A 144,179-nucleotide genomic window follows, 5' to 3' on the forward strand; every position below is an offset into this window, starting at 1 on the left:
TAATATTAATTATATACTCACATGAGATTTATGAGCAAAATTATAAAACTCTGATAATTTTGCCTGGACTTTGGACTTTGAAAATGGTGTGAAAGAAATAGAGGAATAGAGTCATAGATACTTCTTCCGTGTCAAAGAAGACAAAGCCGTTAGAGTGCAAAGCTTAATATCAGCAGAACATCTTTGTAGTTAGTACAGACCCAGTCACAATTTCTGTGTATATATGTGTATGTGAGTTTGTGTTTGTGTGTATGTATGTATGTGTGTATGTATGTATGTATACATGTATGTATGTATGTACGTATGTATGCATGTATGAATGTATATGTGTATATGTGACTGGGTGTGCATGTGTGCATGTCTGTGCATGTGTATGTGTGTTAATAGCTGTCAACCAATAAGGGATAAAGTTTATCTAAAAATACAGAAGACCAGAATAGATAACACATAGGAAAATAATAGTCCAGGGTGGACTGAGTCTTACTCATGTTTGTATATACTGTTTGGAGACACAGGTTAACAACTGAATTGATTCTTTGGGTTCTATCTGTCTAATGCACAAGAGAATCCAGGGGTCAACATGCGAAGCCATGATGTAGGAGTCACCATCAACTTTAAGGCAGAAAAATCTGTTGAGGACATTCTGTCTTTGAACAAAAGGTATGAAGGATGTGTTGAAGGAGAAATTAGAGTAGCTTTTTAAGAAAAACCATTTAAACACTGAAAAATGTATTAAATCTACATGTTTTAGGATAGATATAGATAACATTTTAACTAATTTTTTCAGTTAGTGTAAACAAGTATCTATGACTCTATTACCTATAGAAAGTTATACTTCTTTGTTAACATATTTATTTGTATTATATTGTACTGTTATACTAATTAATGGAGTATTATTTTATATATTGACTATATGTATTACATATAAACTTAAAATTTAATCCAAGTTTAGTCTTCTTGTTGTGGCTCCCCAGGTAGTTCATGGTAGCCACCAACTCCTTAAGTAGTCCAGGCTGGTCTGTAACTTATTGTTGTATTTCCATTTCTGAATTCCTTCTTGGGATTATAGAATGCACCATTATGACCATGTTATATGTTCATATGTTCATGCTCAGTTCAGAACAGGTTTCCTTATGCAGCCCGGGTTGGGTTGGAACTTGCTGTATAATATAGCTCACGATATCCTCACACTATTTTCCTGCATCAGTTTCATAGTACTAGGATTACAGGCAGGCCCCATGACGTCTCACTTTCTTGTTGTTGTTGTTGTTGTTCTTCTTCTTCTTCTTCTTGCTATTCTTGTACTTGTTCTTCTTGTTGTTGTTCTTCTTTCTCCTCCTCCTCCCCTTCTCCTCCTCCTCCTAATCCTCCTCCACCCCCTCTTCTTCATCATCATCTGAGCATGACCAAACTTATGTGAAAACTCATGAGGAAAATTACAAAGAACCTTAAGAAGTATTTAATATTGGGAATTATTTAATAGCAGACTAAAATAAATGCTAATACTCATTAGTTAACCTTTGCCAAGCCATAGAAACATAATAACTCATCAAACTCAGTGAAATAGTGAAGACAAGAAAGGCATGGGGCATGGTTTTGGTTGTTATGGTGATGGTATTAGTAGATAAATCTGCCCATAATTAGAACTTAGTTGATTCAGATGTAAAATCCTGTGGCGTTCAAGCCAACTGAAATTGCATTTCACTCTTGGCCAACAGAGTAGTGCTGACAAGAAGATGCAAAGCACAGTTTCATGTGTCTGTCATTTAATTCTCTTCTCCCACCTGCACAGAGCAAACAATTCATCTCAGTTTCCAATGATAGTTTCTCCAGCTGTCAGCCATAATGGAGAACACATTTAACTCTTTGAAAGCACTTGATTCACTGGGTATTTCACATCAATCATACATTCTGTCTGTCATTCTGATTGGCCATCTAGTGTTTTGCTCCCTCGATAAATGGACTGGGTAGTTAGCTTAGCCAATTGTCATGGCATTGAGATAATAACTGCTATTTGAATTCATTACTCAGAACTGCTAGAAACAAAGGGTTGAACAAAACTGTCCTGAGCTTCCTGTGTATCTGACAAGATCAGAGAACTGGGAAAAGAGAATGGTCAGTGGAATGAATCACTTCAGAGTTCTAAATTTTAGATTAAGTGATTGGTTCTTCTTGCTTTTTGCAGTGTAACTTTAAAGAGAAAAAAACCCAAGTTTTACTCTCTTTCTAAATTTTAGCTTCGATGTCCATTATGTCTGCATATATTTATATGGTCCTTTATTTTGCAAAAGACAATGGTGGCATCACAGTTAACAAAACAGCTAGGATGGCTGACTAGAAAAAGAAGGTACTGTTACAAACAAGAAAGACTTTAAGAAGAGCCACATGAATTGCCCCTTCCCTCCCCCTCCCTCCTCTCTCTCTCTCTCTCTTCCTCTCTTTCTCTTTCCTATTTTGTTGATTTCAGTTCTAAGTTTGATTATTTCTTGTTGTATACTCCTTTTGATTGTGATTTCTTTCTATTTTAGAGCTGTCACTAGTGCTGTTAAATTCCTATTTATGATCTCTCTCTCTCTCTCTTATTTATTTATTTTTTACTTAGGCACTTAATGCTATGTGCTTGCCTCATCTTCATTGTGACCCATAAGCTTTTGCATTTTGTGTATTCATTTTCATTCAATTTTTATAAAGTCTTTATTTTCTTCTCTTATTTCTGTTCCCTCATTTTTTTAACCAGTAGAGGGTTGTTCAGTTTCTTGAGTTTGTAAGCTCTCTATGGTTTCTGATGTCCAGTTTTAATCCATCATAGTCTGGTAGGATGCAGACACTTATTAAAATGTTCTTGTATCTGTTGAGACTTATTTTGTGTCCAAGTATGTGGTCAATTTTGGAGAGGGTTCCATGAGGTGCTAAGAAGAATGTATATTCTGTTTTGTTTGGGGGAAATATTTCTGTATATATATAACCAAAGTATCTATTTCTTTTAGCATGTCTTCAATGCCTGAGGTTCTTTTTTCCATCTCTTGTGACATATTTCTGTAAATACCTGTTAAATCAATTTGGTCTATTATATCAGTTATCTTGCATTTCTGTGTTCAGTTTTTATATAGGTGATGGGTCTGTTAGTAAGATGGAGTATTGAAGTCTCCCACTATTGGTGTTTGAAGGTCAGTATGTGATTTAAACCATAGTACTGTTTATTTTATGATCTTGAGCACTCTTATATTTGGTGAATAAATGTTAAGAATTGTCATGTCCTTTTGGTGGATTGCTTTTTTGATGAATACATAGTATTTTTCCTTATCTGTTCTGATTAGTTTTGGTTTGAAGTCTATTTTGTTATATATCAAAATGGCTACCCCATATTGTTTCTTCCGTCCAATTGCTTGGAATTATCTATCCTTTTGCCCCAAGCTAATCTCTATCGTTGATGTGAAGGTATGTTTCTTCAATGTAGGTAAGGGATAGGTCACTTCTTTGCATCCATTCTGTTACTCTGTGTCTCTTTACTGTTGTTGTGGGGGGTGATGGTGAACGTGGTGTGTGTGTGTGCACACATGTGCAGGTGTGTGTGTGTGTGCACGCACACATGTGTGTATTATTTATGATTTGATGGTCTGGTATTATTTATTCCTTGTATTTTATTGAGTGCAATTAACCTCTTTAACTTGGAGTTTCCATTCTAGCACCTTCCATTGGGCTGTATGTATAGATAGATAGTTAATATATAGATAGATTGCTTGTTTGGTTTTATTGTGGAATATCTTATTATGTCAATTCAAAACTTTCTCCATTAAAAGTTTATCTGAGTACAGTGTCTGTGACATCTGTGGTCTCTAGAATCTGCAAGATATCTGTCTATGCTCTTCTGCCCTTTAGAGTCTCCTTTGAGAAAATATCTGCCTTTATATATTCCTTGGTTTTTTTCTGCCTCAGTTTTTTATGCATTTTCTTTGTTCTGGAAGTTTAGTGCTGAGGTGAATTCCTTTTCTGGTCAAGTCTATTTGGTGTTCCCCATGCTTTCTCTACCTGGATAGGCATCTCTTTCTGGTTAGGGAAGTTTTCTTCTATGATTTTGTTGAAAATATTTTCAGTACCGTTGACCTGCATTTCTTCTTCTTCCTCTAGTCCTGTTATTCGTAGGTTTAGTCTTTTCCTAATGTTCCCAAATTTTTAAAGTTTTTAAAAGTCTTTGACCGAGATCTTGTAATGGCAAATGTGAAGGCTGCTCCTTACAAGAGCCTTCAGCAAGTGTGGTTGCAGAAGTGAAAACAGGATCCATCCGGCTGGATCAGCGCCGGGTAGCGGGAGCGCAGGGTTGCCTGACACCCGCCAGCTACCCACGACCCCCGCCACAGGATTTTGGGACTGCTGGTGAGTGGAACACAGCTTCTGCTCCAATCCAATTGCGCGGGACCTGAGACTGCATTAGTTAGGGAAGCAGAAACTGGCCTGAGTAGGGCCACAGGACTCACCCGGCCGGATCAGCGCCAGGGTAGCGGGAGCGCAGGGTTGCCTGACACCCGCCAGCTACCCACGACCCCCGCCGCAGGATTTTGGGACTGCTGGTGAGTGGAACACAGCTTCTGCTCCAATCCAATTGCGCGGGACCTGAGACTGCATTAGTTAGGGAAGCAGAAAACCGGCCTGAGTAGGACCACAGGCCTCATCCAGCCGGATCAGCGCCGGGGTAGCGGGAGCGCAGGGTTGCCTGACACCCGCCAGCTACCCACGACCCCCGCCGCAGGATTTTGGGACTGCTGGTGAGTGGAACACAGCTTCTGCTCCAATCCAATTGCGCGGGACCTGAGACTGCATTAGTTAGGGAAGCAGAAAACCGGCCTGAGTAGGACCACAGGCCTCATCCAGCCGGATCAGCGCCGGGGTAGCGGGAGCGCAGGGTTGCCTGACACCCGCCAGCTACCCACGACCCCCGCCGCAGGATTTTGGGACTGCTGGTGAGTGGAACACAGCTTCTGCTCCAGTCCAATCATGCGGGACCTGAGACTGCTCTGGTTGGGGAGAGAGAAATTCGGCCTACATAGGGCCACAACCCTCTTCCAGTCAGAAAAGCACCGGGGCAGCTGGGGCGCAGGGTCGGCTGACACTCACCAGCTACCCACAACACCCACCACAGGATCTTAAGACTTCTGGAGAGTGGAACACAGCTTCTGCTCCAATCCAATTGCACGCGGGACCAGAGACTGCATTAGTTAGGGAAGCAGAAAAACAGCCTGAGTAGGACCACAGGCCTCTTCCGGCTGGACCAGCACCGGGGTACCGTCAGCTACCCACGACCCCCGCCGCAGGATTTAGAGACTGCTGGTGAGTGGAACACAGCTTCTGCTCCAATCTTAAATAGTGACAACGATAACAACTAACCCCAGAGATTACCAGATGGCGAAAGGTAAACGTAATAATCTTACTAACAGAAACCAAGACCACTCACCATCATCAGAACCCAGCACCCCCACTTCGCCCAGTCCAGGGCACCCCAACACACCGGAAAAGCTAGACACGGATTTAAAAGCATATCTCCTGATGATGATAGAGGACTTCAAGAAGGACTTTAATAACACACTTAAAGAAATGCAGGAGAACACTGCTAAAAAGGCAGAAGACAATAAAGAGGAAGCACAAAAATCCCTTAAAGAATTGCAGGAGAACACTGCTAAAGAGTTACAAATCCTTAAAGAAAAACATGATAACATAATCAAACAGGTAGAAGTCCTTACAGAAAAACAGGAAAACACATCCAAACAGATGATGGAAATGAACAAAACCATACTAGACCTAAAAAGGGAAGTAGACACAATAAAGAAAACCCAAAATGAGGCAACACTGGAGATAGAAACCCTAGGAAAGAAATCTGGAACCATAGATACGAGCATCAGCAACAGAATACAAGAGATGGAAGAGAGAATCTCAGGTGCAGAAGATTCCATAGAGAACATCGGCACAACAATCAAGGAAAATGTAAAATGCAAAAAGATCCTAACTCAAAACATCCAAGAAATACAGGACATAATGAGAAGACCAAACCTACGGATAATAGGAGTGGATGAGAATGAAGATTTTCAACTCAAAGGACCAGCAAACATCTTCAACAAAATTATAGAAGAAAACTTCCCAAATCTAAAGAAAGAGATGCCCATGAACATACAAGAAGCCTACAGAACTCCAAATAGACTGGACCAGAAAAGAAATACCTCCCGACACATAATAATCAGAGCAACAAATGCTCTAAATAAAGATAGAATACTAAAAGCAGTAAGAGAAAAAGGCCAAGTAACATATAAAGGCAATCCTATCAGAATTACACCAGACTTTTCACCAGAGACTATGAAAGCCAGAAGATCCTGGACAGATGTTATACAGACACTAAAAGAACACAAATTCCAGCCCAGGCTACTATACCCAGCCAAACTCTCAATTAACATAGATGGAGAAATCAAAGTATTCCAGGACAAAACCAAATTCACACATTATCTCTCCACGAATCCAGCCCTTCAAAGGATAATAACAGGAAAAAACCAATACAAGGACAGGAACCATGCCCTAGAAACAACAAGAAGGTAATACCTCAACAAACCTAAAAGAAGACAGCCACAAGAACAAAATGCCAACTTTAACAACAAAAATAACAGGAAACAACAATTACTTTTCCTTAATATCTCTTAATATCAATGGACTCAACTCCCCGATAAAAAGACATAGACTAACAAACTGGCTACACAAACAAGACCCAACATTTTGCTGCTTACAGGAAACTCATCTCAGAGAAAAGGATAGACACTACCTCAGAATGAAAGGCTGGAAAACAATTTTCCAAGCAAATGGCATGAAGAAACAAGCTGGAATAGCCATTCTAATATCTGATAAGATTGACTTCCAACCCAAAGTCATTAAAAAAGACAGGGAGGGACACTTAATACTCATCAAAGGTAAAATCCTCCAAGAGGAACTATCAATCCTGAATATCTCTGCTCCAAATACAAAGGCAGCCACATTCATTAAAGAAACTTTAGTAAAGCTCAAAGCACACATTGCACCTCATACAATAATAGTGGGAGACTTCAACACACCACTTTCACCAATGGACAGATCATGGAAACAGAAACTAAACAGGGACACAGTGAAACTAAGAGAAATTATGAATCAAATGGATCTGGCAGATATCTACAGAACATTCTATCCTAAAACAAAAGGATATACCTTCTTCTCAGCACCTCATGGTACCTTCTCCAAAATTGACCACATAATTGGTCACAAAACAGGCCTCAACAGATATAAAAATATTGAAATTGTCCCATGCATCCTATCAGATCACCATGGACTAAGGCTGATCTTCAATAACAAAATAAATAATAGAAAGCCAACCTTCACGTGGAAACTGAACAACACTCTTCTCAATGATACCTTGGTCAAGGAAGGAATAAAGAAAGAAATTAAGGACTTTTTAGAGTTCAATGAAAATGAAGCCACAACATACCCAAACTTATGGGACGCAATGAAAGCATTTTTAAGAGGAAATCTCATAGCTCTGAGTGCCTCCAAAAGGAAACTAGCGAGAGCACACATTAGCAGCTTGACAACACACCTAAAAGCACTAGAACAAAAGGAAGCAAATTCACCCAAGAGGAGTAGACGGCAGGAAATAATCAAACTCAGGGGTGAAATCAACCAAGTGGAAACAAGAAAAACTATTCAAAGAATCAACCAATCAAGGAGCTGGTTCTTTGAGAAAATCAACAAGATAGATAAACCCTTAGCCAGACTCACTAGAGGGCACAGGGAAAGCATCCTAATTAACAAAATCAGAAATGAAAAAGGAGACATAACAACAGATCCTGAAGACATCCAAAACACCATCAGATCCTTCTACCAAAGGCTATACTCAACAAAACTGGAGAACCTGGATGAAATGGAGAAGTTCCTAGACAGATACCAGGTACCAAAGTTGAATCAAGATCAGGTTAATGATCTAAACAGCCCTATATCCCCCAAAGAAATAGAAGCAGTCATTAATAGTCTCCCAACCAAAAAAAGCCCAGGACCAGTTGGGTTTAGTGCAGAGTTCTATCAGACCTTCAAAGAAGATCTAATCCCAGTTCTTCACAAACTATTCCACAAAATAGAAACAGAAGGTACTCTACCCAACTCATTCTATGAAGCCACAATTACTCTGATACCTAAACCACAAAAAGACCCAACAAAGATAGAAAACTTCAGACCAATATCCCTTATGAATATTGATGCAAAAATCCTCAATAAAGTTCTTGCTAACCGAATCCAAGAACACATCAAAACAATCATCCATCCTGACCAAGTAGGTTTCATCCCAGGGATGCAGGGATGGTTCAATATACGGAAATCCATCAACGTAATCCAGTATATAAACAAACTCAAAGACAAAAACCACATGGTCATCTCCTTAGATGCGGAAAAAGCATTTGACAAGATCCAACACCCATTCATGATAAAAGTCTTGGAAAGATCAGGAATCAAGGCCCATACCTAAACATGATAAAAGCAATCTACATCAAACCAGTAGCCAACATCAAAGTAAATGGTGAGAAGCTTGAAGCAATCCCTCTAAAATCAGGGACTAGACAAGGCTGTCCACTTTCTCCATACCTATTCAACATTGTACTTGAAGTCCTAGCCAGAGCAATTCGACAACAAAAGGAGATCAAAGGGATACAAATTGGAAAAGATGAAGTCAAAATATCACTTTTTGCAGATGATATGATAGTATATATAAGTGACCCTAAAAATTCCACCAGAGAACTCCTAAGCCTGATAAACAGCTTCGGTGAAGTAGCTGGATATAAAATTAACTCAAACAAATCAATGGCCTTTCTCTACACAAAGAATAAACAGGCTGAGAAAGAAATTAGGGAAACAACACCCTTCTCAATAGTCACAAATAATATAAAATATCTTGGCGTGACTCTAACTAAGGAAGTGAAAGATCTGTATAATAAAAACTTCAAGTCTCTGAAGAAAGAAATTATAGAAGATCTCAGAAGATGGAAAGATCTCCCATGCTCATGGATTGGCAGGATCAACATTGTAAAAATGGCTATCTTGCCAAAAGCAATCTACAGATTCAATGCAATCCCCATCAAAATTCCAAATGAATTCTTCAACGAATTAGAAAGTGCAATCTGCAAATTCATCTGGAATAACAAAAAACCTAGGATAGCAAAAACTCTTCTCAAGGATAAAAGAACCTCTGGTGGAATCACCATGCCGGACCTAAAGCTCTACTACAGAGCAATTGTGATAAAAACTGCATGGTACTGGTATAGTGACAGACAAATAGACCAATGGAATAGAATTGAAGACCCAGAAATGAACCCACACACCTATGGTCACTTGATCTTCGACAAGGGAGCTAAAAACATCCAGTGGAAGAAAGACAGCATTTTCAACAAATGGTGCTGGCACAACTGGTTGTTAACATGTAGAAGAATGCGAATCGATCCATTCCTATCTCCTTGTACTAAGGTCAAGTCTAAGTGGATCAAGGAACTTCACATAAAACCAGAGACACTGAAACTTATAGAGGAGAAAGTGGGGAAAAGCCTTGAAGATATGGGCACAGGGGAAAAATTCCTGAATAGAACAGTAATGGCTTGTGCTGTAAGATCGAGAATTGACAAGTGGGACCTCATGAAACTACAAAGCTTCTGCAAGGCTAAAGACACCATCAATAAGACAAAAAAACCACCAACAGATTGGGAAAGGATCTTCACCTATCCTAAATCAGATAAGGGACTAATATCCAATATATATAAAGAACTCAAGAAGGTGGACTCCAGAAAGTCAAATAACCCCATTAAAAATGGGGCTCAGAACTGAACAAAGAATTCTCACCTGAGGAATACCGAATGGCAGAGAAGCACCTGAAAAAATGTTCAACATCCTTAACCATCAGGGAAATGCAAATCAAAACAACCCTGAGATTCCACCTCACACCAGTCAGAATGGCTAAGATCAAAAATTCAGGTGACAGCAGATGCTGGCGAGGATGTGGAGAAAGAGGAACACTCCTCCATTGTTGGTGGGATTGCAAGCTTGTACAACCACTCTGGAAATCAGTCTGGCGGTTCCTCAGAAAATTGGACATAGTACTACCGGAGGATCCAGCAATACCTCTCCTGGGCATATATCCAGAAGATGTCCCAACCGGTAAAAAGGACACATGTTCCACTATGTTCATAGCAGCCCTATTTATAATAGCCAGAAGCTGGAAAGAACCCAGATGTCCCTCAACAGAGGAATGGATACAGAAATTATGGTACATTTACACAATGGAGTACTACTCAGCTATTAAAAAGAATGAATTTATGAAATTCCTAGCCAAATGGATGGACCTGGAGGGCATCATCTTGAGTGAAGTAACACAATCACAAAAGAACTCACACAATATGTATTCATTGATAAGTGGATATTAGCCCAAAACTTAGGATACCCAAGATATAAGATACAATTTGATAAACGCATGAAACTCAAGAAGAATGAAGACCAAAGTGTGGACACTGTGCACCTTCTTAGAATTGGGAACAAAACACCCAGGGAAGGAGTTACAGAGACAAAGTTCGTAGCTGTGATGAAAGGATGGACCATTTAGAGACTGCTGTATCCAGGGATCCGTCCCATAATCAGCTTCTAAACGCTGACACCATTGCATACACTAGCAAGATCTTGCTGAAAGGACCCAAATATAGCTGTCTCTTGTGAGACGATGCCGGGGCCTAGCAAACACAGGAGTGGATGTTCACAGTCAGCTATTGGATGTATCACAGGGCTCCCAATGGAGAAGCTAGAGAAAGTACCCAAGGAGCTAAAGGGATCTGCAACCCTATTGTTGGAACAACATGATGTACTAACCAGAACCCTGGAGCTCTTGTCTCTAGCTGCATATGTATCGAAAGATGGCCTAGTCGGCCATCAATGGAAAGAGAGGCCCATTGGACTTGCAAACTTTATATGCCCCAATATAGGGGAATGCCAGGGCCAAAAGAATGGGAATGGGTGGGTAGGGAAGTGGGGGGCGCTATGGGGGACTTTTGGGATAGTATTGGAAATGTAATTGAGGAAAATATGTAATAAAAATATTAAAAAAAAAAGTCTTTGACTGAGGCATTTATTCCTTTTAGTGTATCTTCAATGCCTGAGACTCTCTTTTCCATCTCTTGTATTCTGTTGGTGAAGCTTGTCTCTATGGTTACTGTTCACGTTCATAAGTTTTGCACTTCCAGATTTCCCTTCATTTAATCTTTCTTAATTGATTCTCTTTCCACTTTCAGGTCTTGAACAGTTTTGTTAATTTCCTTCCACTATTTGTTTGTGTTATCATTATTTCTTTAAGGGATTCATTTATTTCCTCTTTAAGAACGTCTATCATATTTATAAAGGACATTTAAGGCCTTTGTTTTGTGCTCCCGTTATGTTTGAATACTCAGGGCCTACTATGGTAGGCTTACTGGGCTCCAGTGGAGATATATTGTTCTGGTTGTTACTGATTTTGTGTTTATGCCCTAATCTAGACACTTGGATTTGGGAGATTGTAATTCTAGCCAATATCTTATCTTTGCTGAGTGGGTGTTCTTTGGTTTGTAGTGACCTCTGTTTTGGGGGAGATTATGGTGGCTATGTGTTGTCTGGTAGGAAATTATTCTGTAATCCTCATATGTGTGACCACTTGGTGTTTCCAGTGTGCTTCTTGGAATTGTAAGTTAATATTTAAGAGTGAGGATGGGCTAGGAGGAATCTTTATAGGAGGAAGGAAAGCAGGGGTTCCACCAGGATCTGCTTAGTCTCCTGGAAATGGGGGCAGAGAGTGAGGAGAATCCATAGCAGGTAGCCTGCTACAGAGCTGAGGATGAGACTTGCAGATTAGATATGGAGGAGAGGAGGGAGATTGAAGATTTGAAGCTTGCCTACCTCTTTGCTGGGCTACTTGCTTCTTTAGCAGACTTGGTAGATATGTTTCCAGAGAAAGCCTGCTAGAATTGGAGAATGAGATAATAGGATGAAGGGGAGGAAGGTTGGAAGAAAAGATTTATGTGATCTGTTGGAGATTCAGTTATAAAAAAAGGGAAGGCCCCAGCAGGTGTTCTTATATAGAGCTAGTGATGAGATTGGAAAATTGGATTTGGAGGAGGAGAAGGACAGAGAAGATCTGCTGTTTGCCTACCGAACCCCTGGTTGGAGTATCCTGCAGCCAGGGAATACCTGATGGAGTTGAGTGCAATGCTTTGGGGGTAGAAAGTTTGGAGGGGAAGATCTCTGTGAGCCACTGAAGATGGAGCTTAGGGAGGAAAAGGAGGCTTCAGGAGGTGGTCACAGCAATGTTGATGATGAGACTGGGCAATAGGATTTGAATAAGAGGGATATGGAAGATCTGTGCTTAGCCTGCCTGTTTCCATGAATGGAGTAAAAAATCCATTAATTTCAAGTTAAGAAACTTCTGTGAGAGATATTACAAATGATAAGAGATTATTACAACATAATTCAGATGGAATAGTGCCATAAAACTGCTATTTGTTTTGAAATTTACTCAACAAATAAGAGATAATTTATAAAAAAATAATAGATGAAGGAAAAAATAAAATGCACTTTAGCAATAGGGAATTGCACACAGAAAGGTCCAGCAATTTAAAGGAACTAATGTACAAAAAAGGTAGAATATGAGTTCATCTGCCAGAGATAGAAGATTGTGGAGGGACTTGACCGTTAAGGATTTGGAATTTCATCTTAAAAGCAAGATGAGAACTAGATGTGGTGATGCATGCCTATAATCTCAGAACAAAACAGGCTAGGAGAAGATGATAAAAGATTGCTATTTGACCATTGAAATAAAAATCCTGGTATCATCAAATGAGTGATTCTTGTTACCTGGAACTTGATACAAGTATGAGATGCATTGAAGAAATATTGAGTGATTTTGTTTGATAGAAAAGCAAGTGAAATTCTCATAAATGGAACATTTAAGAATCAGCCGTTGCCAAGGTAGATGCATTGCATAGTAATTATTCTAGTGGAGGAGGGGAGATACTATACCAGAAGAGCTGAACTGATTTTTGCACACTGTAATTTCTCTTTTAAATAAAGTAACAGTAGCAACTGTGATGCTATCCATTTCTATAACTCAAATGTCTATAATTAAGCAACTTACTTCATCTATCCCTACTTATTATGAATGTCAGAGTTTTTAAACCTTAATAGCTTTCACAATGCTTTCAACCGAGCAAAATTTAATAGAAAAGAATAAAAATATCCCAGGGATATCCAGGAGCTAATGAATAGATGGTGTGTTCCTTTTCCTTATATCTTTATTAATAGATACAGAGACAGTGAGCTTTATCGGGTGCTTTTCTCTAGAAACCTTAAGATCCTTTTTTTAAAAAAAGACCGCCTTTGTTCATTTTGCTATTTTCGTGTTCCCCAGCAAAAGAAATACTGAGAGAATTTCCTTGGAGTAATGAAATGGCACAGGAATCAATGAATAAGGGGTTGGTCAAGGACTTTGCAGGTTTTTTTTAAATTATAAAGTTTATAAAATTAAAAAAGTGAATGGGATCTTGCTCAGGGTTATGAGATATAACATTGAGATATGAAATTAAAATCCTTCCCATTCAATGTGAAAGCATGTAAGCAGAAAGTATTGACTTATTGATACCTTCATTTTGGGCAAAACCAAAATAGTTCTTGACATTCCCAATGTTTAGTTTTATAAAGATACAGGAGCCTAAGGACAGACTCAGCTCTGAACAACACTAATTGCTCTGTTTCTCTGTATCCCTCATGATCAACATGGCTGTCTCCAATAGTAAAAATCAAAGTTCAAGATGAAGTAATCGATATTAAACACTAATTAGCTTCTTAACCATAAATCACTCTGTTGAAAGGAAAGCATTGAAAGCCTAGCATTGCTTTTTTACTTGCTTTTAGTTTTTTTCTTTAAAAATAATTGTTTCTAGCACATTTTTTATTATTTCCATTACTATAAGAAGTGACTTAAAGTAATATTATGATATTGTTATTTTAATTTGTCTTTTAAGATAGAATATAACTGTGGTGGTAAGGATGCTCTTAAATTCAAGAATGTCATGCCTCAGCCCCCAAATATCTGGGATTACAGGCACTTGAAATTATTTAATCCAGCTTTGTTTCACCTTTTAACGAAGAGTTTAAAATGTTCTATAAATTCTAAGAAGGTAATTTGATCTTACTTCATAGTGAGTTAATTTTAATTGCTACCCACTTATTATATGTCTTTATAATATTGGTGTCATGATTGGTGCTGGGGATTAAATACTATCTCTCAGTCATGATAAGCATGCAGTTTACTATTGAGTACGTTTCCAATCTCTAATTCATCTATAATATTCAGACCAGGGCTTGATCACTGGACTGAATTAATGTTAGAACTTTGTCAAGGTTCATGGTTCTCTCAATTGATAATTTTCAGAATATTGTAATTCCTTTAAAGATTATAGTTAAGCCAGATGTGGTGGTTCATCTTGGTAAACTTACTACTCAGGAGGCTGAGGCCATAAGATTGCTGTGAACTCAAGGTTGGGCTAGTGCACAGAATGTGCTCTTGTGTAAAAAAAGATCAAGATAAAATTAATTAAACTTCATCAAATTTAGACAAGGATTGCTGTAAACTCAAGGTTGGGCTAGTACACAGAATATGCTCTTGTGTAAAAAAAAATCAAGATAAAATTAAACTTCATCAAATTTAGACAAAGCAAATATATTTCTTCAGAGTACCCTGATTGATAAATGTTCCCAAAACCAGGTCGTTGGGTCTTACTGTTCTTCAAAGTTTGGAAAAGAAGTTTGAGAGACTCTGCTAAGACTTCAACAGCTGACAAGTTCCCTTCCTCTAATTTAAAATCACTTCTGAATTGACTCACTCTGATTCCATTATTGCATTAGCCTGTTTTACAAACTAGTAATGGTGAGATAAGAGGATTAAAACTTTTGGAGACATATTTGGCAATAAACAATATTAAATCTTTCGCTAGGCTACTGACAGCATTTGGACAACACAGATCAAATCTTGAGGCATTTTGAGTTACAGAATTGAATTTAAGGGGCCAAGAAGTAATGTAAAATGAAAAACTGGTTTCAACACACCTGGGCCTTTCAAGGCGTGAGTCCTCACTTTTTGGAAGATAAAATTCTAGATGTGAGTATCCACATAACTTTAACATTACAGTGGGCACAATTCATTATAGTAGAAGAACTCATTACTGAGAATGTATGCAAATGGTTTCTGAATTTTATTTAGTCTGTACTTTCACAAACCCTCAAAGGCTTTCAAGACTGTTTCTGTCATCACAATACTCAAGAGATTAAATAGAATAATCTTTAAACACTTCTTAAAAATATAAGACATGTGAAGTTGTTCAAATTCTGAGATTATTTATTCAGAAAGTTGTATTTTGTTCCTCAAGCACCAAGTATTAAAATGTATGAACCTATAGGGCCATTCTCATTTAAATCACCACAATAAGGTTGCCTTCATGAGCAAGGCTGTAAGGTCATTTTCCAGAATGTGAACATCTTTTTTTTTTTTTTTTTGAATGTGAACATCTTATCAGTGGTTATTTGTCTATTTTGATTTTTCTACTATGTGCATCCTGGAGAAGAATGTCATGTCTCTCATTTCCAGCATACAAATTTATCCCTTTAAATAATCCATTAATAAATTATTTATAAAAACATAAATAACATTTTGCTATTGAATTACTTATTATCACCTTAAGGCAAAGCAAGGGACTAGGTGGAAATTGTCACCATTGTGACAGTTATAAATCAGAAGGTACCCAGCTCTCCCTAGGAGCTCAGGACCTTGGGTGACAAGCTTCCTCCTAACTACAACACAAGTTTCACGTTCTGAGTCTCCTCACATATTCTTTAAAACATACTGTGACTCATGTATTATTCCCAGCTTGATATTATGAATAACACATTTTGTTAATGCAAAACTAAGGCTTTCTACATGGGTTTTGAGGAGTTATGGCATTCTTGAAGCATACTCATTATTGCTAGCATGGTATATAATTATTTTCTGGATACTAAAAATGCATAACTTTTTCTGTCTAAAGGAATTTGAACTCATAAGATTACCATGAGCAATAAGATAGTAGATACATTATTGAATTTCTTTAGAATAGGGGGTTAGACTCATTTTGAAAATATATGTTATCCTAACAGTGTTCGTTCCAAACAGTTTACTGTGTTCATTAGTCATGTGTAGGATTAGTATGTACTTTGCCTTTGCACTTAGAAGAAGAACAACAAAAATTGCTTTCATTTATGAATTTGAAGTTATTGTATACATTGTTAGAAATTATGTCAGAATTACATTTTATATAAAAACATTTATAAGAAGCTGTTATTTTAAAAGTTTTTTTTAAAGGAATAGAGGTAAGGAGAAGTTATACTACTTACAAAATAATTCTAAGTATATAGGTGATCAAAGTTTCTTTCTTTCCTGAATATCATTTTTCTGATAAAAGCAATGGGTTCTTATAAAAGTTACACACTCTTATATAAGCAATGTGGAACCTATTCTCCCAGAAGTTTTATGTATATAAAAAATTAAGGCATAAATGTATTTATTTTAATACTATAGGTGGTGCCCTATAATTCCATTTCATAGTTACTTATATTACAGGTAACAATAAATTTTGTGGAAGGTAATTGTGATGGTTTGAATAAGAATGCCCCCAACCTACATACACTCATATATTTGTTGCTTGGTCCCCAGTTGGTGGAACTGTTTGTTGGAGAAGGTGTGTTACTAGAGCTGAGCTTTGAGGTTTCTAGAGTCTTGTGCTATTTCTACTGTGTCCTCTCTTTGTCTCCTGCTTGAGAATCCATTTGTGAGCTGTCAGCTGTTCATGTTAACATGCCTTTGCTCTGCCATCATGGACTCTAACCTTAAAAACCATAAGCACCCCCAATTAAATGCTTTCTTTTATAAGTTGCCTTGGTCATGGTGTTTCATCATAGCAATGGAGAAATAAATAACAAAACAATAAAATATTTTACATTATAAAATATAATTAATAGGCATATGCATAAACCATATGGTATAGAAATATTGAAGCCTAATCATGAGATCAATACCTGATGTATTATTACAAACATTTTCATTTTAATCAGTTATGGATTTGTTTTAAAACATGGTAGACAATAGAAATGATATATCTTAAAAAAAAGAAATGATATGTCTTGACTTTTGCTGTGATAAAATTTTGTGATTACAGTATTTTGATAAAACATAGGAAACTGGTGGAATTATTATTTTATTGAGTAATATAAAAGTGCTACAAGTATCATCATTGGCATAGTTCTTCAGTTGAAGCTGGAAATTTCTAGATTTCTATGAAGAGTAATCATTTTTATTATACTAAAGATTTGATTTCCAGATGGAGGAGGTGGAAGAAAGGAGTATGTTACTTTCCCATCATGTTCAGTCATGGCGGAGATATCTATGGAAATGATAGAATCATCCAGAAAATAAGGTATCCTATATAGGGGTTTGTGATTAAGGAATGGTCTAGAATCCTTTGCCCTGCATTTTCTATTTTGTTTTTATGATGATTCCATTGAAGTTTTAGCAGAGTACATTTGAACAGAAGCACATGCATGCTAACACTTAAGCATTTCAGAAATATCTGAAAAATATTTCTGAGTTACCAGATTATCTTACCTCTCCTTTCAAATATTCCTATACTTGGATCCACCTCATGAAAACAGAAAGGCTAGATTTCACTAGGAATTTTCCCAAGACTTAGCGAGTATGTTTTCAGGAGAGCAGTCTGTACTAGAAACATGATGACTAATGAGTAGTCTCAAAAAAATGTCTTAAGTCTATTTTAGTACTTTTATTATTTATTATTATTTTTCTCTATTTACATTTCAAATGTTATCCCCTTTCCTGGTTTCCTCTCCAACCCCCCACATCTCATCCCCCTTCCACCTGCTTCTATGAGGATGTTCCCCCACCCACCCACCCACCGATTCGCACTTTCCTGTCCTGGCATTTCTCTAAACTGGGGCATCCATCCTTCATAGTACCAAGGGCCTCTCCTCCCATTGATGTTCAACAAGGCAATCCTCTGCTACATATGCAGCTGGAGTCATGGTTCCTCCATGTGTACTTTTTGGTTGGAGGTTTAGGCCCTGGGAGCTCTGGGGGTTCTGGTTGGTTGATATTGTTCTTCCTTCTATGGGGAAATGACACCTATCCTAGCATATAGAATGGAGAGGCCACGCTATCACTTGCACATATATTTAAATATTTACCAATGATTATAGATTTGTCACTATGGAGCCATATAACTTCTAGTTATGCATGAAAAGCAGAATTTTGTGGTGGGAGGACATGCTTGATAGTTTTATGCCAATGTGACACAAGCTAGCTTCATCTGAGAGGAGGGAGCCTCAGTTGAGAAAATGCCTCCATAAGATTGGGTGGGCTACAGGGTGAATCCCTGAGGGCCAGCAGAATGAATGGAAATATGCAGCCAGGATGTGGGAGGTGGAAGACCCTCTAGAATGTACCAAAGACCTGGGAGGTGAGAGACTCTCAGGACTCAAAGGCCTTAGATGAATGTTCAACAGTGGGGGGAGGGAACTTGTAGAATTCACATCCAGTAAAAAGGGCATCAAGTAGAGGGATCGGATCCCACAGTTAAAAACTGACACAGAATTGTTCCTGTCTAAAGGAATTGCAGGGGCAAAAATGGAGAAGAGAATGAGGGAAAGAAGATCCAGTGACAGGCCCAAATTGGAATTTAGTCCAAGGGGTGGCTCCAAAGCCTCATACTATTACAGACAGGAGCCTAGCTTGGCTTTCCTCCAGAAGACCCAACAAACAGCGGACTGAGACAGAGGCAGATACTTACACCCAACCAATGGACTGAAGTCAGGGATCCCTATGGTTGAATTAGGAAAAGGCTAGAAGATGTTGAGGGGTGTGCAACCCCATAGGAAGACCAACAGTCTTAACTAACCAGGACCCCTGAGATCTCTCAGATCCTGAGCAACCAACCAGGCAGCATACACTAGCTGGTCAGAGGCCCCTGACACACATACAGCAGAGAACTGCCTGGTCTGGTCTCAGTAAGAGAAGATGAACCTAACAATCTAGAGTCTTGAGGCCCCAAGGAGTAGGGAAGCCTGGCAGGGTGGGGTGGAGTAGGAGGTGGGAACATCCTTTTGGAGACCGGGGAGGAGGAATGGGATGAAGAACTGCCAGAGGGCTGACTGAGGTGGGGGTGAGGGTGGGGGCGGTAACAGCTAGACTGTAAAAAAAGATTGAAGGTAAATATTTTAAAAAAATAAGCTACCAACAAGTCGGGGAAAGATCTTTATCAATCCTACATCCAATAGAGGGCTAATATCCAATATATACAAAGAACTCAAGAAGTTAGACTCCAGAGAACCACAAAACCCTATCAAAAATGGGGTACAGAGCTAAACAAAGAATTCCCAACTGAGGAATACCAAATGTCTGAGAAGTACCTAAAAAAATGTTCAGCACCCTTAGCCATCAGGGAAATGTAAATCAAAACAACCATCAGATTCTACCTCACACCAGTCAGAATGGCTAAGTTCAAAAACTCAGGTGACAGCAGATGCTGGTGAAGATGTGGAGAAAGAAACACTGCTCCATTGCTGGTGGGATTGCAAGCTGATACAACCACTCTGCAAATCAGTTTGGTGGTTCCTCAGAAAATTGGACATAGTACTACCTGAGGATCCAGCTATAGCACTCCTGGACATATACCCAGAAGATGCTCCAACATGTAATAAGGACACACACTCCACTATGTTCATAGCAGCCTTATTTATAATAGCCAGAAGCTGGAAAGAACCCAGATTTTCCTCAATAGATGAATGGATACAGAAAATGTGATACACAATGGAGTACTACTCAGCTATTAAAAACAATGACTTCATAAAATTCTTAGGCAAACGGATGGAATTAGAAAATATCATGTTGAGTGTGGTAACCCAATCACAAAAGAACACACATAATATGCACTCACTGATCAGTGGTTTTAGCCCAAAATCTTGGAATACCCAAGACACAATTCACAGACCAAACAAAGCTCAAGAAGGAAGACCAAACTATGGATACTTTAGTTCTTCTTTGAAGGGGGAACAAAACATCCATGGGAAGAGATACAGAGACAAAGGGTGGAGCAGAGGCTGAAGGAAAACCACCCAGAGACTGCCCCACCTGGGGATCCACCCCATATACAGTCAACAAACCCAGACACTATTGTGAATGCCAAAAAGTGCTTGCCGACAGGAGCCAGATATAGCTGTTTCCTGAAAGGCTCTGCCAGTGCCTGACAAATTCAGAGGTGGATGCTTGCAGCCAACCATTGGACTGAGCAAAATTTCCCCAATGGAGGAGCTAGAGAAAGGATCAAAGGAGCTGAAGGAGCTTGTAGCTCCATTGGAGGAACAACATTATGAACCAACCAGTAACCCCAGAGCTCCCAGGGACTAAACCACCAATCAAAGAGTACACACCGAGGGAACCATGGCTCCAGCTGCTTATGTAGCAGAGGATGGCCTTGTTGGACATCAATGGGAGGAGAGACTCTTGGTCCTGTGAAGGATGGATGCCCCAGTGCAGGGGAATTAGAGGACAGGGAAGGAGGAGTGAGTGGGTTGGTGAGCAGGGGTGGGGGGATGGGATAGAGGTTTTCAGAGGGGAAACCTGGAAAGGAGATAACATTTGAAATGTAAATAAAGAAAATATATAATAAAAAAAAGTTACTCTGAAAAAATAATCGACTACACGGCATTTTCTTAATTAGTGATTGTTGTGGAAGGGCCCAGTCAATGTTGGTGATGTCATCCTTGAGTTGGTGGTCCTGAGTTCTATAAGAAGTAGGTTGAGCAACTCATGGGGAGAAATGAAGTAAGCAACACTCCTATGTCACCTCTGCCTCAGATCCTGCCTCCAGATTCCTTCTCTTGAACTTGAGTTCCTGCTCTTACTGCTTTGGTGCTTAACTGTTTTGTGGAACAGTGAGTAAAACCCTTTCCTCCCTGGTTGCCTTTGAATATGGTGTTTTATTACAGCAATGGTAACCTTAACTAAGATGAAGGCCATGCACACATTCCAAGATGTTGCAATGATCTAGTAAGGGCTGGTGATGATATAGCATACATACTTCCATTCTTAACTTTTATTGCCCTGTCAGACATTTCTAATCCATTGTGATCCTCTTTCTGAACAAATTTTAATGTAACCTAGGTATTAATTCTCTCAGTATATAAGACACTAGAACCAATTTTTGAAGATATAGATGAAATAAAAGGGAATCTGTTGCTATATCTAGCCTAAAGAGTTCAAATTCTAAGGCAATCAAAATTAAACCCTTTGAAATGAACATTTCACTAAAGTCTTAGGTTCTTGTCTTCCATGGGACCTGGTATGAGTTTCATGTTCCCATCCTAAGCACCTTAGAAATTTAGACTTTCAAAGATTTTACTCCCTTCTATTTTCCTACAAATCTCTCTCTCATGACATGACACAACAGTAATAGTTCCAGGGTAATTGAATAGATTCAATTCTTGACATTGACATTCATCACTGTGTTTCTTAAGCCTTACTCAAGAAAGCAGACAAATTGTATATATAAAGTAACTATTGCTATATCTTATATAAGAGGTAAATCAGTAGAAAGGATATTTCACCCCAAGTATTACCTTTTTATTAAAATTTCATTTCAACCTTGAATTGAGATTGTGACTACTGTGCGTATGTTGCTGAACTTCATTAAATTATGTTAATCACAACACTGAGTGCACTGGTTAATTTTGCTCAGTTTGGTTAAATATGATCATTCAATCACTAAATTATGCTAGCATGATCATAAAAATTATATAATTCACATCAATCTTTGGTAGAATTACTCATCAAACTCAGTAAATCCTATACTTCTACACAAACAGCTATGATGTATAAAGAAGCAGTCTTGAGTTTACAGTCTTAATTATTTAGATAGTAATATACCTTAATCTCAGGTAAAAGTACTATGCAAATATCACCAGGGAAGCAGTGTTTATTTTTCTGTAAATGGTTATTTTGGAAAAGTTTAGAGAATTTGACTGCTTCTCACATATACAACTTCAAGGTTGTTTTCTTGTTTATTTTAGGTTGTCTTTCCTAGAAGTGATGATAAACATGTTGAAATTCTATCACACTTTTGCCTGCATTTGTTTTGAATTCTTTCTTTGAAAGAAATACAAAATATAAATTTATATGAATTATGTATTCATAATTTTTAATAACATATCTTAGTTAGGGTTACTATTGCAATGATAAAAACCGTGACCAAGGCAACTTATAGAAGAAAGAGTTTATTGGAGGACTGCTTATAGTTATAGAGAGTGAGTCCATTATTATCATGATACGAAGCATGGCAGCAGGCAAACAGGCATAGTGGCTGGAGCAGTAGCTGAGAGCTTACATCTCGACTCAAAAATAGCATGCACACATGTGGCAGGGGTGAAGAGAGAGAGAGAGAGAGAAGAAGGGAAAGGGGGAGGGAGGAGAGAGAGATACAGAGACATACAAAGAGATACAGAGACAGAAAGACAGATACAGTGAGACAGAGAAACAGAGACTGAGATAGAGACAGAGACAGACATAGACAGACATAAAATGGCAGATTGGGAAAGGATTTTTACCAATCCTAAATCTGATAGGGACTAATATCCAATATATACAAAGAGCTCAAGAAGCTGGACTCCAGAAATTCAAATAACACCATTAAAAATGGGGTTCAGAGCTAAACAAAGAATTCTCAACTGAGCAATACCGAATGGTTGAGAAGCACCTGAAAAAATGTTCAACATCCTTAATCATCAGGGAAATGCAAATCAAAACAACCTTGAGATTCCATCTCACACCAGTCAGAATGGCTAAGATCAAAAATTCAGGTAACAGCAGATACTGGCAAGGATGTGGAGAAAGAGGAACACTCCTCCATTGCTGGTGGGATTGTAAGCTTATACAACCACTCTGCAAGTCAGTCTGGAGGTTCCTCAGAAAATTGGATATAATACTACTGGAAGATCCAGCAATACCTCTCCTGGGCATATACCCAGAAGAAGTTCCAACTGGTAATATGAACACATGCTCCACTATGTTCATAGCAGCCTTATTTATAATAGTCAGAAGCTGGAAAGAACCCAGATGTCCCTCAACAGAAGAATGGATACAGAAAATGTGTTACATTTACACAATGGAGTCCTACTCAGCTATTAAAAACAATGGATTTATTAAATTCTTGGACAAATGGATGTATCTGGAGGATATCATCCTTAGTGAGGTAACCCAATCATAAAAGAAGTCATTAGATATGCACTCACCGATAAGTGGATATTAGCCCAGAAAGAGCACACCCAAGATACAATTTACAAAACACAAGATAATCAAGAAGAGGGAAGACCAATGGGTGGATACTTCATTCCTCCTTAGAATAGGGAACAAAATACCCATGAAATGTGTTACAGAGACAAAGTTTGGAGCTAAGAGTGAAGGATGGACTTTCCAGAGACTACCCCACCTGGGGACCCATCCCATAATCAGCCACCAAACTCAGACACTATTGCATATGCCAGCAAGATTTTGCTGAAGGGACCCTGGTATAGCTGTGTCATATGAGGCTATGCCAGTGCCTGTCAAATACAGAAGTGGATGCTCACAGTCATCTATAAGATGGAACACAGGGCTCCCAATGGAGAAGCTAGAGAAAGTACCCAAGGAGCTAAAGGGGTCTGCAACCCCATAGGTGGAACAACAGTGTGAGCTAACCAGTACCCCCAGAGCTGTGTCTCTAGCTGCATATGTATCAGAAGATGGCCTAGTCGGCCATCACTGGGTTGGTATTGCAAATTTTATATGCCCCAGTACAGGAGAATGCCAGGGCCAAGAAGTAGGAGTGGGTGGGTTGGGGAGCAGGGCGGGGGGAGGGTATAGGGATCCTTTGGGATAGCATTTGAAATGTATATAAAGAAATATATAATAAAAAAGAATTTAGAACAAAACAGAGTAACATTAAAAATGCTGGTGAGACGATTCAAATTTTTTTTTATTAGTTATTCCCTTTTTTCCCACAGCATCTGAAATTATCATAGCTATTTAAACTCTGGTAAAAGTATATTACATTTACTATTCTACCAAAAATGTTGTATGATTTACTTTAAGAACATACATTACAAAAAGGAAAATTTGAAGAAGGAAAACAGGTGTCTGTAAAACCTATTCAATTATGAAAAAATAGGAAGCTATCAAAAGATATATTTTGGCAGAAGTGCAAGGGATATTTATATTTTCCAGCGTCTTGGATATGATTTAAAGGATGCTATGCACTAGAGTTCAGCAATATGAATTTATCTACATTTTCTAAAGATAGCATGTCTTTCCTAAATTTTTCATTCACAATATTTATTATCGATCTTAGCATATCTGATTTATGTTATTTTGATAAATTGTTTTCTTGGATAAAATTGCAGTTGGTTAAATAGTAATGTAAATTCTGTCTTCTGTGACTATAAGAGAAGAAGGCAGGCCTGGCATGTATTTTAAAGTGCTTTTACTTGAATTCTATTATCTTTCTGGAATTGGCTGTTCTAAGTATGAGGTCTTGTAGAATTTTCCTGCCAATACAGTTTACCTGCTCAGATAAATATTAAAAGCAGATAAACAGGGAAATATTTTAATTTGTATTTCATTCTCTTTGAAGAGCCTTTTAGAGGACGTTGCATTCTCTAAAATTGGAGTCTCTGGCTTGTCCATAACATTTTAGAACAGGGCTTGAACATTTCCAATTGTGACCCCTTATACCAAGAAATTAAATTGTAATTTATTTTAAAGTGATTCTTTGCTATACATGTAATTTTGCCATTTATTAAAGGCTAAATAAAATTTGTATAGTAATGAGATGGATGTGCTTGTTTACTTTTAATTAATATTTTTAAACTAAATTTTAGGTGCATTGCTTACTTTTACCTGTCTTCCCTTCAATTCCTCTGATAAACCTGCTTATTCTTTCAAATTCATAGCCCCATTTTCTTTGATTATATATTTCTATATGTAATATAACTATATATACATATAATCTTTATCTATATCTCAGAGTCTCATATCTACCTCTATCTATCTATCTATCTATCTATCTATCTATCTATCTATCTATCTATCTATCTATCTATCTATCTATCTATCTACCTACCTATCATCTATATCTCTTTGTATGTACATAATCACAATTCCTGAATAAGGGTTTATTTTTTTAAAGATTATCTTTTCTAAATAATTGATACTGCAAATGAACATGTAGTGTTCTGCATTTTCTTTTTTTCTTTATTTTATTAATCATTCCATTTGTTTACATCTCAAATGATATCCCATTTCCTGATTACCCCTTCACAAACGCCCCATCCCACATCTGCCCTCTTCTCCTTCCCCTTTGCCTCTGTGAGGATGGTACCCCACCCACAATCCTCTCCTGCCCTGCCACTCCAGTATCCCCCTATGCTGGAGCATCAAACCTCCACAGGACTAAGGGCCTCCCCTCCCATTGATGTCAGACAAGGCCATCCTCTGCTTCATTTGTATTTGGAACCATGTATACTTCCTGTATACTCCTTGGTTGGTGGTCTAGTCCCTGGGAGCACTGGGTGGTCCGGCCAGCTGGTGTTGTTCTTCCTATGGGGTTACAACTTCCCTCTGTTCCTTCAGTTCTTCTGCCAGCTCCCCTACGGGGGTCACTGAGCTTAGTCTGATGGTTGGTTTTAAGCATTCACATCTGCATTGGTTGGTTGCTGGCAGAACCTCCCAAGTAACAGCCACAACAGGTTCCTGTCAGCAACAGTGTCTGCAGACAGGATGGATCCCAAGGTGGGGTAGTCCTTGGATGGCCCTTCCTTTAGTCTCTGCTCCATTTTTGTCTTTGTTCTTCCTTTGGACTGGAACATTTCTGCATTTTCAGTTTTATACAACCTAGCATCACTTGAGAAGAGGGTCTCAGTGAAAGAATGTTCATATTGGGCCGGACTGTTGGCATATCCATGGGGAATCGTGTTGATTAAATGAACTAATGTAAGAAACCCCAGCTCAGTGAGGGGCACACTCCTAGGCAGTTGGTCCTGGACTGAACAAGAGTAGATGAATCAAGCTGAGCCAAGCAGGCAGCATGCATGGATTTATTTGTCTCTGCTCTTGACTGTGGATAGGATGTGACCAGATGCTTCAGTTCCCTGCTGCCTCATCTTCCTCTTTATGGTGTGCTGTAGTTTAGAACTATGAGCTAATATCAACCCCTTCTTCCTTGAGTCATTTTAGGTCAAGGTATTTTACCAGAATAACACAAATGACTCTAGGATAGAACATTTTCAATGTTTTACATGGGTGCTTATTTTGCTTTATAATCATCAGTACTGAGAATGCCACATCTTGTAAATGTAAAAATTGCTTAGGACTGTTTCAGAGATCTTTGAACATTCTGTCCTAATTAAAAAAATACACAACAACAACAGAATTCATGCAACAGCAATTCAAAAGAAAAATTTAAATTTGTGTTGTAGTACAATACAAGCTAAAGACATCCTAACTTGACACGTGCCAAAGAACAAAAGAAAAATATTTCTTTGTTTTCCATAATTAAGTTAATTTAAAATAATAACAGACAGTTTTGTACATAGAGAAGCACAATTTATAACATCCTATAGTCTTACATGTGAGCTGAGATGCTTCAGGACTTTGTTTACACTGTAGCCTGCTGCTGCGCTCAGTGCAGAATATCCAGGCTTTGTTTCAGAACCAAGGCTGCAGCAAGGGCACAGGAGGCAACAAGCCTAAGTCCTGCCATAAATACATTGCACTTACTATGCTTTGGATTTTAAATAAATTTCGGGTCTTTGTATCTTTTGAAGCTATTTCTGTTTTCAGAACATTTTGCAACATCCATAAAAGGTCATGAGTCACATTTTAAAAAAACCTGTACTATAGTGTTTTATGCTCTAATTATCTATAACTGATGTATTAATTTTCTGAAATTCTTTGTAATTTGATTTTTAAACATTCACAAAAACCTAATATACTACTCTGAATGGTGACTGTGTCCTTGACACTGATAATAGACTAATGTCATACATCTCCCTGGTTTTATTCTTACTTCATTACAGTAGGGAAGACAGAGAGAGAGAGGGGGGGGGGAGGGGGAGGGGGAGGGAGAGTCACTTATTTAACTAATCTAACAAAAATTTAATGATGTTACTTTTCTAAAGAAAATATGTGTTTACCAAGTAAAGGCAATTGAGGTTTAACTTAGGAGATATTTGATCACAAAAATATCTAAGGATTTAAATTTTTTGTCCATTTTATAAAATAGTTTATAATAGGTCTTATAATACTTTTAGCTAATTGATTACAGGTATTTGGGGATTATTTTTCATAATGTTTCTTTGAAGTGGCTTTATAGAGTCGTTTTCAAGACTTGGGAATTCTTTAGAGGCATTATGGAGTGCTAGTAAAATAGAATCTACTTTGAATTCGGTCTCCTATTTTCTTAAAAATCATAACCATACCTTATGGTATGCAAGCAGTTACATTTGTGCAGACATCAGAATATAAAGTTATTTGTCTAAATGATATTTTGATCCTTACAAAAATGTTATGGTAGGCTAGGCAGGATGTTTCCATTAGCTGAATAATAAATAATTATATTTTCTACACCCAAATTGGACTGACATTCACAAGTCAAGAGCAAGCAAATATCTTTGGCCAAAACTCCAGTGTTTTTTCTTTAATAACTCATTGTCTTTTGATAGGGAGTAATTGTGTGTTGTGATATGGGACTAAATGTCTTCTGGGTTAAGAATAAAAAATGAACCAAGGTATCCACCAAATGAAAGGTGCTTTCATGCCACTAAATCAAACCTGGAACAAATGGCAGAGGAGACTATTTAACACATTAAAGCAGACCTGGCTGCTATAGCAATCCTTAAGCTGTTACAGAGCCCTCCTGGCTGTCATACCCCCTCTCTCCTGAACTCTCCAGGCTCAGAAGCTTGGGCTGGTCTTCACACAATCCAACTATTTTGGTTACCACTCCTTTTGTACCTTCGATTCCCTGACTGCTGCACCCTCACTCCCCTTTCCCTCCCCCCACCCCCTGCTTCTCCCAGGGGGTTCAGGGTCATGTCCACTATTCTGAGGTCCCTACCTCTAAATTCTGCTCTTCCTTTGATCTGCAACAAACTCTCTCCTCCACCACACCTAGGAGCAGTCACGTTTACTTTTCTTTGCCTTTTTATTTCCTTTATTTTTCATTCAAGGACATTCAGTTAGATTCATAGCGTGTACTTTTCCACAAAGTTCTACAACGTTACCTAAAGCTAAATGTGTTGCCTTCAGGTAGAACTTAGGGACAGTACGATTAGCATGGGAGAGTCTCTGCTTTCTAAGTCAGAAGTAGTCTCAGGTACAACAGCAGGCATGTGCCTAAACACTGACATCGTATCAATAACGTATAGAACACTGACATTTCTGTCCATTTTGAGTAAAATTCTGAAAATCCATTGCTGTTAGAGCTTCTGGAATTCACCCTTTCTAGGGGAAGCTGTTGGAGGCACTTGAGTGAAATTTTTATTTTAATTAAGCATAGCCTTTTATATTCCATAAATATGAGATAAAAGGCAAAAACAGGAACCTTGCTCTTTGATGAATCATAGCATGTTTAGTCGAAAGAGGAGAAGCCACCAAAAAAAGAACAGAGAGAATTTATTTTTAAGAACTTGCCTCCGTGTTAGCCTGATGATCAAAGCTGGTGAATGCTAAGATGCTCTTGAAGCTTGGTTCTGGTCATTATGCAGCCATTTACCCCTCAGTGACAACCTGAGAGCTTGGAGCCTCAGGGTTTTCTGGGTGCTGGCTTCCTGCAGGGCCATGTTTATGTTGTAGAGGAAGTTCAGGCAGCTTGGAAGGCTTTCAGTGGTTCTGTTGGGTTGAGGATTAATGAGGTTAAATTAACTGAGTCACTAAATGGACATTTTATTGAGGTTCAAGCTGTTCCGCCTATTGCAGTTAATATGAGTAGCCCAGAATGTTGCCAGTTAAATGTAAGTTACACATCAGGGATGCCAGCATCATTAAGACAGGAAGGCAGCAATTGTATTAGTTTATTGAATTTATTATAAAGGCATGCTAATTTTTTGACATGTGTCTCTTTTTCTTTCTCCAAAATGCCATTCATTAGGGGATTTTATTGTTACCTAGGGCAGGATGATGATTTTAGCTGTAACTTCTTTCATCTTTTTTTTTAGACAAAGTGCTAACTTGAGATACATGAAGTGGGTGTCATTTTCCTCCTCCCGAGAACAGTACCTATAAAGAATATATGAGATAGATGTTTTTTTCTGAATTTCTATAGTGCCTGAAAAGGTAAATGCCGGACACTTAAGGCAAATCTTGGCATCTATTCATTGACTAGTAAGCACATAATATGTGCTACTGTTTAGAGTGGTGCTGTGGATAAAATGTTCTGGCTTCTGTAAGTTTAGATGGTTGGTATTCTGTCTGGACTTTACTCCCACAGATGCCTGGCAATAGTCTGGTATACTCCTCCCCACAGTTACCTGGCAAAAGCCAGGTAGGCATGGCCCACTATAAAAGGGGTGGCTTGGCCCCTCCCTCTCTTGTTCTCTTATGCTCTTGCTCTCTTATGCTCTTGCCTCTCTCTTGCCTCTTGCCCCCTTTCTCCCTTCTCTCCCCATTCCCTTCCCTCCTCTTGCCACGTGGTCATGGCCTGCCTCCACTTCTCTACTCAATCTTTCTTTCTGCCTTTCTCTGCCTCTACTACTCTCTTAACTCCCCTCCCCATGCCCTAAACTCTATTATATACTATATCATCCTGTGGCTGGCCTCTCAGGAGGAAGGGGATGCCTTGGCATGGGCCTGCTGAGGCATCCCCTTCCCTCACACCCAGATAGAACATATTCTTATAGCTCTTTCTCTTTTTATGATCACAACAGGGATGTTTAGCTTCTGCCTTCAAGTGTACTCACATATGCATATGTTGGACTTTATTATATTTTTCAATGCATTCAAAGGGTACTACTGATTGAAAAAAGTCATTTCTAAATGCTAACAAATAAACTCTTCTGCTGTAGAATATCATATTTATTTAAATTACTGATTTCATTTTAGGTGGCAATGAGAGACTTGGTGCATGATAAATGGCAATATTATCCTCTACTAAACACAGTCTATGCTGATTTTTCTGCAAGGTATTGTGGACATCTCATAACACATAAAGTTCATTTCCTACCTCATTTACTGTAGGTGAAACCATCACTTTAAATATTTCACTTATTTTATAGGATAGAAATAATAACACTGGAAAAACAATGCAGATGATATCTGTAGAGAACTCAGATATAGACCCAGACACAGATCACACACACATTCAAGAGACAGACAGACAGACAGACAGGCAGACACAGACAGAAAGACAGGCAGACAGGTACACACACACACACACACACACACACACACACACACACACACATACCCACACACACACTTTAAATGGAAGAGGGCTTATGGCAAGGTACTAGGAGTACTTGCCTGGTACCAGTTCTATGCTGAACTTGGCCTGCTCTCTCCAGCCTTTAACCCAACACTGTGCTGGTTTGGAAACAGAGCTTGGCCCTTCCTGCTGAGAACAGGGCACTGAGAAGTGTTTGCTAGAGGGAAGAAACATTACAGTTGCCAATAACCACCACGGCTTTATTGTTCTTGCCGTTTCCCTATGGCTATTTTCCAATAACCCTCCAGCTTAAAGGCACAAATGGTATTTATTTAATTCAAGTTTTCATTAACTGCTAAGTGCTTTGTGGGCTCTTTAAGGAATATGCTGGACTCTGGCCCTTTAGGCACTTTGTTTTAAGGAAGAGAAAGAGAAGGGACAATATTAAAGTGATGCAAAGTGTTTTTTTTTTTAAATCTGAGCATTATTTGGATATTTTTCTATTTATTTATTTGTTTATTCATTCATTCATTCACTTTATAACCCTATAGCAGCCTTCTCTTCTCCTCTTAGTGCCCTGCTTCTGGGAAGGGGGAGGTCCCTCCTCAGGAACCAACTCACTCTGGGACCTGAAGTCACCGTAGGACTAGGTACATCTTTTTCCATTGAGGTCAGACAAGACAGCCCAGTTAGGGGAACAGGCTCCACAGGTAGGCAACAAATCAGGGCAAGCCTGGATTCCAGTTGTTGGAGGGCCACACGAAGACCAAGCTGCACATCTGTTACATATGTATGGGGTGGGGGTAGGTCTAGGTCTTGTATGCTGAGCTACAGGGGTCCAGGTTAGTTGATGCTGTTGGGCTTCCTGTGGAGTCCCTGCCTCCCATTCTTCAATCTTTCTCCCAACTTTTCCACAAGACTTCCACATATCAATGCAATCTGACTGTGAATGAGAAAAATAACAGAGAAGGGTGAGGTAGAGAAAATTAAGAAAGCCTTTGGACTATGGTCATGATTTTTGAAGGGAGAGTTTTGAGAGGTAAAAAATGGAAGGTTGAGTGTAGAAATCATAAACAGAATCATACCTAGAATGTGACTACACTTGGAATGCCCAGAAGAGATGACTGGTTCATTGAGTTTGGAGGAGGCATGGTGGAGGCCTGTTAATGGAAGCAGCGATTGTTGGACGATGCCTACTGAGGTAGATATATTGTGCTTCTGAAGGTTAGGAGCCTCAGCCTCCTGATCAATATTTTGTCCTATGTTTTAACATTTTAGTAAAATATACATATCAAATCATGTAAGTATGCTTTGTATTCCTGAAAGTTTATCCACTTCATCTAAGTTGTTCCTTTTGTCAGGGTACAATTCTTCATGGTGCTTCATTAATAATCCTTCAGGTTTCAGCACAGTCGGTAACCTTCCCCATTCTGCTTCTAAGTTTGGCTATTTCAATTGCCTGTTTTTCTCTAGTCTGTTTTGTGTGTGTCTAATAAGTTTTAAATATTTTCTGATAGGCAACTGTTAAATTTTCATTGAGCTTTTCGATACTTTTCTATTCTGTATTTTATGTCTTTAATTTCAGAAATGACTTCTTTCCTCCCACTAGCTTTGGATATACTGCATCTATCTTGTGAGCACTCCTTAAGTTACAGAGTTATGTCTCTTTCTCAACAGTTTTTCTGTTTTCTATGTGTTTAGGTCATTAAGTGGGCCTGCTGCTAGACTACGGAGTCTGCAAGGTTTTGACTGTTATACCTTTGTTTCCATTTGTTTGAGGTTTTTATTTTAATTTTTTTAACTTTTGTTATAATTTCTTCAATACATTGTTTGTTTAAGTATGTTTTAATTTCCAGCATTCTGTGGTTTTTTTCTAGTTTATTACCTGGTAATTTCTAAATCCAACTTATTGTAGTGTGAGAAGATGTCTTGACATCTAAGCATCTTCTAAAATCTATCTATGCTTAGTTTATGAGTTAACATGTGGTATAGGCTCAGAACCGAGCCGTGTGTTCCAAAGAAGGATGAATGCTTGCTTGCATGGTGAGTGTTCTGCACATGTGTACTGGACCTAATTGTTTACTAGGCTGAAACCCTGTCTTTCCTTTCTTACCCTTACCCTAGCCACTCTATCCCTCGTTGAGAATGGTATATCGAACTCCTCAGTGTCATTGGAAATACTCTATTTCATTCATTTATTCTGTCAATTTCCATTCCACAAATATTGATAAGGGAAGTAATTATTTACAGCTACTGTGTCTTCTAGATATGCTGAGTTTATTAATATATGGTGGCCTTCATTTCTAGCAGTTTTGATTTAGAATCTATTATGATTGCAACATTTTCATTGCTATTAGCCTAGTATATGTTTATTTCTTTATTTCTGAGTTAAAGATATCTCTCAAATGAGCTCTTATAGACAGAGTATAATTGGGTCATGTTTTAATCTATTCTTCCACTATCTCTTTTTTGACTGGGATGTTTAATCTATTTATACTTAGAATGTTTACTGATGAAAGGGATAGGATATACTCCTACAGTTGTGCTGCTTGTTTTTTGTATCATTGCCTTTTACTGTGAAGCATTTACATCTCTCATTCATGTTTTCTTCATTTCTTTTATAGTTAGTGTACTGGCTAGTTTTGTGTCAACTTGACACAGCTGGAGTTATCACAGAGAAAGGAGCTTCAGTTAAGGAAATGCCTCCATGAGATCCAACTGTAAGGCATTTTCTCAATTAGTGATCAAGGGGGAAAGGCCCCTTGTGGGTGGGACCATTTTTGGGCTGGAAATCTTGGGTTCTGTAAGAGAGCAGGCTGAGCAAGCCAGAGGAGGCAAGCCAGTAAAGAACATCCCTCCATGGCCTCTGCATCAGCTCCTGCTTTCTGACCTGCTTGAGTTCCAGTTCTGACTTCTTTGGTGATGAGCAGCAGCATGGAAGTGTAAGCCAAATAAACCCTTTCCTCCCCAACTTGCTTCTTGGTCATGACATTTGTGCAGGAATAGAAACCCTGACTAAGACAGTTTATAATTATTTTCTTGTGATTAGCACGGGGAATATCTTTAACATACAAATTTTATGCCCTTCTACTTTGAGTTTATGCTAGCTTTACTTCAATAGTATTTTCCTTTTAGCAATCCTTCACTTGTCCTTTACAGATGTTGATTTTATGAATTAGATGTTTATATATATATATATGAATTAGATGTTTATATATATATATATATATATATATATATATATATATATATATATATGCCCTATGTTAAATTAGTAATTCTTTTAAAGGTGTTATTCACCTATGCATAGAACAAAATGTGGAACTACAAACTAAAGTAATATCATACTATTAGCTCTTAGGCTAATCAGTTTTAAAAATATTTTTATTAATTATTTGATGCAGGAGAAACTCAGATCGATGCTGTAAAGGATGTAATGATAAATGTGATTTGGAGAGATTAAGTTATGCAAAGTACAATTCAGCTAAAGAAGCATTACCTCCGGTATGTCTGGAAGATATACGTGGTGTACTGACCAGAAAGGAAATCCAGTACCATAATTGAGGTTTAGGGATGCTGAGTAAATTTCTGCTAAGGCTTATTCTAAGACTGACCTCCAATTATGCTCTATTCCTATAACATAAGAGAACAACCTGGGCTTACAGCCATCCAAGTCATCCCCATATCAAAGAGAAAAGGGCTCTCAGGGGTAGCTTAAGGGGGCTCAGGTTTGCAGCAACCTCTGAGTCCTGGTCTGTCGTTAAGTTCCTTGTGCTCTTAACAGAAAAAAAAAAAACCCACAATTTTGCTGAGTGGGTAAGATAAACCAGGGTAACAACTATTTGAAAAGGAAAATATTGATAATACTTAAATAATTCTGACAATATTTTTTTTTTCTGTTTAAATCTCCTATCCCTAAGTAGCCAGAGTCTTTGTTCAAACTGCAAATTGTAACCGGGAGCCAGGACCTAAAAGAGATTTAAGGATGGTAGCATATGTAGACACAAAGGCCTAGGGTGTATATATATTAGTAGAATCTTCTATTTGTGGCTGGCTCCTTTCTGAACATGATCGACAGATGGAAAAAATACTACTATTATTAAATAGATTTTTTAAAAAAATAATCTCTCAGTGTGTGGAATTATTTCTCACTGAGAAGGCATTTCTATTTCTATTAACACTTCAAAATTCCATACAATCTATTTGTATTGTTTTCTTTTCCCTTCTTTCCTTTAACTCTTCCCAGATCTCTCTATTTCAACAACTTTATGTCATTAAAAATAGCCCTTCAAGTCCAATTCTGCTGCCTATATATCAATATCAGTCTCTTTCATGTGTGTGTGTGTTTCACAGAACTGGGGTACTGGAGACAAACATAATAAGCTTCTTTGTAAGCCAGTCTAGTCTAATTGGGAAGGTTTAGTTTAATAATGAGAAAACTTGTCTCAAAAAAGTAGAAAAAAGTCAGACATGTTGGCACACTTGGGAGGTGGCAGCAGGCAGATCTCTGTGAGTTCGAGGCTGGTCTGGTCTACAGAGGAAGTTCAAGGACATCCAGGGCTACACAGAGAAATTCTTAAAAAAAAAAAACAAAAAAGACAACATGGGTAGATCTTGAGACATTACACTGAGGATTGTTCTCTGGTCCTCACATACATGCATGTACACATACCTGTACATATGTGTAACTATACACACAATATACACAGAAGTATTAGTTTCTAAAAATTATGTTAAAACAATAGTTGAAATAAAAATGACAGTGTTCTTTAAGATGCCTACTTACTTTATTAGAATTTTTAAACATTACTTTAAATTGCTGTCTAGCATCCTTTTGTTTTAGCTTTGGAAACTCCTTTGAGCCTCTTTCAAGGGCAATTCTATTGTTAATTAAGTCCTTGAGATTCTGTTTGTATAGAAAAATTAAATTTCATTTCCTCTTTTCAAGGAAAGTTTGGCCATTTATAAGGTAATTGATATTTTTTCTCATAGTCTTTGCATTTTGATTCATTACTTTCTGTCTGACAAGGTTTCTGATAAGAAATCTGCTGATAATGGAAGACTGAGGATTCTTCTTGTGATCAGTAGCTTCCTGCTGCTTTCAAGATTTTCTTTCTATGTTTTAAGGGTTTGATTATAAAGTTATAAAGGAGGAACACGGTAAATGGAGAAGTCTATGCCGGGAGGGCCAGGACGGGGACTGGGGAGATACAGTGAGGGATTTGTAGAGGGTTAACTGGGGCAAAAAAAGCCAAAACCCAAAAACCAAAAAACAAACAAAGAAGGTATACCAAGCTGTGCAATAGCGACTTGCTATTTGGGAGTAGACCACTGTGCCTTCCCATGGTTTCAGAAACCTTTGCACAGGGGCTGTAGCTGTAACTAAAAGATTTTCTTCCACGTTCAAGCAACATTTGTGGCCACATAAGTAGTTTTGGGATGAGTCAATTCAGGTAGATATGTGGTGCCTGCCTTAGTATGGACATTGAATGTTTTACTGAGAAGTTTGATTTCTAAAATCAGTAAGAAATAACTAAATGAGTAAACAAGTAGCTGACTCAATTAAATTTTTGTTTAAAAAGATTAGTCTAGATTGAATAGAAACAAAATTAAACATGAAGGGTCTGCTTATAAATTTATTACAACAGTGGACTGGAGAGGTTGTGTTGCTAATGGGAGTTTTATATAATTTAAAATATTTTACAAAGTGAATCTGACAGGGCTGTAAGGCACCAAAGATAAACAGGAGGAGATCACCCTACTAGGCTCTGAAGTTGTGTTCCTAGATGGATAATGGTGCCATTCATGGACAGAGTGAAAACTGAAACAGGACTAAGTACGCAAGAGCACAGAGCGATCCGATTATGTTTAATTCTAGAAGGCTCTGAAACATGGAAGTAGAGATAACATCAGTTAAAGCTCAGGCAGGCACTGTAAGGATACCTTGTTAACCAATATGACTGAGGTTAAACTGCGGGACTACAGCTCTGAGGGCTTCAGGATTAATAATACCTACCGCCACTCTCTGCCGGGAGACTCCGGGCCAGGAGAAGGTAGTAGCAGGGGCACAGAGTAGAACTCTGGTGATGGCTATAAACTCCGAGGGCCTCCGGACATTCTAGCTTTCTAACTGTACTGAAATGCTGATGATACTTTCTAAAAACTTTCTTGCTCTTTCGGAGGGTAGAAAGCTGCTGGTTTAGGAGATTCACACTGCTAGCCTAAACAGTTGAGGATGAAGTAACATGGTCTTTGTTCTGCCTCAGCAGGGACTGAGAGTCAGAAGTACTTATACATCTTTCAGAAGACACGCTCACATGGTACAAAGTTCCTCACAAGTTCACCCAGCAATCAAGTCACAAATTGAAATAGAAGTTTACAACATAGAATGTTTCCATGCATATCCATTAGGAGTAATTATCTGGCTAAACATCCATCACCTGTCTCAGCTCCACAGGTTCACTGAAGGTTCAAAACCATAACTAAGTTATTAGTGAAGTTCTGTATGGGTAAACCCAGTCAGTATTTTATCTTCTGTCCTAGCACTCAATAAATCATAGCTCCCTTTTTATGATCTTGGATTAATTGTTTTACAATCTCTTGGAATGTGCTCTGAGTAGGAGAAAACCTGGTTACCATCTTAGAGCAATTAACTGGTGACACTTGGGAGACTAGCAGAATTCTCATTGCAGTTTTGACTATCACAAAAGGACCTAATAGCTGTTCTACTATAAAAGAGCTTAGTAATCACAGATATAATTTTAGGAATTCTTATACGATTATCAGTAAGACTTAAGAAGTCATCTTATACAATATCAAGACAGTACATCTTCCTGGATCTGCAGAGGTCTGCTATTACTTAGTGATTGTTATATATGTTTAATAATAACAGGAAAAGCATATTAATATTAGGAATCTTTCATAAAATGAATTCCCTTACAGTCTTGCTTAACAAGGGCGAGCCTGTCGCAGAATATATATAATAATCTGAAGCAGGTCTTCTCAGGAAGATCACCTACTAGCTTGTCCTACTATGGCTCCTGACAACTCTCAAAGTGCTTTAGTCTAGCAATAGCCTATGCATTTACTCTGTCTATGATGAAGAATTCATATACTTGAAACCTCACAAATTCTTGGAGATATGTTTCTGTTCATTTCTTCTCCTCATTTCCATCTTTTTAAATCAATGCTGCCTTAATTTTTCCTTAAAGACTTCATATTATTTTCTTTAAAATTTTTTTATTGGTTATTCTATTTATTTATATTTAAAATGTTATCCCCTTTCTCAGTTTCCCCTCTAGAAATCCTCTATCCCACCCCCATATCCCTTGCCTATATGAGGGTGTCCCCCCATCTACCCACCTACTCCTGCCTCATTGTCCTAGCATTCCCCTATGCTGGGTCATCAAGCCTTCACAGGACCAAGGCCCTCCCCTCCCATTGATGCTAGATAAGGCCATCCTCTGCTAGATATGCAGCTGGAGCCATGGTCCCTCCATGTGTATTCTTTGGTTGGTGGTTTAGTCCCTGGGAGCTCTGTGTGTGGGGGTCTGGTTGGTTGATATTGTTGTTTTTCTTTAGGGGTTGCAAACCCTTCAGTTCTTTCATTCCTTCCCCTAACTCCTCCATTGGGTTCCCTGTGCTCAATTCGATGGTTGGCTACAAGCATCCACATCTGTATTGGTCAGGCTCTGGCAGAGCCTCTCAGGTGACAGTTATATCAGGCTCTTGTCAGCAAGCACTTCTTGGCATCAGCAATAGTGATTGGGTTTGGTGACTGTTTATGGGATGCCCAGGTAGAGCAGTCTCTGGATAGTCCTTTCTTCAGTCTCTGCTCCACTCTTTGTCCCTGTATTTCCTTTAGACAGGGACAATTCTGGATTACAATTTTTGAGAAGGTTGGGTGGCCCTGTCCCTTAACTGGAGGCCGTGCCTAACCTCTAGATATGGTCTCTGCAGGTTCTTCCTCCCCTCCGTTGGGTATTTCAGCTAATTGCATCACTCTTGGATGCTGGGAGCCTCTTGCTTTCCTGACATCTGGGATTTCTGTTGGCTACCCCTGTTCCCCACCCCCCATTGCTACACACCTCCATGAAATTTCCTGACCCTCTGTAATCTACCCTGTTTCCTCCCACACCTGATCCTGCCCCCTTTCCCCCTTTTCCTCATTTCTTCCCCTCAAGTTCCTCCCACCCTCTACCTCCCATGATTATTTTGTTCCCCCTTCTAAGTAGGACTGAAGCATCCACACTTTGGTCTTCCTTGAGCTTCATATGGTCTGTGAATTATATCTTGGCTATTCTAAGCTTTTCTCCCTAATATCTATGTATCAGTGAGTACATACCATGTGTGTTCTTTTGTGACTGGGTTACCTCACTCAGGATGATATTTTCTAATTCCATTCATTTGTCTGCGAATTTCATGAATTCATTGTTTTTAATAGCTGAGTAGTACTCCGTTTTGTAAATGTACCACATTTTCTGTATTAATTTCTCTGTTAAGGGACATCTGGGTTCTTTCCAGTTTCTGGCTATTATAAATATGGCTGCTATGAACATAGTGGAGCATGTGTTCTTGTTTTATGTTGGAGCATCTTTTGGATATATGCCCAGGAGTGGTATTGCTGGGTCCTCAGGGAATACTATGCCCAATATTCTGATTGCAAGCTAGTACAACCGTTCTGGAAATCAGTCTGGCGGTTCCTCAGAAAATTGGCCTTCATTATTATTTTCATTTCACTTATATAGGTTGGTTTTGGAGTAGATTTCTCTAGATATTACTTTATTATGAAGCGACAGTCATGTGGGGATTGAAAGAAACACATTTAGGCAGTGAATTCTGAGACTGTGTGAGAAGACAGTCCATTTCCTACGTGATGATGATGATGAAGTGTTGGTAGATGAAGGCTGGAATTATGACAGCCATTACTGATTATAAAGATCTCTCTCTCTCTCTCTCTCTCTCTCTCTCTCTCTCTCTCTCTCTCTCTCTCTCTCTCTCCCTCTCTCTCCCCATGTATGTTTGTGCATGAGAATGGGCTGAGCATTTCTGAAGGTTCCCCTGATAGAGTTTTAGAGAAAATGTATGACTTGAGGATCAAAGACAATAGTGAATATGGAGTACTAAGTCTGAGAGTAACTGCATTCAGTGGCGTTGGTTTACCCACTGGATTTCAATTTGGTGTAATCCATACCTGCTACTCCTAGCTTATTTATATGGATTAAAATTTGTCTTCACTATCTAGGCCAGCTTGATTTGACTTTGGTTAACTACAAAATTCTGTGTTATAAACTGTTCTGCTGTATTGCTGAATTTATATTCTCTTTTTGAGATAGTGGAAAGGTTAAATAAGACATCTGCTATTGATTGAGTGTTGACAAAAGACCATATATTACCCTTTCTGCAGTTTTTCTATATAGTTGCAGATTGAAGCTGAAGCCCGGTGATTTAAGGGCTCTTTGAGTTAAACAGAAATTGAAAAGACAAATGTAGAATCTTCTGGCAAATATGCAGAGCGATACCAGCAGAGATTCAGCAACTGTAAAACAGTTACTAATATAGCCTTGGTAAAGGTCCCACCTCCTGGCATCAGGAGATCCTGGCAAACTAGTAAATAATTACTTATTTTGATATTTATGAATTTTTAGCAAATATGCATTCTTCCTCTTGTGTTTTGTTAAGTAGTCTGATCTGGAGACAAAAGTAGATATCTCAAACCCCTTTAAAGCATTAAACTGACAATCATGTTATATTTCACTGAGTGGGAGGGGGTTCTTTAAACTTTTCATTTTTTCTTTTATTAAACATATATTGTTTCTGCACACAATATATCCTGATTAAAGTTTCCCCTCTCTTTCCCCCTCCCAGTTGCTCCCTACCTCCCCTCCACTTTCTTTCTGTCTCTCATTAGACAAGAACCTGTTTTCAAGAGTTAACAACCAAACACAACAAACTAAAATAAAATAAGAAAAGCAAAACTATCATATCAAAAATGGATATGGCAATCCAACAGGAACAAGCATAAGAATCCGAGACTCACTTGTTCTCACAGTCAGGAGTCCCATGAAATTACTACACTAAAAGCTATAAAGTATACACAGAGGACATGGTGCTGACCCATATAGGCCCTGTGCTTGCTGCTTTAGTCTCAGTGAGCTCATATGTACCTTGCTTAGTTGATTCAGAGAGCCTTGTTGTCTTCCACCCTCTTTGGATCTTAGAATATTTCTGCCCTGAGCTCTGAGGGGAGGGATATGATGAACTTTCATTTAGACCATTTCTACATATAATATCTGGTTGTGGGTCTCCATATCTATTCCCATCTGGTTTTGGAAGAAGCCTCTGATAATGACAGGGTAAGTCACTGATCTATAAATATAGCACAATAGCATCAGGAGTCATTTTATTGATATGTTTTTATAGACCAGTAGTGTTTGGTTTTACCCTCGGTCCCTAGGCTAGTCTTGGCTCTTGGTTACCCAAGCAGTGTCAAGTATGGGTTCCTTCTTGTAGGCCTTAAGTCCAATCAGACGGTTGGCTAATTCCACAAGTTTTGCGCTACCAGTGATTGCTACATCATATTTTGTGAGCAGAACAGATCATAAATCAAAGGTTTTGTGGTAGGGTTGGTGTCCATGTTTCCCTTTTGGTAGCCTTTCCCTCACTAAAGTGTCTATAATGTAGAGCTAAAAGTTCCAGACCTGGTGGACACTTCTATGTTCAATGAGTTGTGTGGATGGGGCCCCAATGTCAGTTTTTGGATGGCAATTCTTTGTTTTAGTGACAGCCTGGGTTATTTGGGGATTTCAGTGGGACCTACTTCGTAATCAGCTCAGTAGAATGGAATCAAGTCCCACCTCTGGAAACCTTGCTTGGTGTCAAGAGAGGCTAATTGGAGCTCCATATCCCTCATTATTAGGAGACCTAATTATGATCACCTTCATATATTTTAGGAAATTTCCACTGCACTAGGAATTCACACCACTCTCAAAATGCCATCCCAATTCTATCTGTCTCTCTCAATGCCACTTCCTTCCATACCATTTCCTTTGATAGCTGATCCACTGTTCCTATCCCCAACTGGCCTTAGTCTGCCCATAAAATCTATTCTATTTACTCCTTCCAGGGAGATCTATGCATCTGCCCAGACCCTAACCTTTCTGGATCTATAGGCTCTAGCTTGGTTATCATTTATTTAACAGCTTGTATCCACATACAAGTGAATTCACACCATATTTATCTTTCTGGGCCACCTCACTTATATAGAAAAACAACAACAACAAAAAAAACCCAGGTAGACAAACAACCATAAACAGTAAAAACAAAACAAAAACAAAACATGAACACAACAATCAATGGAAATGCAAAATACAATAAGATCCTAACTCAAAACATCCAGGAAATCCAGGACACTATGAGAAGACCAAACCTAAGGATAATAGGTATAGTTTAGAATGAAGATTTTCAACTTAAAGTGCCAGCAAATATCTTCAACAAAATTATAGAAAAAAGCTTCCCTAACCTAAAGAAAGAGATGCCCATGAACATAAAAGAAGCCCACAGAACTCCAAATAGATTGACCAGAAAAGAAATTCCTCCCGACACATAATAATCAGAACACCAAATGCACTAAACAAAGAATATTAAAAGCAGTAAGGAAAAAAGGTCAAGTAACATATAAAGGCAGACCTATTCGAATTACACCAGACTTCTCACCAGAGACTGAAAGTCAGAAGATCCTGGACAGATGTTATACAGACCCTAAAACAACACAAATGCCAGCCCAGGCTACTAAACCCAGAAAAATTCTCAATTACCATAGATGGAGAAACCAAGTATTCTATGACAAAACCAAAATTACACAATATCTTTCCATAAATCCAGCCTTCCATCTTGTAATAAGGACACATGCTCCACTATTTTCATAGCAGCCTTATTTATAATAGCCAGAAGATGGGAAGAACATAGATGTCACTCAACAGAGGAATGGATACAGAAATTGTGGTACATTTACCCAATAGAGTACTATGCAGCTATAAAAATAATGAATTTATGAAATTCTTAGACAAATGGATGGATCTGGAGGATATCATCCTAAGTGAGGTAACCCAATCACAAAAGAACACACATGCTATGAACTCACTGATAAGTGGAGTCTCAGAATACCAAGTTACAATTTGCAAAGTACATGAAACTCAAGAAGAAGAAAGACCAAAGTGTAGATACTTTGAGTCTTCTTAGGAAGGGGAACACAATACCCATGGAAGGAGTTACAGAGACAAAGTTCAGAGCAGAGACGGAAAGAATGACCATCCAGTGATTGCCCCACCTGGGGATCCCTCCCATAAACAACCACCAAACCCAGACAGTAGTGTGGCCGCCAATAAGAGCTTGCTGACAGGAACCTGATAGAGCTGAGGCTCTTCCAGTGCCCAACAAATACAGAAGTGGATGCTCACAGCCATCCATTGGATAGAGTACAGGTTCCCCAGTGAAGGAGCTAGAGAAAGTACCCAAGGAGGTGAAGGGGTTTACAGCCCCATAGGAGGAACAACAATATGAACTAACCAGTACCCCAAGTACTCCCTGGGACTAAACCACCAACCAAAGAGCACCCATGGTGGGATTCATGGCTCTAGATGCATATGTAGCAGAGAATGGCCTAGTTGGTCATCAGTGGGAGGAGACGTCCTTGGTCCTGTGAAGGTACCAGTATAGGGGAATGCCAGGGTCAGGAAGCAGGAGTGGGTGGGTTGGGGAGTAGGGGGAAGGGGGGAGATGATAGGGGATTTTTGGAGTGTAAACTAGGAAAGGGGATAACATTTGAAATGTAAATAAAGAAAATATCTAATAAAAATAAAATAAAAGAATTCTTAGGCACTTTTCAATATTTGTTTTATTGAATATACTGTATTATTTTCTTTTGGAAGTATTATACTGGCTTACTTTCCCCATATTTCTTACTTTCCTATGTTAAGATTTAGATATATGATAGATTATGTATCTCTAGTATTTTATGACATGGATCTCCTAGCAAGTAGATTGTTCCTAAAGATTTGTTTTTATGTGTTCAGTATGTGATAGAGACTTTTGTTACAACTTGACTTGATAGTGTAGTTTTTATATAGATTCTTTGACTATAGTTAATGGTTCTTTCTCTCTTATGTCTATTCAAATTTGAGAATGTTCAGTAGGCACAGACAGGTACATTATGGGCAACAGCTGATGTATGGGGCTGACTGTGGCAACCTTCCTGCAATGACATATTGGCTTCCTTCAAGCAAGAGAGATGATGGGTACAATTTGCTGCTCATTATGGTTTTAAGCAGTGGCAGCCACAGCAGTGGTTGAATACCTAAAGCCTTATCCTCAATCCAGACATGGTTGTTGGCTTAGTTTAACTATGTACAGAATACAGAACTCTGCACAGAAGGAAGAACTTTGGTATTTCCTTGGTTTCCTACATCTCTATCTCAACTCATGTATTCCCTGACAGCATTGCACAGAACATAGTGGCACAGTGGCTGACCAAAGGTAGTAGGAAGTATACTTTATTCTCCAGCCACTGCAACAGTGTCTTCCTAGGGGTCCAGCCATATTCATTCTAATGGTAACAAATATCCATTCTCATGTTCAAAGAGGGTACTGTTCTTACCTATTAAAAGTCACATTCTGCCGGGGCTGTGGTGGCATACACTTTTAATCCCAGCACTTGGGAGGCAGAGGCAGGCAGATTTCTGAGTTCGAGGCTAGCCTGGTCTACAAAGTGAGTTCCAGGACAGCTAGGACTATACAGAGAAACCCTGTCTGGAAAAACCAAAAAAAAAAAGTCACATTCTACTTAATTAAGTAGACAATAAACTCATTTTTGTTGGTCTATAAAAAAGAAATAAATAAAAATAAAAGATATACACTATTTAGCTACCCTCCATGACCTGGACATGAGCTCTTTGCAGTATTTTATATTGACGAGAAACATGTAAGTGGATAATCTTACATACATATGTTTTTGCATTGTATCATTTTGCTATCTCTTAGATAACCAAAATTTAAGTTGAATTAACTTTCAATAGGCCATGTAATATCTATCATGTCTATCTATCTATCTATCTATCTATCTATCTATCTATCTATCTATCTATCTATGTCTATCATTTCATATATATTTATTAGTATCTATTATCTATCTCTACATTGGAAACTAGAATTCTGCCTTAAACCACTTTCACTACAATTTTGCCTTAGATCAGGGTTTGATGATGGATCTGAAAAAACTATAAATTATTAGAAAAAAATTCTCATTTGATAACTATAATACTATAGGGTACAAAATGAAAATCCAGTTGTATCCTTCTCCTCCATAAATTTTCATAGGAATTAGAGTATTATGGGCACTGTTTTTATTTTGAGAGGACCCAGGCTTCCAATGCTTTATTGTTTTCATAAATTGCCTATGTGTTAGTGATTTATATTAGAGTTTAGTTCTTCTCTATACTCTTCCAAAGCAACAGTGAAGTGTGCTGGGGGAAGTCCATACTTTAAGTGAACATTTGTGCTAAAAGCAATAGTTCACATATACTCAAAGAAGTCTTCCAGGTAACATGAAACAGAGAGATTGATCTATGTAATTATCTTCTCATGTACTCCATATTCTGAGTGTTGGATTACCAGTAAGTGTTCATAAGAGATTATTTGCAATTATAAATGCACCTATAATTTTTGACAAATTCTTCAAGGTTTAACAGCAGTTGGTTATGAGCTGGAGACATCAACTACATCTTGAGGTAGTTAGTGAAAAATCTTTCAACTAGGTCTCAAATAAAAATGATCAGGGACAAAGGTAATTCACACATTTTCTACAAATATTACATAAGAAAAGAAATCTCATTCAAGAATGCAGAAAACGGACTCTAGAACCATCGGAAATCTATTAGAACTGTTTTTACTGCATATAAAATACTCTCAAAGCTTAATACGCAACAATTTTATAATTTCTTGTAATGAAATTTTAACTAGACTAAGGTCCATGGTCCTGACATCATTTAAAGGCTTTACTGGTCTTTAACATAAAGGTAGCTTAAATGTTGCTTTCTTTCACACTGTGTATTACTTGTTTTGGTGCACCAGTGCCCGCCTTGCTTCATAATTGATCCTATTTTCTTGACCAATGGTTTATTCAAGGCCAGGTTAGTTAGTTCATGGATTTCCCACTGGTCCTGATAGAATGGAAGAGAGGTTAATAAAGTGGCTTTGGGTTCTTTCATTTGATAAGCAATGTTTACATTTCCTTGAGGAGACCTTGTTTGCTATCATAAGCACCCTACATTAATGAGGGCAGCTAGCCTAAGGAGGGAACTCAAAGGAGACAAGAGGGGAGCTGCGGGGATGGTAGAAAAAGAGCTGGATCCCAGCATAAATGGTGCCTTAATTTCCTACTCCCTTACTCCATGGACTGAGCTACAACATTCATTTAATTAACTTCACAGGGGTTAATTAAATGATCTTGCTGATACTTGCTAGAGGAAGTGTTCTAACTGATAGACAGTGTAAGTACATGGCCCCAAAAGGAGATAAACATGGTGCTTGTTGATTAAAAGGGAAACTGGAGAAAAACTTTAGCAATTTAAATTAACGTATCAAAAAACTTGAAAAAAGAATAAGAAAGGGATATGACAAATAGAGAGGCATTTGATTTTTAGGAAATGGTGATGAAAATATTAAGAATAACACTAATAAAAACCACGATTGTGAGTCTTACTGTACTCCAAATGTCTTTGAACTCTTTTGGACTTCCTTAAAACATTATGGAGTAGTACTTCTCTAATGTTGGTTGATATTTTGCTGTGGAACAATGGCAGTTCTAGTTACAGAGGTCACATTGCACTGTGTGATTTCATGATTTGAAATTCTTCAGTGAAAAATGTCTTCAGATTGATTTTTTTTTTTTTTTTTTGTTGAAAATGATTCAAGAACTATGGGAAATGCATGGTCAGACTGATGGTGTGAAAGAAATTTAAAGTTGTTCAAGTTTTACTTCAAAAAAGGCCAAGGAACAAGATAATTTGAAAGATGAGTTATAGGAAACAGATAAATCTATTAGAAAGCTATTAAATTTTTGTTACGTTTTTATTCTATTGTCAAAGCTGATATCATAAGATAGGCTATTTCTTCAGTGTTATCACAAACAGCAGGAATGCGATAATTTCAAGTTACACCACACTTGGATTTTTATGCAGTATTTGTCAGCATAAAAATCCAAACATTTTTGTCTTCTAGCTGGATATCAAAAAAATCTAACAATTACTTTGTGCAAAAATAACTTTCCTGTTTTAAGATCCTCTGCATACATTTCTGAAATACAGTCCACCTTGAGGCTGAATGATGACCCCCGTGCAGAATCTTTGTTAACCACAAAGGCACGACACTTGAAGATATAACACAAAAGAGCATGTGACTACAAAAGGCAATGTTCTCTCCTACCTTGCAGTTCCATAGCTCCCCACAGACCCAAGAGCAAGGCTCTCATCTTGAATTCCAGTGGTTAGCGAAATTCCCATAGAGATGCATTGGGTAAAGGGAAAACCCAGGCGTTCTATGGATGTCATTATACCCTGTGTGATTTCTTTAGAAACAGGGAGGGAAAAACTTTTTCATTATTCCAAAAGTGAACATTTAAATTCAATTTCTTTCCTTAGGTACGCTGCTTTTCAAATGACTGACATTTATGAAAGTACCATCATTTTAATTTTGTATTTATTAACAAAAGAGTTTCCTTAGGAAAATAGCTAGACTACTCCTTATGTATATATTACTTCGAAGTAATCTTCACACAATGAGTGGTCATTAATGGTGACTCTTCTGAGATTGTGGTCTAGACCATTTTTTAAAATCCTAATCCTTTTATCTATGTTATGAGACTAGCAGACAAAAGCGTGAGGTAGCCAAGATATATCACCTCATTTGTTTCTCCACATTTATAAACCTGTCACTGGATAAAAGGGAATTTAATTGGACTGATACGATTTCATGCACACCAAGATTTGTCAGTTTCTAACCCTGGTTCTATACTTTCTAGGGCTTTGCAAATTATCAACTGGGAATTTGTTCCAATACCAGGATATCTATTGTTGTTAAAACAAATGGATCTCTGACTTTAAAATCATGTGATGTTCAGCCTCACTTTTAACTGTGCGCCTTCGAAAACCTTCTATGTCTTAGAGAAGAGGTGCATTCAACTTGTTTCAGTTTCAAATTGTCACAGTTGTGTGGCTGTGATGATTCAGATCAAATACTGGTCGTAGCTTACAAAGTCCCTAGTTAAGTTGTACATCACTAATTTACTCTTTAATGTATGTGGCTTCAGAAGTAACATTAGTCTATCTTCATTTTGGAAGATACAGAGCTTCTGGTGTATCCTATTGTATACACATAGTACAAATGTCAGATATTTTGGTAGGTGTGATAGATCTTGGGTAGGATTATTGAAAAGCAATTGAAATCACTCTAAGAAAGTTAGTCTGTATAAAAAGAAATATCCTCTGTGGCAATCTTTACCTACTTCATTTACTCAAAGAGATAAACAGAGATAAAAGTAAATAACTAAGAGCAGTGATAGTTTTAAATGCTAGGAATCCTGGATTTCTGATCTTTATTACAGATTTCAGTTCTTCAAATTTGTCTCCTTGGATAAATCATTTCCCTGTCCTGTTGCTCTTACTTATTCTTGCCTTCCCCATATGCCCCATTTTCTTTTCCTTTTTTTCTGCTACAGTAATTATTTTTTGTCATTTCTAATAACACTTTGATTGGTGTTCTTAATTGTGCTGCCATGTTTGCTCACTTTGCCATTATTTTTACACAGTTTACATTTATGAACTACAAGACAGCTTATGGCATGATATAATTTTCTTTATTTAATTGTGTCTTAAGAAGAATGACTCATTAAGTCGGTATGAAAATGCATATCCATGTATATCCTGATATGTTTTATCTGCAGTATTGAAGAGTGAACGTAGGACCTCACACATGCTAGGCAAGCTAATAGTGAGGCTCATTGTGAGCCAGTCTAGCCATTTATTAAGAGCACAAGAACATCATTACTTTTGATTACATACTAAACTTTGACAATGTAATTTCTTAAAGGTCAGTTGTGATGTGGAATGCAGAACCATACAAATGACTGTCTTTTACTTTGTTTCATTAAAACTACTGTTCTCTCTCACATTTAAATGGATCTTTTACTCATGTATGATTCTGTTCTATAATCTATTTACTTTTATCTTTATACCTGCTATATTTTACTTTTCATTGGTGTGAAACTTATTTCAGTCTAGGATGAGAGAAAGGGATCCATTTTTATTTTTCTTCATGTATTTAGGTAAAATTTCTAAAACATGTCAATATGTACTCCAGTGACTTCTACTTAGGGAATAGTCATGATTTCCTATACTAGAACACACACACACACACACACACACACACACACACACACACACACACGCACTATTTCTTTTTTTTTGATCTACTTAGAAATACAAACACTATTGTATTATAGTTTTTACAGTATTCGCTACAACATGATATTTACTGCTTTGTAGTATAGGAGCAATAGGCTCTAGTAGATAACCTAGGTGCCTGACAAGGAGCTGCTTTCATAATGCTTCTTATCCAGTGATGATTAATGATGTGTGTTCCAGAATGCATCCTTCAATATAAGTACCATGTTATTCTGCACACACCTGTTGGTTTGTTTGTATTTAATACATACATACATGCATGCATACATACATTGATACATACATACATACATACATATTGATTTCAGTATTTTTATTGAAAATAGAGTCTTCTTTCATACAATACACCCTGATGAATGTTTTTCCTCCCTCTACTCTTCCCAGCTTCTCCAACACCTTCCCTTTTGTGAAGATACACTCACATTGAGGTTGGACAAGGTGACCCAATGTGAGGAAAAGAATTCCAAGAGCAGTCAAAAGAGTCAGAGGCACACCTGGTCCCACTGTTAGGAGTCCCACAAAAACACCAAGCTAGCAGCCATATCATATATGCTGAGGATCCAATAGTTGCTGCTTCATTCTCTTTGAGCCCATATGAGTCCTGCTTAGTTGATTTGGTGGGCCATGTGCTCCTGGTTTCTTTCATGCCTTCTGACTCCTACAATCTTTCCTCCTCCTCTTCCATGAGGCTTCCTGATCTCCAAGAGCAGAGACCTGATGGAGAGCTCCAATTTAGACTCTCTTTCTGCATGTGTGGCTCTGGGCCTCTGCAGCTGTTTCCATCTCCTGCCAGAGGAAGCCTCTCTGATGACAACTGGATAAGGCAGTGTCCTATAAATATAACAGACTATTATCAGTAGTAATCATTTCATGTAAACACTCAGGAAGGTGTATATATATATATATATATATATATATATATATATATATATAGTGTTTGGTTCTACCCTAGATCTCTGAGTTATCCGGTCTCTGTTTTCTGGCCATCCAGACAGTGTAGGGCATTGCCTCTCTCTCACAGTGGGCCTCAAGTTAAAGCAGACATTGGTTGGCCACTCTAGTAAGCTCTGTGGCATCATTTTTTTCCAGCACATCTTGCAGGCAGGACAGATTGTAGGTGGAGAGTTTTGTGGTTGGGTTGATATCCAGGATTTCCTTTCATAGCTTGCAGAGTACCTCCTGTGCCAAAAAGACTAGGACATAGGGGTGAAGACTCCATATGGGCACATACTTGACAATGCTATGTTCAATGAGACGTGTGGATATTGTCCTCAGCAAAGCTACTCTCCCTGTCAGTTTGCAGAAACTGACCCTCTGTCCTAGCATCAGCCTGAGTTTAGAGATCTCTATGGAATCTCAGTGGCCAACAAATGAACCGAATGGCACCTTGCTTGGCTATAATAGATGGTCAGTTCAGACTCTGTAATCTCCATTGTTAAGAATCCTCACTACGGTCACCCTCATAGATTTTAGGGAGTTTCCATTGCACTAGGTTACCACAGCCTTCCCCAAATGCCCCCCAATTCTAGCTTTCTCTCCTAGAACTCTCTCCCTTTACCCCCAACCTGATCCCTCCTGCTCCATCTACACCTGCCCTGTCCATCTCCAAAATCTATTCTATTTCTCATTCCCTAGAAGATTCCCATGTTCTACTCAGAACCCTCTTCTTTATCTAGCTTTTACCTATGACGTTGTGTGTGTGAATGTGTGTGTGAATAAATAGAAATTAATGAAAGACCTTTATCTGTATGTTTTCTATTTTATGATTGTATAATTAAATTTTCTTAACTTTTTCTACTCTGTGTACTCAAGTAATGGAATGCTTGTTTTATGTATATTGCAGTTTTATTACTTTGCTCAATATACTCCCATATATATCTATTTGTAAGGAAGCTACGAGGCTTTTAGACAGTTAACCTAAAATGTGAAAGGAAATCTAGATTTACTGCCACCCACCTTACACTTCTATGACATCTTATTTCTTCTTTAAAAACAAATGACAGATTACTGTTTTTAGGGAAATGCTCACTTAGATTCAGTTTCAAAACTTAGTATTATTTTATTCACTTACTTTGACCCTTCTGTATTTCCACTTATCACTATTCTTCATAAACAGGTATTCCTATATTTATAGCAGCAATAAAATCCTAAAGCAGTCAAAAGAATAATCCACGAAATACACTAACGATAATGAACTACATTTAAAATCCATTGAATGACGTAAAAGGAAACTTGGATAAAAAGACATTTGAAATATGAATATTGAATTTCCCCAAGTTAATCTATAAAATATAAACAATTCTTATATATTTATCAGGAGAATTGATGGAGGGAATTAATGGCTTTATTTTAAATTTTATTCAGAAGAAAAATGATCCATCAAAATGATGGTAATTTTGGAAAAGAAATATCATGCCCTACCAAGTTTTCAATTTTATGTATGAGGCTTAATGAAATCAAGCTACACACACACACACACACACACACAAACACACACAAACACACATACACATCAGGTAGTCTGCTCATGGACCTTCTTTACTCTGTTTTTCCCAAGAACACACACACACACACACACACACACACACACACACACACACACACACACACACGCACACGCACACGCACACGCACACACACACATAAACACGCACACACACATAAACATACACACACACACACACACACGCACACACACACCAGATAGACTGCTCATGGACCTTCTTTACTCAGTGTTTTCTAAGACCTAACCCTCAGGGTCATTTTATTGATACTTTTCTTTTTTTGACCTGTAGTATTTGATTTTACTTTGTCTTTGGGTTATCTAGCTTCTGGCCCTTAGCTATCCAAGAAGTATCAGGCTTAGATCTACCTTATGGAGTGTGCCTTAAGTCAAATCAGACATCAGTTTGTTACTCCTCTAGATTTATGGCACATTGCCAAGGAATATTTTTTAGGCAAAACAGATTCTAGATCAAAAGTTTGTGGCTAGGTTGGTATTCTTGTTTCTTTATTGATAGCCTGCAGAGTATCTTCACATTCCAAAGTCATTAGAACTTGGGAATGAACATTTTATTGAGACCCCAGCTCTACCTCTCCATGTTCAATGAGTTGTGTGGGTAATGTCTTCAGCATTGGGGCCTTACTGTTAGTTTATGAAGTGCAACTTATTGTCTTGCCAACATCCTGAGTTGTTTGGGGGATTTCCAAGGGACCCTTTGGTAACAACTCTATTTGTAATAACCCAGTACAGGTACTGGAAGCTTTGTGGTGACAGTAAATGGCCAGTTGGGGCTCTCTCTCCCTTATTATTTGGATATTTCATTTGGGTATCTTCATATATTTTAGGAGGTTTCCACTGCAGTTGGTTTCCATACTGACCTTTAAATGCCCCTCCCATTGATGACCTACTAGGCCATCCTCTGCTACATATATAGCTAGAACCACAAGTTCCAACATGTGGTTTCTTTGATTGGTGGTATAGTTCCAAGGAGCTCGGGGGTACTGGTTAGTTCATATTAATGTTCCTCCTATGGGGCTTCAGACCCTTTTAGCTCCCTGGGTATTTCTATGGCTCCTTCACTGGGGACCTTGTGCTCCATCCAATGGATGACTGTGAGCATACACTTCTATATTTGCCAGACACTGGCAAAGCCTCACAGGAGACAGCTATATCAGGCTCCTGTAAGAGGGTCTGTTGGCATCTACCTAGTGTCTGGGTTTGGTGGATGTTTATAAGATGGATCCCTAAGTGGGGCAGTCCCTGGATGGTCATTCCTTCAGGCTCTTCTCCAAAATCTGTCTCTGTAACTCCCTCCATGAAATTTTGTTCCCCTTTCTATGAAGAATCAAAGTATCTACACTTTGGTCTTTCTTCTTCTTGAGTTTCATGTATTTTGCAACTTATATACTGTATATTCTAAATTTCTGGGCTAATATCCACTTTTCAGTGAGTGCATATCATGTGGGTTCTTTTGTGATTGGGTTACCTCACTCAGGATGATATCCTCCAGATATATCCATTTGCCTAAGAATTGCATAAATTCCTTGTTTTTAATAGCTGAGTAGTATTGCATTGTGTAAATGTACCACATTTCCTCTATCTATTCTTCTGTTGAGGGACATCTGGGTTCTTTCCAGCTTCTGGCTATTATAAATAAGGCTGCTATGAGCATAGTGGAGTATGTGTCCTTATTAGAAGTTGGAACATCTTCTGGGCATATGCTGGATCTTCTGGTAGTACTATGTCCAATTTTCTGAGGAACTGCCAGACTGATCTCCAGAGTGGCTGTATCAGCTTGCAACCCCACCAGCAATGGAGGAGTGTTCCTCTTTCTCCACATTCTCCCCAGCATCTGCTGTCACCTGAATTTTTGATCTTGGCTATTCTGACTGGTGTGAGGTAGAATCTCAGGGTTGTTTTGATTTGCATTTCCCTGATGATTAAGGATGTTGAACATTTTTTCAGGTGCTACTCAGCCATTCATTATTCTTCTGTTAAGACTTCTTTGTTTAGCTCTTTATCCAATTTTTTAATGGGCTTATTTGATTTTCTGGAGTTCAGCTTCTTGATGTCTTTATATATGTTGGATATAAGTCTCCTATTAGATTTAGGATTGTACAGATCTGTTCCCAATCAGTTGGTTGCCTTTTTGTCTTATTGACAGTGTCTTTTGCCTTACAGAAGCTTTGAAATTTTATGAGGTCCCCTCTGTCAATTCTTGATCTTATAGTACAAGCCATTCCTGTTCTGTTCAGCAATTTTTCCCCTGTGCCCATGTCTTTGAGGCTTTTCTCCACCTTCTCCTCTATAAGTTTCAGTGTCCCTGGTTTTATGTAGAGTTCCTTGACCCCCTTAGACTTGAACTTTATACAAGGAGATAAGAATGGATCAATTCTGATACATATGCAGCTAGAGACACGAGCTCTGGGGGTACTGGTTAGTTCATATTGTTGTTCCACCTATAGGGTTGCAGACCCCTTTAGCTCCTTGGGTACTTTCTCTAGCTCTTCCATTGGGGACCTTGTGTTCCATCCAATAGCTGACTGTGAGCATCCACTTCTGTGTTTGCCAGAAAATGTAAATGAAGAAAATACCTAATTAAAAAAAAAAAAGAATGGATCAATTTGCATTCTTCTACATGATAACCGCCTGTTGTGCGAGCACCATTTGTTGAAAATGCTGTCTTTTTTCCACTGGATAGTTTTAGCTCCCTTGTCAAAGATCAAGTGACCATAGGTGTGTGGGTTCATTTCTGGGTCTTCAGTTCTATTCCATTAATCTACCTGTCTGTTACTGTACGAGTACTATGCAGTTTTTTTTTTAATTTTTTAATTTTTTATATATTTTTTTATCACAATTGCTCTGTAGTAAAGCTTTAGGTCAGGCATGGTGATTCCACCAGTGGTTCTTTTATCATTGAGAATAGCTTTTGCTATCCAGGTTTTTTGTTATTCTAGATCAATTTGCAAATTGCCCTTTCTAACTCAGTGAAGAATTTAGTTGGAATTTTTTTTTGCCATCTTTTTATTTGTTTTTGCCTCTTCCCCCCATCCTGCTCTCTCTTCTTTAATTAGGTATTTTCTTCATTTACATTTCCAATGCTATCCCAAAAGTCCCCCATACCCCCACCCCCCAAGTCCCCTACCCACCCACTCCCACTTCTTGGCCCTGGCATTCCCCTGTACTGAGGAGTATAAAGTTTGCAAGACCACAGTCAGCTATTGGATGGATCACAGGGCCCCCAATGGAGGAGCTAGAGAAAGTACCCAAGGAGCTAAAGGGATCTGCAACCCTATAGGTGGACCAACAATATGAACTAACCAGTACCCCCGCCCCCCTGCCCCCTGGAGTTCATGTCTCTAGCTACATATGTATCAGAAGATGGCCTAGTCTGCCATCAGTGTTAAGAGAGGCCCATTGGTCTTGCAAACTTTATACGCCTCAGTACAGGAGTTAGAATTTTGATGTGGATTGCATTGAATCTGTAGATTGCTTTTGGCAAAATAGCCATTTTTACCATATTGTTCCTGCCAACCCATGAGCATGGGAAATCTTTCCATCTTCTGAGATCTTTGATTTCTTTCTTCAGAGACTTGAAGTTCTTATCATACAGACCATATTTTTATTTTATATTATTTGTGACTATTGTAAAGGGTGTCGCCTCGCTAATTTCTTTCTCAGCCTGTTTATACTTTGTGTAGAGAAAGGCCACTGATTTGTTTGAGTTAGTTTTATATCCAGCTACTGCACTGAAGCTGTTTATCAGGTTTAGAAGTTCTCTGGTGGAATTTTTAAGGTCATTTATATATACTATCATATCATCTGCAAATAATGATAATTTGATTTTTCCTTTCCAACTTGTATCCCCTTTACCTCGTTTTGTTGTGTAGTTGCTCTGGCTAGGACTTCAACTACTATATTGAATAGGTAGGGAGAAAATGGGCAGCCTTGTCCAGTCCCTGATTTTAGTGGGATTGTTTCAAGTTTCTCTCCATTTAGTTTGATGTTGGCTACTGGTTTGCTGTATATTGCTTTTACTATGTTTAGGTATGGGCCTTGAATTCCTGATATTTCCAAAACTTTTATCATGAATGGGTGTTGGATTTTGTCAAATACTTTCTCCACCTCTAATGAGATGATCATGTGTTTTTTGTCTTTGAGTTTGTTTATATAGTGGATTACATTGACGGAATTTCATATATTAAACCATCCCTGTATTCCTGGGATAAAGCCTACTTGATCATGATGGATGACCTTTTTGATGTGTTCTTGGATTCGGTTAGTGAGAATTTTATTGAGTATTTTGCATCAATATTTGTAAGGGAAATTGGTCTGAAGTTCTTTTTCTTTGTTGAGTCTTTGTGTGGTTTAGGTATCAGAGTAATTGCGGCGTCATAGAATGAATTGGGTAGAGTACCTTCTGTTTCTATTTTGTGGAATAGTTTGAGAAGAGTTGGAATTAGGTCTTCTTTGAAGGTCTGATAGAACTCTGCACTAAACTCATCTGGTCCTGGGCTTTTTTTGGTTGGGAGACTATTGATGACTGCTTCTATTTCTTTAGGGTAAATGGGACTGTTTAGATCATTAATCTGATCCTGATTTGACTTTGGTCCCTGATATCTGTCTAGGAAGTTGTCCATTTCATCCAGGTACTCCAGTTTTGTTGAGTATAACTTTTTGTAGTAGGATCTGATGATGTTTTGGATTTCCTCAGGTTCTGTTGTTATGTCTCCCTTTTCATTTCTGATTTTGTAATTAGGATACTATCTCTGTGCCCTCTAGGTAGTCTGGCTAAGGGTTTATCTATCTTGTTGATTTTCTCAAAGAACCAGCTCCTGGTTTGGTTGATTCTTTGTATAGTTCTTTTTGATTCCACTTGGTTGATTTCAGCCCCGAGTTTGATTATTCCCTGCCATCTACTCCTCTTGGGTGAATTTGCTTTCTTTTGTTCCAGAGTTTTTAGTTGTGCTGTCAAGCTGGTAGTGTGTACTCTCTTTAGTTTCTTTTTGGAGGCACTCAGAGCTTTGTGTTTTCCACTTAGGAATGCTTTCATTGTGTCCCATAAGTTTGGGTATGTTGTGGCTTCATTTTTATTAAACTCTAAAAAGTCTTTAATTTCTTTCTTTATTTCTTCCTTGAACAAATATCATTGAGTAGTGTTGCTCAGTTTCCACGTCAACGTTGGCTTTCTATTATTTATGTTTTTATTGAAGATCAGCCTTAGTCCATGGTGATCTGATAGGAAGCATGGGTTAATTTCAATATTTTTGTATCTGTTGAGGCCTGTTTTGTGACCAATTATATGGTCAGTTTTGGAGAAGGTCCCGTGAGGTGCTGAGAAGAAGGTATATTTTTTTGTTTTAGGATAAAATGTTCTGTAGATATATGTTAAATACATTTGTTTCATAACATATATTAGTTTCATTGTGTGTCAGTGTAGTTTCTGTTTCCAGGATCTGTCCATTGATGAGAGTGGGTGTTAAAGTGTCCCACTATTATTATGTGAGTTGCAATGTGTGTTTTGAGCTTTACTATAGTTTCTTTAATGAATGTGGATGCCCTTGCATTTGTAGTATAGATATTCAGAATTGAGAGTTCATCTTGGAAGATTTTACCTTTGATGAATATGAAGTGTCCCTCCTTGTCTTTTTTGATAACTTTGGGTTGGAAGTCAATTTTACTCGATATCAGAATGGCTACTCCAGCATGTTTCTTCAGACTGTTTGCTTGGAAAATTGTTTTCCAGCCTTTTACTCTGAGGTAGTGTCTGTCTTTGTCCCTGAGGTGGGTTTGCTGTATTCAGCAAAATGTTCTGTCCAATTTATGTAGTCAGTCTGTTAGTCTAAGTCTTTTCATTGGGGAATTGATTCCATTGATATTAAGAGAAATTAAGGAAAAGTAATTATTACTTCCTGTTATTTTTGTTGTTAGAGTTGGGATTCTGTTCTTGTGGCTATGTTCTTTTAGGTTTGTTGAAGGATTACTTTCTTGCTTTTTCTAGGAGGTCATTTCCCTCCTTGTATTGGTTTTTTTCTGTTATTATCCTTTGAAGGGCTGGATTCGTGGAAAGATTATGTGTGAATTTGGTTTTGTCGTGGAATACTTTGGTTTCTCCATCTATGGTAATTGAGAGTTTGGCCGGGTATAGTAGCCTGGGCTGGCATTTGTGTTCTCTTAATGTCTGTATAATATCTGTCCAGGCTCTTCTGGCTTTCATAGTCTCTGGTGAAAAAGCTGGTGTAATTCTGATAGGCTTGCCTTTATATGTTACTTGACCTTTTTCCCTTACTGCTTTTAGTATTCTATTTTATTTAGTGCATTTGTTGTTCTGATTATTATGTGTCGGAAGGAATTTCTTTTCTGGTCCAGTCTATTTGGAGTTCTGTAAGCTTCTTGTATGTTCATGGGCATCTCTTTCTTTAGGCTAGGGATGTTTTCTTCTATAATTTTGTTGAAGATATTTGCTGGCCCTTTAAGTTGAAAATCTTCATTCTCATCTACTCCTATTATCCATAGGTTTGGTCTTCTCATTGTCGCCTGGATTTCCTGGATGTTTTGAGTAAGGATGTTTTTGCATTTTGAATTTTCTTTGATTGTTGTGTCCATATTTTCTATGAAATCTCCTGTACCTGAGAATCTTCCATCTCTTATATTATGTTGCTGATGCTCACTTCTGTGTTTCCTGTCTTTTTTTTTTTTTTCTTGGATTTCTATCTCCTGATTTGTCTCCCTTTGTGATTTCTTTATTATTTCTACTTCCATTTTTAGATCGTGAATGGTTTTGTTCAATTCTTTGACCTGTTTGGTAGTGTTTTCCTGGTATTCTTTAAGGGATTTTTGTGTTTCCTCTTTAACGGCTTTTAGCCTTTTACCTGTGTTTTCCTGTCTTTCTTTATGGGAGTTATTTATTTCCTTCTTAAAGTTCTGTATCATCATTATGAGAAGTGACTTCTGCTGCTGGCACAGGCCTGTCACGATTGGTTTGGAACAGATGTTGTGTTCCACTCACCAGTGATTCTAAGATCCTGGGCATGCTAGGGCGCTTGTGGCATGGAGAGTCCTCTGGGGACCATTGGACTGTCCTCCAAGTTCACACCCAAGGTGGCCTGGAGCTGGCGTTGACCAGAAGGACCCCCAGTTTTTTTAAATTGAGTTATTTCATTTGTTGGTATCTATATTCTTGAGCACTTTATATATTTGGATATTAATCTTCTGTCAGATGTGGGGTTGGTGACTATTTTTTTTCCACTTTGTAGGCTGTTACTTTGTCCTATTGATAGTATCCTTTTCCTTACAGAAGCTTTGCAGTTTTATGAGGTCCCATATATTAATTGTTGATCTGAATTCCTAAGACATTGGTGTTCTGTTCAGAAATCTGTCTCATGTGCCAATGAATTCAGGGGTATTCACTCTTTTCTGTTCTATTTAGTGTACCTGGTTGAGGTATTTGATCCATTTTGGACTTGAGTTTTGTGCAGGGTAATAGATATGGATCAACTTTTATTCTAGATGCAGACATCTAGTGAGACTAGCAACATTTGCTGAAGATACTTTCCTTTTTCTATTGTATGGTTTTGGCTTCTTTATCAAAAGGCAACTGTCTGTAAGAGTATGAGATTATTTCTGGGTCTTCTATTCAATTCCATTGATAAAACTCTTTGTTTTTATACTAATACCATGCAGTTTTAAAATTATTATTATTGCTCTGTATTATAGTTTGAAGTCAGAGCTAGATATTGATAGACCAATTATTGTTGATTCTTGTCATTTTGGTATTGTTCCTTTTTGGTAGTGGCATATATGTTTGAGTGTGTTTGTATGTGTGTGATTTCCTTCCTTTGATTGTGCTGCTTTAGGATTATTCCCTGTGTTTTATGGTTGTAGTTAATCTTAGGTCAGAGAATTTTTATACATAATTTTTTTTTTCTTTTTGAGAGTCAGAGAGTCACCATGGCTATTTTAATAGTTTCTTGTTTCAGTATTGTAACAACATAACTGATAAAAGACATTTAATTTTACTCATAGTTTCAGAGCACAGTTCCCCAGCCTAGAGAAAGCATTGCAGTGGGAGTATACAGAGCATGGTCACTCCTGTCTATAGTTAGGAGCAGAAGGAGATCAAAGTCCTGGTGCTGAACTCACTTTCTGTTCTTTTATTCTGTTCAGGACCCCAATTTGTTCTTGTTGTACCTCAACCTGATCTAGGAACTTGGTCATAGATAATATTCTAGATGATTATAAATCTTGTCAAGTTGGTAATAGATAGTAACCACTGCAGTTGCTTCCTTCAACTATTTTGTACAAACCCTCCTTCGTAAACTATGAATTATTTTTAAAAAGGTAGTAAGTTTCTAATTCTGGCCATAAGCCTAGAAATACTACTCTAAGGAGTTAGACATAAGGTAAACAAGAAAAACCTGCAGCTGTTGTTAGTAGCTGTGACTCCTAATTCCGAGAGTACCCTTTGTGGTTAAAAATCCCTGAAGCAGGAAGTAGATTCTTTCCACAGTATTAGATGGTAACTTGCCAGATACTGCCTCATCCCTTGCCCATGTGTACTAACTAGGGCTCTGAATCACTTGGGTTTTTCATGAAGATCATGGGGAAGATTACTCTGAAAGGGAGATTTAATGTACCACGATGTAGGAGGGGCTAAGGTATCTTTATTTTATACCTTGAATATGCTATCTTCCTCATAAAAATTTGTGGGACCATGAAAGGCAGCCTGTTTTCTGGTTGAGCTAGGTTTAAACCCTGGAGACCCAGCAGGTGTTCTGTTTGCCACACCCCCAGACACCAAGCTCCATAATTCTGTGGCCATCAGTCATGTAGGGTAACGCTTCAAGCCCATGGTATTCTGTCTGGACTCTACTTTCATAGTTGCCAGATAGGCCTAGCCCACTATAAAAGGGGCTGCTTGTCCCTCCTCCTTCTCTTACTCACTTATCCTCTTACTCTTACCTCTCTCTCTCTCTTGCTCCCCTTCTCTCTGCATCCCCCCCCCCCATGTTGCCATGGCCAGCCTCTACTTCTCTACTCTCTCCTTCTTTCTGTCTTTCTCTGCCTCTACTACCCTTTTAGCTCCCCTTCCTGCCATGATAATAAATGTCTTAAAACCATGGACTTCCTGTTTTTATAGTGACCTGCTGTGGAGAACAATGGAGCAGATCTTCCTCTAAAGAGCCCTGTGTCTCTTTCCTTCCTCAGCCATGGTCATCACCAACACAGGTCACCAACTGAGCAAGACAAGGACTCCTGTCCCTGCGAGAACCAGCCAGAGTTCTCTCCTCTCCCTCTTTTCCCTTCGGGTCCTGAGCTAGAGCCTGCCCATGCGTCCCACTCTGTCTCAGCTCTTCTGCGACATCCAGCAGCATCTGAAGTGTCCAATACTGAGAACTTCTCATCCTCCGTCTCCTTGAGGGCCCAGGTACCCCAGAGCCGGCTCTTCCACAGCACCCAACATAGTCTGTGGTGCCCGAGAGTACAAGCCTGACCATGGGGACCACAGACTGTGCTTCTCCACCTCCAGAGAGGAATCTTGCCTCTTCTCACAGCCCAACACCTGGCGGGTGGCAGCATAAAATGCGCGCAATCAAACTCCCCGAGTCTACCGCCATGAGTGGCCCTAGCCCTGTGGAAGGCCAGACTAGGGCCACCATTTTAACCCACGAAATTCATTAACCCTTAAAGACTAAAAATGTAGAACCCATTGTCTATGGTCAGTTTATGGTAGTCCCATTATTTTTGGAGTTTTCACTTTGTTTTGACTTGGTAAATAAATTTCTACTTAAACTGTCAGTGTCTCATACCTGAATTCTTTCCTTTGCAAAGAAAGGAACCCAGGGAAACTATCACTTGGTCTCACATTAAAAGGCTAGTCTAGTAATACACTCTACTCATTAAAGGTGATGCACCTTTCCAGTGTTGTCTTTTTTACCGTGTCATTCATGTTTCTCTATATTCTATCCACAAAATGTCCTTCTTTCCATTCATCAAATATAGCAGCCATATAGACTGCTGTCATATAGAAGGTTTACACTTACTTCTTTGATTGACTATGCTAGTATCACTTCAAGCAGAAGTGCAGATAGCTATTTATTATGGTTTTATTTTGAAGGAAATTTGTATTCTGTTACATCACAGGCAAAAAATAAAGAATTGTGAGAAGGTATGGAGTACAAGATATAGGGGTAGTTAAGGACTTTCTATATAGGACCCCAGTTACTCAGTTAATAAGATAAACAGTTGACAAATGAAATACCATGAACAGCTAGCCTACCAACTGTGAGAAAATCCTTCCTTGCACCTGTATATATGACAAAGAATTAATATCTCAAGATATGTGCTGAAGTAAAAAGTAAAACATCAAGAAAACAATTCAATAAAAATAAACTGACTATAAACTTGAGCAGAGAATTATCAGTTGAAATGCAAATGGTTAATAAACATTTAAAAAGTGTTCATCATTATTAATCACAGGGAAATGAAAATTAAAATTATTTTAATATCAACTGAAATTTACTATAGCCATGAAAAATAACAAAAATTGCTACTGACAATATAGGGATAGAGAAAACCTTTTTCACTGTTGCAATATGTGGGAATGTAAATTTATACAAACCCATATGGAAATGAGTATTATGGTTCCTCAAAGGACTAAAAATAGAACTGCCATATGACTCAGAATATCACTCTTACAGTAGATCCAGAAGATTTTATACGGTTTTACAGAGATACTTGGTCATCCGTTTTCATTGCTGCTCTATTCATATAGTCAGGGTATGAAATCAGACTAGATGCCTATCAGCAGATAAATGGATAATGAAAACGTAGCAATAAGCTTTTAAAGAAAATAACATATGCAGTTAATTGAGTAAACCTGAAAAAAATTATTGAGTGAGATGATACAGGCACAGAAAAAAACCCCACCATATGTGGTTTTTTTTTTCATACATGGATTTTAACTTAGCATCTTTATATGAGTGCATTTAATTTCGAGTATTTGTAGAAGCCAAGAAATTAGAAAGAGTGGGGTTGCCTTGAGGGAGAGAGTAGTGAAACATCTGTGATGTAGAAGTAGAGACTATTTGGCTAAATTGATTTCAGCAGGGCTACAGAGGAAAGATGGGAGAGATGAAGAAAAGGAGGGTTACACACTTACACATATATGTGCACCCCCAAAAAATTTGTATGAAAAACTATGTAAAGATTTCGTATTTTGTACAGTTAAAGGTTAAAAAATTTAGTTAGAAAAGTACAGGTAAAAGTTAAAAAATGTACAGTATGAGTTAAAAAAAGAATTAGCATGGTGATATCCTCCAGGTCTGCATAACTCTTGTCTTAATAGCCACAGCTTAATAAGCAGCCATTATGGGGTCAGGTAGGAGATGCCTCCTCATGAATTGTTGGTCAGTGAAGTCCTAGAAACTCTGTATATAATACAGGATCTTATATTTTTCTTGGTTCCTCACCAGACTAGATGATAATCACTATTGCTAAAAAATATCACATATCTTGATTTTAAGATATAGAGACATCAAGGTTGAACTAGGTTGAAATTTTCTTCTCTGCTGGCTAGTTTTCATAGTTCTAGAAGTGCCATTTAGGCTGCAAAGGAAGAATTTACATAAAATTAATTATTGTATTTAATTAATTAAAAGACATAAATTACCAAATGACAATTTATTAACTACAGTGTCAACCTCTAGGTCCAGATGTGTCAACTACGGCAATAGTGATATCACTGTTTTGGAGACAATCTACTCTCTGTACAGTAACAACATCACTGTTATGGGACCAATCAACTACTCTCTGTGCAATAGTGGTATTATTGCTATGGGGCCAATCAATTACTTTCTGTGTAGTAGTGACATCACAGTTATGTGGGCAATCAACTCCTCTCTGATTGTATTAGGACCATCTCCATAGAAGACTATTTATTCCTGGTACTGTTAAATTTTGTCAAAAAGTCCATAGCTCAGGGGATTGTAGGTCCTATGGAAAACTCTTAAGTAGTGTATAACTAAATAGAAACTGTGTTCTACTTGTTCATAACCACAGATAAACGTGAATCTTATTTTTAGTTAAAAATGCTTCTCTTTGCAATGAACGGAAGTGAATTCAGGGACTCACCACTGCTTTATGTATAGAAAATAAGTAATGAATAAGTACCGAGCACTAAATAAGGCATTTATAATGTTCTCTCTAATGTTTTGGGAACACTGAAGAAGTGAAAGAGGGAAACAATAAGCAAATAAACAACAATGACAAAAATTATAAAAACCAAAATATGGGAGAAGGGCTAGGAAGTGCTATCTTCTGGGTATGACATATCCCAAACAATCATGATCTTATCAAAGCTATGGTTGCCACCTTGGGATTGTACAAGACTGGGCCTCTCTTCAGTCAAATATAGATTGGGGGGAGCTCATGGAGGCCCTACTACTCTCTTAAAATTATTGGCTAATTGTGGGTTTATGGGAGAAACATGAATGTGGGAAAGGGATTTGTAGGGAAGAAGGTATTGACAGGAGTAGAAGGTGCGGAGATAGGATAAACCAGAGGATAAAAGTAACTAAAAGGAATTATCCACATGTAGGGCCGTAAAAGAAGACATTAAAGACTTCAATGTATACATATGCATGCAATGAGTTTGAAGTTATTTCTAAGTCATCAAATTTGACCAAGTACATATTTATATTATATAATTAAATTTTCCTCAGACAAATTTTGTTAAGCACAATTCATTTATATACACATTGCATTACATAGAATTTTATCTATACCTTCAGAGTTATGTATTAGTGACAATTGAAGATATAGTCTAGAGTTAAATGAATTTATGTCATGTTTCTTTAGATTTAATTTACACATGAGAACAAAAAATAGGTCATGATTCTATATCACAAAAGTATTTTTCCAAAAAATGTGTGATTTTAGTAAATCAGATTCACTGGTAATGCCTTTTTCTTCACACCTCTAAATTGTTCTTAGGTGGCATTGTGTCACTAATGGTCCCACGTTCTTGGTCAGTATTTGAAAAGAATAACTTGCGTAGATCCTTTCCAGACTGTTCGTTGCCTTAAAAAGTATTCAAGGCTTTATGCACTCTTGACTTCTTATTGTTGCAAAGAAACTGAGAGTTGATTTTCCCAGTGCTTTTGTTCAAATCACAAATATTTCTAAAGCATTAATTTGCTCATCCATTCAACAGTGTTAGAGATGCCCTATCTTGTGTTAAGCAATATATTTGGTACCAACAGTAATAAATACCAAGATTTATAAAATTGAAGGACTCTTTCCTTAAACAACAGATTTTATGCAAATCATCACAAGGCTTATGCACACATAATGGTGTGAAAAAAATTACAGGTACTACAGAGAAGATGAATACCTATTGTGACTGGAAGGTCATAAAAGACTTAGAGAGAAAACTGATGTTTTTCATCCGAAACAGTTTTATCTACTATTGGAAAACATTGGTTAATACTAATTTAGTTCTATATGCAAATCTATGACAGCCTTAAATTGTACTCATTGGTCAGAGCTTTGTGGGAGCATCTGCTTTTCCTCTCCATCCCAACAATTTCCTTTCCCATACTATACCTTCTAAGCATTAGCTAGCCATTCCCTTTATATTTGATTTCCTCTTGTTTATGTAACTATTCAGATATTTGAAATATATATTTTGTTTTCTTCCTGTTCTCCACAACACTCAAATTTTTGCTCAAAGCAAACATTACTTCTATGATTTGTCTTACTTTTATGTATTTTAACTGAGCCTCTAATAAATACATTTTTATGTGCCCCACCCCAACAGGCACAGTTTTAAAATACTTCAAATACTGCATGAAATGAAGACTGGTGCACTTTAGAAGGGATGTAAACCAAATAAAATGGCTATAAGGTAACAACCAGTGTGCAATAGATGAAGAATGGGTCCTTCTCTTGAGAAACAAGAGATGAGGTGAGGAAACTGGAGTTATCTAGATAGAAGTAGCAAGACTGAGAGGACTCATGGAGGAGGAGTGCCATGTAGACAAAACTTACAAGATATGTTCTTTTGGGTGCTATCAACACCCCATCACTGTCTCACATTGTAAATCAGAGATAATGCAATAGGGAAATGAAGATGCTCATTATTTCATGTGTGTATGTTTGTGTATGTGTACATGCAGGTGAGTGTGCAAGTTTGTGCACACAAATGTGAAAACAAAAAGTTGAATTTCTACCTTTGTCACTTTCCACCTCATTTTTTTTGAGACAGGATTTCTCACTACCCTTGACTAATTAGACTAGATTTTCTGGCAGCAAGCTCCAGGGATCCCCTATCTCTGATTCTCTCCCACCAAGATTATAGACACGTGATAGCAACACAGGTTTTTTATATAGATGCTGGGAATTAAACTCAAGTCCTTATGTTTATGTAGCAGATACTTTGCCATTTCCCATGGAGCTATCTCCCTAGACCTGAAGACTATTTATTTAATGTCAGAAATCCATGTACTTATTTTGATTATTTTCATTGAATGCTGTTATCTTAGCTGTAATCCTAGTGCTGGACCTTCACAAGTATATGATACAAAATCTTTGTTTTTGTGTGTCTTACAAGATGTATGATACCGGTTACTTAAAGGTCTGTTAATATTACCCTTAAAATAATTTTGAGCACTTTTTTAATAGTAACTTGATAATTTGGGGGAGAATAGATGTTGTAGAATTTATTTAATCCCAGTCTGGAATTTCTACTTTGCCTTGATGATCCCTCAGTTCCATAAAAGATACACAACTTTTATTATTTACAGTAAGTCTTAAACAGCACAAGATCTGGGCAGATGTCTACACTGTATGCTAATTGAATATGCTTTCCTATTGATAACCCCAAGTTATTACTATGTTTCATCTGGGCTGTTCTTAAGGGCCATGTCACACCTAACCCATGGTGACTTCTCCTCCATATCTTCTTCTCTCCATTGTGGGTCTCCTCTGACCCCCCCAAACCGGGAACACTAATCCTTGCCTATGTCTCTTCTGCCCAGCTATTGGCTGTTGGCATCTTTATTCACCAATCAGAAATAACTTGGGGCAAGATCACATAGCAGCACCTGGGTCTGCTTGGGGATTCTCTTATCTCTGGGTTAACAAGGTCTTGAGGAACCAATATTAACATTAGAATACAAGTAGTATCAGGCCAAACCACTGAATGTAGATAACTCTGGCCATTTGTGATTCTTGTTCATTTGAGTTAATAGACTGTTTTTTTATTTTTACAAAATTATTTTACTTTGAATTATGTGTATATAATTTTGTTTGCATGTGGGTGTGTGCTTGTAGGTGCATGTGGCAATGTATTTTGGGAGAGCATCAGATCCCCTGGAGCTGGAAATACAGCAGTTATAAGCCATCTGACATAGGCACTGGGGATGGATGTAGGTATTTTCTGTAGCAGTGAGTTTAGGCTACACTGCATTGTGCTCCCAGCAGATTGCACATGCATCCTCACCCAAGAGCTATCTTTGGGTCTAAGAGTGAAAAGACATACACACATTAGCTTATTTTTAGAATGCCTTGGCTACCGCAAAGGCTGGGCACTTCTAAACCTTCCCCTACTATCTATTGTTACTATTGTGTCTCATTTTTCTTACCTGAGTCATGGAGAGTCTCCTTTCTCCCCTACATCTTAGCCAGAGCAACTCTAATGGTCCTCCCCTGCCCCCCACTGTTTCCTGTTACCTAGCAATTAGGCTCTGGCATCTTTATTAATCAATCATAAACCAATTGGGGACAAGGACCTATAGCATTTGGACATGCAGATTCCTGATCGAATCAAAGAATTAGAACCAATCTCCAACAACTTTTCATTCAACTTTATTTTTAAATTTTATTTTTTTGCTGCTTAAAAATATTATCAATGTCAAAAATTCTTCAAGCACAAAAGAAGATTTAAAGTATAACCATATTTATTCTTATACAATCTCCTTGACAGCATCACTTTATTTTTATTGTTTTAAAATAAATTTCGGACATTTTAGCTATATCAATTCCTCGTCTTAAATCAGGTGGAAGACGCACAGCAATGCTAAACCTTTTGGGGAATTGAAGGCTGAACTCTCAGAGACATCCCTTTCTTAGACAGTGTCAGAGTCTAACAGTAGCAAGTCCCCAAAGATAACAGAAGCCAGTTGCCTTCTGAGGGCAGGGTAGGGTGTTGCTTGAAGGTAAATTAGACAATGAGTACATTTTATGTCAAAATACTGTGGATAAATAAACCCCATTTGATATGATTCCTTCATTTGTAGAATTACTTGCTTATAGAAAGCCTCAGTGACTCTGATAGATTTTTCCAATTTTCACCTCTTTCAGATCTATGGTGCTTGGTGCCCCTGGCAGTGAGTGGGTCTTAGTGACTGTGGGTAGTGGGTTGCAAGAAATGTCAATCTATATCACAGACAAGAGCAAATACACTCCATTTTACATGAAAATATTGAGGTTGTTAGCAACAGTAGATTTTCTAGTGTTTCTCTGACTGGATACAATGTCTAAATTTCCATTATGTGAGGTTGAAATGTAATCAAAAGTCTGGCGTTGGCACTAGGTAGAAAGTATAAACAGCTCAAATAAATGGTACTCATTTCAGAATTCTGGTCATGGTCAGTCGCTTGCGGAGAAAGCTGAGGATCAATATTTAAATATGTCAAAAGGACTTGTAAATACTTCAACAAAAGGTATACAATGCAAGTATCAAAATAAAATTACAAAAGTAGTACTATGAACTAATTAAAATGTTTGTATTTTAAAGCTCCTTTGAAACACCTTTTATTTATTTATTTATTTATTTATTTATTTATTTATTTATTTATTTAATTTTTAATATTTTTATTACGTATTTTCCTCAATTACATTTCCAATGCTATCCCAAAAGTCCCCCATACCCTCCCCCCCCACTTCCCTACCCACCCATTCCCATTTTTTTTTTTTTTTTTGGCCCTGGCGTTCCCCTGTACTGGGGCATATAAAGTTGGCAAGTCCAATGGGCCTCTCTTTCCAGTGATGGCCGACTAGGCCATCTTTTGATACATATACAGCTAGAGTCAAGAGCTCCGGGGTACTGGTTAGTTCATAATGTTGTTCCACCTATAGGGTTGCAGATCGCTTTAGCTCCTTGGGTACTTTCTCTAGCTCCTCCATTGAGAGCCCTGTGATCCATTCAATAGCTGACTGTGAGCATCCACTTCTGTGTTTGTTAGGCCCCGGCATCGTCTCATAAGAGACAGCTATATCTGGGTCCTTTCAGCAAAATCTTGCTAGTGTATGCAATGGTGTCAGCGTTTGGAAGCTGATTATGGGATGGATCCCTGGATATGGCAGTCTCTAGATGGTCCATCCTTTCATCACAGCTCCAAACTTTGTCTCTGTAACTCCTTCCATGGGTGTTTTGTTCCCAATTCTAAGAAGGGGCACAGTGTCCACACTTTGGTCTTCATTCTTCTTGAGTTTCATGCGTTTAGCAAATTGTATCTTATATCTTGGGTATCCTAAGTTTTGGGCTAATATCTACTTATCAGTGAGTACATATTGTGTGAGTTCCTTTGTGATTGTGTTACTTCACTCAGGATGATGCCCTCCAGGTCCATCCATTTGCCTAGGAATTTCATAAATTCATTCTTTTTAATAGCTGAGTAGTACTCCATTGTGTAAATGTACCACAAACACCTTTTAAAAGTGGAACACGAACATGTGATTTAAACTCATTGCACCTTTAAGGAATGATAGCAATTAAACGTGGCTATTTGCTAACTTGAAAATTCAAGTTCTAGACTGAGTCAATAAAAAATACCTTGCTTGAATGGTGAAGCAGCATAGTTGTCAATAGTGCTTGTTGCCCTCCCAGAAAATGTGAATTCAGGTCCTAGTAGCCATGGGAGGTGACTCATAACCACTCCAGTTTTAAGGGATCCAATTTCATCTTCTGTCTCTCTTCCCTATATGTGCCAGGTACTATCATCCCCCCCCTCTCTCTCTCTCTCTCTCACACACACACACACACACACACACACACACACACACAAAAGACAATGTAGTGCAAATTAATATTTTCAAATAGTGTGTCTATACATTTACATGTAGTGCAAATTAATATTTTAAAATAGTGTCTACATAAGTGTGGAGGTTGGGGGTCAATACTAAGTGTCTTTCACTGTCACTCCCCCCCCCTCTGGTTTCTGGTATGGAGTTTGATTTGGTTATGATGGATGGTGTGCAAGCCCTCTGTACCCTTCTACCTCTGCCTCACTACTGCTGGTATTTTAGGAACATGGTGCTGTGCATATTTGTTTATATAGGTGCTAGGTACCTGAACTTAAGTTATTCATGCTTAGGCAATAAAACTCTTTGTCAATTGAACTATCTGCCCAGCTCATCAATGTGGCATTTTCTTGAACAGAAAGAAAGCACTATTTAATTTATATAGCTCTACCTAACATAATTATTCTATATAACATATAGGTGTATATAATGCATTGCTTTTTCTGAGGACTCACTTCATATTTTCAGTCTGTTGATACTTCTCAGATAGTTTTCCCATGTGAAGAGGAACTACTGTGAGATACTGGCATTTCATCCATAATATATATATATATTAAAGAAAGATTGCTATATACCTGGAGGAGCTCCTTCCATGTAGCAGCCAATTTTACATGGCTTTTTATGGCTCCTCTATTTCAACAGATAGACTCACAGTTCACCCTGTGAAGGTACAGGGATATTGAAAATTACACAAGGGCTGTTTTTATTTTATTTATTATTGTTGCTCTAAATATGGGGATTATAAAAAAAGTTGGTAAGAGTAAAAGGTATCTGAGTGTGTCTGTCATGTCCAAAAAATGAATTTGAAGGCACCCATATTGATTCTGAGTTGTTTCTGGAAGTCCTGTTCAATGTGTCCTCACACGGCTTTACTGTGGCCATGGTTCTGAACACAACACATGTATTTTTCACTGTGTACCCTGACATAGCACACTAGACCAACACATGTCTGAAATAAGCTAGCTTGGATTGAGAATTAGTCAGTAATGATCCATGTTTTTTTTTTAACACATAAAAAGTTTTCTACTCTTGTAGAAAATAATAACAATTAGAGTAAAATGGATGTAATATTTTCCCATTTTCATTCATTGGCATATATCAAATTAATATGTTTCTTATTGTAGTGTTTTAGAATGCTTGATTTTAAAAGTACTATTTGGGTTATTAACTTGAATTTCAAGAAAAAAATCATTAAAATAAGTTTTATCTTGTGATTAGAATAGACTTTCTATTAATTTTTGAAGTGACTCTGAATATACTTCTGTCATTTTGTGCTGAATATTTTCATTTTGCACAATGGCTTGCTGTACACTACTTACAAACCAAAATATTAATTCACTTTAAAAAGTGTTGAAGATGTTTTCAGTATCAAATATTCAGCCAAAATTCAAGTCTTTCTGAGTAGTTGCCAAGGTATCTCACCAGTATGCAGCTTAGCTTTCATCTTTAGTAAACGGTAAATTATAGGTTTTCAAATTTAATAAAAAATATGTGATATATCCAGCAAATGTTTGATTTGCATGCCTATTTTATATACCAATATACTTAGGACTAAAAGGATTCAAAAGTAGAAAAATTTAAAGAAGTCCTACTCTAAAGATTGAATATGGGTGCTTCTGCTACCTTAGCTAATTAGCCAGCAGTTGTAACATATTTCCACTCTAATGTTGGCATAAGGGGATCCTGATGTTGGTGGAAAAAATAGTCTGTATGTCGAGGAGGAAGAGGAGAATAGGAACATTCTGATGAGGTTTGTGATGATAATGGGGCATGAGCAACTACTTAGCAATTGTCTGTAAGACTAGACAAATGGGGAGATAAGGGGAAAATCATCCTTTGCAGCCAACTTTTAATATTTCCTCAGTACTTGTGCTGTGTTAGTGTATATTGTATTGTAAAAAAAGGTGGTGGCCCACAATAGGAGAGAGTTGTTTACAACTGCCTGGTGGTTAAAGTTGTCATCACAGACAACAGAAAACTAAGCCAGAGTGTATAGAGAGAATTCAGAGAGCCAGGCTAAGCAGTGTGGCCATATTTCAGAAATTGATATGGAAATGAGTTTTGGGGAACAATTGTAACCCCTTCTATGTGTGTGTGTGCGCGCATATGTGTGCCTTGTGTGTATGTCTGTGTGTTTGTTGCATGTGTGTGTGCATGTGTCTGTGTACTTGTGAGTGTGTGTTTACGTGTGTGTGTGTGTGTGACTGTGTGTACATGTGCAATACATGGGGAGGTCCAAGGACAACTTCTCATAGTTGGTTCTGATCACACCTAGGTTTTCACCTTGGCTCAATGAACCATCTCACTGAACCTCTTTATGTTTTTAAATTTTAACAAAGAAACAAAGCCTTTAAAGAAATATTTCATTTTCAGGTCCTTTGAGCTGGGAATCTTTGTTCTATATTCTGATTATTCTTAGATTTGGTCTTTTCACTGTGTCTTGAATTTCCTGGATGCTTTGGGTTAGGAGGTTTTTTTTTATGTTGGAAATAGATCTACCTGAAGACCCAGCTATACCACTTTTGGGAATATACCCAAAAGTTGGCCCACCATGCCAAAGGGGCACATGTTCCACTATGTTCATAGTAGCCTTATTTTTGACAGCCAAAAACTGGAAACAACCTAGATGCCCCATGACAGATGAATGGATACAGAAAATGTGGTTCATTTACACAATGGAATACTACTCAGCTATTAAGAATGCAGACATCTTGACTTCTATAGGCAAATGGATAGAACTAGAAAATATCATCCTGAGTGAGATAACTCAGACACAAAAAAGACATGCATGGTATGTACTCACTAATAAGTGGATATTAGCCAAAAAAAAAAAAAAAAAAAAAAACCAAACCATACGGAATACACAAGAGACAGTCCACAGAATTCAAAAGACTCAACAAGCTGAAGTGCCCAAGTGAGGATGCGTCAGTCCACTTGCAAGAGAGAAGAAAGAAATCATAAGTGGGGAAGGAGGGAGGGACTTGGGATGGAAAGTGGATGGGGAGGGGGAGAACCTGAACTGGTATTGGGTGAGGGAAAAGGACCAAAGCCCCAAGGGCCTGCAGAAAGTATGTAAATAGGCAACCTCATGAAATAGGAGGCTGCCCCCCCCAGCCCCCCAGAGTGCACCAGAGACCTGGGACGTGAGACACTCCCAGAACTCAAAGGCAGGGATCTTTGGTGAAATGCCAGACAATAGGGAGAAGGAACTTATAGAACCCACCTCCAGAAGGAAGACAGGACATCAAGTGAGTGATGGGGCTGCTATCCCACAGTCACACCTCTGTCCCATAATTGTTCCTGTGTGAAAGTATTACAGGGATGGAAATGGAGAGGAGCCTGAGGAAAAGAAGTTTCAGTAACAAGCCCAAAGTGTTATCCAGCTCAAGGGGAGGTCCAAAAGCCTGACACTATTACTGAGGCTATGGAGCACACACAAAAAGGTATCTATCATGATTGCCCTCTGAAAGATCCAACAAGCAGCTGAAAGAGTCAGATGCAGATATTTGTACCCAACCAATGGACATAAGCAGCTGACCCCTGTTGTTGAATTAAGAAAGGCTGAAAGAATTTCAGGAGACGGGTGAACCTGTAAGAGGACCAGCAGTCTTAATGTGTACCCCGAGATCTTTCAAACACTGGACCACCAAACAGACAGCATACACCAGCTGATATGAAACTTCCAACACACATACAGTAGAGGACTGCCAGGTCTGTGTTTATTCAGAGATGATGCACCTAACCTTCAAGAGACTGGAGTCCCCAGGGACTTTAGAGGTCAGATGGGGTGGAGGGTGGTGGTGTCCATGCAGAGACAGGGTGTGGTGGGGAGGAGGTGTGGGATGTGGAGCTGTTAGAGAGTGGGAGGGGAGGGGAATGGAATATGGAGTGTAAAAAATGAACTACAAATAAAATTAAATTAAAAAAAGAGAAATATTTCATTAATGAAAATTCTTGGCACCTTAAGATGACCTGATAAGAGAAGTATATCTTTCAGAATGAAGGCAACAGAAAATGTTTTGTGTAATACATAAACAAGCAAACCCACTAAATTTTGCTATGGCAAAATTCTCACTAGTCCTAATTCTAAAGTGCGGATGTTTATACATCAGACCACTTCAGTCTTACCTGACAAAAAGCCTGTGCTCCCAGAGAGAGTAAACAACATGAGGGAGGATAAATGTAAAGAAAAAGGAACTATACAAGCAACCTACCAGCACCTGAGGTTCAAACGGGGGAAAACTACTATGCAGTATATACATAAAGACAGCTAAAATTAAATTTAAAGAGATCATGGTTTAATAGAAAAATGCATGGAAGACTTGAAACTTGCTACACAGCAAATGAAAATTAGATAGAAAATACATGAAAATTCACAAAATGTTGGTCATAATCAGGATTTTTGTAAAGAAGCTACTCCTGTCCCAAAGTTGGCTTGACTTTGTTCTCAGTTCCTGGGAGATAATCTTTATATCCTGAGATGTCATGCAAGAGAACTGTGTCTACCTTGTGGGGCATCCTTCATCAGATAGGATGCTTCTAAAGAGGTGACCACACCTATTGTTAATAGTCAGAATGTAATTGGTTGTGAGTTCTGTGGGCCAAGTCAGATCATATAAATATGATTCATGATGAGGGCATGTAGGCATGAAGTTCAGTTTATGCAGAGCTGGAATATTTGCAGTGCAGAGAGTGAAATACCCCAATGTGATGGTGCTCTAGTAGATTATCTAGGTGCCAAGGCTTAGTGGTGTCTCCTTGATTAACAACAATATTCCATGTGGAAACCAGTGTATCACTAGTAACACTGACCTGACCCTATAAAGAGAAGACTGCAGAGATGTGTGTTTGGCACCTTGGAGATTCTAGTTTACACATTTCTTCACTCCTCTGATTTTAATCTTTATCCTAGCCTTGCACTGAGTCACACCTATGAGGATATCAACTTTCAGTGAAGTTGGTGAATCCTAAAATTTTTTTGAAACAAAAATGAGAGATAATTTTGAGAATCCATCAAACTTATTGTGAAAGTCTTCCATGCACACAGAATCCCTGTCTCCGTTCCCCTTTCCATGATGGCCTTTGCCCTTAAAGAGCAAGCCGTTCACCTGATGACCCATCTTCCCAGTCCCCTTAAAGCCTTTCTAAATCTTTGGCCTTTAGATTTCCAAATAGGAGCTAATTCTGCTTTGGAGAATGCTAGATAGAGGCCTTTGTATCTGCTTTCTGAGGTCTTGTGTAGCTTGGCTTCCCCTTCTTCTTTCTCTAGTTCCCAACTTCCCATAGAATAAATTGGAGCTGTGATTCAAATCTGATAGCCATAATAGGATGTCAGCCATGGTCTTCTGCAGTGTTCTAGGTACCATCTTTCCTATTAGGGGGCTCCTGGAGATTATTAATACCTTTTATTAGGTAATGTTTTCAGAAAGTAGATTCTCAAATGCAGTGCTCTGTGCTTTTCCCTTTGGGGAACCTTGTCTCTTTCTCTCCTCACTATATGTGATGTTCATAAATTCTTCCTTAACAAGTTGGTAGAAGGCATTTCCTTGTTAAAATACCTTCTCCCTAATGGCATTTAGTATTGAATGGGAAAATGAATCTCTCTCTTATTATTTCTGCTCTGTGTTCCTGTAAAGAATGTTTTTCCCTCTGTGCTAGCCAAGAAATAAAATGTATAACTTGATTTCCTGGTAGCTTTTTCTTTTTTTTATTCTGCTGAAATATTATCCCAGCTACACTAATATGAAGATTTTTTTTCAGCAATTTAAAGCCATGGTGTTCCTGAACATACGTTTTCTCTTCCACTACTCAAAGGAAACCATGGGAACACAGCATCCAATCTTGTTTGACAGGAACCTGGTTAGCAGATCACATGTGGTGTGTTTGTTTTGTTCTATAGTTGTTTCCCCTGTGCCGTGTAATTTATCACAGGGATTCTGGGAATGGAAAATGTCACAAAGCAAATATACAAAATTAATGCTTAGTTTACTTCATTGCAAAGGGCAGGTAGTGAACAGTGAGGCAGAACACTGGCAACAAGAATCCCTGGGCACACAGCACTTTCACCTAATGAAGCTCAGAATTGGAAGTGCAAGATGAAGTTGCTAAGTCACTGAAAACTATCTTGCTTAATTTTTGAATGAGCTAACAGTCACAGACAATGTACTTTACACATCTATCAATTAAAGATAAACTCATTTTTAAATTACCTAGAAAACCAGTAACATGTTCATCGTCATTTTCAAAGCAAATTGGAAAAAAATCTTTGAGAGCATCAGATTCATTTCCTGTTGGTATTTGTTTCTGGGCAACACAGAATAAGGGACCCATGTTTATTCTTAAATGTTTCGTAGCCAATAGTGATAGAATTCATTTATTTTCCCACAGACTAAGGAGGCTCTGTGGGCACCTCTCACACACAGTTGATATTTTCAAGAGCATTCATTCACAAGGAGAGAAATAGCCTGAGATATTTCACTCTTAGTTCTACCTTCATTAGTCAGTTTTCCTTTCCCAAGGCAGCAATGGTTATTTCAGCTATCAAGTCGACTTACCACTGACTAGGGCAGTTCAAAAGAAACATTGGTTTCTTCCAACTTGAAAACTACCAATAAACAATAAAAATTATGCTCCAAGTGTTTATTAGGTCTCCAAAGATATCTCTTGAAACTTCTTTCATATTAACAATCAGTGGATTATAATAGTGTCTGATTTTTAAAATTCTACATGATTTGTTTGAGTTAATTTTCTATCTAGCCACTTTGCTTAAGTTGTTTATCAGGTTTAGGAGTTCTCTGGTGGAATTTTTGGGGTCACTTAAGCATACTATCATATTATCAGGGAAATGAAAATCAAAACAACCCTGAGATTCTACCTCACTCCAGTTAGAATGACTAAGATAAAAAACTCAGGTGCCAGCAGAGGCTGGCAAGGATGTGGAGAAAGAGGAGCACTCCTTCATTGTTGATGGGATGGCAAGCTGGTACAACCACTCTGGAAATCAATCTTGTGGTTCTTCAGAAAATTGGACACTATTACCTGAGGACCCATCTGTACCACTCCTGGGCATATACCCAAAAGATGCTGCAACTTATAACAAGAACATATGCTTCACTATGTTCATAGCAGCCTTATTTACCATAGCCAAAAGCTGGAAAGAAGCCAGATGTCCTTCAACAAAGGAATGGATACAGAATATGTGGCACATTTACACAGTGGAGTACTACTTAGCTATTAAAAACAATGAAGTCATGAAATTCTTAGGCAAATGGGTAGAACTAGAAAATATCATCCTGAGTGAGGTAAGCCAATCACAAAAGAACACACATGGTATGCACTCACTGATAACTGGATATTAGTCTACAAGCTTGAAATACCCAAGATTCAATTCACAGACCACAGGAAACTCAAGAATAAGGAAGACCAAAGTGTGGGTGCTTTGTTCCTCCTTAGAAGGGGTAATAAAATACTCACAGGAGCAAATACAGAGACAAAAGGAAAGGCCATCCAGAGACTGCCCCATCTGAGGATCCATCACATATACAGTCACCAAACCCAGATACTGTTGTGGATGCCACAAAGTGAATGCTGATAGGAGTTTGATATAGCTGTCTCCTGAGAGGGTCTTCCAGAGCCTGACATATACAGAGGTGGATGTTCACAGCCAACATCGAATTGATCATGGGGTCCCCTCCCCAATGAAGGAATTAGAGAAACGACTGAAGGAGCTGAAAGGGTTTGCAACCCTATAGGAAGTACAACAATATCAACCAGACCCCCCCAGAGCTCCCAGGGATAAACTACCAACCAAAGAGTACAAATGGAATGACCCATGGCTCCAGCTGCATATGTAGCAGAGGATGGCCTTTTCAGGCAACAGTTGGAGGAGAAGTCCTTGGTCCTGTGAAGACTCGATGTCCCAGTGTAGATGAATGCCAGGACGGTGAGGGGGGAGTGGGTGGGTTCGTGTGCGAGCACTGTCATAGAAGCAGAGGGTTGGAAATGGGATGGGGCTTTCTGGAGGGGAAACCGGGAAAGGGCATTACATTTGAAATGTAAATAAAAAAATCCAATAAAAATAAGAATATAACATAATAAGAAAATTCAACATGAAATCTTTCATTTTACTTCAGGGATAAGCATTGAACCTAGAGCCTTGCACATCCTAGTCAAGAACTTTACCACTTGGGTATATACCCAACTCAAAACGACTTTAAATTTTGTTTTTCATTTTTGTTATGTTTTCTTTTGTGTATGTGTGTGTTCACATGAATATGAGTATGTGTGGGAGTAAGCATGTGGTGGCCTAAGGTTGAGTGATATCAGGAATCTTCCTGTTTGGCTTTTTTACAATATTCATTAAAGCATGGTCTTGTCATCAAACTCAATGCTATTCTTAACTCAAGGGCTAGTCTCACTAAGCAGCTTTCAGAATGTTTCAGAATACCATTTCCATACTTTCCCTGGCTAGAATTATTGGTGGCTTATAATGCTTATATAATTTCAGTCCTATTGCTTTTACGGTGAGAATTTTAACTGCTAACCCATCTCCCTGTTTGTTGTTTTGACACTGGAATTTGCTATGTAGCAAAGGCGAGCTTGAAACTAAGAATTTTCTTGCCTTGGCCTTCTGAGTGCTGGAATTAGGTGTGGTCACCATTTCCCACAATATGTTAATGTTTTAACATAATAAGTTGCCTTAGTTAGGGTTTACTTTGCTTTGAAGAGACATCATGACTGAGGCAACTCTCATAAAGGCAAACATTTAATTGGGTCTGGATTTCAGTTTCAGAGGTTCAGTCCATTATCATCATAGCAGGAAGGGTAACAGCATGTAGGCAGACAATGTGCTGGAAAAGGGGCTGAGAGTTCTGTATCTTGATTTGAATACAACCAGGAGAGACTGTCATCCTTACAAGGCTAAAAGGAAGCTCTCTTCTGCAATGGGTGTAGCTGAGTATAGTAGGAGAACTACAAAGCCAACCCCCACAGTGACACATTTCCCCAAACAAGGCCACACCCCTTACCAGTGTCACTTCCTATTGGCCAAGCATATTCAAAGCACTGCATTCTACTCCCTGGCAGACTTGTTCAAACATATGAGTCCATAGGGGCCTTACTAGCCATAGCATAATGCAAAATATATTTAGTCTAACTTCAAAAATCCCTATAGTCTGTTGCAGTCTCATCAATGTATAAAAGTCCAAAGTTCAAAGTCTTTTCTGAAATTCTTGCAACCTCTCAGCTTTAATCTTTATAAGATCAAAATAAAGAAGTAGATCATATACTTCCAATAATATATCATGGAACAGAATATACATTACCTTTCTAAAACATCATAACTAGGAAATACTGGGCAAAAGCAAGAGTAAAAACCAGCTGACCAAACTCCAAACCTGCAGCTTTCTGTGGCTCTGATATCTCTAACATCTTGAGGTATCCAAGGCAACTTCAACTTTATAGCTTCTTGTTCCAGTGTTTGGGATGTACACATAATCTTCTGGGCTCCTCCAAAGGGCTTGGCGTCACCTCTCTAGCTCTGCCTTGTAGAACATTGTAGGCTCTGGTTAACTCTACTCCACTGCTGCTGCTGTTCTTGGTGGTCATTCCATGGCACTGGCATTTCCAATATTCTGGGGTCTCCCATTGCCGCTAGGCTTCACGATTATCCTCTCATAGGTTCTCTTTATGGTGCTAAGCCTCAATTTTTTTTTTTTTTTGCATGACCTTTTCAGTTCTGGACTGTCAACTGCAACTGAGTCTACACCTTCACCAATGAACCTTCCTCAGCTTTTACAGTGCCAAGCCTCAGCTGTTCTCCATGACCCCTTTAAGCCTTCAAAACCAGGACCACTTGGGTGATTCATACACATTAGCAAGTCTGACTGTAGGCGCAATGTCTATCTTTGGAACACAGTTTCTTTTTGCTTTCAGAAAACACTTTTCATAAGATTTCATCTCAATGGTGCTGTTTTCTTTTCTTTTCTTTTTTTTTTTTAGCTTTTGATAAAGTTTTCTTTTCTTTTTTTTTAATATTTTTATTACATATTTTCCTCAATTACATTTCCAATGCTATCCCAAAAGTCCCCCATAGCGCCCCCCACTTCCCTACCCCCCCATTCCCATTCTTTTGGCCCTGGCATTCCCCTATATTGGGGCATATAAAGTTTGCAAGTCCAATGGGCCTTTTTCCAGTGATGGCCGACTAGGCCATCTTTTGATACATATGCAGCTAGAGACAAGAGCTCCGGGGTACTGGTTAGTACATCATGTTGTTCCAACAATAGGGTTGCAGATCCCTTTAGCTCCTTGGGTACTTTCTCTAGCTTCTCCATTGGGAGCCCTGTGATACATCCAATAGCTGACTGTGAGCATCCACTCCTGTGTTTGCTAGGCCCCAGCATCATCTCACAAGAGACAGCTATATTTGGGTCCTTTCAGCAAAATCTTGCTAGTGTATGCAATGGTGTCAGCGTTTAGAAGCTGATTATGGGATGGATCCCTGGATACGGCAGTCTCTAAATGGTCCATCCTTTCATCACAGCTACGAACTTTGTCTCTGTAACTCCTTCCCTGGGTGTTTTGTTCCCAATTCTAAGAAGGGGCACAGTGTCCACACTTTGGTCTTCATTCTTCTTGAGTTTCTTTTGAATCACAGCTATTTTCTTTGCTCCAGCTAACCAGCATCAATTGTCATAGTAACCTCTTCTATTCCTGACTCTAAAGACAGAGCCACATGGCCAAAACTACCAAGTTTTGTTGCTTGCTGGGGTTAGAGCATCCTTGTGGAATGACTTACAGTCTACAGTTCAACTAACCCAACAGCAGTGTGATGGTTTGGAAATGCTTGACTTAGGGAGGTGTGGCCTTGTTGGAATAGATGTGTCACTTTGGAAGTGGGTTTTCTTATCCTCATCTTAGCTGCCTAGAAGCCAGGGTTCGCCTATCTGCCTTCAGATGAAGATATAGAACTCTCAGCTCCTCTTATACCATGCTTGTCTGGATACTGCCATGCCCCACCTTGATGATAATGGACTGAACCTCAGGTCCTGAAAGCCAGACCTAATTAAATGTTGTCCTTATAAGAACTGCCTTGGTTATGGTGTCTGTTCCCAGAAGTAAAACCCTAACTCTAAGACAGAAGTTGGTACCAGGGACTGGGGTGTTGCTGTGACAGGCCTGACTGTGCATTTGTTTGGAAGAATGAGAACTTTGGATTTGGAAAGTGGTGGAATGATTTAAGTGGGGCTTAATAGGGCATCCTAGTAAGAGTATGGAAGACTTTGTTGCCGAGAGTGATTTGAACTGTTCAGACCTGGCCCATGAGGTTTCAGTGGTATGTGGCCTAGAAACTGGTTTTGTGGTATTTTGGTGAAGAATGTGGCTGCTTTTTGCCCTTGTCTTAAGAGTCTACCTAAGAGGCTAAGGTAACGAGATTTATATTAATTGCATTGACAAAAAGCCCAGCAGAGACTTAGTTCTCTGGTTAAGTCTCATGAAGAGGATTTTGCATAAGCCTAGCAAGCTTAGAAAGAAAAATATAAAATACATGGTTTGAGTATTAAAGGGGCACTAGGAAATTAAATAGAGTTGAATCCTGTGTTCAAGGATATTAAACTGAATTAAGGCAGTGGTGCTCTTGGGGTAAGATTCCATCTAGCTAAGTTTAGGTCCAAGCTTGGTGGCACATGCCTTTAATCTGAGGAGACAGAGGCAGGCAAAACTCTTCAATTCAAGGCATCCTGGTACAGTGCAAATCCGAGTAGAGAAAAGCTTAAATCCAGGCCAGGTATTACATGCCTTTAATCCCAGCCTTCAGCAGACAAAGGCTTGCAAATATGTGAGTTCAAGGTCAATTCAAAGAGCTCAGAAATTTAGTCCATTATCTTCATAGCAGGAAGCATGGTAATATGCAGGCATACATAATGCTGGAGAAGGAGATGAGAATTCTGTGGCTTTATTTGAAGACAATCAGGAGAGTTTGGTATCTTCAGGCAGCTAGAAGGAAGTTCTCTTCCACAATGAGTGGAGCATAGGAGGAGACCTCCAATGCCTACCCCCACAGTGACTTACTTCCTCCAAGAAGACACAACTCCTAACTATCATTCTCTATGGGCCAAGTATATTCAAACCACCACAGAAATGCACAGGTCATAGAATGTATTGAAAAACAAAGGAAATAGAAGACAGCAGTTGAGCATCATTTCCCTAGCAGTTCCAAAGTTTGCTTTTGCCTAAGAAGCTGATACTGTCCTGATATCTGTTCTCCGGTTTCCAGTTAGGGCTTACATTGGCATAAGTTCTCTTGGGAAGTAGAAGCTGGATGGTTCTTTACTCTGCTTGAGTCTTTTATTAGGACTGCTGTTATATCTTAAGCAAAGATGATTGTACTTTTTAGAATGGGCCTGTTTTGAATGGGTTTCTCAACCTCCTAGTCTTGATAAGCAGCTGTATACTCCATCTCTATGGTCTTTAGAGTAAAAATGACCCCCATAGTCTCATATATTTGAATTCTTGCTCTCTGATTGGTGGAACTGTTTGGAAAGGGTTGGAAAGCCTTGCTAGAGAGGTGTGTTACTCAGGACAGGCTTTGAGATTTCAAAATCTCTCACCACTTAAGTTAGTTGTACTCTGCCTCCTACTTTCAGATAGGAATGTAAGCTCTCAGATATTTCTTCAGTGCCTTGGCTGCCTTCCTACCACCATGCTCCACACCATGATGGCATAGACTTATCTTCTGATACTGGAATTCCCCATTAAACTCTCTGTTCTCATTATGATAGGAGAAAAGTGACTATGGTATTCTCTTTCTAGACCCATTTTCCTTTTGTTCTCCGAGGATCTCTATTTTCAACCTAACTTTTATAATTAGTTCCTATTTTTAATAGATTCCCCCCAAGTTCTCTCATTTTGTGTGCAATTACTAATACCGTTAAGACTACAACAAAAACACTAAATAAGAAAAATGTATTATTTCACCTGACAAAGTATCAGGAATCATAACAGTTTAAAGCAAAAATCTTGGCCAGACATGGTAGTATAATTCTGTAATTCTTGCACTTGAGAATAGGAAGCAAAGGATCAGGAGTCGAAGGTCATTCTTGGAAACAATAAGAGGTTACTTTGTGTGTCGGCGCCTGCATGCATGTATGAGCACACACACACAAATCAAACTATACCAAAATCTAAGTTCTTGTTCTTTTGTAGGATGAAAAAAGTCTTCTAATTTAATCTACACTTAACACTCTGTAACAAGTGAAAATGAGAATAGCAATGGGTGAAAAAAATCCTGTGTAACTCTACAAAGTTCTTCCCCTGACATTTCCTCAAATTCTGCATTTGTTCAGAAGTGGATCCAGTGCCTGCCCAACCCTGTGTACAAGATCTCTCCAGGACTTCATCTTTTCAGCATTTCTCTATCTGCCCACTGCTGTGATATTGTATGGTTTCTTTTGTTTTGTCTTGATTAGGCATGATAATGAGGTGAAAGGATTCCTGAGACTGGAAAATTGTAGGTAGGAACATTTTTTTTTTCTGAGATACCTAAGTATTGTACATAGGCTTTATGAAAAAGATGCACTTCTATAACTGGTTCAAAATCTATGAAAGCTTAGATATTTTAAAGGTGTCTTTGAACAGAAGTCGATGGCTAGTGAGTGGAAGTATTGTAGAGATGAAAAAGAAAACTGGGGTCAGCAGGAATTTCTGCTCTCCTCAATGGCTACAACCCCCATAGGAATAAAGATTCCAGAAAAAGAAAGTCACACAAGCTGCATCCTCACTGTATGGACACATCCTATATTTTGTCCCTTTTGCCACAGAAATGAGAAGTGTGCCACATGTTATGGTCCATCTTTATTTTTGTAGATCCTTAAGCAATTTTCTGGACAAATGTAAAGCCCACATTCCTACAGGATGCTGAGAGTGGAGCTTGGGAAATTAACTTTTTGAGCTTTTGCAACCTAAAAATGACTTTCTCTTGATTGATATTTTCACTGTTATTAAACTTTGAGTTTCCTTTATATTTTAAAGCTGGTTTCTTTGTTTTTAAAGTATAGTAATTTTTGGAATGATATTGGACACCAGCCTTATTCCCATTCCTTTGAAGGCATTATTAAAAACACACCTTTCATCCTTAATGTTACCTGAAATTTTATGAGAAAGTGTCAGGTTTTTTTTTTTTTGTAGTCAATTTTCTTCTGAATTTTACTGCTGGGAAATAATTCTTTATTCTAAGAAAATTTGTTGCATCCATTTCTTGCAATGTATTTCCTTTAAGATAAATACTGAACTCTATGGATTAATCCTCCATGAATTTTTGTCATGTTGTCTGTCTCTGTCGTTTTGATCTATGTTCTAGGACTTTGCCTCACTTTTCCTCTTGCCCTATTAATTGAAGGTGTTATTATTTCCCTCTTGCCCTGTTTCTTCTTTCTACTCCAAGTGTTTGCGAGGGAGTATGCATACCCACACCTACTTGCAGGTATGCTCTGCTTATTAGATTTCCTGTTAGTGTTATTTGTAAACTTCTATTTAACTCTGAATTGGGTGTGCACAATGTAAGACTCAGAATGGATTAGTTATGCTTTCAGGTTTCCAGATGTGGGCTTGTATACGTAAAAAAGAGTGGAACTCTCTTTTACACTAATAACATTTACACTGGCAACACTAGACTTTTCAGATGATTTCTTTGTTTTTAACAAAACATTGTCCCTCTATTCTTATCTGTCAAGAGATGATGGCTGCTGGGAATTCTGGGAGGTGGGGGAGTCTTTCCTTTCAAGTCTTTCCTATTTTGCCTCTGTCCTGGGTTTGGCCAAGGCGATTCCTCATCATGAGTATTTCCAGATGAGCACGAGGCTTTTTATTGCAGTAATCTGTTAGCATGTGTCTCTCTTGCCCTAGCCTATGAACTCTTGATAATGGCAAGGGCAATCCATTATTAATCTTTTTGTCATCTGTTTTTCACCCTGTACTCTTATAAAAAAATGGGGGTATTTGCTGCTGTTAATGTAGGTATTTCACATTGGTAATAGTAAAATATCTGGAATTATGGCTTGCCCCTTTAATGATTTTCTTTGCACTGTATTTTGAGGATTTTGCATCTTAGATAAAAAACAAATGTTTCTTGGTATTTATAGCTATCTTTTATGTGTATGATTTCATTTGTCAAATGCTTCAACTCTGTAAGGCTCATTTGGTTCAATTCATTTGTCAGTTTGGAAAGGAAAATCTTATGAAATATTTTCTTTTTATTTCCAGGATGAAAGAAAATAAGACCCCATTATCTTCACACTCACAAGACTTCGATATTTGAGGATAAGAATCCTTTTAGAGATATGACTTCTAGCTGTGGCAGATCTCAGGATAAAGTGGTCAGGTGCTTTGTCAAAACGAAACTTGCTGGTATGGTGTGGTATGTCCAGCCAGGAAATGCCTCTGGCTGTCAGTACACACTTTCGGAACCACTTGTTTTCCTCGACAAAGACAGAGTATCACAACCCACCCATTTTCTGCCTCTTAGATGATTCCTTGTCAGCTGTGTGGCTCTGGAACTGCTCTGGAGCTAGATCTTTCAAGGCTTTCTGGATCATAGGTTATAAAGAAAACTGTTCCTCTCCAGCTTTTCACCAGACACTACTGAATGATCACCAGATCTGTTGATATTTCTCCTCCCACTTTGAATGTTGATCCAATTGTTGGATTATCATTAAGTTATGGCTCTGCCAAAATAATTGAAGCTAAAAGACTCCCTAAATGAATTGATTCTTTTCTTATGATGCCAATTCACACTACAATCTGGCATTCTTTTAGTGGAAGAATGATTCTTCTTTTAATGCTATTTGAAACACAAACAGACCCAGGAGCATGTGCACACAGGCACTTGCACAGAAGTGAACTTGCTTTCATCAAAATGTTATCATAAAAATCTGACTGAAAGCCCATACATCTCAAAAGAACTCACAAATTGCAAAGTGCCTGTAAAGAACACCTCCCCTTCATTCTACTTCCCTGAGCACTGTTGAGATCGGGGTTTCTCTTCTCTGTAATCCATCCTGTCCTTATGCTTGAGTTACCAAGACTTATCTAGAATTCAAGAGATAAAGTATAATCTTCTTTGTGGTTTTTTTCTCTCTTTTGTAGCTTTGTTTCTGGGTCTTGATTTATCTTGTGGTAAATGTAAAACAAAAACAGGAAAAACCTCCACAAACATTTGAATACAAGTCAAATCCCAGAAAGAGCATTCATTACTAAATTCAACATTGTATGGTGCATAGTATCATAGATAAAAACTAATAGAAAACTTAGGCATTACTGTATGGCTATACAGATAAATGTATTTTCTGCTTTATGTATTGAAATGAAAGGACTTAAATGTCCTTTCCTGTTTACTCATAGTTTATAACTATCTAACATTTAAATATTTCTCAAAAAAAGGTAAAGAAGTATCAGATATCTCAGCTTTGTATAAGATAGAGTTGTTCAAAGATACTAAATAAAATATATGTGAAAATTATTTTTGGTCATATTAGTCTTAAGTGAAATAAGTGTTATTCTGTCACACACATATGCCTTTTGTATTCCTGATGTGAAAGACCACCCCATCTCCTAAGTGATGGTGCCTACTAGTCCCCGCTGTCAGGAAAAACACCAAAGTGTACATTTTAGGCCGAGTACATTCAGCAGCACCGCTTTTTAATTGGAATGATATATCTGTATGTATTATCTCATAAAGAAGTAAAAGATATTCATCTTGGTAGAAGTATATAAATGTATTAAACCATATAATTGAGAGAAGAGACAGAAATTTGAAAAGATCTACTTATAAATGTATATAAATCTTTATATAGAAATCTGATTTTGAGGTTTTATTTTAAGAAAATTGAATCATGATGTGGTAGTTTGAAGAATGTCGCTGGTCTCACCCTTATAGCCTTGTATGTTTGTATGCTTGGACTGTAGTTGATGGAGGAATTGTTTGGGAAAGAATGGGAGGTGTGGCCTTTTTGGAAGAGGTGTGTCACTGGAGGTGGGCTTTAACATACAAAATGAGTGTTTTCTCTCTCTTTCTCTGTCTCTTTGTCTCTGTCTGTCTGTCTGTCTGTCTGTCTCTGTCTCTGTCTCTGTCTCTGTCTTTCTCTCTCTCTCTGTGCTCTCTCTCTTTGTGTGTGTGTGTGTGTGTGTGTGTATGTGTTGTGTTTGTGGATCAGATGGAAACCCTCAGCTCCTGCTGTAGCACTATGCCTACCTGCTTCCTGCCATGCTTCCCACCAAGATGGCTATGGACTCATCTTTTAAAACTGAAAACACCACCTAAATGCTTTCTTTTATAAATTGAATACAGTGTTCAAAGTAGTGAAAAAGTAACTAAGATACATGGCATCCCTCAATTTCTCTAGATACTGAGAAATGAAATTTTATAGTTCTATAATGACAGCTATAAAAAGTACATGTGTTAATGGCCTTTGACACCCTTAGACATACTTCAATACAGTTTTATTGGCACACTTAAGAAAACTGGCCAGTTAGTACCAATTGGACAGGAGTGTTGGTAGATATAATAGAGAATGATATTTGTAAAATATCTCTCAACCAGAAAAATAAAAGCAATGGGAAGACATAGTGATGCTCTAGAGGAGGACTTATGCCTTTAATTAGGGGAAGGTAAGTTAATTTAATAGACACATATTTCAAAAATGGATAAATTTGTCTCCTTACATTCTTAATATTTTTATAATAGTCATGACATTCATAATAATCATGACAAATTATAGGCAGAGGACAGTTTAAAATATTCTTCACTTATTTTTGTTGTATAAAATTATTGTAAATCTTGTCTGTATGGATGTATAACCTTAATAATAGCATAAAACTATTCGTAAGCAAACCTAACAAAGGAGATAAATTATTTCTTAATATCTTGACCTTCAAATCACCAATAAAGGTCAGAAAGCAGACACAGGTAAAATGAAAGATATTTCAAATTCATAGATTGGAAGATTTAATATTATTAAGATGTTTATTCTATAAAAATATCTACAAATTCAATATACTCTCTTACAAATGTCAAAGGTATTGACTAAAGAAATAGAAAACAAAACTAAATTTATTAAAATCATGAGAGACCATGAATAGCCAGGCACTATTGTATAAGAACAAAGTGGAGAGAATCATATTTTTGAATTCAAAACATATCACAAAGCTATCATAACAACCATAGTATGCTAGTGGAATTAAAACAGACATATGGACCAAAGGACTGTAGAAGGGATATACCAACAAGCAAAACTCCAAGCCAAACCAAACCAAACAAGATGAAGACATACCTATAGACAAAACCAACCAATGACAGACATACAGAAAGAAGGACAGAAAATAAAAAAGAAAGAAAATGTTTATTTCATCATTTATTTCCAGAATGAGGATCTATAATAGTGGAACAATCAGAGCAGTAGGTAGACTGACCAGGAAGATGATGATCAAGATAGCTGATTACATTTTTTTTTCACACCAGAAAACCAAGAAAGTGACTGAAAGTGGAGGTAGGCTATACACTTTCAAAGCCTGTCCCCAGTAACCTATTTCCTCCAATGAGCCCCTGTGACCTAAAAGTTTCTCATCTTCCCCAAAATTTATCATCACCCAGGGGTGAAGTGTTCAGATACATGAGCCTTTGGCAGATATTTTTTTTTTTTTTCATTCATGCTGTCTTAGGAATTTACTGCTATGAGCAGACACTATGACCAAGGCAACTCTTATAAAGGATGACATATAATTAAGGCTGGCTTACAGTTTCAAGGGGTTCAGTCTATTATCCTCAAGGTGGAATCATTGCAGCATCCAGGTGGATATGGTGCTGGAGAAGGAACTGAGAATTCTACATCTTGATCAGATGGCATCCAGAAGAAAACAACTATCTTCCAGGCAGCTAGGAAGAGGGTCTGAAAACCTATTTCCACAGTGACATATGTCTTCTAACAAAGACACACCTACTCCAACAAGGCCACACCTCCTAATTGCCCTGCTCCCTGGGCCAAGCATATTCCAACCACCACACATGCCATCCCATTTGACCCCTTGGTTCTCAAAGACTTGTGGATATTTCACAGTAGAAAATGCATATAATTCAAGTTAGATGTCCTCATATAATCTTTATTCTTTTCAAAACTATGAAGTCTCTTTTGAGGCTAAAGGGAATCTCTTAACTGTCATTCATTGTAAATTAAGAACAGAATGAAACAAAACCCAATCACCCCCCCAAACCCCCACCAACCAACCACTACCACCACCACCATCAACAACAAAACCAAAATTACTTACTTCCTATGTCCAAAAGTAAAAAATACACATTACCAATCCAAAGAGGGAAAAATGAGGCCCCTGCTGCTTAATTTAGCCTCAAATAAATTCTCAAGTACAGACATAAAACAGTCATATTCTTTGCAACATATCATATGAATGTCATCTAGCCTACATGCAAAACACAGGTATTTCTTCTGAAACCTAGTGAGCCAGGTTTTCATGGTCTACATACTCTTTTAACAACACTATCTTCTATGTTCCTACTAGAATTGTCAGTTAAGCTCTGACTACATAATTCAATGTCTTTTCTAGTTTAAAGTTCCAAAGTCTTCCACATTCCTCTAAAAGATATAGTCAAGTTCCTTCCATCAATACCTTTATCTTTGGTCATAATTTATGTATTAGTAGCTTTTTCTGTTGCTACGATACAATACCATAACCAAAGGAATTTTTTAGAAGAAAGGTTGTTTGTTTGTTTGCTTGTTTTATTTGGCTTATACATAAAGAGGGAAAATACATAAAGATGACACAGGCACAGCAGCAGCTGGCCAGAGTAAAAAGCTGGTGGAATACTGTGGGGAGCAGTATGGCAGCGGTCCCAAGATGGCACCAGGGACTGCAGCCAAGTCTTATGACTTGCACCTGACTTCCTCATACACCCTGATTAAGCCACATCCACTGCATGATCTGTGCAGGTGCACCATGATGCAAGATCGGACCTTATGACGAGTGATGATTCTGGCCAATGGACTGCTGTTATGTGGACTGGGCTGATGGGGCATGGTTGAGAGGTTATATAAGGGATTTCGATTGGGGGCAGAGAGATACACACACAAGAGATATATACACAAGGGTCCCATACACAAGAGACTATTCCTAGAGAGAGATTCATGCATGCATGTTGAAAGGTTCCTGAATAAACTGCTTTGAGAAGAATGTAGTGAAGTGTCATCGCTTCCTTTCTGCTGGTCCGAAACAGAGGCGACAGAATACACTTCCATTCACACATAGGATCAGAGAGCAAACTAGATGTGGGGTAAGGCTATAATTTTTTATACTCTTTCCCCATTGATGTACTTCCTTCATTAAATGTTCAGGTTTTAAAGGTTCCATAACCTTTGCAAACAGTACTACCAGCTGAAACCAACTGTTCAAATACATGAGCTTATCATGAACATTTCTCATTCAAAACATCACAGATGACTCTGTGATGTGGAAAGGTAAGTTGGCTCAGAATGTGAGACTCTGAGGATGAGTTCAGCTAGAGTTAAATGATAACTGCTGGGAAGAAACATAAATGCACAAGTGAGACCTAGGGAGGTAATTTTAAAAGAGTAATGCTTTTCAGGTAGAAGCAGGCAAAGATGATTAATATGGCTCACCCAGGCAAGGTGAAAGAAGTCAAGGAGAAAAATTCAAGACCTCATAAGGCATAAAGAAAAAGGGAATTCAAGGAATACACAATCACAGACATCTCCAAAAGCCTGGCTAATAAAGAAAGAGCTGTCTGTTACATTAATGGAAAAAAGTCTTCTTGAAATGAACGTCTATCAGCCATTCTGAGAACATTATCAAGTGCAGAGACAGAAGTCATCTTTATAGAGCTTCAAATAAAGGGAGCAAATGGGCAGGAGCATGAAAATATTTCAGCTGAAAGGAAGTTCTCTTCCTGAAGTATTAGAAAACTAAGGTATCTTCTGACCACAGCAACATCAAGCTGAACTGGACATTCTGAAGAAACATCTGAGGACAATCAGAAGCTAATTCTGAATTAGAAAGACAAAACCCAAAAACTACAAACAAAAAGAAGTAGAAGGAAAAGAGTTTTATGTGCTGTGGAGAGAGTTAAGGGAAGAGCTTTTCTTTTCTTTTCTTTTCTTTTTTTTAAATTGCAATAAAGAAGGAACTAGCCATTTTAAAGGGAAAAAGATGAAAATAAATACATTCAAGAAAAACAAAGCATCTATGGTGAGCATGTTAACTCCTGCTTCTTCGAACACTCAAAGAAAGACTTATGCTGTGAAAGATGGAGCCTCATTTAAACCAGGTTTAGAAGTGGCTTGGCTACCAGCTCTGGCTTCACTTCTGCAGCTGTCTACTCTGAAATATTTGCATCAGATTCTTCCTCAACTCTGCACACAGACATGTTAATCAGCACAGTAGACTCTGTCTAAAAGTGGGTGATACAAGTTTAGTCAGTACTAATTACCTGACCATTTTCATCTGCCTTTGAGGCTGGATACACACGATAAGAGCAACTATAGTAGATATTGTCAAGATCCCAGGAACAGTAAGCCACCCTGAAATGTGAATGGAGACTGCCTACCCAACAGGAGCAATGGCTCCACAGTGGAAATACAGAATGACTTCTTAAATGTGAGCAGTTCTTTGCTAGTAGGGAGTGAACTGAACTTATTGGAACAACAATTTCCCCAGAGCCAGCAGGACCACCAAAACACAGCTCAGGTGCTGATCTGCAAGTTTATAGTTTGCCCAAGACAGCTCGATGATGCATACTTGCCTATCATCCTGCAAATAGCCAAGCTTTTATTCTTTTTATTCTCGCAGGTCTTAGAAGTGACTCAAAGACAGTACTGAGCTTTCCGAGCTTGCCAGGGTGGCTATATTAAATAACTTCCTTTTATTGACTTCCCACAATTCATTTTTACTTCTATGGACTCTCAAGGCAATTTGGGATTGAATCTGGTCTGCTGAAACCCCCAGCATCAAGTTTCTGGTCTAAGACTCCGAGATTCATGGTCCTGTGCACAAATGAAGGAAGGTGAGTAACGGTAACAGAAAAATCCCAGGATGCTCTAAATTCAGTGTTAGGGGTTAAAGAATGGAGTGTGAAAAGGAGCAAGGTGATTCAACCAGCAGGTGTAAAACTGAAGGATGGGTCCACATTCCTTAAATGTAACTTTGATCTAAGTTCTAATGTTTGCAGTTGTGTTGAATCTACATACTGTTAACAGCAATCCAGAATTATCAAGTACTTCTTGTCTGTGGGATTTTGTACCTTTGAGTATTTTCAGTTTGATATTTCCTCATATCTATAGCCAATAACAGTATCTTAGGATATCTTTCTTAAACTCAAAACAGCTCTTAGCTCTTGGCCTTGTAAACATTTTTTGCTGCAAGGTAGATTGGCGAAAGTCATGGAAACTCATCCTGGGACCTGGGCCTTCTTTTACGAGTCAGCATATGTAATAACTCTCTTGACTTAAGCAATTCCTAGGCCTCAGAAACTTTGGTGGAACTATCACAATGCAATATCGAGGCCCACATTCTATGCAAGATGTAATGTGTTTGATAATGGGAAGACTCTCCTATGTGAAATAAGTCAGTCACAGAAAGACAAATTCTATATAATTTCAAGTATATAAGATATCTTACCTGATCATTTATAGAAACAAATAGACTGGTGCTTTCAAGAGTGGAATGGAATCTGATTAATTAATGCTCAGTAAATACAAAGTTCTACAGATCCTTTTATTTTATCCTACCTATAAATAGCATAAATACTCATAATAGTGTTGTATAATTAAAGTATATTAGGAATAAATTTTATATTACACAATATAATAATTTTTAATGTTATCTATTAATAGAAAGGGAATATGTTACTGAAAATATGCAAAAAAGTGCTTTTCTTGGTTCTGCCTTTAACCTAGTCACAAACAAGATGATACCTTGAAAGGCCCCTCCTCGCTTTCAATTTCACGACCCGTTTCATCAGTTGTTTTTATACACTCCTATGTGTATGACTGGGGAATGGGGCCACCCACTATTTTCAAATTTTTAACCCAGAATGGCTCCTGGCTAAAGGAAATATGGGGACAAATTATGTAGCAGAGACTGAAGGAAAGGCCATCCAGAGACTGCCCCACCTGGGGATCTATACCATATACAGTCACCAAATACAGACACTATTGTAAATGCCAAGAATTGCATGCTCAGGAGCCTGATATAGCTGTCTCCTGAGAGGCTCTGTCAGAGCCTGACAAATACAGAGGCAAATGTTCACAGCAAACCATTGAACGGAGCACAGGGACACCAATGGAGGAGTTAGAGAAAAGACTGAAGGAGCTGAAGGGGTTTGCAACCCCTATGGAAGAACAACAATATTAACCAAGCTGACCCTCCAGAGCTCCCAGGGACTAAACCATCAACCAAAGAGTACACATGAAGAGACCCATGGCTCCAGCTTCATATGAAGCAGAGGATGGTATTTTCTGGCATCAATAGGAGAGGCCCTTGGTCCTGTGAAGACTCGATTCCTCAGTATAGGGGACTTCCAGGGCGGTGAGGGGGGGTGGGTAGGTGGGAAGGGGAGCACCTTTATAGAAGCACGGGGATAGTGTATGGGATAGGTGGTCTGGGAGGGGAAACCAGGGAAGGGGATAACATTTAAAATGTAAATACATAAAATATACAATAAAATTTTAAAAAATATATAAAAGAAGTAGTTCTTTGGGAGCCATTCTAATCTCTACTGTGAGAATATCAGCAGTCCAGCTCAGTAGTGTCAAGATACCAACAGTCCATTTCACCAAGCACAAATCAGTAGCAGCGGCACAATTCAGCAGAAACAGTCAGGCCTCTGCCAAATCAGCATGGGTCAGCAGAGCAACAGGAACCAGACAAAATTCAAGCAGAAGTTCCCTGAGTGCTTCTCTCAATGAAGTGAACATCCATAAAGATGTGAGATCAATGTGAGACAGCTAGCTATGCAAGTGCTGGGTCACTGTCCTATTTATATTCTCTCCAAAATTCATGTGTCTGCTCATGGGTCTTGTTTCAGCAAAACAACACACGAGTCTGCATCATATGACACAACCAGAAAATTTCATTTCATCCTTCCCTTTCTCCCTTACTTTATCTCTCTTCTTTTTATTTGACTATAAAACCATAGTACATTCCCATCTTAGTCATCTATGTAGAAGTAGATAAATACTATAATGCTTTTGTGATTATAAAAAGTCTACAGTGAATGTGGATGTCAACAACAATATCACTACAGAGATACAATGTGCATGGGATTATTATTATTATTATTATTATTATTATTATTATTATTATTATATACAGGTTCGTTTTTGAAGCATTCCAAATACATAAAGATACCAAAACAAAATGTAATTCATTTGGCTAGCTTATTATACAGCTCTAAACAGTGAATGATAATAATCCAAAACAATTCAAGTCACAATGGGAGAATAATAATGCTTAATTATGCATGTCTGAAAATTTCTTGATTTGTTTTCTGGGGGAGAGTAGAAATTGCAGTTATAAACACAGAATCTTATCTTTATCTCTGACTGGGTCACATCTGCAGAGGATTTTGACTATTAGAGTCTGGGATTTAAAGAAGTTCTAATGACAACTGTTCCTTTTTTTCCAGTCACTAAATAAATTCTGCTCACGTATTGCTCAGTTTCTATTTTGCTGTGCAAATGGTATGGTCATCTGCTTTAAACTTAAAAAAAAAATCTGAAAGAACATTGGTCCTACGTGGCTCTCTGAATTCTGGTCAAGGTCCATCTGGCATGAATTGCAAATGGATACATTTCCACATATTGGCTATAATACTGGCAAAAGCCAACCTGTAGGTGATTTTACTATCTGCAGATGGGAAATTTAACTATTGCCACCTGTTCTTATCTACAGGACAATTCTTATGAAATGCTTTTCCGAGTAATGGAGAATTGGAAGATTTACTTTTTTTTTCTTTAATCTACCAATACTTTTATTACAATAAAATGTAGAATATGCAAATAAATATTTTTAATTTATGCCATTAATTAGACACAATTTAAATATTTGTCTTAAAATAGAGGAAAATAACAACAGTAAGGTGGTGATATGGGAGATCCTTAGCTTCTTTCAGTCCCACAGAAAATTAGCTAACAAATTTCCAAGGAAAGAGTAACATTCCAAAAACCCAGAAATTAGGGAGGGGGCTGAGCTATTCCCTTAAACTTCAGATTTGAGAAAACTCACCACCTATAAGCAGATTATAGTTCTATTTCCCTAATTTCTTAAGGCTGCCATTAGTCAGTACAGATTTCTAGACTTGGAGTTTCTACAACATGAAGCTTAGGTAGAAGTATGGCTTCATGTTTCCTAACATTTTTGGGGTTTCTTGAAAAATATTTATGTCTCATCCCATAGGATGGGATATAACATACCCAAACATATGGGACACAATGAAGGCAGTGCTAAGAGAAAAACTCATAGCTGTAGGCCCTCCAAATAGAAACTGGAGAGAGCATACACTAGCAGCTTGATAGCATACCTGAAAGCTCTAGAACAAAAAGAAGCAAATACACCCAAGAGGAGTAGAATGCAAGAAATAATCAAACTCAGAGCTAAAATCAACCAAGTAGAAACAAAAAGAACTATACAAAGAATCAACAAAACCAGGAGCTGGTTCTTTGAGAAAATCAACAAGATAGATAAACCCTTAGCCAGACTAACCAGAGGGCACAGAGACTGTATCCAAATAAATAAAATCAGAAATGAAAAGGGAGACATAACAACAGAAACCAAGGAAATTCAAAAAAATCATCAGATCCTACTACAAAAGCCTATACTCAAACAATAACAACAACAAGCAACAACAACAAAACAAACCTAGAAAACCTGAATGAAATGGATAATTTTCTAGACAGATACGAGGTACCAGAGTTAAATGAGGATCAGATAAATGATCTAAACAGTCCCATTTCCCCTAAAGAAATAGAAGCAGTCACTAAAAGTCTCAAAAAAAAAAAAAGCCCAGTAACATATGGGTTTAGTGCAGAATTCTATCAGTCCTTCAAAGAATACCTAATACCAATACTCTTCAAACTATTCCACAAAATAGAAACAGAAGGAACACTACCCAATTTGTTCTATGAAGGTACAGTTATGCTTATACATAAGCACACAAAACCACCCAGTGGAAAAAGAGACAGCATTTTCAACAAGTGGTGCTAGTTCAACTGTCAGTAAGCATGTAGAGAAATGGAAATTGAACCATTCTTATCTCCTTGTACAAAGCTGAAGTCCAAGTGGATCAAGGACTTTCACATAAAACCAGATACACTGAATCTAATAGAAGAGAAAGTGAAAAGAGCCTTGAACATATGGGTACAGGGGAAATTTTCCTGAACAGAAAGGAAAAGATAAGGTAAAGGACACTGACAATAGGAAAAAAAGACAAACAACAGATTAGGATAAGATCTTTACCAATACTATATCTGATAGAAGGCTAATATCCAATATATACAAAGAACTCAAGAATTTAGACTCTAGAGAATCAAATAACCCTATTAAAAATGGGGTGCAAAGCTAAAGAAAGTGTTCTTAACTGAGGAAACTCGAATGGACAAAGAACACCTAAAGAAATGTTCAACATCCTTAGTCATAAGGGGAATGTAAACCAAAACCACCCTGAGATCCCACCTCAAAGCAGTCAGAATGACTAAGATTAAAAACTCAGTTGCCAGCAGATGCTGGTGAGGATGTGGAGCAAGAGGAACATTCCTCCATGTGCTGGTGGGGTTTTCAAGCTGGTACAACCACTCTGGAAATCAGTCTGGAGGTTCCTCAGAAAATTGGACCTAGTACTACCTGAGGACCCAACTATACCACTTCTGGGCATATACCCAAAATATGCTGCAACATATAACAAGAACCCATGCTCCTCTATGTTCATAGCAGCCTTATTTATAATATCCAGAAGCCGGATACCACCCAGATGTCCTTCAATAGAGGAATGGATACAGAAAATGTGGTACAGTTACACAATGGAGTACTACTCAGCTATTAAAAAAAAATGAGTTCACGAAATTCGTAGAGAAATGGATGGAATTAGAAAATAACATCTTGAGTGAGGTAACCCATTCACAAAAGAACACACATGGTATATATTCACTTACAAGTGGACATTAGCCTCCAAATCTTGAAATACCCAAGATACAATTCACAGACCACATGAAGCCTCAAGAAGACGGAAGACCCTTCAGTCTCAGGGTCAGAGACTGAAGGAAACCATTCAGAAACTGCCCCTCCTGGGGATCCATCCCACATACAGTCATCAAACATAGACACTATTGTGGATGCCAAGAAGTGCTTGTTGACAGGAGCCTAATATAGCTGTCTCCTGTGAGGCTCTGCCAGTGCCTCACAAATACAGAGGTGGATGCTTGCAGCCAACCATTGGACTGAGCAAGGGGTCTCCAATGGAGGAGTTAGAGAAAGGACTGAAGGAGCTACAGGGGTTTGCAATTCCATAGAAAGAACAACAATATCAACCAAGCAGACCCTCCAGAGTTCCCAGGGACTAAACCACCAACCAAAGAGTACACATGGAGGAACCCATGGCTCCAGCTGCATATGTAGCATAGGATGGCCTTTTTGGCATCAATGGAAGGAGAGGCCCTTGATCCTGTGGAGTATTGATTCCCCAGTGCAGGAGAATTCCAGGGTGGTGAGGGGGGAGTGGGTTGGTGGGGGAGCACCCTCATAGAAGCAGGTGGTGTGTGACTGGGATAGGGGATTTCTGGAGGAGTAACCAGGAAAGTAGATAACCTTCAAAATATAAGTAAAGAAAATATCCAATAATAGAATAAATAAGAAATTCTAGATTACCATCTGTAGTCAGCAACAAAGAGTGAGAGGAGGAATCACATTAAATAGCATGTCAATTTTGGTACTCTCTTTGCAGTCATGTTAATAGAGGTAATTCATCATAAAGATTCAATAGTAAAATTCTACTGGAGGAAACAGAATCCATGAGTGTTCTGGGTTCTTCTGTCTAGCTTTCATTACAAAATAGCCCACTGTTCTTGAAAGACCTTCTGGGAAAAGCTATTGATTTCTAATGATTACCCAGAACCCCATTAGAAACTCTCAAATCATAATCTTTTGTATACAAAGAACCTCTTGCATAACCATACCAAGAAGCAAGTCCAAGCCTACACATATCTTTAGATTTCCTCTATTTTTGTCTGTCCTACATGATGAAAGAACAATCCCAGAGATATTCATAACCTTGAAGTCCACTACCCAGCCTTATAAGCAGCACTATACTTTATCCAGTTAAAGGGCAAATTTAGCCTACTAATCAGAGATGATTTTATAACTTAGTTAGGAGATCCATCTGATAGGAGAGTGAACCCAACAGTCAAATTCAAACTCACAGTATGACTGGCAGTACAGTGCACATTAGAACACCCCAAATGGCCAATAAAAACTAGACGTTCTGATATCAAAGTCTTCCCCTTACATGTTAACTGTGAATCAGTCTTTTCATAAGACCAGACTATGCAAATTAGAAAAGTTGCTTATCATCAAAGAGGACTTTCAAAATTTAGAAGAAGTTTCCATCTCCTCAAGTAGTCTGAACGCCAAGATAAAAGATGTCTTAGTTACATTTCAATTGCTGTGGCAAAATATAACAATCCAGGCAATGTATAAAAGAAAGTGTTTAACTGGACTGACAATTTCAGAGGGTTAGAGTCTATGGTGGCAGAGGAAAGGTGTCAGGAACAGCTGAGATCTTACATGTTGATCTACAAGCATGTAAGGAGAGAGAGAGAGAGAGAGAGAGAGAGAGAGAGAGAGAGAGAGAGAGAGAGAGAGAGAGAGAGAGAGAAGCAAGTTTTTTGAAACATTAAAATCCACCTTCAGTGACACACCTTATCCATTAAGACCTCACCTTTCAATCCTTTCCAGACAGTTCATCAACTGGGGATCTTGTATTCAAAGATAGGAGCCTAGGGGGGCTATTCTCATTCAGTCTAGAACAGTAATTAATATGATTTTCTCAGTATTCACAGCATCTGCTTATTATTTTATTTTATTTTTTTCAGGGCTGGGGATTGAATACAGATCCCTATATGTGCTAGGCAAGTACTATATAGTACTATATAATACGGTGCTAGGCAATTACTGTTAACCCACATAGTTGATGTCAATTTTCTTGAATTTTCAATCCTATTGTGGCCAGGGTCATGTTTACATTTAGTTTATGATTTACCACAAACAAGTGAACAGTATAAGACAGCTGATGTAGTTTAAAACTGTAAATTTTTTGTTGATTTCATTGGGAACTCTTCTGAGGGTTTGAGGATTCCTTCATCCTTATCCAGTGGAATGCCTGCTTCCTTTCCATTTCTGTCACTGAAAAGCAAGGTGAGATAAACTAATAACTCCGGGAGAACTTTGCATATTCTTGCACATGGCCCCTCATAGCACCCTTTGCCTATTGTTGGCAGGCAAGGGAGGCAGGATTAGGAGGGAGTAGATTTTTTGCCCTGATTCTCTTCAAACAGTTTCAGCCTCCTGGCATGGGTGTGCAACTTATAGAAGTTACATTACTGCATCATGAATTTTGGCAGCTGAAATTGCCTTTTGGTAGAGTTTAATAAACACTCTGGGAAGTCATCTGCAGTTCCAGTCAGTAAACTTTCCTGAAATCTTTCTGGATAGTCTTTTCCACTGTGTATCATGCATTATACCATCACCAAGTTATATGGTACAATTTCTGAACTGAATAGTCATGAAGGGAAACTATACTTCTTGTTATGAATCATGAAAATGGTTTCTTGCCCAGGGACAGCTTTCCTCACAAGGTAAGGAATACGGAAGTAATTACTGTTACATAATACTGAAACTGCAAGGTGGCTTATGATGGAAAGGTTTGCTATGTGCTAGTTCCATGCAGAATTTGTTAATCTTTACTTGAGGATTATAAGCCAAACATTGATTTAAATATGCAAGGGATTAGTCACATGTCCACCGTAATATTGAAGAAAAGTACATCATTAATTTATTTCATTATAGCAACATCTGAAATGATTTCCTATATTTTTGACCATCTAAATTATGTCAGGTGTGGATTTAGGAAAAACAGCAGATACGTATATTGCTATTTATAATTAAATACAAGAAACGCCCAGGGTTAATAGACATTAAATTGCCAGTCATTCTTTTTTCCATATCAATTCATCATATCTTTGTTGTCTATGATAGTTTAATATTACAAATTGTAACAAAGATTCAGATTAAGATCACAGTGAATTTGGAAAGGGGGAAAGAGTGAAATATATGGCAGTCAACATAATTTCATCTCAAAGAGAGATAATACTGTTGGTTCTGTTTTATGTCAGGATGTAATGTAGCCCAACACTTTTTGCTCGTAGTTTAGCTTCATCAGATCTTGTTTTACATGTTATAAAATGGCTACCACTTTCTTCATAAATGAAAAGGCTTCTTTTTGTAGAAATGGATTACTTTAAAACAGGCAGATTTCCTTGGAGGCTTTCTGGTTTATCTTGTCAGAGCAAAAATTACAGTGGAATCACAGTGGATGATGTTAAATAAATCAAGGAAGATTTCCTTCAAAGGTGATGACGAGGCCTTTGCCAACAGAATTAACTTCACTGCAACACAGGATGGGGAACGTTGTATTTGCTCATTGGTCCCATGCAGTATCCACATTACTAAAGGAACTGAACATGTGGTGTTGAAGTGGAAATTTCTGGTTTCTTTGGAGACTCAGTTGTATCATATAATGCTTTTCTAAAAGCTGTCTTATGAGAGGACTTTTTTTTTCTGAAGCAGACATTTGGGAGGATGTTTTGCTAAGAACAGTCACATGGTGTTTTCATGGAAGCTGCCTGGAAAAAAGGGCATGTAATGTTTTGCCAGGGCGGATGCTTGAGAGGACATGTGATGTTTGGAAAGGGTATAAATATAAACCAATAGATGCTGTGTGACATTGGTTTGTCTTGATACTCTTTGCTGGTCTTCATTGGACTTTGCTGACACTTGTCTTGGCTGATGACACTGTAGCTTTGGTTTTTCTTCACCCATCTTCATTTGTCATGACTTCTTAGAGAGAAATGCACCAAAGAACTTTTAGTGGTGTTCTGGCAGCTCCTTGCCACTTCTGTGGACTTGGGCTGATTAGCAGAGCATTGAGGTTTCCTCTGGATTGAACTGCTGTTGATGATTCATGAATGGTGTTTGACAGTAGGTCAAGCTACTGCTGCTGATTCATGTGAACCGAACTGCTGCTATCCTGCCAATGAAGATTGGAATAGGTCCCAAATGAATTATTTCTAAACAGGTCTACATCCTCCTTTGCATTATTAACCTATCCTTACCACTACCTCTTGTGTCCGGTGGGCTAGAAGGGAGGGTAAAATGTTTAAGAATCCTTATTAAAGTAAGTTTTGAAAAATATAAACTTACACAGTTTATTCAATGCAAGATGGTTGAAATAATGTATAAATATTTATACCATAAATAATATAAACCTTAAAAAAATCCTAATGTAAAGGCTCTCCTTAAAGGCATATGAGGACTCAAATGATTTTAAATATACTAACATAAAGTTAATGAAAATTTAAAAAATGAGAAAAATAGAATTATTTGGCAGAATCATGAGCTCAGAATAGAAAAAGTCTCAAAATACTTCAAATTGTAGAATGATAATATCTGAAAATATGAAATTGAAGTCATCTGATACTTTAGAAGTTAATCCAAGAAAAATAAATTTCAAATATCTATTATAATCTACTTTGCTAGTTGTAAACATCCAACCCCAATAAAAAATCTTAACCAAATTATTTTGTGTTGGAATTGAAATTATGTTTTCATTTCTAACAAAACTATGTTGTGTGTTGTATAATTTAAAATCTTTAGATTTGAAACAAGTCATTTCATCCCTGAAGCAACTGAAAAGATAATAAATTAGCCCAAAACTTAGGATACCCAAGATATAAGATACAGTTTGATAAACACATGAAACTCAAGAAGAATGAAGACTGAACTGTGGACACTATGCCCCTCCTTAGAATTGGGAACAGAACACCCATGGAAGGAGTTACAGAGACAAAGTTTGGAGCTGTGACGAAAGGATGGACCATCTAGAGACTGCCATATCCAGAGATCCATCCCATGATCAGCATCCAAATGCTGACACCATTGCATTCACTAGCAAGATTTTGCTGAAAGGACCCAGATATAGCTCTCTCTTGTGAGACTATGCAGGGGCCTGGCAAACACAGAAGTGGATGCTCACAGTCAGCTAGTGAATGGATCACAGGGCCCCCAATGGAGGAGCTGGAGAAAGTACCCAAGGAGCTGAAGGGATCCGCAACCCTATGGGTGGAACAACATTATGAACTAACCAGTACCCCGGAGCTCTTGACTCTAGCTGCATATATATAAAAAGATGGCCTAGTCGGCCATCACTGGAAAGAGAGGCCCATTGGACATGCAAACTTTATATGCCCCAGTACAGGGGAACACCAGGGCCAAAAAAATGGGAAAGGGGGGTAGGGAAGTAGGGGGAAGGGTATGGGGGACTTTTGGGATAGCATTGGAAATGTAATTGAGGAAAAGATGTAATAAAAATAGTTTTATATGAAAAAAAATTTCTTCATAAATTATGGAATGAAAGATGGCGGAGTATGGGCATCCCGTTTCATTAATGTTTTACTATTTCAGTGCCTTTCCTTGAAGGAGGATCAGGTGAAGTAAGGTCAAACTCTCAAAGTCCTGAGTGAATGTATTTTAAGGATTGCTAGTGTTCAATTACAAAAAGCAAATGAAAATCCAATTACTATGTAGACCCAAACTGTCTAGCATACACCCTATGTCAATTCCCCGAGCTACTCCCTGCTTCAGTAAACAGAGATGCTTATGAAAAGCTGTCTTTGATGCCCCCGTGGATACTTAAGTGTGTCACCATTTGCTGTTTGCTGAACAACTAGTATAAATATTTCTAACTATACACGAACACTCCCATGAAAGGTATAACTATAAAAGTATGCATCCACTAGAAGCAAGTCCTTAAGTTACATATCATAAGGTAAGATGCATTGTCTTAAATAACAAAATTTTAAATAATTCTTGAGGGTTTGCCTCTAATAATTCTTAGTTTTATAATAATACTTTCAAGACATAATTTTGAAGGTGATTCACATGAAAATTTATCAGATTTACATGGTCCATTATGCTGTATGGTAAAGGTTACTTAGCTATGATAATCATAGAAAATAACTAATTTGAGATAATTCCATAAGTCTTGAATAATATCAACCATGTTCCACAAATGAGCAAGTGACAATTAGACACAGAATGTTCGTTTTCTTTGATTGTGTTCTTAGTAAATCATAAACAAAGGTGACTACCAGGCTGTAATTCCTTCAACTGCTGTTGTTTTTCTTTGAGAAGAAAATTAGAACACCAAGAAATTTTTCTTTTAGCTCACTTTCTACAGAAGCGTGAAAAGATGTCAAAAACCTGATAAGGGGTGCTGGAGAAATGATCTGGTCTGTATAGTGTTTGCTTAAACTTGGGAATCAGAGTTCTATGTTTAAAATCTCTATAGAAAGGCCTGGCATGGTGGTAGTAATTTCAAAGCCTGGCATGGGACAGAAGGTTCCAGTATTGAGGAAGGGTGTTGGGACTGGAATAGACTAGACAGCCAGTCTAGCCCAAAGGGCCAGATCCAGCAAAGTTCAGTAAGAAACCTTATGGCTAAACGTAAAAGAGAGGGCAACTGAAGATGTACTCAACATTGATTTCTGGTTTCTGAGATTGCTGTTCACACCATGGCCATTATAAGACATTTTGAGTTTTGGGGGAGGGTTGGGGCTTTTCCAGCGTATATTTGTTTATGCTAGAGAGATAGATGAGAGGAAGTAAGAGATGAAAAATGTCTAGACTTAGTGCTTCTAAGACATGATTTTTCCTCATCCCTATAACATATGGGGTGTCTTGCACTTAAAGCACTTGCTGACATGTCCAGCATAGCAGGAGATGTCTTTAATCTCCCCTGCTGGAAGTGCTTTGCTTCCCATGTGTTATCTCACCAGGAACTTAATCTTTAGCTGCACGTTCCTGAAAGGGAGGGTAGGGCTTTGACCTTTGTTCAAGAAGAGACAGCCAGAGAATTCACCCATTGTTGGTCCTATTGATTTTCCACTCAGGCATATTCTTCCTTCCTTCCTTCCTTCCTTCCTTCCTTCCTTCCTTCCTTCCTTCCTTCCTTCCTTCCTCCCTCCCTCCCTCCCTCCCTCCCTCCCTCCTACTCTTCCTTCCTTCCTTCCCATTCTCTCACCTCCCTTCTTCTTCCCTCCTTCCTTCTTGCTTTTTTTACAGACAGGGCTTCATCATGTATTTCTGGTTGGCCTTGAACTCTAGGATCCTCTTCCTTAGCCTCCTAAGTTCTGGAATTACAGGAACACACCATTTTCGCCTAAATTTACCTAGTAAATTGTCATACACATCCCTCCCACACATAAACACACACACACACACACATACACACACACACACACACACACACACACACACACACACACACATGCACATGCAAATATACACACCCCAGGGAAAGGGCACATACCATTTAGTGCATTTGTGCAACGGAGGTCAATACTATGACATGGAATATCATTATTTATACTCTTTGCAATAGTGCTAGCTAGCCACACATTCTACCTACTTATACAAAAATGTGATGTTTTACATCATTCCGTCCAATCTATTAATTAAATTACTCTTTCTGTCAAATATCACATTTTTCAATAAGTTGTTGCTAATATTGAGCTGCATTTGATTTACAGCTGAACTCAAGGGTAAGCACTATAAATGTCTATATCCTGGGTCATGACTAAAGTAAAATTAATGTACACATGTGCAGTTAGTAAACATGCCATACTTTCATGCTGGTTTGCCTGCTCTAACCATGTTTTTTCTCTTCTGTACAGAGCATGAAGGCTTTCCCTCTTAGAATCTCTTCTACGCATGGGCTCAGAGCAAGTTGTTTTCAAACATTTAATTTCTAGGAATGTTAAATGCAGCTCTATCAATGAGTATGATGACTATCTTTTGGAATAAATTGTAAGTCATTTTATATGGGATTCTTTATTGGCAAGTATCAATTAGTTTCAGCTGTCATATTGAGAGTCACTTGCAGAAGGAAAGTTAACCAAATTGAGTCTATCCAATTGGCTCATGGCCATGTCGGGGGGGGGTACTTTTCAAATTGTTAATTGATATAGAAAACAGGAGCCCACTGTGGACAGTACCACCGTTAGGCAGGTACGCCTGTTTGGTATAAGAAAGGCAGCTCAGTAAGGTAGGGAAAGTCAGTAAGAGGCAGTCTTCTGTGGTTTCTGCCTTCAGCTCTTGTTTTGAGTTGCTATCTTGGCTTTCTTTCCTCTATCTTCATTTTAACTTACAAGATGAAATAAACTTTCACCACAAGTTGCTTTTGGTTATGGTGTTTGTCATAACAACTGAGAATATCAAGCCAGAATATCAGGTAATGTATTTAAGACCATTTGTGAATAATTTATGTTCTTCCTCCATACCTAGTTCCAGAAATAACTTACTGCATGGTCAGCGTGAATAGTACAAGTCTGAAATCTCTTATTCAATACCCTTGAGGAGAGAGGTGATTGGGAATTCAGAATTTTTATTATGTAGGGAGTTGTGGCTAGGACTTTTCCAATTCTATGGGTATATTCTATATGAATCTGTCATATCTACTTGGTTTTTGCTCAACTATCCAGATTCAGAAGCTGGGAGCTATTGGTAAACACAAGTATTTCTATGAATAGCAAGCAAGGGGAAACTGTACTTTTTGAGGAATAAATTTGAAGATCATGTGAACCCATCGTGCTGTGAACACTTGATAAAAAAAAGCACAAGCTGCCTTTTCTGTGTTGCTCCTACATTGGTTTCATTGTGGCTCATAGCATGATACAAATGCAACACGAGGCTCTATTCAGCTCTCTCCATAACCCAAGCTGAAAGAGATGCACAGCGATATTGTAATAGTAAAAACTCAATGGCATTTTTCTTTTGAAGTTTGGTATAGTAGGTAGACCTAAAATACGCCACATAGGCCTCATTATTAAACTGAATGATGTCCAAAGTGGATGCTGTGGCTCCCCAGATTCCTGTTGCAATGGCTGTGAGTGCCTCTCTCTTTATTCGTTGCTTCTTCATGCATGCATGCATGCTTTGACAGGCATCCCGGGGATCACTGAGGTAGCAGATGGTCGGTGCTCAGTTCCCTCAAGCATAAAACAAAAAATTTTTATACTTGTTGTCAGGACCTTAAACTGCACACTGCTCTGATTATTTTCCATCCTTGAGATTTACTGCAGGAACTCAGATGAAAACTGCTTGTATAAAAGAATTTAGAAGAAAAAAAATAATTAAAAGCACAAGTTTTCAAGTGAAACTAAATCTTATGTAAGTCATGGTTTCTTATCACTGATGTTAGTGTTTGCATGATTAATTGTAACATTAGTCAGTGCTTAGGTTGTACATTTGTATTCAAACTTCAAAATAAATATAGTTTTTAAAAACTAAATAAAATATTACAGCTTGTGCATAAACTTGCCATAATCTAGAAAAAGTTAGAAAAAGACGAACTTGGGTTGTCGTCTGGGTGTATCTGTGAATTATTGCCTTAATTAAGTTAATTGATGAGAGTAGACTTAGCCCAGTGTGAGCAGCACCATTCCCCAGGCAGGGAGTTCTGAACTCCATTAGAGTGGAAAATAAGCAAGTTAGAAAGCAAATGTACAGGGTCATATTCATTTCTCTCTGCTCTTACCTATGGACAGGATGGACCAGCTGCTTTGAGCTCCTGCTAGTTTGCCTTTCTTGCAGTGTTAGATTGTGACCTAGAAGTCTAAGCCAAGTAAACCCTTTCCCCTTAAGCTGCTTTATGCTATGGTGTTTTACTATGGTAACAGAAATGAAACTAGGACAATATCAAATTAGAAATATTTACATTTTAATGGGAAATCTTACATGATATCTAGTGTAACATCTATGGGAATTTCACCTGAGCTAAATCTACAGTATATCCAGGAACCAGTTCATCTGCTTTCACAATAATAAGGTTACCAGTGTTACACAGATTTGTTACGGGAGTTTCTTCTACCCAGATACGGAATATGGAATGTGGGATGCAGAATATTAAAGTTGCATATGGTTGAGAAGTTTTACATTCAAAGGCAACAACCCACAAAGCTTCAAAAGAAAGATAAATAAGCCTACATGGATGAAATGAATTCCCTAATTTGAATTTTCTGCTTTGTTTTTTAGTTTTAGCTTTTTATACCTTCAAGTAGAAGTTTTAAAATTGTGTCAAGGAGTTATGAATTTAACTCCAGCAGGGAAGTTGTTCCCTGTGGAAAATGGAGCAGTGAAGATGTGTTTGCTGGGAGAGAGGAAGTGTGTGCTGGGCAGAGAGAGAGAGTGAACACAACTTTCCCATTGCTTTCTACATCCGAATTCTGCCCTTGAGCAGTGCCATCTAAGACAGAGTGTAATTCCAGCAAACAATTTGCTTTTCTAAGTCATCACGTGGACATGGTTTGCACTTTTACACATGCAAATTACCACAATGGAGTCCATAGTGTGGTCATTCTTCTCTAGGGACTTTGTATTATCAGGGACAATTTCAAACTTTCAGACTTTCAAAGTGATACGAGAAAAAAGTTATTTTGGTTTAAATAAGTCTTTAAATCTCACAGACACAGATTTGACTATTAATAAAGAGAGTTCATACAAAAAATTTGGGGAATCATCATTAGGCCATTATAGGGTTAAGTATATATGGAAGTATAATTGTTTTCTTAATACTTAGGGATTAAATTCTAAAGACTACATTTTCCATTTTTCTCTTTGTTCATTTCTGACTAGATGTAGTGAGCAATGAATTGAATATTATTTAGTTCTGTATTATACAAAATACTAAGCATAGACATCCATGGAAGGAGTTACAGAGACAAAGTTTGGAGCTGAGACGAAAGGATGGACCATCTAGAAACTGCCATACCCGAAGATCCATCCCAGAATCAGCCTCCAAACGCTGACACCATTGCATACACTAGCAAGATTTTTCTGAAAGGACCCTGATATAGCTCTCTCTTGTGAGACTATGCAGGGGCCTAGCAAACACAGAAGTGGATGCTCACAGTCAGCTATTGAATGGATCACAGGGCACCCAATGGAGGAGCTAGAGAAAGCACCCAAGAAACTAAAGGGATCTGCAAACCTATAGGTGGAACAACAATATGAACTAATCAGTAACCACCCCCCCCCTCCCCGGAGAGCTCATGTCTCTAGCTGCTATGTATCAGAAGATGGCCTAGTCGGCCATCAGTGGAAAGAAAGGCCCATTGGTTGTGCAAACTTTATATGCCTCAATACAGGGGAATGCCAGGGCCAAGAAGTGGGAGTGGGTGGGTGGGGGAGTGGGTGTGGGAGGGTGTGGGGGACTTTTGAGATAGCATTGGAAATGTAAATGAAATAAATACCTAATAATAATAAAAAAGAAAACTGAAAAAAATTATAATTCAAAATTACATTTTATCTTTTCAGTGATACTAGACATATTTCAGGTGTGATTTAATCTCAGGTACCAATGAGTAGTAGTCCAACCTCAGCCTTTCCTCTACCACAGAAGGTTGTAAAGGAGATTTGGGTCTGGATGATGCTGCCTGCTGAGAATGAATTCTCTTCTTTCATGGCAGAGCAAGCACCTACTCAGCAGTAAATGCTCTAACACTGATATATATATATATATATATATATATATATATATATATATATATATATATATACCCAGCCCTTGCTCTACTCTGCATTTTGAGACATAGTCTTTCTGTTCTGTTTTCTTTTTCTTTTTCTTTTTTTGTTTTTTCAAAACAGGGTTTCTCTGTGTAGCCCTAGCTGTCCTGAAACTCACTCTGTAGACCAGGCTGGCCTCGAACTCAGAATTCCACCTGCCTCTGCCTCCCAAATGCTGAGATTAAAGGCGTGCGCCACCACTGCCTGGCTGTTTTGTTTTTCAAGACAGGTTTATCTGTATAGCTCTGGCTGTCCTGGAACTCACTCTGTAGACCAGGCTGGCCTTGAACTCAGAAAGCCTCTACCTCTCAAGTGCTGGGATTAAAGGCATGTATCACCACTGCCTAGCTTGAGACTTAGTCTTAACTGAATTGCTCAAACAGCCTCAACTCACTCTGTAGCCCATGCAGACCTTGTCGTTCCGATCCTTTTGCTTCTACCTGCAAAAGCAGAGAGGCTGGGATTTTGTTTCATTAGGCTCAACTCTAACACACATCTTAAAGAATCTATTTTCCTTTTGTTGTTGGCATCTTCCCATGGTACTAGGAATTGGGGGAGGTCCCCTTGTGGGTGGTGCCATCTCTGGGCTGTTAGTCTTGGTTCTATAAGAGAGCAGGCTGAGCAAGCCAGGGGAAGCAAGCCAGGAAAGAAACACCCCTCCATGGGCTCTGCATCAACTCCTGCTTCCTGACCTGCTTGAGTTCCAGTCCTGACTTTCTTTGGTGAAAACAGCAGTGTAGAAATGTAAGCTGAATAAACCCTTTCCTCACCCCCCGCCACCTCCCAAAAGAATCTATTTTCCAAGACTGCATCTAGGGACTTCTATTTTTACAGTGTTGGTCCTGTTTCGATACCTAGCCCAGCACCTTCCCTTTGACTCTCTTGCACTGTCTTCTGGGAAGAAGCTGACACTTAGGAATCCTGACTTGCTTTCTCTATCTACTCATCTTTGATTCTTTTGTTTCTATGATGGAGAATGAAAGCCCTAAAGTATGAACCCACCACTAATGACTGTCTCTCATTTCTTTTTTCACTTTTATTTTTAAAATTTGGCTGACAAACCTTGAGTCCTAGATGTCAACCTAGCTCCCTTCTGTGCCGAAACCTTGTTTTCTAGTACTTCTGAACACCGAGGATGTGTGGATACCATCCATGTGCTGTATCTATGCAACCCAGTGACACAGGGAGGGTCAGCTGTCTTTGGTTTGACAAAGACCCTTTCTCCCCATGTGGGTTGTAATTTGGCAGTAGGGTGGTGGGCTCACAGTCACATGACGTTTTCACTTAATGGCCTATGGCTTCTGTTGGCACCTGGACACAAATGTGTACATACACACGAATAAAATAATAGAAATTGTTATGAGTAGATGTAAATGAAGCTAATTTTGCAATGAAATGTTCTCACTCTGAAGGTGAATTCATGCTATGGTATGTTTTAGTGGTAGAACCCTTTCCCCATGTACACATCCCCAAATTTGCTTCCCAACACTGAAAATATATCATGTCAAAATAACCATATTGTAGACATTTGGACAAATTATATATACAAGATTTATCTCAGTAATTAAGATATATTTTATGACATCTATTTTGGTCATTAAGATATATTTGTAATGAAAACTTATAAAAACACTTAGGTTCAGTTTGAAGTATAAGATGTGCAAGAGACTACAATTAAAAACTTGTTTTCTTTTCTTAAAAATGAGATATTTTCTATATTTACATTTAAAATTTTATCCCCTTTCTTCATTTCCCCTCTGAAAATCCCCCTATCCCATCACCCCTCTCCCTGCTCACTAACCCACCCACTCCTGCTTCCCTGTCAGAATGCCTGCCACCCCATGTAGGTGGAAATGACCACCCATTGAGTACCACCAGGGTTCAAGACCTCAGCTAGACTGGAGACCAGTCTGTCTGTGCATAGCCCATTGCCCCACAGGATATCAAGTCTCTAAGGGATTAGGCACATCCTATCCTACTGAGGCCAGACAAGGCAGTCCTCTGCTACATGTTTACTGGAGGTAGGGTTGGACCGAGGGGATCAGACCAGTCCATATATGCTCTTTGGTTGGTGGTTCAGTGTCTGGGAGCTCCCAGGGTCCAGGTTAGTTGACACTGTTGTCCTTCCTATGAAGTTGCCATCCTCTTCAGCTCCTTCAGTCATTCCCTTAACTCTCCCATAGAGATCCCTGATTTCAGTCCAATGCTTGACTGTAAGTGTCTGCATCTGGTTTTGCTGCTAAAGTCTCTCAGAAGACAGCTGTGCTAGGTTCCTGTCTTTAAGCACAATTGTTTATGTTTGAGAATTTTATTCATATATATTGTATTTACATAATTTCTTCCCCTTTATTTCTTCTGTTCAACTTCTTCCATGTCCCCATACTCACTCTCAAATTTATGACATCTTTATTTTTAATTGTTATTTTTATTACAGGCACACACATAAACACACACACACACACACACACACACACACACACACACACACACAGAGTTTCTTTCTAACCTACAATTGCTTGTAGCTCGTCACCTAGAAGTGTGGTCTTGTGAGATTTCCAGATTTTCCCTATCCACATTGGTGTGTGGCCTGGCATTATCATTATACAGGTACTATTTGGGAAGGCATACTGTTGAGATTTCCTTTGTAGAGCCTCTTGATTGTCTTGTCTAGAAGGGACTGTCCCAAAGCAGTCCCCTGGATCTTTGAACCCCTTTGCCCTCTCTTTTCTGATGCTTCCTGAACTTTGGTTGTAGGGGCTTCATTGTAGATGGGCCATTGAGCTCTGTCATATCAAGAAGACTTGCTCTCAGCATTTTTATTGTTATAGTTTTGATAGTTTCTATAGTAGTCTCTACAATGATCTCCTTTCAACAGGTGACAAAATAAAATATCTTACTCTGAATTTTTGTGAATTGCTAGCTGCAGAGTCTCAATGCATTTTTATGTCTGACCTCAATAACCATATGCATAGGGGCCAGAAAACCAGAAGTTTTAGATCAAATTTATTGTACCAGTAGTTTTTAAAATAATGGTTCAAAATATTGCTACATAGCCAGAATAATCTACTTATGGATTGTGTGTAGCTGCTTTTGAGTTTCATTGTACATCAGCAGAGGATGTTAGCTTTGACAAAGAGTATAGCTGGCAGTACCCACACTATCTACTATCTCACCTATAGTGAGAACAGTTACTTAAATCTATGAATACATGGCAAACAGTGTTCACAGCATAATTTTTGGAATTTAAAAAATATGAGTGTCTGTCTTAGTTAGGGTTTTACTGCTATGAAGAGACACAATGACTCTTGAAAAGACAACTTTTAATTGGGGCTGGCTTACATGCTCAGCTGTTCAGTCCATTATCATCAAGGTGGGAATATGGCAACATCCAGGCAGGCATGGTGCAGGCAGAGCTGAGAGTTCTACATCTTCATCTGAAGGTTGCAAGCAGAATACTGGCTTCTAGGCAGTTAGGACTAGGGTATTAAAGCACACGCCCACAGTGACACACCTACACCAACAAGGCTATACCTATTCCAACAAGACCACACCTCTAAATAGTGCCACTCCCTGGGCCAAGCATATACAAACCATTACAGTATTTTACTGGAGACTTATGTGATGATAGGCTGAACATAGACTATTGGGCAGCATTTTTGGTCTTGACAAGGGAGGTATACTTGAATGATCCAAAGCAGTAGAGGAAATAATGACATTCATTTGGAAATGATGCATGTAACCTGCCAAGAAAAATCACAAATATGTCTACTAAATGTTGTAAAACAGACTTATTGGGTCATTGGCTAAGTGAGAAACAAATATTAACTAAAGATAGTGGATAAAGATAGTGATAACTGCTTGATGATCTAGATATGAGCAGTGGTGACTTTGATTTTGATTTTGATAATGAATCAGAAGCATACTTTTTAATTTGAACAGAGAAATTCTTTACCAAAGATAAATACCAATTGAATTATAAAATAATTACAAGGAAACTGGTTTAAAACTTATCTGACAGTGGTTCACTAAGAAACTATTCATTTTTCAAGAATAAAAAAGTCTTTGTAATAACCTTAAAATATATTTTATGCCTAGTCATTTCTTAAACAGTGCATGTGTACCTAACCACCAAAAGAATCTGTGCTAATCTTGCATTTTAATAGCTCATAGGGTTTTGTATTAAATGATTTAATATTCTTCCTTCCCCTCCCTAGAGTAATAGGAAAGTTGAGGGTATAATATAAACTCTACCATTTTATCTTATACTGAGGGAACTTAACTCCAAATTAATTAAAATGGCACATCAAATCAAAAAGTAATTATATGGCATGTCATAGCTATGTTCTTCATCGTTCTTCAGCAAAGCAAAATTAAATAAAGATATTGAAATTCTAATTACTCAGACCTCTAAAAGAAAGGGCAGAATTTCAAAACCATAAAGTAACATAAATATCTCATTCTAACAATGCTTATTCTTCTTCCTTAGCATATTCTCTGTGAACTAAAAATGAGTTTTTGGTCCTGTTTTTTTCTCACATTTATTCATGCCTTCATTCTTTTCTATAAAAGATACAAGAAAGACATAAAAGTTTATAAAACACACATTATTGTTATGGTTTAAGTGTTTCCATATTAACTAGCTGGTATTTCCTCAAAAGATGTGTTATTTATTCTGCTTCAAATGACTAAATTTATTTAGCTAATAATGGGTATCAGAATAATTTTTTAAGACAGGGAAGATAGTTGATTAGCTGGAGGTAAAACTCAAGGTGTTTTAAAAAGCAGAGAAAGGAAAAAGGTTTTAGAGCAATTTTGATGTTGAATGAGTCTTTAGAGAAAAAGTTGCAACAGATTTTTAAAATGAGTTTTTCTGGGTATTATTCTTGGTAATGCTTTGGGGTCAGACTTTTCATTTAGTTCTATCACCATACAGTGATACACCTTGAAGCAGAAAAACAATGCATTGGATTACAATTTCCATTGATAAATCCAAAAAATACTTAGTGCATGGTATTGTGGTAGCATAACTACACAAGTTATGAAGGAGTCTTTGAGAAGACATATTTTGTGACTGCATGAAATCTGAATAGAGGTTATTTAGGTGAAGGATTTAGTGGAAGTAGAACATAATTGTTAATTTCTTAATATTAGAGTTTTGATATAGGAGCCAGATGAAGAGTGAGCATATCAAGTGTGGACTGATAAAATAGCATGTGACAAGTTCTCAAAAATTGCCTTGAAAGTATGAGAAAATACTATAGCTATGTTTAGGAATATGTGAGATTAAAGGAGAAATTTGCTTTTCCTTAATGTGAAAATGTCCAATGTTGTTTGAATATTCAAAGGAATGACATTATAAAAAGCAGCTACAATCAGTGACCTTAAGACTGTAGGGAGAGTGACAATACCATAATATCCTATCTTTAGGAGAAAAAGAATCCCAATGGTAACATCCACGAAGAGAGAGCTAAGGCAGATTAATGACAAATTCTATTTGATGAAGAGCTATGATGAACTCCTGTCTAATGGCTCAAGATCCATCATACAGTCAAGCTGTAGCTGAGGTGATCAACTGACAAGAAAGAAACCAGAGAGGAGTTATTTGGTTACAGCAGTGAATGCGTTGACAAAGACATTGCAATCAGTACTTTGTTAACTGTGTTGACAATTGGATAACATTCATGGTTCTTCCGACTACTGTGTTAATACTGATGATGTATGAAATTTTTATCCAGAGACTTTTCAATTACTAGGATGAAAGACCAAAAAAAAAAAAAAAAAAAAAAAAAAAAACTCATTGGGATTTTGGATCACGATGTAAGAAAGATGGTGAGAATATAATGGAAATGGAAGATTTGTAGAATGAAGTGATTTTAATGGTTGTCTCTTGAGTTTAAGCACATGAAAAGGAAAAGTGAAGGCACATTGTGGCTCATGATAGAGAAATCAGAGAATAGGAGTTCTCAACAGTAGGAAAGGCAATTGGAGATTTTGGTCTAGTTGGCTGGAAATATAAAAAGAAAAAAATACATCAGTCATATTAGCCAGTGATGAATCAATGGCTTGATATTATACATATGTGGGACACCTTATAAAGTGCAAATTAAGGAAATAGAGAACTACACATTAAACTGCAGTTATTGCCATTAAGAACAAAAAATTAAAGAGGAGCATTGGTGGTCATTATTCTTGGCTTTAAGGATGTGTAGGCTCCTGATTCATGCTCTCAGACTTTTCAAATATACACCTCATCTTGTTGTTATGCAGGAGTGATAATTACAAAGTTATACACATCAAACACATGATACTATATAACCACAGAAAGGTATTGTATAACAGTCAGACTTTGTAGATGGTGGCTGGTCCTCACTAGAAAATGAAAAGAGCCTCTATGCTTACAGTAGACATCCATTCTTCTTTTACTTTGAGCTTATTTTCTTTAAAAAAAAAATACATCTTTTGCCACCTTTTAGTGCTTCCAGTTTCTTTTTTTTCCCCTTAGTTCTTTTTTTTTCTCTCTCTTTTTTTATATTTTATTACGTATTTCCTCAATTACATTTCCAATGCTATCCCAAAAGTCCCCCATACCCTCCCCACTCTCCCCCATTTCCCTACCCACCCATTCCCATTTTTTTTTTTTTTTTTTTTTTTTGGCCCTGGCGTTCTCCTGTATTGGGGCATATAAAGTTTGTGTGTCCAATGGGCCTCTCTTTCCAGTGATGGCCGACTAGGCCATCTTTTGATACATATGCAGCTAGAGTCAAGAGCTCCCGGGTACTGGTTAGTTCATAATGTTGTTCCACCCATAGGGTTGCGGATCCCTTCAGCTCCTTGGGTACTTTCTCCAGCTCCTCCATTGGGAGCCCTGTGATCCATCCACTAGCTGACTGTGAGCATCCACTTCTGTGTTTGCTAGGCCCCGGCATAGTCTAAGATTTTGCTGAAAGGACCCTGATATAGCTGTCTCTTGTGAGACTGTGCTTCCAGTTTCTATGTTGTTGAAAACTATAATTCGCATCTGAGCTCTGGCTGAAGGAAAGCAAGTGTTATCTGTGATAGACACATGGAGATGAAGATGCTTCTGGTGCTTTGTGGAGCATTGCTGTTTTCATGATGCTTATTATTGTAAGTCCTGTATTAGGAAATGAGCAAGATGAGAACAGTATAAAATCATAATGTATGTGCATATCCTGTGTTCTGTCTTACAGACAAAGGGAACAGTAATAAATACTTAGCATTTATGAATTATTACTAAAATTAATAAAATAGACTCCAACTGCTGCTATGACCTGACTTACTGTTCTTCTGTTAGTCAACATTGCAACAAGATTGCACAACATCTTTACATTTTGCATTATTTTTTTAAAAAATATTATTCTTTAATCTTTTTTTACAGTCCAGTCTTTATTCTCTTCCCAGTCTGCCCTCTGACTGTTCTTCATACCATACCTCCCCCTCCCCTGTCTCCAAGAGAATAAATGTCCTCACCCCCTTTCCCCCACCCCTACAGGCCTCCCATTCCCTGAGGTCTCAAGTCTCTTGAGAGTTAGGTGCATCTTTCTCACTGAGACCAGGTCAGGCAGTCCTCTGCTGTATATGCTGCCTGGTTGGTGGCTCAGAGTCTGAGAGATCTCGAGGGTCCAGGATAGTTGAGATTGTTGGTCTTCATATGGAGTCGACCTCTGCCTCAGCTTCTTCCAGCTTTTTCCTAATTCAACTTCAGGAGTCTCCAGCTTCAGTCCATTGGTTAGGTATAAGTATCTGCATCTGACTCTTTCAGCTGCTTGTTGGGCCTCTCAGAGGCCAGCCATGCTAGGTACCTGTCTGTAAGCATACCATAGCATCAGTAATAGGGCCAGGCCTTTCAGTCTTCCCTTGAGCTAGATCCAAAATTTGAGCCTGTTCCTGGACCTCCTTTCCCTCAGGCTCTTTTTTTTTTTTTTTACTTTTGTCCCTGCAGTTCTTTTTGACAGGAACAATTCTGGGTCAGACTTTTTGACTGTGGAATGGTAACCCCATCCCTCCATATGATGTCCTGTCTTTTTACTGGAGGTGGACTGTACAAGTTCCCTCTCCCCACTGTTGGGAATTTCATCTAAGGTCCCTCCCTTTGTGTCCTGAGCATCTCTCACCTCCCAGGTCTCTGGTACATTCTAGAGGGTCCTGCCACCTCCTATCTCCAAGGTTGCCTGTTTCAATTCCTTCTGCTGTCCCTCAGGGCTTCAGGTTGCATGTATCGTGAACCCTTGGTAATTCTAAGACCTTGACTTAAGGAAGAACCTTTCTTTCCAGTTTTTAGAGCTATTTAAATATCAGAGGAATTTTTCTCCTTACCATAGATTTCTGCTATACTAAACAGCCCAGATACACTAAATGGTGAAATTTGCCATACTCAGATGACTACAATACCAGAAAAGAAAAAAAATCAGAGCACTATTATTCTCCAGACACTTTATAATATTTTAAGTTATTCCAAACATACTTATTTCAATTTTATTAAATAATTTCTATGACATTTTCTTTTGCAGTATTATGGAGACATAGTGTCAATTATTCAAGTGCACCAAACTCGTAAATACCAAGAATTAAATTTTGAGCACATGTTTTGAGATTATAAATCAAAGGTACTTTATACAGTTTCATATGTTCAAGTTAAATTTCTGTCACTGTGATAAAATCCACTAAGCAAAAGCAACACGGGGAATAATTTAGGATTTATTTGGTTTAGAATTTCTAGCTCTACCCAAGTTCATCATTTTAATGAAGCCAAGACAGAAACTTGAGCACCTAGTCACATACCACAGCCACATTCATGAGCATCGAAAGACAAATATCATTATGATTCCTGCTTGCTTTTGCTATGCTAGGATACTTCACTCTCACACAGTCAAAGGCCCATCCCATCAAATGGTGCTGTCTACAACTGGGCTGAGTCTTCCCACATCATTTAACAATCACAACAATTACCCGTCATCATGCAAACAAGCTAATTCAATCACAATAATTCCTCATTAAGAAAAGTCTTACCCAGGTCTCCCTGTGTAGGGATAAGGACATCAACCCATTCACAAAATCTTGGACCCAAAATTTATCCTGTCTATAAGAAGTAGAGAAAAAGATGGAACAGAGACTGAGGGAATAGCCAACCAATCACTCGGACAACTTGAGATCCATTCCATGGGCAAAAACGAATCCCTGACACTATTAATGATACTCTTTTATGCTTGCAGACAGGACCCTAGCATAACTGCCGTCTGATATGCTCCATCTAGTAGCTGACTGAAACAGATGCAGGGACCCAGAGCCAATCATTAGATGGAGCTCAGGGAGTCTTGTGGATGAATTAAGGGAAGTATTGAGAGACCCAAAAGACCTAAGAACTCCATAGGAAGATCAACAGAATTAACTAACCTGGACTCTCAGGGGGTTGGAGACTGAACTAACAATGAAAGAGCATACAAAACTGGACCTAGGCCTGCCTCACATATGTAACACATGTGCAGCTTGGACTTCATGAGGGTTCCTTGACAACTGGAGCAGGGCTGTCCCTGACTCTTTTTGCCTGCCTGTGAATCCTTGCCTGGCCTCAGTGGGAGAGGATGTGCCTAGTTCTGCAATGACTCAATGTGCCTGGATGGATTGGTACCCAGAGTGGGGGGCTCCCCCTTCTCAGAGGAAAAGGGGAGGCAGATTAGGAAGAGGTGCAGTGTGAAGAGGACTAGGACTAGTAGGAGGAAGAGGGGGAGGAAGAGTGAGAGGAGGAGGAAGAGGGGGAGGAGGACGAGGGGGAGGAGAAGGAGGAGGAGGAGGAAGAGGGGGAGGAGTATGAGGGGGAGGAGGAAGAAGGGGAGAAGGACGAGAGGGAGGAGGAAGAGGAGGAGGAAGAAGAGGGAGAGGAGGAAGAGGGGGAGGAGAAGGAAGAGGGGGAGGAGAAGGAAGAGGGGGAGGAGAAGGAGGAGGAGGAAGAGGAGGAGGAGTATGAGGGGGAGGAGGAAGAAGGGGAGAAGGAAGAAGGGGAGGAGGAGGAAGAGGAGGAGGAGGACAAGGGGGAGGAGGAAGAAGGGGAGAAGGAATAAGGGGAGGAGGAGGAAGAGGAGGAGGAGGACAAGGGGGAGAAGGAAGAGGGGGAGGAGGAAGAGGGGGAGGAGGAAGAGGGGGAGGAGAGGGAAGAGGGGGGGAGAAGGAGGAAGAGGAGGAGGAGGAAGAGGGAGAGGAGGAAGAGGGGGAGGAGGACAAGGGGGAGAAGGAAGAGGGGGAGGAGGAGGAGGGGGAGGAGGAAGAGGGGGAGGAGGAGGAGCAGGAGGAGGAGGAGGAGGAAGAGGGAGAGGAGGAGGGGATGTGATGTGATTGGGATGTAAAGTGAAAAAAAAGTCCTATCTGTGATGCCTATAAACCACAAAAATGACCACCATGCCTAAGGTGCAATAGTGGCAGTAATATTCTAGTCATAACCAAACCTGTTTAACTGGATTCAAAGCCTGATTAACAGGAAAAACATCATGCCTGGTACTTTAATCCAAGCTAACTACATGTAACTATTGAGATCCTGGATTTTAGAGGAGAAATTCTTACCTCTACTTTCCTAAACCCATATAACTCCTAACTACGTACTTATCCTTATACCCACAGTTTAGTCTGTATATCATCCCTGATCAAAAATGCTTCATTTGGCAGAAGCAGGAGACAGCTATCATGGAAATCTACAACTAGTCAAAAATACAGAGAACTGATGGTGGGTTCCATGCCTTAATTAATATATTTACAATACATTTCCCTTGCCCAAGCTCAGGGAATATTGCATAATATGGGGTAAAAAGATTGTAAGAGCCAGAAATCAGAAAATTTGCTGTGCAACTGTACTTTTTATCTATAATAGCAAGGTTACATTCATGAGTTATCAACAACATGATTGTTAAACAGGACCTGAATAATTTCAATACCAGTTGATATACTGATGGAAAAGTGGAAAATCACATGGAGCTCTACCCTAGAAGAACTACAGGAAATTATGTACTGAGAGAGGAAGAATGAATGTTCTACAGAGATGAGTATCCTGACTGGTTATTTAATATCAAATAACCAGAGCTAGAAAATACCTTTTTAGTCAACACTGAATGTGCTTAGCAGAATATATTTATATGGTTCTTTGTGGATGTGTAACTACAGTGGATAAAGAAGAATTTGGAATAAATAAGGGGGCTAGATGGGTGTGGTTGGATGAGGAGAGGAAGGGATAATTACATAGTCATATTTTAATGGTATATACATACTCTCTTCCCTAATCATTCTAGATTATGACACATTGACATTTAAACCTCATTATTACTTCTCTCTCTCTCTCTCTCTCTCTCTCTCTCTCTCTCTCTCTCACACACACACACACACACACACAACACACACATTCATCCAAGACTTCGTATTTGAAATTATATTGTATGATAGGTGTTATCTCTAATAAATACACTGCCCTATGAATTTTATCAAGTCATTGAGAAGATGCACTAATAATAGAAAAACTACATGAATTTCTCAGAAAGATGGTAACATATATATTTTCATATACAGATCCTAGCTTATTTATGTATATTTGTATTTGTGTGGGTGACTAAGAGTATGGGCCATAAAAGATAAAAGGAGCTTTTAGGAAACAGGTATGAGAGAAATGAAATATGTGACATAAAACTGGGAGGGGACATTGCGGGTTAAAGGATATAACTGGTGTCAGGGAGCAATGGGCTAAGCATTGGGAGGAAAACAGGTAGCAGATATAAATCCAAACCATGTTGTGTATGAAATTGCCATGGGAAACTTGTTAATTTGTATGCTAATTAAAAATTTAAAAGTAAAAGTAAAATAAAAGTTCAAAATCCTGTAGAATCCACTTAAGTGGCCATTAATCAATGGATAGTTAAAACATGGTACATATTTACCTAGTTGAGTTTAATCTAGATTATAAAAAAGGAACAAATTTATGTTGTTTAGGAAAATGGATGAAACTATAGTGCATTATAAGAAAATAAACCAGACTCACAAAGACACATAATTGCTCAAATGAATTTCTCATGGAGGCAGGAATAGATCGACAACAGTTTGGTCATAACTTGGTGACATTATGCTTGTGGACACCTGTGTCCCACATTTTCATTCAAATCTGGGGGTAATGTCCCTGATAATGAAGCTTGACAATGTAACCTCTCCATGAGGAGTCAGCGTGGTTTTTGAACAGCAGCTGCATGGGCATTCTCATCCAAGCAAATGGGCAATACCAGAGTTCCAGATTAGAAGCAGAATAGCATAAGGAATAATAGATTTTTTTTCTTTCAGGACTGAATAGAAATTGGGAGGAATCAATGCAGAACAATGCTCGTTTCTGAAAACACATCTTCTAGCATCATAAGTAGCTTGCAGGTGTCACAAACTAACATGCATGCACAGATCCAATATCACCACAATGAAGACTAACTCCCAAATCATTATCCCTTCTATAATGCTTTATAATTGACATAATGAAACATATTCTTCTTTTACGGTCTTCCATAATGCTACATCAGAGGATAGTTACACACAACACCACTGAACCATCTGTCAACCCAAAGGTGGCATTTAAGTCCACCTTGCATTGAGGGAATAGCCCAATCCCAGGACCTCAATTAAGACATCTGGTTTCTCAGATCACTTGTGATAAACTCATAGATCCTGAACAGGAAGGAAGGTGGCTTGTGCACAGAGGGTTTTTGGCTGCTGGTTTGGAGCTAGGCTTGTAGATAGGTATTAGTTGGTTGTGGTACTTTGTTTAAGGGTAGGACCCCTTAAAAATTTCTACCTTTCATGATAAAATGTCCACAGATATTTCCACTGTTCCTGTCTTGTATATGATCATTTCTAGGAGAGACAGTTTCACAGCAGTCTCTGGTAGTCTGGCTCTTATAATCTTTCCCTCCTCTCTTCTATGATGTTCCCTGAGCCATACATACCGAAACTATAAAGTAGATGTATCCCTTAGGGCCGAGCTCCCCATAATCTGTTAACCTCTGCATTGTATTCAGTTGAGGTTTTCTGTGATGGTTTCTACTTGCTGTGAAGAGAGGTTTCTTTAACAAGGGGTGGCAGTGATTTTTTTCCAAGAAAGATGCATACACATACATCACATACAATATATAAGGCATACGTAACAATAATAACCAAAGAGAAGCTAACAACTTGAGAGAGGGTAAGTATGGGAAGTATTCAAGGAAGGGTTTCTGGAAGGGACTTAAGAAAAGGAAAGTGGAAGAAACTGAAATATTTTACTTGAATTAAGATATATTTTTTTTAAAAGTGAAGACTTCTGGCCTAAAGTCCCTAGGGCAGCAGCATACAGTCCTTCATCTTTTGAGATCGACTATCTTGTTGGATGATCAACTACCTCATTAGCATGTTTTTTTTCCTTCTAACTCTTCTGTGTTGGCTTGTCCTGTGTTCTCTTGTCTATAAAGTATCCTATTCTTATGTCTACTAGTATCTAAAGATGTACACTCTGATGCATCTGGCTCGTCCTCTATGTGTATTTGCCAAGTCAAATGTTTGTGTGTGTACCTTATAGCATTAATGTGTATTTCTTCCACAATCCAGATCATTTTCCTCTGTCTGCATGTTGTTTGTGCATTACTCCAAGGATAGTCTTCCTTTAATTTGCTTTACCTAGTCTGGTAAGACACTGTGTATGAAGAATGCTATTATTGTCTCTAGGTACTATATTCACACTGTTGTAGTTAAATTACCATTTTGAATAGGAATCATTCTTATTTATACTTACCTAAACTCATGGTAGTAAATCATGTAGAATTAATTTTCCATTACTCCTGTGTAGAATTTGATATGCAAGTTGTTAGCCTTCTGCAAAGGAACAGGTGGTGTCTGATGAACCTTCCCCTCTCTCAGCTGATGTATTTTTTTTTAATTTTTTATTAGGTATTTTCCTCATTTACATTTCCAATGCTATCCCAAAAGTCCCCTTTACCCTCCCCCCCCAACCCCCACTTTTTTGGCCCTGGCGTTCCCCTGTACTGGGGTATATAAAGTTTGCAAGTCCAATGCGCTGACACCATTGCATACACTAGCAAGATGGTGCTGATAGGACTCTGATATAGCTGTCTCTAGTGAGACTACGCCGGGGCCTAGCAAACACATAAGTGGATGCTCACAGTCAGCAATTGGATGGATCACAGGGCCCCCAATGGAGGAGCTAGAGAAAGTACCCAAGGAGCTAAAGGGATCTGCAACCCTATAGGTGGAACAACATTATGAACTAACCAGTTGATGTATTTTGAAATGCAACAATCTTTCTTAGATTAGCTCTCTAAGGGCATAAAAATGTCTACATACTGCATAAGGATATTTGAAACAGAGATCAATTTGTGACCTTCAGAACTAAGCATGATTGGCATTTACATGTTCTATGAGTAAACACCTCTTCCTTTCTATATTGGAACATGAAAATTAGAGCCAGCCATTGCATTTACAACACGTTCTTTCTTCAGTGTTTGCCATTTGTGTGTGTCTGGTTTGTAGAGAAAATAGTACCTTCAACTTTCACAACAATATGCTGATATCATGCACCCATTCTCTTAGGGCTCCCCAGGTGTGGCATGCCAGAGGCATTAACCTGTCTTGGCCAGTTGGTTTATAACATGTGACTAACTTATAGAACAGATGAGCTACAATGTCACTCTACTGTGCTAAGATGTACGTGTGTGTGTGTGCGTGTGTGTGTGTGTGTGTGTGTGTATGCTAGTGTGTGTGTCCATAAGGAGGTAGCCTTCCTGTATTCCTTTGAAGTCTGGACAGTATGATTTCAGTCTGGACAGGTCACAGAATTGAATGCTGAGTAGTTAACGACATTATTATGTCATAAACAACAACAACAAGCAGCATGAAAAACACCAATTTCTGCTTCTGTAGGATGAGGATTTCTGTTTTCAAGTAGATGACAGCTATATTTTCTGTGATCTGTCTTCAAAATAGATTTTGCTAAAGTTAGGAATAAAATTCCATAATCAAAGTAATATAAATTTGAAAGACATGGGAAAATTCAGATTTCAAAATGTGATCCCTTATGAGGAATTTACAATAAAAGATGGCAGGCATCAATCCTTAACATTTATAAAAAATGAAAAAAAATCATCATTGTCATATAGTTAACATATGGTTTATTTCTTTTTAAAATTAATTTATTCTTTTATATATTATATCCCTACTGCAATTTCTCCTTCCTCCTCTCCACTTCCTCCCTCCCTATCTACTCCTCCTCCTTTTCCCTTCAGAAAAAGGCCAAACTCTCAGGGATATAAACCAAACATGGGATATTAAGATGAACTAAGATTAGAGACCTCCACCTCAGGGTAAGGCTGGATGAGGCAACTCAGTACAAGGAAAAGTGTCCCAATAATAGGCAAAAGTGTTAGAAACAGCCCCTGCTCCCTCTGTTAGAATTTCACAGAACACAAATCTACACAACTATAATGTATATGTAGAGGGCCTAGGTTAGACTTATGCAGAGTTCTTAACTGTGGATTATATTTGTTAATTCTGTGGGTTTTCACGTGTCCTTTACCCTTCTGTGTCCTATGATTCTTGCTATCCTACTTCAGCAGGTTTCCTCAAATTCCACCTAATGTTTGTCTGTGGGTCTCCGTATCTGTTTGCATCAATTGCTAGATGAAGCCCCTCTGATGACATTTGGGTTAAGCACAAATATATGCATATAGAAGAATATCATTAGGCATCATTTCACTAGCTTTTTTTCCAGCCATGTTTGTTTCTATCAAGTATACTGAACTTGATAGAAGAAAAAGTGGGGAATAACCTTGAATGCATTGGCATAGGAGACCACTTACTGAACAGAACACCAATAACTCAAGCACTAAGATCAACAATTAATAAATGGGACCTCTCGAAACTATAGTGCTTCTGTAAAGCAAACATCAATAGGATAAAATGACAGCCTACAGAATTGTCCAAGACTTTCATAAATTTTACATTGTACAGAGGGCTAATTTCCAAAATATACGAAGAAATTAAAGAAAGTAATCCTCACTGAACCGAACAACTCATTTTAACATGAGGTTATTCAGAAAATTGGAATTAGATCCACCTGAAAACCCAGCTATACCCCCTTGGGCATATACTCAAAAGATGCCATACCATGCCACAAGATCCCGTATTCCACTAAGTTCATAGCAGCCTTATTTGTGATAGCTAGAAGCTGGAAACAACCCAGAGGTCCCACAACAGAAGAATGAATACAGGGAATGTGGTTCATTTACATAGTTGAATACTACTCAGCTACTAAGAACAAGGACATCCTGAGTTTTGCAGACAAATGGATGGAACTAGAAAATATCATCCTGAGTGAGGTATCTCAGACCTAAAAGGACATGCATGGTATGTACTCACTAGTAAGTAGATATTAGCCAAAAAAGTACAGAATACCTAGGATTTTATCCACAGAGCTCAAGAAGGTTAACAAGCTGAAGGGCCCAAGTGAGGATGCTTCAGTTACACTTGGAAGAGAGAAGAAAACAATCATGGGAGGCAGAGGGAGGGAGGGAAATGGGTGAGAGAGGAGAGGGGAGGGGGAAAGGGGAACATGACCAGGTATGAGGGTGGGAGAGAAGCTCTGAGGGTCAGCAGAATTAGTGGAAATATGCAACCTTGGGAGTGGGAGGTGAGAGACTATCAGGACTCAAAGGGACCTTAGATGAAATGCCTGACAGTGGGGAGAGGGAACTTGTAGATTCCACCTCTAGTAGAAAGACTACTTGCTCTCCTACTTCAGTAAGTTCCCACAAATTCCACCTAATTTTTGTCAAGTGGAGGGATGGGGTTGCCATCCCACAGTCAAAAACTCTGACCAAAATTGTTCCTGTGTAAAAGAACTGCAGGGACAAAAATAGAGATGAGCCTTAGGGAAAGGAGGTCCAGTGATCAGCCAAAATTAGGATCCAGCTAAAGGGGAGGCTCCAAGGCCTGGCACTATTACTGATGCTATTTATGGCATGCTTACAGACAGGAGCCTAGCATGGCTGTCCTCTGAGAGGACCAAGGAGCAGCTATCTGAGACAGAAGCAGATACTTACACCCAACCAATGCACTGAAGTCAGGGCCCCCCTGTGGTTGAATTAGGGAAATGTTGGAAGAAAGGCTGAGGAGGAGGGCAGCCCCATGGGAAAACCAGAAGTCTCAACTAAACAAGACCCCTGAAATGTCTCAGACACTGAGCCACCAACCAGGCAGTATGCACTAGCTGTTCAGAGGCTCCTGACACATATACAGCAGAAGACTGCCTGGCCTGGCCTCATTGAGAGATGTGTCTAACCCTTGAGAGAACTGAGGCCCCAGGTAGTGGGTCGGCCTGGCCGAGGATTGGGGGTGGGGTAGGGGGGATGGGGGCATCCTCTTGGAGACAAGGGGGGAGGAATGGGATGATGAACTGTGGGATGGTGGAAAGCAAGGGTGGTAACAACTGGACTGTAAAAAGTAAAAGTGAAAAAAAAACATGAAGTACAGATCTAAACAGAAAATTCTCAACAGAGGAATATCAAATGGCCAAGAAACACTTGAAGAAATGTTCAATATCTTTAGCAAGTCAAAAAGATTTCTGAGATTCTGTCTTATACCAGTCAGAATGGCTACAATGAAAGACATAAGTGACAGTTTATATTGACAAGGATGTGAAACAAGGGGAGTGCTCCTCCATTGCTGATGAATATGGTACTTTCTGAGAAATCTGAGAATTGATCTACTTCATGACTCAGCTATATACCATCATATACTCAGAAGATGTTCCATCTTATCACAAGGACAGGTGATCCCCTATGTTCATAGCAGCTTTATTTGTAATAGGCAGACACTAGAAACAGCCTATATGTCCCTCAACCAAAGAATGGTAAAGAAAATGTGGACTTACACAAAGCGGTATTACTTAGCAGTTAAAAACAATGACATCATGAAATGTGCAGGCAAATGGATGAAAACAAGAAAATCATCCCAAGTGAGGTTAATCAAGACCCAGAAATACAAACATGGTATGTACTCACTTACAAGTGGATACTAACTGCAAAATAAAGGATAGTCATTCTACAACTCACAGACCCCGAGAGGCTAAGCAACAAAGAGTGATCACTGAGGGTATCTCCCTGGGAATGGGAAATAGAATATGCATTGTGGTTGGGTTGGAGGCTTGTGAGGGAAGAAAATAGGAAGGAGCAGAATCAGATCATAAGAGGATGGCGGGAGAGAGTACTGGGAGAAACATGATTTCTTAAAGGAGATGTTTAGTGTTTTGATTTGCTTCTATCAGTGGCTAAGACTGAATTTTATACCTCACACAAGCTAGGAAAGTGCTCTTTTGAGCTTTTTCCATGACCTAATAGTTCTAGTTTTCTAATCTACAGTGAAATATTCTAAGCCTAAAACTACCAATATAATCGTATCTGTCATATTACTATATTAATAAATGAAATAAATACAAGTGAAAACTGTTTTGTGGATTGCAATTCTTAATGTTTAACATAATTATTTTATTTATTACATGGGGATGAAATTAAAAACAGCATCTAAGTTTCAGTAAAGTATAACTATATTTAAAGTACATTCATATGCTGACATTTATCATGAAGGTCCGATACGTTTGCAAGTGCAGGACAATTTTGAAGGAGCTGAATGTTCTGGTTAATCACTTTGGTGAGCTGTTCAAATTTGCTCTGTTCTTGCCTGGTGTTATATAAGGTTCTCATGAAATGAAAGAGCATGCATAAAGAAACCTAAGAATTCCTCAGATTAATTTCCATGTCCTCCTCCATCCTTACCCTTAATGTTAACAGCTAACAGAAGAGCAGAAGAGGAAATTAACTCATACAAAGCAGTCGCCAGCTGTCTTTGAAAAGGTCAATACAATCAGCTCACCCAAAAGTATTAAAAACAATCTCTGACTAGCTTGGATTAAACCAAATTTACCAGGAAAAAATAATTCTCTAATGTGGATGTAGATGTAGAATACCTGGTATCAAAAATTTAAGGTTTACTTTTTACAATATGATTGATATTTTTTAGAATGATAAAACAAATCAAATTATACCAGCAACTACTATTGTTTTCTCTTCTATTCCTGTTTTTAGAAATGGATTTTCATACTTAGTTTTCAAACAATCATTTCATTGATACTCTTTAAGTAGTATTTTTTATGGTCCTACAGGCTTATAAGTTTGACTATTAAAGATTGCATAATTATAAGGTGATAGTTTTATAATTAATGTATCAACTGTCTTACTAATACAATTTATTTGAATCCCATACATGGTTGACATAAACATAAATAATATAATTTCAGCAAATCTTCAAGTAACTGCTTTTAAGTCTAGTTTCCCTTTGTATTTGGACACTATCTCCATCTTACAGGACTCTTTACTGCATCCTGTGAATTGCTTGACAAATAGAATTCCAAGTCTCTAGCAGAACCGGAGACCTAAAAATGCTTACATGTCACTTTAATAATCTTGGTCAGCTGCTAGTTCATGGAGTTGTCCAGACCAGAGTGCTAGAGACACATGGTCTTCCAACAGCCAATGCTAATTTCCAGGCACTGTGGGTGAAAGTATTTCAGATACCAATGCTCACATAAGTCATCAAATAGCATAACCACTGCAGCGACCCCAACACAGATTACAGAAGAACTAGTGAAACATCAAATTGCAGGCCCACAGTTACAGTCTTACAAATGATTGTGGATATCATTTTATTTGGGGATTGAGAATGGTAAGTGATGAAATCAATTGCCTTACCTGCACTTGTACATCAAAATTAGTGGAAGGCTGGAGTCCCAGGAGGATTATTTTATGAACTGCACATGGCAGGTTATCAAGCATCAACTTTTCTTTTTTTTTTTTAAATTGGATATTTTCTTTACTAACATTTCAAATGTTATCTCCTTTCCCAGTGCCCTCCTGAACCCCTCTTCCCCATTTCACCATCCCCCTTCTCTCTGCTTCTATGAGGGTGTTCCCCCACCCACCCACCCACTCCTGTCTCTCTGCCCTCTAATTCCCCTACACTGGGGCATCAAGCCTTCATAGGACCAAGGAACTCTCCTCCTATTGATGTCAGATAAAGCAATCCTCTGCTACATATGCAGCTGGAGCCATGGGTCCCTCCATGTATACTCCTCTGTTGACGGTTTAGTCCCTCAGTGGTCTGGGGTGTCTGGTTGGTTGATATTGTTCCTCCTATGCAGTTGCAAGCCCCTTCAGCTCCTTCAGTCCTCTCAGAAGTCAGGAGGTAAAACCTTTTTTTCAGAGAGAAATCAGAGCTGTCAGCGTTGTCACTTGATGTAAGATGCCATGTAAAACAGTGGCCCTTTCCAGCTATGCTATGGATCTTAAAGTATTAAATGATTGTGGCTTGTTGCTTTTTATGGAAATAAGATTTAAGGGTCAAAATATAGAAATATTTACTCTTTTGATAGGAGATATTTAATGTCCATTTATTTTTTATTTTGAATTCATATTTCAAACATACTCAGCTGAAAAGAGCATCAATAAAGCCACTATGTAAGCATTTTGTTTTTTTCATAACAGCCACCTTTGTGTTTTCAAATAATGGATTATGATATCCATGATAACCCTTTAGTGCTCCTTCTGCTTTTTATTGGTCACGTGAATTACAAGCAAAGATGAAACTCACAATAAACTAGGTCAAGTTTAGTAGGGGTGAGTGAAGGTTTTCTGCTTGCATCATAATGAGTGTGGAGCTCCTGAAAGTGTTCAGAGGGTCTCGAGCAAGGCACACAGCCACTGTCATTAATTATAACTGTTGTGAAGGTGACCATGACCTTCCTTGTGTGCTGTTTGAAGAAATTTTAAATATTCTTTTTCAGTCACTTGTTGTTCTTTTTGTTTGTTGAATAGTATCTTTTGTATACTTCAACAATTTGGAGAATATGAGCTTTTGTTCCGTGACACAGGACAGATCCTTTTTCTTTATGATGAATCCTATCGTTATCTTAATTAAGAAGTCTTTTGCTAACCAAATATTTCCATTCAAAATAGATGGTAATGCTTTTATTTACTTTTTTCAAATTACTTTTTTTTTCAAAAATTTTGTTATTTTTTTCCCCTTTCTTGTACAAGGCTTCATATGTTTCAAACTGGTCTCAAACAGCCTCTAATGGCAAGGACTCTACTGCTGGCTGAGCCACACCCTAGTCCCTTAGGCTTTCTATTTCTTTTATTTTAAAAACTCTGTCTATCTGTCTGTCTGTCTGTCTGCCTGCTTGCCTCTGTGTGTCTGTTCATGTGTGCACGTGTGTCTGCATGAATGAATGTTATTGGGTCACAGTATACTCTTGGAAGTCAGAGGACAACAGGGGGCAGTTTCTTCTTGTCTGGCTAGTTGGAAAAAGTGCTTTCACTCACAGAGTCAGCTCACTGACCTCATAAAGTTTTTATCTTTTAAGTGTATTATTTGTCTTTATGGAATTAGGTAGGGATTTCATTAATCTCTTTTCATACATGTATGGAGACCTTGCCATCTTTTAGTGGTATATTGTCTCGCGGTGAATTACTTCCTGTAGCATAGTTTTTTCATTAATTGAAATGAGTCATTTCACATTCTAAGTCATTGTGGAAACTAAATGAAAGCAGTAAACTGTCCATAGCAGTGTCTGTACTTACTACCTAATGGGCTAGTAACGGAACCAGATGCATACTTGTATCTATTGACCAGAGCACGCTTCGACTGCTCAGATAATTTTATCTTGTGAACGGTAGGTGTATAGGATGCAGGGGCTCATTTCTTAGCTCTGTTTTGTTTCTCAATACATTTGTTTCTTTTGGCACCAATACTCACATATTGATTCTTGATATTTTTACTGTGATCCTTAAATATTTTTTTTCAAGATTGTTGTGAACTATTCCTTGCATGTATGTTTCAAGTCAAAGTAATTCTCACAAAATCTGAGATTTTGATCAGAGGATCATTGTATTTATAATTTACTTTTGGTAAAACTCATCTTTATGATATTTGTATCTTTAATTAGTAAGAACATTGATTTAGAGTATTTTTCATGTATTATTTAAAAACCTTCTGGAGGAGATGCATACACCAGAAGATTAATTTTCAGAATCATTGTATACACCTCGTCACAGAAAATTAAAAAAGTTAAAAGAGATATAATCAATAAAAATTGTTGGCTTTCTTTTCCTAGGTTTTAATTCATTCATAATTTCCCCTAAGCCTTGAAATAAAATTATAGCTTTTTCTTAACAACATGTTTTGCTATATATGCATGCATATGTGTGTGTGTGTGTGTGTGTTGGGGAGTAGTGTATATATGTATGTGTGTAGGAAGTATGTATGATTTCATGGTCACTGAGGATGCAGTGGTGATGGTGGTAGGGTAATATTTTCTAAGTCTCCATAATATATGTAATTAGCAAGCTAGAGCTGAGAAGTAATTAAAACTACCTTTACTTTAAGCTATTTTTATGTGGAGATATTTAATAAATCATATTTTAGACTAGCTGATATTAATATATACAAACATAGTATATTTCTCCATATGCTTAGAATTGAAATACAGCTTTTTCCCCTGATACCTGCATTATCGTAGTGTTTGTAGTCAGTTAAAGAATTGGCACCATTCATCAAGAATCTTTCATGTGAGTTCCTAGAAGGACTGTGGGACCCAAAGAGGACAGGGTCTCCACAGGAAGACAGATAGCTTCAACTCATCTGGTGCCTTGGAGGTTCCTACCAACAAAAGAGTGTACCTAGGTTCTCTGTGTATATGTAGGAGATGTGCAGCTTGATCTTCATGTGGGTCTCCCAACAAGTGGAGCAGGAGCTGTCTGTGAATCTATTGCCTGCTTGTGGATCTTATTTTCCTAACTGGGCTGTGTTGTCTGGCCTCGGTGAAAGAGGATGCACTTAGTCCTGCAGTGATTTGAGATGCCAGGGAATAGGAGAACAGTGAGTAGGAGGGTGGGGAGGGAAGGTACAGAGGGTGGGGGTGATACAGGGTCACCCCTTTCTCAGAGGAGAAGAGAAGGGAGGAATTGAGGGAGGATTCGTGTAAGGGGGTCCTGGGAGGTGACAGGGGCTGATATTGGGATGTAAAGTGAATAAATAAATTAATAAAAACTTTAACAGAGGAACTCTATATAATCAAAAATGCATCTTAAACACATATGGAAATATAAAGAAAATCTTTTTTGGTACTAATAAAAAATAAATAAGGAACAAAAGAAAATCTTCCATGTAAAATCTGACACTTGTTTCAATTTTGTATCATAAATCTAGTTATGATACTCTTTAACAGAGCTTTGAAAGGACTAAATTTTTTCTAACTTTTTGCTGTTCATTTAGAACTTTTTCTTACTTCTATTGATTTTAATACTGTCTTCATTCATTCTCATTCCCAAAAGATACAGATATGCTAACAAGACACTGGCAAAATACTAAATGCTTAATTATTTTACTGTTTACCTGAGTAAGGTTTGGGGCCTTTTGATTAATAGAAAAAAAAAACAATTACAAAATAAATAAATGAATAAACAAACAAAAGACCCCAAGTAAACAAAGAAGAATATATGTTAACAAGTAATCTTTTAGTCCAGTCTAAGAATTGACAAACAACTATAATTAGATGCATGCATTATCAAGTTTATTGATTAGTCTTATGCCATTCACATAGGGGAAAGTACATGAAAAATTACAATCTCCAAAATACATTGAATGAATTGAATTCCTACTTGACCTTGTTATTGAACCATTGGCCACTTATTTCTTGGAGAAGAGAAAATATTCACTGCAGTTTTGTATGTACTGCTGAGTCAACCTGGCTCCATGTTCAAGCCCATGTTCATACTGATGGCTCTGGTTAAATTCAGTGTTACAAAATGACACGAAAAACCATGGATGCAAAAAAGAGAGCTTTAGGAAGAGAGGGAGTAGACAGGGATAGTAGAGAGATGGGTGAGGGTGGGGGTGCAAGTGTTATGAACATATGTAAAATCATTAAAAGCAGATTTAATCAATTTTTATTAAAATATTGTGTTAACAAGATGACCTATTTATACCATCCCCTTCCTTGTTGACTTCTCTAATCATCTTTCCTGGGAAATTTGGTGAAAGGATTTTTTAAACTAGAGAAGCAAAAATACATAGGTTCCTAAGGTTAAATGCTCGCTAAGAACGTTACTCAAAGTCTGAGAAATATGATTGATTCATGGTCTATTTTAACATAAATTAGTCCACATTCTTCCAGATGATTGCTGTAAATTCATTGTCAGTCCTGGTCCTGAGGCAGTTCTGGGATTTCTTTTTGTTATTATTTGCTTTCTTGCATAATCACTGTGTTTTTATGTTGGCTATTCAAAGGATCTGCATCACGCATGGCTTTCAGAGAGTTCATATTTTAAAAATGAAACTAGGTCCCATTACTATCCAAAGTATATTTTTTAAGACATTCTTTTCTTTATACCTCTTCAGTTTTATATTTCTTTCTTATGTTTCCCCAAGGGCCTAATTACAAATTCCTCCTAGACCTCTTCCGAGTGCTATTAAGGTTTAAATTCTTGAGAGTTCTTTGTTAATATGTCTCCAAGCTTGCAGGAAAGGAGCTGTTTATTTTCTCTCTGTGTTCTACTTTACTTACGTGGAATAAAACATGTTTGTGTTGTGTTTTCTTTTTTCTAATGAAGAGTATAATAAAACTGCTTATTTGGATGATTAAAACATGTGTGTGTGTGTGTGTGTGTTTGTGTACGTGTATGTGACATTTGTGTGCTTGTGTGTTTGTGTGAGGTTTGTGTGTATGGGTCTGTGTGATCTGTGTGTGTACATGTTTGATGTTTGTGTGTCATTATGTGCTATGGCATCTGTGTGGAGGCCACAGGATTACTTTGTAGACACCATTCTTTTCTTCAAACTTTACTTGTGTTCGGGGGATTGTTTAAGGTCATTAGGCCTCTGTAGCAAGAGCCTTAGCCTGATGCACCACCATGTCAACCCTTAATCAATTTTTCATGACTTGTATTTAACATGTATTCTTTATGTTTTCTGTTTCTGTCCATGTAAAATCTGTAAGGACAGATCTAGAGATGTATTTTTAATAGATACCTACCAGTTAGAAGCTAAGGTATGTGTTGCAAAGATAAAGCCTTCCAATAACAGTAACTGAAATGCTGCGTCTCCTCCTCTTCTTCTGTTGTGTCAGCATCATTGTGCTCTAGCAAAACAAAAGGACTAAAACACCCAGAAGCCCCACTGTGGTTTGGTGTTTGATAAACAAGAGGAATTTTGGAGATGGAACAGTTATGAAATACCAGAATTCTATACAGTGTTGGTGCACTGGTGTTTTCTTGTGGGAATGTGCACAGGAGGAGAAAGAAATAATTCTCTACAATAGAGCAGTTCTGCTGAGCTCAGGCTTCATGCCGAGGGAATGCTAAGAATAGCAACAAGAAGTCAGGAAAGCTTCCTCTGTCCCACAGCTCTTCCCACAGAGAGCCCCTTTTGTTTGACCCCTTTCCACAAAGACCCCCACTCTAGCTGCTACACAGTGCATAGCTTGCTCAGAAGTGTAGTAACTGTATTATCCTATTACCATTTTCATTTATTTGACCTGCTTGTCAGACTGCTGTGGGCAGCATGAGAACTATATTGTGCACACCAACCTCTCTTCACAGGCACAGGGTGAGGGGCCTCATTCTGAGGAAATCATGGCTAATATGGGCGATCTTAGAGATAACAGACTAAGATCTCCCCTTGCTGCTGAACTTCTGCCGTGCTCAGAGCCAACTGAAGAAATAATGGAACCTCCTATTTTAAAATTTAATACCTTTTACTGCCTGCTGTCTAAAGCAGGCCCTCTATGAATTTGCTGACATTTTAAATTCTACTGTGAAAACTGCCTCTCTATTTCAAATATCCACTCAACTCAGAATTGTATATAAAGTTATACCCTCCACACACTATCAATATGAAAGTTCTTCTTTCTTTCCCCCAGCATTCTAAGTCACTTCTGTAACCAGCTCCCTTAAGAGAAAACCACTAAATCTTGCTGCTTACACAGCAGCTCCAAATCTTACCACAGTGCCTGTCAAAGAAAGAAATATTTTCAGAGTAAGCCCCTGCAAGGTTCACAGACTCAGTAGATTGTGCTTGCTAGCTAATAGGAGAGAAAGGCAAACTGCAGAAACCCCAAGAGAGCCTTCTGGCAGAAAGCAGATAACACAAAATAAAATCACTGCTTTATTTTATTAAGGACCTTTGTGAAGGTTCATTTGAAACAATTTAGTTTGTCTAACATAATTAAGTCACTAAGCAGGAGCAGACAGTAGCCAGTCGAAGCCTTGGATTAACAACGTTTAATTCATCTGTAACCACTGTAATGCATGTTGAAGAAGCATATACAGAATTATATAAAGGACAAAATGAGGAGTAAGGATAGTTGATGGGTGAATCATAAAAGAGATGATGATGCACTGACACTTGAATTTTATGACTATCAGATGACAACCAGAGGATTTTTTTTAAATGTGATTTAAATAAGTTCAATTCAGACAAGAAATTGCAGCTAGAACATGAGAAGTATTTCTCCGTGACTCCCACTAGAAATGAGTTTCCCAAGATGGGCTCAGGCCAGGTAGCGTCACCATAGAAGCAGCACTGTATCTGGGCAGATGCACTCTAGTGAGTGTGCTCCCATCAGCTCTTAAAAATTGATATGCTTCAGTTGAACCGAGCCAAATTTGATCAATTGGAGTAAGAGAAAAGGAGACAGGGGTCAGGTTTTGACAGAAGATTTTTTGATGCAGTACAGATAAAAAGCGATTAGGGTTTGAAATGGGGTTGTTAAAGGTACTTAAGAGCACTAGAGATGTATATGTGGCATGCATCTTAATCGTAGCCCTCTGTCTATACTGACAGTTGAAATTAAAAAAAAAATTTCCTTTAGAATTTGAGTAGTCGAGTACTGCTGGAATAGAGCACAGCCTTAAAGAGTATGGAAGAGAGGGAAAGCAATTAAACCGCTGTGGCTTTAATTAACTGGGTTCAGAGCTTAATCTCGAGGTGATTCCAGCATCTGGAAATTTGTAATCCTGAAATTGTAGAGGCTGCATATGCATACATGGGGCAAATGGAGTTATATTTCAACAAGACTAACATAGTTGATAGATTTCATATGCATGTTGATGCATGTAGTTCTTTCCCCTAAAATCATCAAAGTTCTTTACAAACTATTTCAAACATTGTAATAGACTCTACACATGCTTTCCAGATAACATAGATTAAAGTTTGATACCTACTATCCTAACATATTGAAGCTTCAGTATTACAGAGCAAACCAAGATACTGGCAATAATTTCCTCAGTGCAAGCAATAGAATTTAAAGAGTCCTGTGATCTGTTTCTGGTCATGTGAACATTGGAAAGATTAAAGAATATCTGGGTGAAAGTAGTTTTCAGATTTATGTAGATTTAGATGCAGGTAACACATAGATATTGGCCTGTATTAGGATGTGAGATGGCATTGAGGCCATCAAAGTATGAAGCCCAGCCTTCCCATTGCATATTTCATGGTTAAAAGAAAGGCATAAGTAACATATTTCAAACATGTCTGACATGATATGGGAACATTCAGAAGTGAAGACTTAAAGATCCAGGGAAGAAATAATAATTGTTCTGCTTATCTTTGATGAACAATAGATGCCATTTTAGAAATGTGATCAGACAGAGTGCATGTCTAGATAACAAGAGGCTGAAAGGGAAACCCAACAAAGTCTTTTTATTTACCTTCTTCCTGAGGTCTTTGTGTAGAATCTTCTTTCTTCTTGAGTATGAGGAAAGAGATGTTTTGCAGTAGTGTCCTTTGACAAGGTAGTTTGAGATTGTTTTTTTAATGCCTACATCATACTCAGCAAGCATCAAGGTAGGATAGAAAGTATTTCTAGCTGTTTATTTTATTTTTGGATTAAAGTATAACTACATAATTTTCCCTTTCTCTCCTGCAAACTCTCCCATATACGCCTCTTTGCTCTTCTTCAAATTAATGGTTCCTTCTTTCACTACTTATTAGCACATTCATCTATATGTGCACATGTTCATTGCAAAGTATTATTTGCTCAGTCTGTATAATGTTATTTGTATGAATGTTTGGTATTAGTATTTGTATGTACTGTTTGGCACTGGACAACCAGTTGATGTGTTCTTTCTTGGGGAAGATCATGTCTTTCCCTAGGTTTCTTCAGTTGCCAATAGTTCTTTTTGTAGGGTTGAAGTTTCATGGACTTTTCCCTGTCCAGTATGGTATGTGCGCTGTGTCACTAGAGAAGAGGAATCCTGGTGTCTACGAATTGCTTTGGGAGGAGAAAGATAGGCCTGAGACAATAAAAAGCAGGACACATGGAAGTCTTCTGAGGTCCCTCTGATGTCCTTCATCTCAAAGCACTCAGCAGCATGACAAGGCATTAGAATATCATTTGCTGAATCTCAAGAACTCAAAATTACAAAATTATTATTACTACTACTGCTACTCAAAATTATTTCTTGTATGATTAACACATGTTGATGTGATATATTCTGGGTAATGATCAGGTTTTCAGGATATGGCTTTAAAATGATATTTGGAAAAACAGTTTGATGCCTTACAAGTGGATTTAGATGAAAACCAAATAGCTGATGAAATTATTATGTCAAAGGGTCATTCCACTTCAGGTCACTCTCCTTGGAGGTGTTGCTAACACACCAACCTTCTTAATGAAGAATGAGATGCAGCCTTCCTCCACAGATATGCTTCCCTAGTGTTGTGTTGGTTTCCTCAGTGGATCTGTCTCCTTACTACTGGCTTCCCGTTTTCAGAAGGATGTGTATTCCTATCATTAAACATAATTTTTAAAGGCTAGTTCTGTCATTCTAGAGAGAAAATGACAGTAAAAATCTCATGAGTGATGTGGAAGATGACGCTGTTAGAAAAGCACTGAATGATGTCTTAACTTGAATCAGTTAGGAGAACCAAGATGCAGGAGAAAAGCAAGTGAGCCAATCATTGCTCCAGACACTCTATGAAACAAATCATTGGAGATAACCATTGGTACCACAAAGACACATATATAGGAGTTGTCTTGGTTTCCTTACCTATTGCTGTCATAAGAATAGAAAGACAACCTGAGGGACAAAAGGTTTATTCTCACTCACAGTACAAGGTACAGGCCATCATGACAGTGGAGTCAAATCTGTAGGAGCTTGCAGCAGCTAAATACATTGTACAGTGAAGAAAAGCAGTGAATGCTGGCTGCCATCAGCTTGCTTTTCTTTTTATACAGACCGATATTCCTACTGAAGGACCACATCTGTCTATAGTCCAGCTGGGTCTTTCCATATTATTTAACACAATCAAGAAACCACCCCTCATGCATATCCAGAGACCAAACTCCCAAGTGATTTAAGATTCCATCACATTGACAACAGGAAATATCATGGATTCACAATCATCCTGATTACAGATTTATTTGGATGATGCCAACAGATGAAAGTTGACAATATAACAAATAGTATCATAAATGTGTTACTTATGTAGGTACTTCTTTACAATAAAGATCAACACTAGCTGGGGCTGGCAGTGGCACTTGATTTGGAATCAAAAGGCAAAGGCAGAATTTAAAAATATATTGTTTCAGGTATATGTTTAAGTGATCCAGCTATAATAAACAGAGTAAAAAGGGGTTTTTGTTTAAGAGTTTTTTCACTTGAATACAATGTCAATATGTGTCAATACAACAGAAAGAGAAAAAATAAATTTTCTCTCTTATTTTATATACACATTATTTTAATGTGTATAATTTTAATGTGTCTAATTTTAAAAATAAAGTAATTCCCTATTTTAATTTACCCTCTCCTCTATCTTTTAAAAATATTTTAATGATAACCTCATTTAATCACTAGTGTTACACCTAATCTAGTGCTGAAGTCTCCTCTTCCTCAGGTTGAGCACATGCCTTGCACATAGGTACTCTGTTGGTAAATGATTGCTGTGTTTGTGGGTGGCTGTGTAGTTTATTGGGGAAACTGACAGAAGCCTCAGCTGAAAGCTGAAGTGAAGACTGCATCTCTACCTCTCTCTGGTGTCATCAGCTATGATGGAAAGCAGAGGCCCAAAGAGCTGTTGCATATGTTTTGGCAATTTACCAGCATTATGTAAGTAAATTCTTGGCCATCATTTCTGTGCGTACTGCCAGCTTATATAAGATTTAGAGAGAGTGTAATTTTCAGCTTTTGTAAAGACCATCAAATGATAAATAGAGTAATCAGATCTTTGCCTGAATTGCTTACTGCAGTGAAACTTGGATCAAACACGTAGTAAAAATATCAGTTAATCTGCCCAAGAAGCTGCCTATATGCATTTGTTTTCTTTGATCCTGTTTAATTCTGTCATTTGCAGGGAAGGGAAAAGAGGATCGGTGTCCAAATTATGTATGTGTTTACAAGATTTTTATTTCTGTTTTGCTTAGTCTGTGGTTAAGCTAGCTCATTTCATGTACTCTGTGACACAGCAATTTACTCTTTCATTAAAAAATCATTAATGGTGTCGCTCATGAATTTTTCTTATGCAGGCTACACAGTGACAGGAATTCAAGCAAATGTTGACCTCTGAGTGTTGCACATAGAGATGAAACTGAACGAAAGGACATTTCCATAGCTGCTCATAGTCTCTGTACCTTGAAGTCAAGATGAAGCGCTAGTGCTGAGAGTGGCACCCAGCAATTTATCCGGACCAGAAAAGAGAGTCATGCTTATACCCAACTAGCAAGTAGCTTAATGAATACATCACAGTCAAATTAAGCTCTCTGCCCTAGATTCAGACACTGCAACAGTGGGGGTTCTCTTACAAGGTCTTTAATGGCCACCACATTTCTGTTTTTGGTTTTAATTTTGAAGCAAAGGAAAAATTACCCCACATATTAACTGTGGAACTTTACATTGTTGGCCTACAGGAGACATGAAAATCTCTTCAAGGATTATTTTGTATTTCTAAGATATTGTTTTCTTTACTGCAAAGGAAAAGGATCTTATGCTTAAGAATATGTTTTTATTTAATGTGAGGGGGGCAAAGTCAAGGGAAGGCTGAAAGAAGCCAAGAAGGGCGATTCTGTAGGATAACCAGCAGTTTCAACTAATTTGGACCCCCAAGATCTCTCAAACACAGGACCACCAAACAGGCAACATACACCAGCTGATATGAGGCCCCCAACACACATACAGTAGAGGACTTCAAGGTCTGTGTTCATTCAGAGATGATGCCTCTAACCCTCAAGAGACTGGAATTTAGAGGTCAGGTGGGGTGTGGGTGGGGACATCCCATGGAGAAGGGGGTGGGGAGGAGGTATGGGATATGGAACAGGTAGATAGAGTTGGAGAGATAAAATATGGAGTGTAAAAAATAAAAAAATTAAAGAATAATAACTTAAAAATAAAAATGTATTTAAAAAAAACAACAACAACACAAAAAACCCTCAGATAACAGCAGATGCTGGCCAGGATGTGGAGAAAGTGGAACACTCCTCCATTGCTGGCGGGATTACAAACTGGTACAACCACTCTGGAAATCAGTCTGGCAATTCCTCAGAAAATTGGACATAGTTCTACCTCAAGACCCAGCTATACTATTCCTGCGCATATACCTAGAAGATGCTCCAACATGTAATAAGGACACATGTTCCACTATGTTCAAAGCTGCTTTATTTATAATAGTCAGAAGCTGGAAACAACCCAGATGTCCTTTAAGAGAGGAATGGATTCTGAAAATGTGTTACATTTACATAATGGAGTACTACTTAGCTATTAAAAACAATGACTTCATGAAATTCTTAGGCAAATGGATGGAATTAGAAAATATCATCCTAAGTAAGGTAACCCAATCACAAAAGAACACACATGGTATGCACTTACTGATAAGTGGATATTAGCTCAAAAGAGCATATACAATTCACAGACCACAGGAAGCTCTAGAATAAGGAAGACCAAAGTGTCAATGCTTCAGTCCTTCTTAGAAGGATGAATTAAATATTCATGGGAGCAAATATGGATACAAAGTGTGGAGCAGAGAGTGAATGAAAGACCATCCAGAGACTGTCCTACCTGAGGATCCATCCCATATACAGTTACCAAAAGCAGACACTATTGTAGATGCCAAGAAGTGCATGCTGAAAGAGCCTGATAAAGCTGTCTCCTGAGAAGCTTTGCCAGAGCCTGACAAATACAGAGGTGGATGCTCATAGCCAACCAATGGATTGAGCACAGGGTCCCCAATGGAGGAGTTAGATAAAGGACTGAAGGATCTGAAGGGGTTTGCAACCTCATAGGAAGAACAACAATTTCAAGCAACCAGACCTCCCTCCCCCAGAGCTCCCAGGGACTAAACCACCAACCAAGGAATACACATGGAGGGACCTATAGCTCTAGCCACATATGTAGCAGAGGATGGTTTTGTCAGGTATCAATGGGAGGGGAGGCCCTTGGTCCTGTGAAGTTTTAATGTCCCAGTGTAGGGGAATTCGAGGGCGGGGAAGTGGGAGTGGGTGGGTAAGTGGGGGAACACCCTCATAGAAGCATGGGGAGGGGAATGGGATAGGGGTTTCCTGGGGGGGGATGGAAAAGAGGATAACATTTGAAATGTAAATAAAGAAAATATCCAATTAAGAAGAAAAAATATGTTTTTATTTCATGTGAGGCGAGAAAAGTCAAGCAGATAGTTTGGTGGAAAACATTGATGTGGGATAAGTCATTTGTTCTCATAAGAAACAAGGTTTTGTACAAAATATAATTAGTTATTGTTTATATAATCATGAAGTTATATAAGATTGGAATTTAGGTTTAAAGTAATACAGGAGTATTATTTTAATACAAAATTAGAGACATTGTAGAAAAAAGAAGAGATTTTAACTAATGGGACAGTGGAATAAGTAGTATACAAAATGTTGAAATCATGTTATATATGTCACTTTAACTGTAATTAATTTTATTATACTAATTACAAATGGCAATTATTAGATTATTAATTATTAAGTCATTGTACAATAACATAAGATGTTAAATACAAAAATCTTCTTGATCTCAAATCTGTTCCCCAAGCAAACAATCTATTTATCTTTGCATTTTTTCCTCTGATTTAAAAGTTTTGACAAAGAGATAACGTAAAAAACAGTAAGATGTAGAACTTTTAAGAAGATTAATCTTCAATAGTAGGCAGGATCAGAAATAAGGAGAACTTGGCTGAAGGAATCTGATTTAGAGGACGTAAAAGCCTGGATGAAAATGGGAAGAAATGGGAAGTTGTAAGAAGCACTGAAATGGAAAATTCACAGATTGGAAATGGGACCTTAGAGGAAGCCATCCTTAGAGATGGCTGTGACCAATTAACAGCAACCATTCCCAAGAGAGGAAATACAGTTAGAAAGGTTAGAATAGGTATTGAGATATAAAGTATGTATTTTTGTAATGTGTATGATTTGAAAATATATACCTATATAAAAACACAATGTAGTATAGAGAACTGTGGCATATGTTAAACACATTCTCTAATCCTAAAATTTTTCTAAACCTTAAAGTTCTCTCTCTCCCTCCCTCTCTCCCCCCCTCTTGGTTTTTCGAGGCAGGATTTCTCTGTGTAGCTCTGGCTATCCTGGAACTCATCAGTCTGTAGACCAGGCTGGCCTTGAACTCACAGACCCACATGCCTTTTCCTCCATGTGCTGAGACTAAAGGCATGTACCATCACTTGGTGATTTTAAGTACTTTCTAGTTGTACATTAGAGGATAGTTCATGTATGGGATTTAATTAAGTTGATGCATTAGGAAGGTAGCATAGATTTTGGCAGAAGAAAAGGATTCAGCGAGGAATGCATGGTAAGTGAGGTAGAGAGGGTATGATGCTTCTCAAAGTTGAAGAAAAGAGAAAACTTCAGAGAAGAAATAAGGGTAAGGAGTAAGTTAGACGTTAATATGCATACTGAGAACAGAGGCACAGGAAAGGAAGGGAAAATGAGAACAAAGGATAGGCCAATATTTTACAAACCTAAGAGATCATGGACACTGCCAAAACATTATGTTTTTTTAATGGAAAAAGAGAATATTGAATGTACTTGGTAGGAGATGAAGGTACAGAACACTTGTTTCTGGGGCAGAAATGGTGGTTCAGAGATTAAGAGCACTGGCAGCTCTTTCAGAGACCTGAGTTTCATTTCTAGCATCCACATGACGGCTCCCACTGTAACTCCCTGTCCAAGGGGTCGGATACCCTCTACTGGCTTCTTCCAGTCCCAGGCACACAGGTAACATACACACCAACAAAACATCTGTACAGAGAAAATAAAAATAAAAATAAATTTTTTCTCCTCTTTCACAGCACATTCAGGGGGAAAATGTCAACATTTTGTCCATTTTTGAAAGTTAAATACTTGGAGCAGCATAGAATTGAAGTCAACAGATGTGAGCATGGTAACTGCAAAGGAGTAGAGAGTGAGCGAGTTCGGGCACCCTGCTGTTTCAGTGATTCTCAGAAGTTGCTGCTGGCTTGAGCTCAGGTAGTGGTTTGGTGGTAAAGGTGACCGCTATTGGTTTGATTCAGCTGAAAGACCCCCGAAGGGAGACCCTCACTCAAGTCTCGGGACAGCCGCGAACCCAAGAAGACGCTGAGACCGAACCCAAGATGTATAGAGTAAGATTTAATAAAGCAACAACAAGCAAGCACATGAACCAGAGCTCTGGGGCCGAAACTCATACACCAAGCATGGTGCAGAGGAGAATCGACGCCCTGCCCAAATTTTTCACAGGCTTATATAGGAAAAAGCCAAGGGGGGAAGCAGGGCAGGGAAAGTACAAGTTTTACGTCATTAAGGGGTTTTGCCAAGGGTTTTTCCAAGGGGCTTTCCGTAACCAAGGGGTCGTGTCCTATATTTTGGCAATGTACCCGATCTTTTTGAAACATTCTGAGGTTTGTTCAAACCCTTATCTCAAAAATGTTCCTGGCACAGTCCTCAGTTGGGAGGGGTTGGACTAGGTTTGTTCCAGGAGACCTTTATCTAAAAAATGTTCTTGGAACAGTTTTCATTTGGGAGGGGGTCGGACTCTGGGGTGAAGAGTTCAGGAAAAGTTCAGTAATTTTCCTCCTTCACAGCCTACATGTTGAAGGTACGCTTAGCTTCATTTGCTAACAAATTTAATATAAGGCATAAAAATATGAAAGAACTTTTTATAAGATTTATTTTTATTTTTTATATTTTATTGATTATTTTCTTTATTTACATTTCAAATGTTATCCCCTTTCCCCGTTTCCCCTCCAGAAATCTCCTATCCCCTCCCCCCTCTTCTTGCTTCTATGAGGGTGCTCCCCCACCCACCCACCCATTCCTGCCTCCCCACCCTGGCATTCTGCTACACTGGGGCATAGAGCCTTCACAGGACCAAGGGCCTC

This window comes from Mus caroli, unplaced genomic scaffold (genome assembly GCF_978045245.1).
Source record: "Mus caroli unplaced genomic scaffold, Mus_caroli_1 scaffold_2, whole genome shotgun sequence".
Lineage (NCBI taxonomy): Eukaryota > Metazoa > Chordata > Mammalia > Rodentia > Muridae > Mus > Mus caroli.